General features: G+C 40.8%; 1 pseudogene across 1 annotated transcript; it reads left to right on the top strand.

The window, feature by feature from the left end:
* Positions 1–37,168: 37,168 nt before the first annotated feature.
* On the top strand, positions 37,169–119,024 carry LOC308278907 (tudor domain-containing protein 5-like; annotated as a pseudogene). The gene is made up of 21 exons: positions 37,169–37,397; positions 38,409–38,811; positions 47,675–47,784; positions 48,196–48,252; positions 51,980–52,063; positions 52,479–52,541; positions 60,232–60,385; positions 62,899–63,068; positions 63,729–63,925; positions 67,174–67,386; positions 67,892–67,958; positions 72,465–72,666; positions 73,427–73,479; positions 73,672–73,786; positions 76,632–76,747; positions 78,145–78,241; positions 80,154–80,219; positions 112,764–112,855; positions 117,168–117,289; positions 117,720–117,847; positions 118,695–119,024. The product of its transcript is annotated as a tudor domain-containing protein 5-like (transcript).
* The last annotated feature ends 25,155 nt before the right edge of the window (positions 119,025–144,179 follow it).

Raw genomic sequence — 144,179 nt, 5'->3', positions numbered from 1 at the left:
CATTCTACTTCTGTGCTACACTTCCAGCCAGCCCTATTGTTTTTTTTTTTTTTTTTTTTTTTTTTGGTACTGGGGATTGAACCCAGGAGCATTCTACCTCTGAGCTATACCCACCAGCCTGACTTTATTTTTATTTGCTTATTTTCATCCTAGGGAATTCTACCTCTGTGTACACTCCCAGACCTACTTTTTATTCTTTATTTAGAAACAGGGTTTCACTAAGTTGTAGAGGGCCTTACTGAGTAGCTGAGACTGGCCTAGAACCTCCACCTCTCCTGTCTCCGCCTCCCAAATTCTGGGATTACAGACATGCACCATAATGCCTGGTTTATTTTATTATTTTTCAGACAGGGTCTCACTAAATTGCGGAGGGACTCACAAGTTGCTGAGGCTGTCCTCTAACTTGCAATCCTCCTGTCTCAACCTCCCAAGTACTGGGATTACAGCATGTGCCACCACACCTGGCTGTCCCTTTCATTTCTAGAATCTAATCCAGGATACCATTGCATTTAGCATGGTGCTTTTTTCACTTAAAATATTCTTGCCGGGCGTGGTGGCACAAGTTTGTAATCCCAGAATTAGGGAGTCGGGGACAGGAGGATCGCGTTTCCTGTTTCGCAGAGGCCTCAGCTATTTAGTGAGGCCCTCTGCAACTCAGTGAGAACCTGTTTAAAAATAAAGAATAAGCCGGGCGTGGTGGCACACGCTTGTAATCCCCGGGCTTGGGAGTCTGAGACAGGAGGATCGCACAGGTTCGAAGCCAGCCTCAGCTACTTAGTGAGGCTCTCAGCAACTTAGTGAGACCCTGTTTCCAAATAAAATATAAAAAAAAAGGTCTGGGAGTATAGCCCAGAGGTAGAAAGCCTCAGGGTTCCATACCCAGTACCACCAAAAATAAAGAATAAAAAATTAGGTTGGGGGTGTCTCTCAGAGGTAGAATGCCCCTGGGTTTCTCACACACACACACACACACACACACACACACACACACACACACACACACTACATATTTATATCTTAAGCCAGGCATGGTGGTGCATGCTTGTAATCCCAGTACTTGAGAGGCTGAGACAGGAGGAAGATCTCAGGTTCGTGGCCAGCCTCAGCTACTTGTGAGGGCCTCTGCAACTTAGTGAGACCCTGCTTCAAAATAAAGAATAAAACTGGGCCGAGAATATAGATCAGAGATAGAATGCCCCTGGGTTCATTCCCCACTACCATGAAAAATTTGTATATGTGATTATGTATATAATATTAATATTTATATATAATTATAGATGTTATGTATTTTATATAATATTATAGATAGATTTCTTAAAGATTGTCCCCAGTGCCACAAATAAAACAGACACATTATTCACTAATAGACATAAGACAGACTTTAATATATATAACTTTTTGTGCTACTGGGGATTGAACCCAGGGACATTCTACCTCTGTGTTATACTCCTTGCCCGTTTTTAATTTTGATTTTGAAACAGGGTCTCCCTAGGTTGATGAGTACCTCAATACTTGCTGAGGTCGTCCTCAAACCTGCAGTCCTGTCTCAGCCTCTCATCTCCTGGGATTACAAGTGTGTACCCCCATGTCCAGGTGTGTGTCAATTTCTGAAAATTATAGGCTGAATTCCTCCTAGGAATGGATTCGCAGCTATGCTTATGTGCATTTAAAAAGCTGCCAAACCAAGCCGACCGCAGTGGTGCAGGTTTGTAATCACAGTACTTTTGGAATAATTTAAAACTGAGACAGGAGGATGGCAGATTAAAGGTCAAACTCAGCAAGTTAGTGAGACCTTCAGCAATTTAGCAGGACGCTGTGTCAGAATAAAAAATAAAAAGGGCTTGGGGTTGAGCCGGGCGTGGTGGCGCACGCTTGTAATCCCAGCATTCGGGAGGCTGAGACCGGAGGATCGCGGTTCGCAGACAGCCTCAGCTACTTAGTGAGGCCCTCTGCAACACAGTGAGACCCGGTTTCAAAATATAAAATAAAAAATAGGGCAGGGGCTGTAGCTCGGAGGTCGAATGCCCCTGGGTTCCATCCCCAGACCCGCAAAAAAAAAAAAAAAGGGGGGGGGGCTTGGGGTATCGCTCAGAGGTAGAATGCCCCTGAGTTCAATCCCCAGTACCAAAAAACCAAAACTACCAAACCTGTCTGAGTTGTGGTAGAGCCTCTGCTTAGCATGCACGAGGCCCTAGGTTCGAGCCCCAGAATCAAAAACATATTATTAAACCCTTTTCTCTCAAACAAATAGCAGACTTTTCTAAATGGTTCATCTATGATTTGAGTAATGCATGTTTCTTTAAAGTCCCCAAATTATAAGTGGAAGCCGAATGTGGTGGCACACACTTGTAATCCTAATACTTAGGAGGCTGAGACAGGAGGGTCGCAAGTTCAAGGCCAGCCTCAGCAACTCAGGCAGGCCTTCAGCAACTTAGTGAGACCCTGTTTCTAAGTAAGAAATAAAATCGGGATGGGGTATAACTTGGAGGTAGAATGCCTCTGGGTTCAACCCCCAATACCAAAAAGAAGTTATAATTGGGGACTGAATGAAAGATTTTGTACATCTCAAAAATTTGATTGATTGATTTTTTAGTAGTATTTTGGATTGAACCCAGGCATTCTACCTTCAAGCTATACCACCAGACAGGCCACCAGTCCTACTTTATTTTTGTTTGGAAACAGGATTTTGCTAGATCGATGAGAGTCTCTTGCTGAGGCTGTTCTAGAACCTGAGATCCTCCTAAGTCTCCCAAGTATTGGGATTACAGACATGTGCCACCGTATCCAGGGATCGATCGATCGATCGATCTATCTATGATCTATCTATCATCTACTTATCTATTCTTAGTACCGAGGATTTAACTTATGGGAATTCTACCTCCAAGTTATACTCTCAGCCATTTTTTTTGAAACAGAGTCTCACTGAGTTGCAGAGGAAAATCACTAAGTAGCTGAGGCTGTCCTCAAACCTGCAATCCTTCTGTTTTAGCCTCCCAAGTACTGAGATTACAGGTGTGCGCCACTACATCTGGCTAAAATAATTTATTGTAAATGTACTGGCAGTGACAGATTTACTTTATGGTAATCCATGGTACTGTGACCTATGAACAGTATATAGTTAACTCCACTCCTGACCACTAGGAGGCTCAACTGGAAGGTTTTAGAATTTATGTCCACCCTCTTGGCAAAAATGTTTTGAGATGGTGCTTTAAAATCCTCAGCTCTTAAAACTTGAAAGAGATCATCTAACCCAACTTCTTTATTTCACAGTTGAGAACACCAAAGCTGATCCGGGCGTGGTGGCACAAGTTTGTAATCCCAGCGCTAGGGAGGCCGAGACAGCAGGATGGAACAGGTTCAAGGCAAGCCTCAGCTACTTAGTGAGGCTCTCAGCAACTTAATGACACCCTGTTTCCAAAAAATATATAAAATATGTCTGGGTGTATAGCCCAGAAGTAGAAACCCTCTGGGTTTCTTCCCCAGTACCACCAAGAAGGAGGAGGAGGAGGAGGAGGAGGAGGAGGAGGAGGAGGAGGAGGAGGAGGAGAAGGAGAGCAAGCAAGCTGGCCAAGAAAGCTGGTGTGGGATCGCATTGGAATAAAAATCCTATCAAGCCCCATGTGGCAGTGCACACCTGTGATACTAGTACTTGGGAGGCTGAGGCAGGGGATCACAGGTTCAAGACCAGCCTCAACAACTTAGTGAGACACTGTGAAGACTGAAAAAGAAAATCAGGCTGGGGGAGGTATAGCTTAGAGGTTGAATTTTCCTGGGTTCAGTTCCCCCATACCTCTCACATACAAACTCCTATGAGTTCCTGGGGTAAAAGTTCATGACAGTCGTGTGTGTGTGTGTGTGTGTGTGTGTGTGTGTGTGTGTGTGTTGTATTCCTGAGGATTGAACCTGGGGGGCAGGGGAGTGGGGGGCTCTTTCACTCAGCTACATCGCGAGTCTCTTTTGAATTTTATTTATTTATTTATTTATTTATTTATGTATTTATTTATGTATTTATTTATTTATTTATTTATTTTTCCAGTGCTGGGGATAGAACCTGGGGCATTCTACCTCTAAGATATGACTCCAGCCCTATTTTTCATTCTTTATTTTGAAACAGAGTTGCAAAGGGCCTCACTAAGTAGCTGGGGCTGTCCATGAACTGCAATCTTCCTGTCTCAGCCCCCCAAATGCTGGGATTACAAGCGCGTGCCACAGTGCCCGGAGAATTTTATCTTAAGATAGGGTCTCATTAAGTTGCCAAGGCTCGCCTCACATTTGTGCTACATCTTCCTCAGCCTCTCCAGTTGCTGAGATTATAGGCCTGTGCCACAATGCCAGATAGTTATTTCGCTTTTTGCTGTGACTTTTAGTGACTTTGGCCAAGACCCTATATTTGTGACAGCAAGAGCACTAAATCCTCTCCTCTAGAAAGCTTTAAGACTGGAGAGCTGTAAGACCACAAATTTGGGGGAGTACGCGCGCGCGAGTGTGTGTGTGTGTGTGTGTGTGTGTGTGTGTGTGTGTTACTAGAGATTGAACCCAAGGGGCATTCTACCTATGAGCTATACGCTCCAGTATTTTTATTTTTTATTTTTTGTTTTACTGGGGATTGAACCCAGGGGTGTTCTACCCCTGAGCTATTCTTCCAATCTTTCTATTTTTTTAAATTTTGAAAGAGGGTTTTGTTAAGTTTCTGACAGCCTCAGTAAATTGCTGAGGCTGGCTACAAGCACTGTCCCTGGCCATGGCCACAATGGACCTTTCCCCAGCAAAAATATTCCCACTTCTAACATGGCTACCTTATATTACAACATGAAGTCTGGGGACATTCTGTATCCAAACCATGAAAATTGAATAGTAAAGATTTTAAAAATAAATTTTGTTTTTATTTGAAGAGGTTAAAAGCCCATTTTATTCTAAGGAAATCATGGCACATGAACTATTAGTGATAAAAAGGGATCATTACCTCGTGAAAAAATATGGTATTTTATGATACAGGCATCTTTTTCTCTCTATGCTCCATGTTGACTTTTACTGGTCATCAACTTATTTTTACAAACTAAGTATATGAGTGTTGTTCCTCTTATAACAATATTCCACTCAGATCTACCATTAAAATTTTTTCTTGGAGGTGGCGGGGTATGTAGCTCAGTGGCACAGCGCCTTGCCCACATTCATGAAGCTATAGGGTCAATACTATGCACTGCAAAAAATCTGCAAGTATTAATTATAATTTCAATTCATAGAAAACATTCTTTGAATATTGAATGTTATTATTTGTGTGTATAGTACTGAAAATTGAACCCAGAGGCATTCTACCTCTGAGCTACTCCCAGACTGATTTTAATTCTTATTTGGAAACAGGGTTTCACTAGAATGCTGAGAGCCTCCTACCCACTGAGGCTGTCCTTGAACCTGCGATCCTCCTGTCTCAGCTTCCCAAGTATTACGATTATAAGTGTGTACCACCACATCTTGCTATGTTGTTACTTTGGAAATTTTTTGTGGTACAGAAATTGAACCCAGGAGCACTCTACCTCCAAGCTACACCCCCAGCCCTACTGATTGATTGATTGTGCTGGGGATTGAACCCAGGAGGCATTCTACCTCTGAGTTACACCTCCAGCACATTTTAATTTTTTAAATCTGGGAACAGTGTCTAACTGAGTTGCTGAGAGCCTCATGAAGTTGCTAAGGCTGGCTTAGAACCCGTGATCCCCTGTCTCAGCCTCCCAAATACTGGGATTTCAGGCATGCGGCACCATATCCGGCTTACTTTTAAATTTTAATTTATACATTTTGAATGTGCCCCACTTTTCTGTTGTTTTAGATTATGGATGACCTGGAGGAGAAATATGAAAGTTCTGTTACTGATGAACAAAGTGAAATGAAAAAAGAAATTACTGAATTGCTGGAAATGTTTCTTATAGAAACAATAAGTAGTGTGTATTTAATATCAAAAACCAAGGCCGGGTACTGTGGCACACACTTGTAATCCCAGCATTCAGGAGGCTGAGACTGGAGGATCGCGGTTCGCGGACAGCCTCAGCTACTTAGTGAGGCCCTCTGCAACTTAGTGAGACCCTGTTTCAAAATAAGGAATAAAAAAATAGTGCAGGGGGTGTGGCTTGGAGGTTGAATGCCCCTGGGTTCCATCCTCAGACCTGCAAAAATAAAAATTAAAAAAAAATAAGGTGGCCCCGTAATGCTAGTACTTGGGAGGCTGAGATAGGAGAATGGCAGGTTCAAGGCCAGTATGCAGCAACTTAGTGAGACTCTGTCTCTGAATAAAAAATAAAAATGGACTGGGGTATAGCTCAGAGGTAGAATACACAAGGGTTCAATTGCCAGTAAAACACACACACACACACACACACACACACACACACACACACAAACAGAATTCACTGGACATACATTTATCTAAAAACTATGGATACTCACCCAGGTGTGGTGGTGGTGCACAACTCTAATCCCACTACTAGGGAGAATTAATCAGGAGGGATGCATATTTGAGTCCGGGCCTCAACAACTTAGACTATTTCAAAGTCAAAAATTTTTAAAGTGCTAGGGTATATATTGGACATAGAATGCCCCTAGCTTCAATCTCTGCTGCCAAGAAAATATGAACAAATTAGACATAGTCAGCCATTCTTTTGCTTAGTTATTGGAGTTGTTTTAATGAATCATTCAAAACAGAATACTCCTATTGGGAAGAGAGGAGTAACTTTCAGTTTTCCATGTGCTTTCTATTTTGGTTTGCCCTACTTTTTAAGCGTGTCCAAGTTATTTTTTCACGTATTCATTCATTTTTCTTTTTAAAAGCAACTTCATATAGACTTTCTTTTTCAACCTGCAGTGAATAAGTCACTGGGCGTGGCGGTGCATGCCTGTAATCCCAGTACTTGGGAGGCTGAGGCAGGAGGATCACAGGTATGAGATTAGCCTCAGCACTTTAGCCAGACTCCGCAACCTAGCAAGACTCTTTTTCAAAATGAAAGAATAGAATAGGTTTCTAGCTGGGTGTGGCGGCACACGCTTGTAATCCGAGTATTTGGGAGGCTGAGACAGGAGGATCTCTGGTTCACAGCCAGTCTCAGCTACTTAGTGAGCACCTCTGCAACTTAAGGAGACTCTATTTCAAAAGTAAAGAATAAAAAATAGGGCTGGGAATGTAGCTTGGAGGTAGAAAGCCCCTGTGTTCAATACTCAGTATCCACCCCCCAAAAGAGACGTTCCTCTAATGTCAAGTCATGGCGCCCTATATATATTTAAGTGCTACAAATTTCTAAGAAGATTCTTAGATGTTTTGTTCTTAGATGTGATGCTTTGTCATTAGTTATAGGGGCAAAGTAAGTATTCCAAAGGTGAGAGTTCTGGCATTCTTACTGAGCTGTCTAAGTAATTGTGAGAGTAGAGAGGAAAGAATTAGGCCGTAATGTACTTAGTGAAGGAATAGTTGATATTTTAGATCATCTTACTATTTCAAATGAGTAAATTCATTCTTAAAGTGGCTTTGCTTGATATACTAAAGGGAAGAAATTTTTGATGTTACAAAAATTACTAAGCCGGGCGTGGTGGCGCACGCTTGTAATCCCAGCATTCAGGAGGCTGACACCGGAGGATCGCGGTTCACAGACAGCCTCAGCTACTTAGTGAGGCCCTCTGCAGCTTAGTGAGACCCTGTTTCAAAATAAAGAATAAAAAATAGGGGAGGGCATGTAGCTTGGAGGTCAAATGCCCCTGAGTTCCATCCCCAGTACTGCAAAAAAAAAATTACTAGATAGTGTGTGTATTTGTACATAGATTACATTTTGCTGGGCGTGTTGGTGCACACTTGTAATTCCAATGCTTGGGAGGCTGAGACAGCAGGATCGCGCAGGTTCTAAGCCAGCCTCAGCTACTGAGTGAGGCTCTCAGAAACTTAGTGAGACCCTGTTTCCAAATAAATAATATAAAATAGGTCTCGGAGTGTAGTCTGGAGGTAGAAAGCCTCTGGGTTCCACCCCCAGTACCAGAAAAAAAATTTTGGGGGGTGTATGTGGGATTAATCTCAGGGATGTTCTACCTCTAAGCTGCACCTCCAGCCCTTTTTATTTTATGTTTTGGAACAGGGTCACTCTAGTTTGCTGAGAATCTCACTAAATGACTGAGGCTGAATATCGGACCTGCAATCCTCTCATCTCAGCCTACCAAGTACTAGGATGACAGGTGTGTACCACTGTGCTTGGCCAGGTTTTGTTATTCTAACAGTTTTAAGTTCACAGGAAATTTATGGGATGTACAGAAATTTCCCATATACTCCCTGTCCCATGTGTGCATGGGAATTCAGGAGTTTTGAAATAGTCTTGCTAACTTGTTGAGGCAGAGAATTCAAAATTAACTGTAATTTGTTATTAATTTGATTGAAAGAAAAATCTATACTACCCTTTATGTGGAAATACTGTTGAGGGGTTAACTTCCCCTCTAGGTTCTTGAGATCAATGGTGCCAAGATACTAGACAAAGTTTATTCATATGCTTGAGGAGCACACACACACACGCCAGCTAATTGACTAGGAGGAAGGCTGATATGCTTGACTCAACAGAAGAGTGAAAGGGAGCAATAAAGGCCTCTCTGTGGGCACAACAGGATTCCTGATCCTGTGAAGAGAGCATACGTGGAGAGAAGGGAGTTTGCGGAGATGTTTCTCCACAGGTGTTAGTGGTATACTTCCTGGCAGGAGAAATGCCCTGCAACGGGGATATATGGCAGCTTCACTCCTCCTTCCTAGAGTGAAGCTGCCCCAGAGAGGACACATGGCAGTGTGCTCTCAAATATTTCTGCCTCCAGTCCAATGCGGGAAGCTCTAAAAAGCATTTTTCTCTGCCCGTGCTATAAAACATCCTCATAACAAATCTGGGAGACCCAATGGGTCCTAACAATACTACATCTCAGGCTCCTCAAAGTCATTACCAGGCAGCCTAGCAAGCTTTATATGCATAATGTCCAAGATATCAGAGAGTAGTAAATTATAATTGCAGCTAAAGCTGCATACTAATACTAAAAGAGCTTACTCTGCCGGTGGGAGTTGATCTCCCTGGATGCACCCTCAACTCATATTGCAGTCTCACAGTTTCTGTGCAGCACAAGCAACTGGGTCTGCAGGAACTGAGGTGTATCCATAGGGGCTTCTGCACACAGCAGTGCCTGTGAGGAGAAGGTGCGCCTCTCACACTGGGATCCACTCAGCCACAGCCTGCCGAAAGTGTGGGGCCTGCTGGCCAGCTGGGGCTTAATGAGCTCCCAGGAAGGCCTCTTATCACCAGGGAAACCACACACACTTGCTGCCTCACAGTCACCCAGTGGCAGGCATGCGTTTTTTTTTTCAAGCAGCACAGAGAGAGCCGCCCTTAGATGCAGCCCCTCCTCCCTGCATGACTAGAGGAGACCCAGCTGTGGGCAATCCCAGGGTGGTGATGGGCTGGGAGCAGACTCTCTGGAAGGAGGTTACCTTCCTCTCCGGAGGGCATGCGTGTGCCCGCGGTGCAAATACTGCCATCTTGGGGGCCTTCGAGCCACCCATACACAGGAGGTTCCTCAATGCCAGCCTGTGGTTGGTAACCACAGTCGGCCGGCCCTCAGGAGATGCCGCGGCCGACAGCCCCACAGAGTACCGGGTGGTGGGGCTGGGGGTGTCTGTAGAGCAAGACCAGCCATCCCGTTCCTGTTGGTCATGCACGAGCCCACCGCCATGGGGGATGAATCGATTCGGCCCTGCGCAGCACCGCCTGAACAAAGGGTGTCGCCAGGTCCCTTGTGTGCAGGGAAGAAGGACAGGTCATGGCCTACTGCCTGGCCTCTCTGCTCCCCCAGCAGAATGAACACGAGCCTGCATTCAGGTGCCATCATTTCAAGTCCCCAGACTTTCTGAAAAATGGAGGTGGGCTGAAATCTCACCTCACACTGTGCCCTAACCTCCCTGTTCCCTCTTCTCCATTTTGGTCAAATTAAGTGTGGGCCTCCAATCCAGGGATTGGTGATAGATCACAGAAGAAACCTGGCTTGAGCCAGTTGCTAAAGGGTGATTTGGCCAGCCCTGAGCTCAGGTAGTCCCTGAGAACACACTGGGGCTGTTCTCCGCCCCCGCCCAACATCACCAATGGAGTTTGATGAAGTAGCTAGGAAAACTCGGCTAGTTACTCTTAAGGCGGACTTTTTTTTTTTTTATTACTGGGATGAAACCCAGGGGATTTCTACCTTTGGGATATACTCCCAGATCTATTTTATATTTTATTTGGAAACAGGGTTTCACTAAGTTGCTGAGAGCCTCAATAAGTAGCTGAGGCTGGCTTCAAACCTGTAGGATCCTCCTGTCTCAACCTCCCAAGCACCGGGATTAAAAGTGTGCACCACCACACCTAGGCAGTCAGACCTTTAAGAAACTTGCAAACATCAGAAGTGCTACCACACATTTCAACATCCATTTTGTTTTCAAAGCAGATTTATTTTTCTTTACCTGTATTTATTTGCAAGAATAAATGAGATCTATGTAATTGGTCAATTAAAAAATAGGAATTTACCATTGCAGGTTTTTTCTTATCAAAATGTTGTAGATTTTTCAAAAGCCATGAAAACTCTTTATTGGTTTAATGAGTGTTTGGGATTTTTTAAGGAACAAATTCATTTCAAAATGAAATTCACACACCATAAAACCGTCCAAGGAAAGGGAAAACAAGCAAACCAAAGCAAATCTTGCTGTCACTGGTTTCTTACTCTTGTCTCGCTTGTGTGTAAGTACAGTATTTAGGAGGCTGAGACAAAAGTATTGAAGGTTTGAGGCCAGCCTCAACAATATATCAATGGACTGTGTGTTTTGGTGAGACCCTATTTCTATATAAATATAAAATATGCTGGGGTATAGCTCATAGCAGAATGCCCCTGGTTTCAATCCTCTGTTCCCCCTGCAAATAAAAAAGAAAAGAATAGAAAAGAAAAAAGCTGAGTATGTAGCTTGGAAGTAGAATGTGCCTGGTTTTAATCCATAGTACCAATAGAAAAGAAGAGAGGGAGAGAAAAATTAAGGAAGGAAGGAAGGCTCAGACTGTACTTTTGAACCATGTAGAGTTTATTTTCCTTCTCTTAAGGGAGCATTCTTTATCTGAATCTCAGGAGGAAAACCTACCCTGGCCAACCCCTGCTTTTCTCCAGGCTCTGCTGCCTTCTTGTACATGCCAGAGCCTGCAAGAACCCAGATCTCTAATGGGCTGGGATCAGATAAAATCGATTTGTTATATGGGACTTTCATGCAGATTATAGCCTGGTCTCTTAGCCAACTGTATGTTTTGGACAAGTCATTTAGATTTCTGAGCTTCAGTTTCACCACTTCCACCTACATCCCAGGAATCTTGCAAGATTCTAATGGAATAATGCATGTCATCTGGTATAGCATTGTGCAGCAGTACAGGAAGGTAAGGGAGCATCATTAGTCAAGAGATATATCACAATAAAAGGGGGTTCAATAAGTCTTCAATCAAAGCTGGGCATGGGGGTGCGTTACCTGTAATCGCAATTTGGGAGGCTGAGGGGAGAGGATCAAAGGTTTGAGGCCAGCCTTAGCAACTTAACAAAACTCTCAACAATTTAGCAACACCCTGTTTCAAAATAAAAAATAAAAGGGCTGGCAGTGTAGCCCAGAAGTAGAACACCACTGGGTTAAATACACACACACACACACACACACACACACACACACACACACACACAGGCAAAAACTCTGCAACCATGGAACTCTGGCTCTGTGACTGCTTTTCAATGGACAGCCCATCTGTCCAGCCCTCCTTACTCATTGGGCAGTGCACACACCTGACATAAAGAACTGCCCTTTGTCTGTCCATGATGTCCAAGCACTGTGTCCAGGGCTCAGCCTTCACTGCTTTCTTGGTGTTCCTTAAAACTGCCTTCTCATTAATCAAGATCATCCTGGACAACCATTGGTGGGAGGGGGAAAGGGAAAACAGGGGCGAGGGGGAGAGGGCACCAGATATATTTTAAATGTATACTATTTATGTTCAATAAAAAATTGTTAAAAGAAAAAAAAATTAAAAAAAAATAGATTAAGCTCTCAATAAAAACCAAAAATATAAAAAACTGCCTTCTCATCTAAATATGACAGCATACAACCTCCAGCCCCATGTTGACATAGACAGCATTCTCCTTGAGGACATGTCTGCAGCAAGAAACTTTCTACAAGCCTAATAATAGCTTGGGTCAGCCATCAAATACACAACATGAAATAAATGATATTTATAGTTACTTAATCTCAACATCTTCAGTTGCTTTCCCAGGAGAGTAGAGATATCAGGTTCTTCTTTCTCCTCCTTTTACTCATTTTAGAACATTGTTATGTCTTGGATCTGACCATCCAACTAGGAGGAATGTCCTAGACCAAAGCTAATAACTAAACACAATATTTGCAAAGTGCTGCAATATTATCTTTTTTTTTGCAGTACTGAGGATGAAACCCAGGGGCATTATACCTCCAAGCTACACTCCCAGCCCTATTTTTTAGTCTTTTTCATTTTATGAAACAGGGTCTCACTGAGTTGCAAAGGGCCTCGCTAATTATCTGAGGCTGTCCATGAACAGTGATCCTCCTCCAGTGTTTGCCTCCTGAATGCTGGGATTACAAGCGTGCGCCACCATGCCCGGCCTGCAATATTATCTTACTTGATCCACACAACCAGCCTAAAAGGGAAGGCGAGTCATTTAAAAATAGAGTAGTAATATACTACTTCTATTTTGCAGAATGAGAACAGAGAGACTCAAAGGCAGTTAAGAGCTCTGCCAAGGGTCCCACAACTAATAAAAGCACAGAGTGGATTTGAACCTAGGATAATAGACTGCCAAAATCCACAAGTAGAGCAACCTGGCTCTAGTTGAAGATTCTTATTTTAGATGGCTGGTAATAGTGACAGAATGGTAAAACATAGTGGGTAATAGAAAAAATCACAGGATGTTTCAGAAGAAAAAAGGAACATGATTAAAGAATGATTTAGAGCTGTGCATGGTAGTACACATCTGTAATCCCAGTACTTGGGAGGCTCAATCTAACCTCAGCAATTTAGCAAGGCCCTTTTTCAAAATTAAGAAGTAAAAGGGCTGGAGGGTGTATCTCAGTGGTACAACTCCTCTGGATTCAATCCACAGAACCATAAAAAAGAATGTAGCCTAGTGTGTTGGGTGCTGGATCCTGAAGGAGATAACTGGCTTTGCTCTAGAAAGTCATAAAGAAGAAGTAGTATTTATTTGAGAGTGGTGAAGGTAGTGGGGACAAGAACACCAATTCATGGAGAAAAAGAAAAGAAAAATGAGTCAATTTTATGGAGCAGAAATACAGAATAGAATAAAATTAATCTTTTCTTCAAATAACAGGTATTTGAATATTTCATCATAGACTGTTTCTTTCCACAACCTTATTCCATCATCTTCTCTTAAGATGCCTCAACATGTCTAGTTTGTTCGTTTGGTGCTCACTCGGTTGGCTTGAGTGTTCCCAGGCCCAACCTGGTTGTTGTCCATTGTCTGTACATCCCACTGACGATAAGTATTTAGATGTCTACCTATGTTACATAACCAGATCTTTATCCACAATTAAAACTTTATTAAACAACATTAAAACCTTAAAGTAGAGCTAGGCGAAGTGGTGCATGCCTGTAATCCCAGTACTTGGAAAGCTGAGACAGGAGGATCACAGGTTAGAGCCTCAGCAAGTAGTGAGACTCTCATCAACCTAATGAGATCCTGTTTCAAAATAAAATGTGTATTAAAAAAACAGGGCTAGGGGTATAGCCCAGAGGAAGAATGCTCCTGGGTTCTATCCCCATAACCACTAAATAAATAAATAAAACCATGAAGTAAGCAGGACATAGTAGTACATACCTGTTATCCCAGTACTTGAGAGGCTGAGATTGGAGTATCACAGGTTCAAGGACAGCTTCAGCAATTTAGAGAGACTACAAACAACCTCGCAAGACCCAGATTAAAAAACTAAAATGGAGCTGGTAGTGTAGCTGGACTCCTGTTGCAGGTAACTTCATAGTGCACTTTGGTGAGGGTATTGGGAATTAAACCCAGGGGCATCCTACCTCTGAGCTACACCTGGAGCTCTATTTTCTATTTTTTCTACTTTTTATTTTGAAACAAGGTCTCACAAGTCAATAAGGGCCTCACTAACTTGCTAAGGCTGGCCTCAAACCTGCAATCCTTCTGTCTCAGCCTCCCAACCTGGGATTACAACAGCTCCGTGCCACCACCATACTTAAGCTGAGATTTCATAGGAGTGCACTCTGGATAATAGGGAAATGCCAAAGGGAGGGGTATGTCCATAATAGTACAATGGTGTACAGTAGGAAGAAGGTCTTACTTTAAGGGACTGGAAACCCCAAAAGGCTGAGTGATTGCTCACTGAATCATTAATCTAACCTGGGCCTCACAACTTGAAGGCATGACCTCCTTCCTTACATTCTCATCATGGAAAGATATAGCCACAGCATCACCCAGTAAGAATCCAGAAGGAAAGGTGCACATGATAGACCCTTGGTGAGGTGGTAAGAAGGAAGAGGGTTATCAGAATGACTAGAAATACTGAAAAGCAAGGAGGAATTAATCTAAAGAGGATCCATGGGACAGAAATAAATTTATAAAGCTTATTTCAAGACATTATGGAAAGTGTTAAAACTAGGAATCAGCTGTAATTCTCATAATCAACCTAGCCAAGTATTATATAGTCCATTCCTGTGGGTGGGGTAGTGGGCTACTGAGTATCGAACCCAGGGATATTCTACCTCTGAGCTATACCTTCAGCCCTTTTTATTTTATTTTCACTTTGAAAGAGGGTTTCACTAAGTTCTGGAGGGTTTTCCTATGTTGCTGAGGCTTGTCTCGAATCTGTGATTCTCCTGTCTCAGTCTCCCAACTACTGGGATTACAGTTTGTACACCATGCTTAGCTAGGCCCATTCCTTTACTCCGCCATTGACATTCAACTTTTTGCCTAATTGTTATCATATTTTACATGAATTTATGTCCAAGTTTGTCCTCCTAAGCATTTTTCATATTATGAAAAGTATAACATATAATAGAGGATACTCATAGTATGACTTTAAACAACATGCTGTTTAGGGCATGTATTATAAGTAAACATGTACTTTCCCTCTCGTTAGATATTTAGCTTGTTTCATTTTTCTCCATTATAACTACTATAATGAGACTTTTTTCTTTTTTAAGGGCTGGAAGAATTTTTTTTCTAACATTGTATTGTAGTTATGCATCTTATTAGAGTACAAGATGGTGGAGGCATACATGCATATCTCACTTAATTAGCCCTTACCCAATTCCTGCCCCATCCCCTCCTTCTCCCTCCTGCTCATATTTTGCTTAGTGATTGACTTTGATATGTTTGTTAATTAACATCATGAGCATTAGAGAATTTCCCTCTTCCCCCTCCCATACCCTCAGATCACCTTATTTCCTTCTATCTCCTTCTTTGTCTAGAGTTCTTCTTATGACCCATTTTCTCCCTAGCTTTCACATAGTAGGGAAAGCATTGGATTTCTTATTTTTTGTAGCTGACTAATCTCACTTAACATAATGTTCTCCAGTTCCACCCATTTCCCTGTAAATAATGTAATTGTTTTATTATTTATGGCTGAGTAAAATTCCATTGTGTACATATCCTATAGTTTTGTAATCCATTCATCTGTTAATGGACATCTTGGCTGGTTCCATTGTTTTGCAATGGTGAATTGTGCAGCTATGAACATAGATACACATACATTCGTTTGGTAGTTTGGTTTCCATTCTTTCTGGGTGGATACTCAGAGGTGCTATTGCTGGATCATATGGTAAGTTCATTCCCCTTCTTCTGAGGATGCTCCATACAATTTTCCAAAGTGGTTGCACTAATTTGCAGTCCCACCAACAATGTAGTAGAGTTCCTACTCTTCCACATCCTTGCCAGCATTTGTTTGTGTTTTGAATGATTGCCATTCTAATTGGATATAGGTGAAATCTCAGGGTAGTTTTGACTTGAATTGCTCTGATTGCTAATGATATTGAGGATTTTTCATGCATTTATTGGCCATTTGAATTTCTTCTTTCTTGAAGTGTCTATTTAGTTCCCTTGCCCAGTTTTTGATTGGATTACTTGTCTTCTTAGTACTGAGTTTCTTGAGTACTCTGTATAGTCTAGATATTAGTCCTCTATTGGAGGAGTAGGTGGCAAAAATCTCCCATTTTATTAGCTCTTGGTTGAGGCTCTTGATAGTTTCCTTTGCTGTACAAAAGCTCTTCAGTTTAATGTAATGTCATGTAATGATCTGCTATTTAGTTTCTTGTGCCTTTGGGGTCTTGTTGAGAAAGTTTTTTACCTGTGCCTATGTGTTGCAGTGTTGGTCCTATCTATGCTCTCTTCAAGGAACCTCAAGGTCTCTGCTATAATTTCCAAGTCTTTGATCCATCTTGAATTGATTCTTGTGCAGGGTGAGAAAAAAGTGGGGTTTATTTCCATCATTTTGCATATGGTTAACCAGTTTTGCCAACACCAGTTGTTGAACAGGCTATCGTTTATTCCAGTGTTTGTTTTTACCCCCTTTGTCGAAAATCAATTGGCTGTAAGTGTGCAGATTTGTTTCTGAGTCTTCTATTCTGCTCCATTGGTCTTATGTATCTGTTTTTGTGCTAGTATCATGCTGTTTTTATTACTACGGCTTTGTAGTATAGTTTAAAGTCAGGTATTGTGATTCCTCCTTCATGGTTTTTGTTGCTGAGAATTACTTTGGCTGTTCTGGGTTTTTTGTTGTTCCGAATGAAATTAAGGACTGATTTTCTATGTTATAAGGAATGACCTTGGTAATTTAATGGGTATTGTGTTGAATCTGTAGATCACTTTTGGAAGTATGGCCATTTTGATGATATTTATTCTGACTATCAATGAAAATGGAAGATCTTTCCATCTTCTAAGGTCTTCTTCGATTTCGTTTTTCAATATTTTATAATTTTCTTTGTAGAGGCCTTTTTACCTCTCTGTGTTCAATCCCCAGTACCACAAAGATAAAAAAGAGGCCACATCAAGCAACTGAACTATACAATCTAGGATTGTATAAGTGCACTCTATGATATTCTCCCAGTGATGAATTTGCCTAATAACACATTTCTTGAGTCACACATGACTACACAAATAATACTCCAAGGAATGCTCTTGCACATTTATCTTTGTACTTGTGCGTTTTTGCAGGATGGACTCCTTTGAAGTAGAATTCTGCTCAGCACAGTGGCCAAGGCCTGTAATCTCAGCTGCTTCCAGGTACTTGGAAGGCTGAGACAGAAGGATTGAAAGTTCAGGGCCAGCCTGGGCCTTAGGGAGACCCTGTATAAAAATGAAATTTAAAAGGGCTAGAGACATAGCTCAGTGGTAGAGCACTTACCTAGCATGTATGAAGCCCTGAGTTCAATTCTCAGTACTTCAAATAAGTAAAAACACATACTGCCTGGAGCATTTCCATTTTTGGAGTGGGGGAGTACTGGGGATGGAATCCAGAGGCAATCTACCTCTGAACTATATCCACAGCACTTTTAATTTTTTTTGTTTTAAAACAGGGTATGGCTAGGTTGCTGAGTGTCTCACTAAGTTGTCGAGGCTGACTACGAACCTGCGATCCTCCTGTCTCAGTCTCCCAAGTACTGGGATTACAAGCATGTGCCACCACACCCAGATACCTTTAAGTATTTTTTGTACTGAGAATTGGACTCAGGGGCATTCTACCTCTGAGCTACACACAGCCCTATTCTTTTTTAATTTTTATTTTGAAATAGGGTCTCACTAAGTTGATGAGAGTCCTCGAACCTTCAATCCTCTTATCTCAGCTTCCTAATTACTGGGATTAAAAGAACGCACCACCACACCTGGCTAGCACTTTCAAATTTTAATGTACACTATCACATTGTCCTGAAATCTGCTCTGCCAGTTTGTACTCCCACCATTAGAGGTAGTGCTGTGGCCACATCCACAGACCCAGCAGTCAGTGGTAGTCAGTGGTAGCTAGTCCCAGAGGGGTGAACCAAGAAGAACATCTTGAAGAAAAATTGGTCATTTTTGCTACCAAATCTCTGTCTTCTTTGTGTCACACACACACACACACACACACACACACACACACACACACACAACACACACACACACATTTGGCTTTGTTTTGCTTGTGGCAATGACTTCCTGCCTTGGCCAGTGGTGACTGATTTAATTTATTTTTGCTTTCCCTCACCTACAAGTTCTATGACAGGACACTTTCTCTTTGGTTATTATTAATTGATTATTGTTATTTTTACCACACTTGTCTTCTTAGCCATCCCCTTCCCTCTCTACTTCTCTGTCAACATTTTATTTGGTGGTCTTTGATCTTTCTGCAGTCACAGGACTTTGATATCTGATGAAACCTACAAATCCCCCCTCCAGAAAAGCATCTGATAGTAGACACAAACTGAAAATTTAGGAAGCTCATCAATTCTAGTTGGCCTGTTTCTTTTCAACTTTACACAAGTTGACATCTTTGTGTCTCTGAGAGTTACTGGTAATTCCTAGTGATTATTCTTCATTGGAAAAATCATCCTCCCTTATAATTAAATTCCATAAAGGAAAACAGTGTTGTCCTGCGGGCTTAGTATTTTCAAGGTGTCACAATCAAAGACATTCTAATATGCAAAACAAATTTTAAAAACAGTTGTTTATTGAACAATTTGGAAAACTCTCAAAGGGAGAAATTTCATTCATAATATACTTTTAAAAACCAAACACTTTTTTCTTGCTCGGCTGGAGAGTATGTGTTTGCATGCTAGGCACTCTATCACTGAGTTATACCCCCAGCCCTTTTTATCTTATCTTGAGTCAAGGTCTCACCAAGTCACCCACGGTGGCCTCAAACTTGCAATCCTCCTGCATCAGCCTCCTGAGTAGCTAGGATTACAGGCATGCACCACCATGTTCCCCAAAAGTTGTTTGTTTGTTTATTTATTTATTATTTATTTATTTATTTATTTTGATACTGGGGATTGAACTCAGTGGAATTCTACCTCTGAGCTACACCCCAGCCCTATTTCACTTTTTATTTTGAAAAAGGGTCTCACTAAGTTACGGCATTACTGGCTTTTCACCTGTGATCCTCCTGTCTCTGCTTCCCATCCACAGGGATTATAAATTAACACCACTATACCCAGCTTAGTGTTTACTGTATTTTTATTTTATTATTATTTAAAGAGGGAAGTACTGGGATTGAACTCAGGGATCATCTTCCTCTAAGATAACCTGTTAGCTGTTTTTAATTTTTATTTTGAAACAGGGTCTCACTCAGTTGCTGAGGCCTCACTAAGTTGCTGAGGCTGGCCTCAAACCTGTGATCCTCTCATCTCAGCTTCAAGTACTGAATTAACAGGTAGGTATGTGTCATCATGCTCAGTTTAGTGTTTACTCTGTGTGTGTGTGTGTGTGTGTGTGTGTGTGTGTGTGCGCGTGCGCGCGCACGTTGTTGCTGGGGATGAAACCCAAGGGCGTTCTACCTTTAAGCTACACCCCTATCCCTATTTTATTATTTTATTTTGAAACAGGGTCTCACTAAGTTGCAGAGGGCCTTACAAGCTGCTGTGAGGCTGGCCATGACCCGCAATCCTCCTGTGTCAGCCTCCCAAGTATTGGGAGCATGTACCACAATGGTTCTACTTTTTTTTTTTAACTTCGGTACTGGGGTTTGAACCCATGGATATTCTACCTCTAAGCTATAACTCCTGTTTTATTTTATTTTTTATTATTTTGATAAAAAATTTTTCTAAGTTGCTGAAAGTCTTGCTAAATTTCTGAGGCTGGCTATGAACCTCCTAGTCTCCTGTCTCAGCCTCTCAAGTACTGGGAGTACAAATATGTGCCACCACTCTAGGCTATTTTTTATTTTTAAAGAAAAGTTTATATAGTGTTGGGTTGGGTTTTTTTTACTTTGACATGGGTCAAATTTTTTGTGTGTGGTACTGGAAAATAAGAATTGCTTGGAAGTAAGCTGGATGTGGTGGTGCATGCCTGTAATCTCAGCATTTGGGAGGCTGAGACAGGAGGATAGCTACTTAGTAAGGTTCTTTGCAACTCAGTGAGTCCCTGTTTCAAAATAAAGAATAAAAAATAGGGCTGGGGGTGTAGCTCGGAGGTAGAATGCTCTTGGGTTCAATCTCCAGTAACACAAAAAAAATTGCATGGAGGTAGCTTGGAGATAGAATAAGAATGCTACCTCCAAGACACACCCCTAGCCCTTTTTAAGGGCCTTGTTTGTTTGTTTTAAAACTCAGTCTCAGCCAGGCGTGGTGGCACATGCTTGGAATCCCAGCGCTTGGGAGGCTGAGACAGGAGGATCACACAGGTTCGAAGCCAGCCTTAGCAACTTCATGAGGTTCTCAGCAACTTAGTGAAACCCTGTTTCCAAATAAAGTATAAAATAGGTCTGGGAGTATAGCCCAGAGGTAGAAAAGACCCTGGGTTCCACCTCCAGTACCACAAAACAAACCAAACAAAATAAAACTCAGTCTTGCCTGTGATCCTCCTGTCTCCATGTCCCAAGTTACTAGCATTACAAGCATGCACCACCACACCTGACTCTAGTGTTTTACATTATAACTCAATAATTAGACTTTTATTATGACCCAATAAAGTGCAATGTGGGATTCGTTTGAGGGGTTCACCGACTGATCAGGGAAGGAGAGTCCAGGCTCCATCAGTGAGCCCCACCTTCACATAGCCCATAATGCTCACTGAGAATGAGCTGATAGAGAATGTGATGTGACTTCCGATGTTATTCTAGTCAGCATTCTTACAGCCATAATCTAATGACATGACCATGTAACTTAGAAGAAAGTCACACCCCCAGGGATCCACCCCTTCCAGCCACTACCCAGATAAATCCATTATGGATTTATCCACTCCTGGGATTACAACCCTCAAGACTCAAGTATACCAACTCCAAACACCAATTTGTGAACTCTTCAAGGTACTATTCTATATTTAACCATAATACATGCATACACTGTTAATTTGTGTTATTACTTCATATACAATCTCCCACATAAAGCATATTCATTCATTTTCAGAGTTAATTAAGTCTTGTGTTTGTAATCTCATCAGTGGATAAATCCATTGTAATATATTTACTGGGTGGTAACCTAGGCTAGTGGTCTGTTGCTAGAGAAAGGTGGGTCCATGACTGTATGGTCTTAGAGACTGTATGATTTTTTTTTTGGTGGTACTGGGGGTGGAACCCAGAGGCTTTCTACCCCTGGGCTATACTCCCAGACCTTTTTATATTTTATTTGGAAACAGGGTCTCACTAAGTTGCTGAGAGCATCACTCAGTAGCTGAGGCTGGCTTCGAACCTGTGCAATCCTGCTGTCTCAGCATCCCAAACGTGGGGATTACAAGCGTGCATCACCACACCCGGCTGGGACTGTGCTTTGAATCCCTTACTTGTGGGCTCTCCTGCTTCTGACCTGTGTGAAATGAGAGAAGATTCCTCTCTCTCTCTCTCTCTCTCTCTCTCTCTCTCTCTCTCTCTCTCTCCCTCCCTCCCTCCCTCCCTCCCTCCTTCCCTTCAGCTGCCATGCCCTGAGTTCCTCAAACACCAGCTTCATGAGGATCAAGCCTGGAAATCTCCAAAATCTGTGAGCAAATAAACCTTCCTTCCTCTAAGTGTGTGGTCAGGATCTTTGGATTATGGCACTGAAAATATTGACCAAGATAATCTGTTCATTCCTTTGTCATTTTCTCGCCACTGCCCCTTGAGGAGACTTGCAGCATGGATGTACAAGCCACGAAAGAAAGAAAGTACATAAAAAGCTCCTCTCCCCATTTAGCACATGCTAAGTAAAGGAGGGAACAAATGATTTACTAAGGTGTGGGGTTGACAAATGATGAACAGAGCAACCAGGGGAATGAATGATCACTAGTGCTCACATATGAAGGGAAACTCAGCAGAGAATGAAAAGCCCACTGGACCTGTCTCAGAGGGCCTCCCCATACAAACACATCAGGATGTCTCTTCTTCCTGAGAGCCACTTCCTGTTCAGCTGGGGTACAGAAGGAGGGTCCAGTCTAAGGAAGGGAGAGAAGGGGGAACAAGAGAAAGGCAGATGGTGGGTTGGCTCCATAGAACCTTCATGTCTTCCTCTACATCACTCCATGAGGCCTCCCTCCACTTTGCTGTAAAGGTCCAAGCTTCACCATCAGACATAGGGGAGTTTAGGATTCACAAAAAGTCCAATATAGATGGCCTGTGACAAGAGCAGCATTTGGCAGCCCCAAATGCTGGGATGGAGGAATGCTCACAGATATAGAAAGCCAAGATCCTCTGTCCTGGGTGACCTCCTGGCAACCACGAAGGGGGAAGGATCAAGACTCAATATTGTATAACCAGCTGGGCATAATGATGCACGCTTGTAATCTCAGTACTTGGGAGGCTGAGACAGGAGGATCACAGGTTTGCAGCCAGCCTTAGCTACTTAGGCCCTCTGCAACTTAGTGAGACCCTGTTTCAAAATAATGAATTAAAATAGGGCTGGGGTATAGCTTGAAGGTAGACTGCCCTGGGTTCAATTTCTAGTAATGCAATATATAATATTAATTGTGCATATATTATATATATTATATATTATATATATTATATATATTATATATATATTATATATATATATTATATTTTATGACCTTGGACTCACTCCAAGTCAGCAGCATCCTGGGAGTGGTGTGGCTGCTGTTTGTTGTGCTGAAGGCTAGACTCAAAAGCTGAGAGAAGCTTGGTCGCTGTCCGTGGTGCTGAAAGCCAAATTCAGATCTAGAGAAGAAGAGTGCAAAGACAGCAGCAGGTCAGATCTGAGAGGGCTCCTGGAGCTCATTTCCCCCAGGACCTCATTTGTTTTATTTTGTTTTGGGTGTTGAGGATTAAACCCAGGGGCACTCTACCTTTGAGATACATCCCCCCAGCTTTTTTTTATTTTTCATTTTGAAACAGGGTCTCCCAAAATTGATAAAGCTGGCCTCAGTTTTTCATCCTCCTGTCTCTGCCTCCCAAGTACTGGTATTACAGGAATATACCATCATCCCTGGCTCCCAGGTACCTCCTTTTTCTGACAAGTAAGCAACAGCCCAGGAAAGGGAACTGAAGGCAAGGGATTCACTCACGGTCATTCTAATTGGTGACAATTTGAATGGGAATGGAAACAATCTTCTGATATTTTCTCAGACTCAACTCATGTCCTGGAAGGTTCCTTGGATGATGCCTACTATAAGGAGTTGCCACTTGTTCATACAGTATTTCCTCAGGGATGTTGGAGCCCATAAAACTGGAGTATGGCCACCAAGGCAGAATGGGCAGGCCCCCATTTCCTGTGGCCCCATTTCCAGCTCCTTGCCTCCCCTCTATCTTGCTCCCTAAACAGGTGGTGTTCCAATCTTATGAAGACAGGGATGTGCATACTACATCTGGAGTCTAATCAGGCCTACCACTGAATTGTAATACTAAACATTATGAAACATCCATTTCATATGTCATAAAAGTCGTGGGGTGCAGGAAGGGAAAATATGAGTCTCACTCTCTTGTTGTAGTCATAGATAAGATGGTAATCACTGATATTTATTTTACCCTCCTGTATGTCACATGTGTGCAGTATTTCACTAAACTTCTTAATAGTCCTGTGAAACAGGTGCTATTCTGGACATCTCATTTTGTGAACAGACACATTGAGGTGAGGCAAGGTCAAGTAAGGCATGTGAGGTCACTGGTGGTCCCAAGATTCAACTCCAGAGAGTTTGAACCCAGGTTTTGCACACTTAACTACAAGTTGCACTTCCAGGCTGAAACCTATCCATTCAAAGAGACTATTCATGACTAACCTACCCTGCTGTGTTGGGAGGCCTGTGCATTTTAATTACTGCAGCTTCTCGGCAGTTGAATTGCTAACTGGCATATTTGTGTGCACCTCTAGATCATTTCTGAGCAAATAGTTCAATGTGATTACTGAACCAAGGTCTTCTGATTTAGCTTTTGTGTATCTTACAAGTATTTATACCTTTCCCTTTACTTTCGGTCATTCATACCAGAGGCTCATACTCACAATGGTTGTAAGACAGTCGACAATTACTGCACTTGAACCAGGTAGTTGACACTAGGCTAATCAAGGGGCATTGGTGTAAAGACTCTTCTAGGTAGAGATAGCAGCATGAGAAAATGCCCAGTGACAAGATGAGCAGGACACATCCAAGAATATTTACATAGGGTTTCCAGGAAATCCTGTTTCTTCCAGACACTGCTGCAGCTCCTGGAAGGAATGGTCTTCATTTATTGAAAACCATCCTGTTCATAGACATATCATGGGATTCCTAGAGCAACTTTGAAGCTAAATATTGCTAATCAAGCTCTTAATATATGGAGGCTGAGATTCCATATCTGAGAGATTAAGACATTTGCCTAAGGGTATATAAGTGGGTTTTAGCCTAGTTCTGAGGAAAGAAACCAAATTAAATAATAGTAACAACAAAAACGGTAACAAAATGATAAAACAACAAATATGTACATAGCATCAGTCACGTTCTAACCTATACCAGGATGTTTGTGCCTTTGATTTAAGAGTTTTGATTCTTAGTGTGTTATTATATGGAGTGTGTTAGTTTTAATTCTTAGTGTGTTAATATATTATATGACAAAATGTTTACAATTTAATACATGTGTGACACACAATGTCTATGTCATGTGCTATGAATAATACCACAATTCAGCTTTATACAAAGCCAGGATTCCCTGAACACCCCTTCTATACACCCCCACACATTAAACTTAAATGGTATTTCCTATTCACTTACGTAATCCTGATTGTCAGTCAATCCCAAACTAGGTGGGGAACTAGCCTGAGTATTCTCAATCCTATTTCTAGCATTATGTCCACTTCTTCAACTATGTAAATGAGATAGTAAGTTATTAAGACTCCCTAAGTCAAAGCTTATTTTGAATTATAGAGGATAAAATTACACTTATGTGAATTGGTGGCCAATTAGTTGAACAGCCTTCTTTATTATTTGTCAACTAGCATCAATCCTATTATTTTCAATTGTCTTATTTATACCACTAATGTGTTTACTCAAAAATAAATATCTTAAATCAAGAACTATTTCAATATAACCTATTGATTTGGTCTTGTAAATAAAAATATGAAAAACTGATTTTTCTCAGGACAATCAAGGAAAAAGCTTTCAGGTTCACCTTATTTTGTATTGCAAAAACAAAAACAAATGATGTACGACATATATGTTATTAACTTTATTCCCAGTCCCATTAATAATGTACTAGTACTAATGCTTTATATTATATAATATACATATATTTAGTCCACATTGAACACATATAAGCATGCACATTAAACCCACAAAACACATGAACCATTTAATTCTATTTCATATGCTATATTTCACAACATGAATGTAGTTCAGTACACATACTTATATATCTTACATAGAGTATGTCATTATTAATTATACACAGGACATAGTATTATTGATCTTACATAGAATATAGTAATAAACCTTTCCTGACAAAATGTTCCTTATCTCCAATTCTGAACTCTTAATCTACCATTTTCCATGAAATTAGCAACCCACTTGGGAAGCATCCTTCCTCTCTCTCTCTGGGCCCATAAAACTTGAGGATTTCTAACCTGAAACTATAATTGGCATTTAGTTTCTGCCTCAGGGCCATAACCCTAAGATGGTCTACTCAATGAATAACACATCTCAATGAATTCATGACTAATCAGCCCATGATCACAAACTGTGATGTCATGTATTTGTTATTTTTTAGTTTTCAGGGTTCTTATCCAGCATAGCCATGAAGTTTTAGATGTAGTCAATTCACCTGTAGTTGGGCTTATCTTTGAATATTTTCTACCAGCATAATAAAAACAATAAAGCCCTAATTTACTTCTACTTGATGAACATAAAGAAACTGAACTTATACTTATACAGAAATACACATACATATATGCATCACATTTTATAACCCACAATACCCTTATATTAATATGGAGGCATATTATTGCCAGCCCCCAAATAAGAAACACTATATGCTATTATCTAAAATAAATGATTGAATTATAATTTCAACCATAATCAATTTTAAGCCTAATTCCCTATTAAAGTAATATCAAAAACCTAAAATTTTAGGAGATTTTTAGGCTTAGTGAACTAGAATTCCCCCTTCTTTTATATATGTTTATTTGCAATACTTGCATAGTACCTAAGCTAAAACTCTGTACTTGAGGAGTAGAACATTTTTACTTATTTAATAATTTTAATTATAATCAATTTTTAGCCTTACTCTCAAGTAAAATAACTTAAAACTTGATATTTTTTGGAAAATTTTAGGCTTAGTGAATTAGAACTTACCCTTTTTTCTTTTCCTTTTTTTGGGTACTAGAGATTAAACCCTGGGACATTTGACCTCAGAGCTACATCCCAGCCCTAATTTTTATTGTTTATTTTAAAACAAGGTCTCACAAAGTTGTGGAGGGCCTCACTAAGTAGCTAAGGCTGGCTTTGACCTCCTCCTGTCTCAATCTCCCAAGTACTGGGATTACAAGCATGCAACACCATGCCTGGGTGAACCAAATCTTTTATATATGCTTACCAATTTATTCACCAATACTTACATAGCACTTGAATCTCCTCATCAAGACAAAACCCTCGCTGACTAACTGCTCATGTAGCTTTATTCAAAAAGGAGTGAAAATGCTAAGAGGAGTTCTCAACTCCACAAATAAATTCCTTCCTTCCTTCGCTTTCCTTCCTTCCTTCCTCCCCTCCCCTCCCCTCCCCTCCCCTCCCCTCCCCTCCCCTCCCCTCCCCTCCCCTCCCCTCCCCTCCTCTTCCTTCCTTCCTTCCTTCCTTTCTTTCTTTCTTTCTTTCTTTCTTTCTTTCTTTCTTTCTTTCTTTCTTTCTTTCTTTCTTTGCCAAACTGGGGATTGAACCTAGGGACATTCTACCTCCAAGTTACACCCCCACCCCTATTTTTTATTCTTTCTTTGAAACAGGCTCTCTCTAAGTTGCAAGGATCTCCCTAAGTAGTTAAAGCTGTCCAGGAACTTATGATTCTCTCATCTCAGCCTTCCAAGTTCTGGGATTACAAGCGTGTGCCACCATGCCTGGCTTGCTGATGTCATTTCTAGTGCATTTTTCAGTTATTTTAGTGTAGTTTGTGTGTGTGACACTGGGGATTGACCCAGGAACATTTTACCTCTGAGCTCCATACCCATCCCTATTTTAATTTTTCCTCTCTCCCTCCATCTTTCAATGGGGATTTAACTCAGGGGCATTCTTCCTCTGAGCTAACACTCCTAGCCCTTTTTAATTTTTGTTTTTGAAACAGGGTCTTACTAGGTTGCTGAAAGCCTCACTCCCTTGCAAAGTCATTGTGGAACCTGTATTTCTCCTATCTCAGCCTCCCAAGTACTGAGATTATAGGCGTGTGACACCATGCCTAGCTTCTTTTTTATTTTGAAATAGAGTCTTGCTAAGTTACTAGGCACTGGTGGCAAACCTGGGATTATCCTGTCTCAACTTTCAAGTTCTAGGATTATAGGCATGCACCACTATATCCGTACACTTTTTATACTTTTTAGAAGGTCTTTGGGTTTGGTCAGACATGTTGGCCCATGCTTGTAATCCCAGTACTTGGGAGGCTGAGACAAGAGGATGGCAGGTTCATAGCCAGCCTCAGCTACTTAGGCCCTCTGGAACTTAATGAAACCCTGTTTCAAACTAAAAAGTAAAATAGGCTGGAAGTGTAGGTCAGAGATAAAAAGCCCCATGGATTCCATCCCCAGAAACACCAAAAAAGGAGGTTCTAATAAATGATACAATATGGAAGGAATCTCAAGGAGATTATGTTAAGTGAAAGAAGTGAATTACAGAAAGACAATTTCCATGTGACTCCACTTATATGAAGTATTCAGAATAGTCAAATTCATAGAGACAGAAAGTAGGTTGGGCATAATGGTACATGCTTGTAATCCCAGTACTAGGGAGACTGAGGCAGGGGGATCACAGGTTTGAGGAAAACTTCAGTAAGTAGTGAGAACTCTCATTAGCCTAGTGAGATTCTATTTACAAATAAAAATAAAATAAGGCTGGGGGTGTAGCTCAGAGGTAGAATGCCCCTGGATTCATTCTCCAGTACCAAAAAGAAAGAAAGACCATTGCCAGGGGCTAAGAGGAGGGAAATGTGGACAGTTGTCATTTAATGAGGGTATAGTTTCTGTTTGGCAAGATGAAAAAAGTTCTGGGATCTTTTGCATAACAATATGATTGTACTTAACACTATTGAAATGTATGTATGCTTAACAATGAAGATTATAAATTTAATGTTTGTATATTTTACCAAAATTAAATTTTTTAATTTTAATTTTTTGGTGTGGCACTGGCGTTTGAACCCAGAGAGGCTCTACCACTGAGCTATACCCCAGTCTTTTTAATTTTATTTTGAAACAGTGTCTTGCTAGGTTGCTGAGGTTAACCACAGACCTGAAATTCTCCTGATTTAGACTTCCAACTACTGGAATTACTGGTGGGCACTACCACAACCAGCATTCTTTTTTGTGGTGCTGAGGACTGAACCCAGGGCATTCTACCTCCGAGCTACCCCCAGCCCTATTTGATATTGTTTATTTTTTAAAACAGGGTCTTACTAAGTTGTAGAGGGCCTTACTAAGTAGCTGAATCTGGCTGTGACCCTGGATCCCCCGTCTCAGCCTCCCAGGTACTGGGATTACAAGTGTGTGCCACCACACTCGGCTAGAAAAAATTTTTAAAATACTTTCATCTTTAAAAAAAAAAAAAAAGGAGGCCGGGCGTGGTGGCGCACGCTTGTAATCCTCGGGCTTGGGAGACAGAGACAGGAGGATCTCTCAGGTTTGAAGCCAACCTTAGCTGGCTTAAGAGACCCTGTTTCCAAATAAAAAAATATAAAAAATAGGTGCCTGGGAGTGTAGCCTGGAGGTAGAAGGGTTTCCAGGAACCCCAGTCGCTTATTTGTGGTAACTGGGGATTGAACCCAGGGACATTCTACCTCGAGCTACACATCCAGCCCTATTTTTTTCTTTCTTTTTAAAATTTTTTTGGTGGTACTGGGGATGGAACCAGGGGATTTTCTACCTCTGGGCTATACTCCCAGACCTATATTTTATACTTTATTTGGAAACAGGGTCTCACTAAATTGCTGAGGGCCTCACTAAGTAGCTGAGGCTCCTGTCTCAGCCTCCCAAGGGCTGGGATTACAAGCGTGCACCATCATGCCCAGCTTGGCACATGCTTACAATCCCAGCATTTGGGAGGCCGAGACAGGAGGATCGCAGTTTGCAGACAGCTTCAGCTACTTTGTGAGGCCCTGTTTCAAAATAAAGAATAAAACAAATAAGGGCTGGGGGTGTAGCTCCGAGGTAGAATGCCCCTGGGTTCCATCCCCAGTACCAAAAAAGGAACTATACAGTTATAAAGATTAATAACAGATGAAAACTCTGTACCTATTTAATTTTCTTGATGGGCATTATGTTTTAATACAAGATTTACAACAAGCCAGGCATGGAGGCACACACCTCAAATCCCTGTTTTTGGTAGGCTGAGCCAGGGGGATCGCATTCAAGGTCAGCCTCAGCAGTTCAGTGAGGCCTTTCAGAACTTAGACCGTGTTTTAAAAATAAAGGAACAAACTAGCGTTGGGGTGTAACTCAGAAGTTGAATGCCCCAGAGGGTCATTCCCAATATCCGCCCCCTCATGCGCGTGAAAAAAAAAAAAAAAAAAAAAAAAAGAAATCAGCTGCCGGGTACCCGGTTGTGGTTATTTTGCCCCAGGACCCACTCACAGAAATACACACAGACACATACACGAGAAAAAATAATTGCTGGGCAAGAGAATAGCCATGTTCATGCACCCACATCTCTGTGCACGCGCCAGCGTCAAGTTCTATTCAATTCCAGGGATCTGCAGATAACAGACTTTTTGGTGTTTGGACGTTGGAGGTGGAGGTCGTGGTCTCAGTGTCTTGGACTTCTTACAGGGAGGTTCTCTGCGTCCTTGTCTTGCAGAGGGGGTGTCCATTGGGCGTTTTCCCCTGTTCAGGGTGAGTTGTTTGCTGTGCCGAGTTTCTGATGCCTGGACAGGTCTGAGGAGTCTGGAGGGAGGGAAGGGGATGGAGGTGAGAGGATGAGGAGGTGGTGGGGAAAAGGGTGGGGGAATGGGATGGGGAGTAGGGATGGATAGATGAGGTCTTAGGGATAGAGAGTAGGAGTGGAGGGATAAGTGACTGAAAGGTGGCAAGCACTGGGGGAAGGCCATCTTTGGTCTGGGAGTCGCAGCCTCTGGCGCCAAATGATGCCTGCCCTATTCTGCGGGCTCAGTACCACTTCTGGAGCCTGACTTGGTCTTTCTTCTTTTTTTCAAGGCTGCCGAGTTTTCCGACACAAGACCCCGCCCCTTGACCTCCCGGTCAGAACTCCGCCCCTTGACCTCCCCGCCGGGCCAATCCAGCCTTCTGTCTTTGCCCTCCTCAAGCCATTCTTCATAAGCTCCCACGCGGACTCCCTCCACCCCATCTTATTCTCCAGGACTCGGAGCTGGCCTCGGGCATCACTGGTCAAGGTCTTGGTTGAGGAAGCTCCGCCAGCAAAAGTAAGTCGCAATCCGGATCCGAGAGAGGTGCTACAGGCTTCCCGGTCTTCTTTGCTCTTCTCTGAGCAGGTCGGGATACCAGAGAACGTCGCATTACGATATCACGCAGGAGCCGTGTGATTATTGCTGTTTCCATTTCCTTGCTTGCTATTGGTCGGTGTAGGTTTTCTATATCCTCCTGGTTCTCTTAATTAATTAATTAATTCATTCATTCATTTTGCGGGTCTGGGGATAGAACCCAGGGTCATTCGAACTCTGAGCTACACCCCCTGCCCAATTTTTTATTCTTTATTTTGAAACAGGGTCTCACTGAGTTGCGGAGGGCCTCACTAAATAGCTGAGGCTGTCCGTGAACCACGATCCTCCATTCTCAGCCTCCCAAATGCTGGGATTACAAGCGTGCGCCACCACGCCCGGCCTCTTGGTTCAATTTAGATAGGTTTATGTGTCTAGAAATCTGTCAGTTTCTTTTGTGTTTTCTACTTTATTGGAGTACAGATTTTCAAAATAATTTCTGATGATCCCTGGATTTCCCTACTGTCCATGGTGATGTATCCTTTTTTATTTATTTTAGTAATTTTGGTCATTTCTCTTTTACTTTGGTTTATTAGATAAGGATTTATCAATCTTGATTATCTTTATAAGCCAGCTTTTGCTTTTGCTGGTTTTTCCTTTTTGGTTGATTTCTACTCTGATTTTAATTATTACCTGCTTTTTGGTTTACTCTGTTCCTGTTTACTCAGGGCTTTGAGGTATATTGTTGTGTTGTTTATTTGTTGGCTTTCTGATTTTTAAGTGGACCCTCAATGAATGCTATAATTTTTCTATTTAAAACCACTTTCAAACTGTCCCAGCTGGGCATGATGGTGTACCCTTGTAATCCAAGTACTTGTGAGGTTGGATAGGATCATAGATTCTTGGCCAGCCTGTTACTTAGTGAGACCCTGTTTCAAAACAAAGAATAATATTAGCAATCAGAGAGATGCAAATGAAAACTTTTTTTTTTTTTTTTTTTTTGCGGTACCGGTGATGGAACCCAGGGACATTCTACCTTCGAGCTTCACCCCCAGTCCTATATTTTAGTCTTCTTTTTATTTTTTGAAACAGGATTTCACTGCATTGCGCGAAGGGCCTGGCTAAATAGTTGAGGATGTCCGTGAACTGTGGTCCTCCGGTCTCTACCTCCCAGTCTCTACCTACTAAATGCTGGGATTATAAGCATGTGCCACCACGCCCAGCTTCTGTTCTTCCTTTTTTTTTTTTTTTTTTTTTGCGGTACCAGGGATGGAACCCAGGGGCATTCTACCTCTGAGCTACACCCCCAGTCCTATTTTTTAGTATTTTTACTTTTATCTTTATTTTTTTAGTGGTACTGGGGGTGGAATCCAGAGGCTTTCTACCTCCAGGCTATACTTCCAAACCAATTTTTATTTTTATTTTATTTGGAAACAAGGTCTCACTAAGCTGCTGAGAACCTCACTCAGTAGCTGAGGCTGGCTTTGAACCTGTGCGATCCTCCTGTCTCAGCCTCTCAAGTGCTGGGATTACAAGCATGCGCCACCATGCCCGGTGTATTTTTATTTTTTGAAACAGAGTCTCTCCAAGTTGCCAAGGGCCATGCTAAGTAGCTGAGGCTGTACGTGAACCATGATCTCCGGTCTCCACCTCCCAAATGCTGGGATCACAAGTGTGCGCCACCAGCCCGGCTTCTGTTACTTTGGTATGAAAATATGGGATGTATATTTTTAAAACTTCATTATTCGCCAGGCATGGTGGCGCACACTTGTAATCCCTGCGCTTGGAAGGTGGAGACAGGAGGATCGCACTGGTTGGAAGCCAGCCTTTCTGGCTTAAGAGACCCTGTTTCCAAATAAAAATGTAAAAATAGGTCTGGGAGTGTAGCCCGGAAGTAGAAGGGTTTCCAGGAACCCCAGTACCACCCCCCAAAAAAAATTTATTATTCATTTATCAGGAGTCATTCTCAGTCATTCTGTGAGATGATAAACTTTCTGAATCCTTGCACCTCTCAATATATTTTCTTCACCCCTCCACCTTAATGCCAAGTTCCCTGGGTAAAGGATTACAGGTTCAGTTTCAAAAGTATTGCTCCACTGAGAAACTCAATGGCAATATAGTTTACCTGCTTTATAGGTAAGCTATTTCTATATAAAACTTTATGATTCTCTTTCTTCTGGACTGATTCCAAAATGAGATTGAGAAAATTATTCTAAGGACTCAGTGGGCAATTGAAATCTGAAGACTTGTGTTTTTCATCAAATTTGGGACATTTTCTTCTTAAGTCCCAACCCTCACCACCATTCTGTCTGTCCTGTTTCTATAGCTTTTATCATTCAAGTATTTCAATAGCTAGACCCACCTTTCCTGTTTTATCATTGTCATTTTTGTTAATTTGCTACTTAGATCTGTCCATTTTGCTATAAACCAATTATAAATCTTATCCATTTTATTTTCCAAGAATTCCTCAATATCCCTGACTAATTTTTTATTGGTGCATTATAGTTATACATCTTAATAGAGTACACTTTTTTCTCATGTTTGGTTTAGTGATTGAATTTGATATGTTTCTTTTTTTTTTTTTTGCGGGTCATGGGGATGGAACCCAGGGGCATTCTACCTCCGAGCTACACCCTCTGCCCTATTTTTTATTCTTTATTTTGAAACCGGTTCTCACTGAGTTGCAGAGGGACTCATTAAATAGCTGAGGCTGTCTGCGAACCATGATCCTCCAGGTCTTAGCCTCCCGAATGCTGGGATTACAAGCGTGCGCCACCACACCCGGCTTTGATATGTTTCTGAATGTACAACATGTACATTCAAGAATTTCCCTCTTCCTCCTCCCATTTCCCTTAGGTTGCCTTATTTGCTTACCTATGGTTTCTCCTTCTGCATCTAGAGTTCTTCCTATGAACCTTTTCCTCCATAGTTTCTGCATATTAGGGAGAGCATTCTATTTTTTACATTTTGTGACTGACTATCCCTGGGTAATTAATGGAACATTTGGTTTCCCAGGGTTTTAAAAATATATGTCCTGGAATTTTAGGTAGAAAAAAGATGTGTGTGCTCAGCTTTTCCTCTGTCCCTCTCTCTCTCCCTTCTTTCGTTCCTTCATGTGTATGGTTCTGGAGATTAAACCCAGGGGAAATATACTTCCAAGAAACACCCCCAGCTCTTTTTAAAATTCTTTTTGTTTCAAAACAGGGTTGTTGTTACATTGCTGAGGCTGTACTCAAACTTGCTATTATCTTGTCTCAACTTCACAAGTACTGGGATTTCAGACATGTACCACTACATACATTCCTTGCATATTTTTTGTTTGTCCTGTTGATTTAACTGGATTGTACATTTTAAGATAAAAGTCTTCACACTGTGCCTCTCTATAAACTATTCTTTCCTGGTCTTTAAGGAGTTTGTGACTCTGGCTTATTCCAGCAATCCAACAAAACATCCAAATGCATTTCCTCCTCCCTTCCTTCCTTCCTTCTACTTGGGAGAGGGATGTTGGAGATTGAACCCAGTGGCACTCTACCTCTGAGTTATACCCCCAACCTTTTTGTTTTTATTTTGAGATAGGGTCTCACTAATTTGCTGAGGCTTTCCTAGAACCTGTGATCCTCTTGTCTCAGCTTTCTAAGTATAAGTGTGTATCACCAAATTTGGCTGTATTCTCTTCTTTACTCTCTTGAATTGGTTAGTGGCACCTAGAATGTTCTCCATTCATTCAAAAAGCTCTCCTAGCTCCACCCATTTCTCTTCCAGGAGCCAAAGTTGCATCGAGTTCAGAAGTGCTTCTCCACCAGCACTTGAAATTGACATATAATTTACCCCAAATAAACCTAGACTCGCTGAATGTGAATCTCTGCTCACAAGACCTGGGCATCTTTTTTCCCTATTAAATAGTTCCGTGTGTGTGTGTGTGTGTGTGTGTGTGTGTGTGTATGTGTATATGTGTGTATGTGTGTGTATGTGCGTGCACTACACCTCCAGCCCTACTGCTTTGTTTTTTATTTGGAAAACAGAGTCTCACTAACTTACAGAGGGTGTCATTAAACTGCTGAGGCTGGCCTTGAACATTTGATCCTCCTGTCTAAGCCTTCCAAGTACTGAGATTACAAGTGTGTGTGTGTGTGTGTGTGTGTGCATTTTAGAATAACTCCTTCCAATGAACTAACACTTCAGCCAACTAATATAATGAGCCTGCTCATCCAGCCTGCCTTCCTCTGAGGGACATTCTACCTACAAGCTACATCCTCAGACCTTTAAAGCTATTGTTATGTTTTGAAAAAGGGACTTGTTATGTTCCTGAGAGCCTCACTAAGTTGCTGAGGCAGTCTTCAAACCTGAGATCCTCCTGATTTACCTCCCAAGCACTGAGATTACAGTCCTGTGCCACTATGCCTGGATAGTAGCCATGATTTCTTAATACTCAGTAGGTTAATCAACAAAAAGTGTGCTGGGGTCCAGCCCTAGCAGGAGTTGGGGGTCCATGAGTGGTGGGGTGAGGAGTTGGCGGAGTACAGTGGAGAAACAGCACACAGACTCAATGGAGGGTGAAGCTGCTCTCTTTATTTTCAGTTTTGGCAAGCATTTTATACTTTTTTTTTGGTGGTACTAGGGGTGGAACCCAGAGGCTTTCTACCTCCGGGCTCTACTCCCAGATCTATTTTATATTTTTTATTTGGAAACAGGGTCTCACTAAGTAGCCGAGGCTGGCTTTGAACCTGTGCGATCCTCCTGTCTCAGCCTCCCAAGTGCAGGGATTACAAGCGTGTGCCACCACGCCCGGCTGCATTTTATACTTTTTTTGGCTACATTTTACTCTTAGGATTTTTTCAGAATTAATATATTGGTAAATATACAAAGAACTAATACATCAAGACCAGGTGGCAGACAGCCAGTTTCTTTTTTTAAGGGAACATTTCCTCTTACAAGCAACCAAGAAAAAGATCAGAAGTTTATTATTAACTACTAATGTAATAGCATAACAATATTCTATAATAAGCATTGAATTATCTGATTAATATATGCTTTTGTTTTTTAGTTAATAGGCACCACTGAGGAGAGGAACGTTTTATACTTTCCCACATCCCAAGGCTGCCTGGGTACCCTTATATTATTAACTCTAATCATGACTATTCTGCCGCTGTCCATATGCCCAGTGTACGACCAAGGGGGTAGGGTTACTGGGGAATCAGTAGGCTCTCTACCATAGCCTACCTTTGATTACATATGCTGGCCCCCCAGAACTCATGACGGTGGGAACAACTTGTCTTGGCTCTGTTTTAGTTTTTTTTTTGGGGGGGGTTAATATTTGCTTGGGAAAAGCCTGGGGAGGATCAGTTGGCTTTAAGGTTTGTTTTGATTGTAATTGTCTGGGTCTTTATAGACTTTTTTTTAGCTCAGTCATTTGGAATTTCAAGTGCAGCCATACATAAATGTTAAAGCTTCAGGGGATAAATCTTAAATTAATTTAGACAGTTTTGGGTCATTAATAACATAAGTCTCAAGTACCTTTTTGGTAACAAGGCCAATTTCAAGAAATCTCAACATACCCATGCCTAATACTGTCCCCCAAAAGGAGATGCTGTGAGCCTGTTCCTGGAAATGTCTGCCGTGCAGCATTCTGCTAAAATGAGCCTTGCTCAGTTTTAGACTGGGAAGAAGGCGCAGCAAAGGTGAGATTTAGAGTTTTATTTATGTGGTAGCACACAAGCCCCAGATCATTCACACTGTATTGCTTCTGCCTTGAAACCTTTGTAAAAAATTATGTCAGGCGTGGTGGCTCACGCTTGTAATCCCAGCATTTGGGAGTCTGAGACAGGAGGATCGTGATTCGCGGACAACCTCAGCTACTTAGTGAGGCCCTTTGGAACTCAGTGAGACCCAGTTTCAAAATAAAGAATAAAAAAATTGGGCAGGGGGTGTAGCTCAGAGGTCAAATGCCTCTGCGTTACAGCCCCAGACCCACAAAAAAAATTATTTACTGGTGTAGGGGATTGAACCTGGCACCAATACATTTTCTACCTCTGAGCTATACCTCCAGCACTATTTTTATTTTTGTGGTACTAAGGATTGTACCTGGGGACATTCTACCTCTAAGCTACACTTTGAGTCCTTTAAAATTTTTTTGAAACAAGGTCTCACTAAATTGTTCAATCTCACTATATTGTTGAAGCTGTCTTCAAACCTGCCATCCTCCTGTTTCTTCCTCTCAAGTACTGGGATTACATGGGTGCCCATGCCTGGCTCTGCTTTAGTACCTTTAAAACTCTTATCTTAATTGTTTATATTCTACTACTGTTCATTTAAAAAAATCCATCACCCATGGGTTTTTCCACTTTTTCCTCAAGAGCAATGTTTCTTTCTTAAATTCTGTAGGATACAATGTCAGAACAAGAACAAATACAGGAATGTCTGAGGAAGGAACTAAGGTCACTTCTGATTTCCACCAAACATGGTTTGATCCCACAGCAGTTGGAGGAGTATCTTCTGATGGTTGGCAGCTGTATACCACTCAGGGTCCTTGGGTATCATAACATTATGAAGCTGGTGTTGGATATGCCTGATATGATCAGTGTCTGTCATAGTAGGAATGATGGTGTCATACTGAAAGGTAGGTTTAAGGTTTTCATAGGTCTGTAAATTTTTTAATTAAGTATAATCTACCTCTGCAATTATCATGCATCCCAGAAACTGGATTTGAATTTTGGGAGGGAGTGGTAGGAGGAGGAATCATAGGTGTCTTTGAGTCTGTGTGCAAAGTGAGATCCTTGGCAGCATTAAGAAGCCATTCCCAAGAAACATACATATTCAAAAAGGAATATTTTGCATGATTTCAGGTTATTGCATCTTAAGTAGGAGAAGCAACACTGGTGTTTTATTTTTGTTATTTTATTTTTTGCAGTATTAGGGATTGAACTCAGGGATATGCTGCCTCTGAGCTACACTTCCAGCCCTATTTTATTTTTAATTCTGTTTTTGAAACAGGGTCTCACTTGTTGAGGGCCTCACTAGGTTGCTGAGACTGGCCTTGAACCTGCAATTCTCTTGTCTCAGCCTCCTAGGTGTACACTACCATCCTTGGCTGGGATGCTGGGCCACTTTTTTTTTTAGTTACAGGGATTGAACCCAGGGTCATTCTACCTTTGAGCTACACCTCCATCCTTTTTAAAATTTATTGAAACAGAGTGGCTCACTAAGTTGCTGAGGCTGGCCTTGAACCTGGGATCCTCCTGTCTCAGCCTCCCACGTACTGGATTACAGGCGTGAACCACCATTCTGGCTCCTCTGGGACTTTTAAATTACAAAATCTTGTTTTAAATTCCAGGAAGCGCAAGCACACACCCACAAATCATTGTAGGAAAATTTGTTCTTCATCTAAGATTTCAAAGTTCTTGGAGTCAGTAGTAATGATAATACACTGGGTTCTTTTCACCCTCTGGTGGAGTTGTTGGTGGGCTGTTGCCCAGAATGCAAAAGATGGAGGAGCTAAGAGCTTCATGTTTATTGTTGTCTAGCTAGGCAGCTCCGTGGAGAGTTAAAAATTTTATTTTAGTACAGATACAAAGGATAAAGGGAGCATGCTTTTCACCTAAACATGACTTTTTTTTTCATATCTCCTTAGGCATTCCAGATGAATCCACCAAAGGAATAGCAAGCTTAGTTGCAAAGCAAAGGAGCAGCCAAAAGGTTCAAAACTCTAATCAGAGGAGAAGGGCCAGTGTTTGCCCTGGGAGAAGCTATGGTCAAATACCCTGTCGAAGAAGGCTGACCCCTAATCTTCCAGCTGCTATAAAGAGTAAGTTGAAAGACCTCTTGGTTTTGTCTCCTGTTCTCCTTTCTGATTTTGTAAAAGCATTTGCCAAGCAATTTGAATGATCATTTCAATGCTTGCAGTATGGATTTCTGTTGATGTTCAAAGTGCTGAATGCAGCTTTGGTTGTCATTTCTTTAGAGCAGGCCAGAGCAGGTTCTTTAATAAGACTAAAAAAGAGTATATAAGGAAAAGCAGAGAGGATGGCTAGCAGGTAAGTACGTTAGCATTAATTGCTATTGTATTGTTAGCTTGGCATCGTAGGGCACACCTATAATCCCAGTACTTGAGAGGCTGACAAAGATAGGAAGATCACAAATTCAAGACCAGTCTCTGCAACTTATTGAGACCCTGTTTTAGTATAAAACAGTTTTTAAAAGGGCTAAAGCTTCGGCTCCGTAATACAGCACCCCTAGTTACAATCCCCAACACCACACATACATGAAAATTGTACTGTGGATGAATAACTATTGGAGTGATCATTAGATACATATAGACCATTATATCTATCTGTCTAGATAGATAGATAGATAGTCACTAAGCTCCATGAGTATGTTGAAATTGAAAACTGGCTCTAACACTTGCAAACAGTGATTGCAGGCAAGTTATTTAATCTAAGCCCTAGCTTCCTCATCTTTAAAATATAAATTATAATACTGGTTATTTGGAGTTGTGCTGAGGACACTACATGATATGAAGACTAGCAAGATCTTGGTACTTAATAAGCTCATAATAAATAGCATCTAAAGGTTCAGACTAATGTGATCATTTATATAATTTCCCTAGACCCTAGGCAGTACAAAGTTTATGCTGAATGGGGGAGGGGAACCAATTTTGGAGAATTCCATGCCTATTTCAGTGATTTTTTTCCTCCAAAATCTGCATTTAGATTAATGTAGGTGAACCATGAGGATGTGTAAAGAGTATACAAAGCAATATTAAAGTGTGGTGGTAGTGCAGTTTGAAGAGATGAAGAGGTACTGAGACCAGGGAAAGCTCTGGAAGTGAGTGTTTCAGATCAAGCCCTCAACCTTCTTAGTGTTCTTGAGGTACCCAGCCTTAGGAAGACTAAATCGTGTTATTAAACTTACATGAGGTTGAGTTGTATAAAGCAATTTGCCAACTGGATAGTAGGGGTGGGTATTCTTTCCCAGTGATTGGATTGCTTATGTTCTCTATTCATAGCCATTTTTTTCTCTCAGCCTATGTTGGAAATAATTGTTTGGTGAACCTGATTTTGGAGTAAAGAAAGAGCTAAGTCATGATTATTTTTTTAATTTTAATTTTTATTTATTTATTTATTTATTTTTATTTTATTTCTTTTTTGGTGGTACTGGGGTTCCTGGAAGCCCTTCTACCTCCGGGCTACACTCCCAGACCTCTTTTTACATTTTTTTTTTATATTTGGAAACAGGGTCTCCTAAGCCAGTGCGCGCGGCTGGCTTCGAACCTGCGCGATCCTCCTGTCTCTGCCTCCCAAGTGCGGGGATTACAAGCGTGCGCCACCACGCCCGGCCTAACTCATGATTATTTCCAGTGATATCTCTTGTTCAGCAACAGGATATACTTCCTCAGTGATATTCTTCCTTCCCACAAATATTGAAGAAGAGAACTTACATTCTAGGATAATATCCTTTGCTCTGTAGCTTTACCTCCTGCCTTGCCTCATATCACCACATGCTTCTCCAGTTTGAAAAGCATAGTTCTAAGCACACTCCTGAATTGGAGACTTTTTGGTCTCCTGAATGAGGCATGGTTGTTTAGGTTTTTAACCTATCAAATTCTGCCTCACCGTAATTATATTCAAGTGACCTTAAGTGGAGTTTTAGCCCTAAACGTTTTTAGTATTTATTATCTCTTGGTTTTCCTTCTTCTGTGGATTACTGATTGTTTATATCATATGTTAGTTTTATTGTCTTACTATAAAAATTTAAGCTTTCTTAATTTTTAGTTAGTTCATAGTAGTATGAACTTTGAGGGCAGTTAGTTCATAGTAGTATATCTGTAGCCACCAAACAAAAAGCTCAAAATTGCTAGTGATAATTTTTTTCTTCTGTTATGCACAAAAGGTAATTTTTTTTACCCAGTCACCTAGAACGAGAACACAAGTGTCATATTCTCCCGGCTGTGCAATTTCAAAGGCACACTTTTCACGACCCACTCCAAACATGGACCCACCAAAGCAAATACTGAACCTGGAAAAGACTTCCACACACAATGCAGTAGAGACTTCAAGGCTGAATCACACCAAAAAATCAAACCAGGTGAGATATCTGAGTTTGGAGATAGAAATATACTGAAAATATATTTATTTATTTATTTATTTATTTATTTATTTATTTTTGGCACTGGGGTTCCTGGAAGCCCTTCTACCTCTGGGCTACACTCCCAGACCTATTTTGTATTTTTTTATTTGGAAACAGGGTCTCTTAAGCCAGCGAGGCTGGCTCCGAACTAGCGCGATCATTCCTGTCTCCACCTCCCAAGCACGGGGATGACAAGCGTGCGCCACCACGCCCGGCTTCTGAAAATATATTTATGTGTATAAGGGGGTACTAGGATTGGAACCTAATGGCATTCTGGGATATACCCCCAATCCTATTTTTTTAAATTTGGAAACAGAGTCTCACTAAGTTATTTAGGCTACCCTCAATCCATCCTCCTGTCTCAGCCTCCCAAGTACTGGGATTACAAGCCTGTGTCACTATGCTCTGCTGAAATGTTTTTGAAGTGAAAATGTTTGAAGTGATAACATTTCACTTAGATTATCACTTAGGTTTGATGGAAAAGCTGATCTTTAAAAAATTGAAGTCGTTCATTTATTTCAGATTTGACTTAGCATTTCCTATGGTTTATTTATTTATTTATGTGTTAGTTAATGGGGATTGAGCCCAGAGGCATTCTATCTGCGAGCTACACCCCCAGTCCTGTTTTTAAATTTTTATTTTGAAACAGGGTCTCACTGGGTTGATGAGAGACTCACTTCTTGCTGAGGCTGCCCTTGAACCTGCAATCCTCCTATAATACTAGGATTACAAACATGTAAAGCCTCCCAAGTACTGGGATTACAAACATGTGCCACAATGCCCAGCTCCTATGGTCCTGTTGATAGGAAGAAGTGAGGTGTCAATAAGAGTAGTAATTTTATCAACTCCATGGTTTTGCTGTATGTATGTGTATATTATATTTCACTCCCAATCTGTATCTCTGGTTGCAGCTTGTCACTGAAGTGATAGAAGCATATTTGCAACTTACCTTTGTTATAGAGTGAGTACCAGAGAAGACCACTTAGTCTTAGTTTAAGCCAAATAAAAAGTCTTTATTAGCCAGCTGGCGACTATATTACAAGTATTTAGTCCTGAGTGCAACCCCAAGGCATTTCTCAGAGATACTTTTATACCTTAAAATCACAAGCTCAGGAGTAAAGAGTTTAGGATATCACAGATATGGACAATTCCCAACATTCAGTGGGTATGCAAGTCTTTCTTTCAGTGGGTATGCAAGTCAAGTGGAAAGTACAGAAACCAGGAATAGCATTGTGCATGATCTCAATGTCTGTCCCTTCTATTATCCACCTTGTGATTATTTTAAGGCTAGAAAGTTCCTAACAGCCTTTGTTTCTCTGCAGGTGCAATCTAAGCAGAAGCCAAACAGGAAGTTATGTGCTACTAGCAAGGTACCTGGTGACGAAAATTAGTTCTCAGACTTAGGGTAACATCATGGTGTTACTGGAGTTAAGCCCTAGGCTCATTTTATCACATTCCTCACTGGTTCTACAGGCAAGAGTCAAATTGTAGACTCATTGTTGGAGAGGGGATTGTATTGACCCCTAAGCACCAGAAGCTTGACAGAATTAATTCTTTGGTATACATAGTTCATGAAGCACTTAGTTAGGCAGGGTCCTACTGTTAGGGCTAGAAGCAGAAGAGTAAGTGTGCCTGCCAGAGCTGAGATTAAAGTAGTTGACCAGCTGAGCGTGGTAGCGCACAGTTTTAATCCCCGCACTTAGGAGGCTGAGACAGGAAGATCGCACAGTTTTGAAGCCATCCTCACCTACTTAGTGAGGCTCTCAGCAACTTAGTGAGACCCTGTTTCCAAATAAAGTATAATATAGGGCTGGGAATATAGCCCGGAGGTAGAAAGCCTCTGGGTTTCACCCCCAGTACAATAAAAAAAGTAGACCATGGGGACCAAGAGAATAGAGACAGATACCAACTGGCAGAAGCAAACCTGTTTTTCTTTCTTTTAGATTGTTTTTAACTAAGGCCAAACTCTCTGGAATTACTCCCAACTGGTTGGCATAGACACAAGTTTTTCCTAGGGCAATACATAACCCCCCATCCCCTGTTTTATGATTAGGAGATCTAGGTCTCTCCAGTTCTAGAGTACTACCTCTGCCGAGGAATCTAGTTGCATTTCTAGTTGAGAGGGTGTTTTCGAAGTGTCCTAGGTACCGGAGCCAGCTGGCAAAAGTACGGGTTCCGAATAGAGGAGTGAGGATGAAAAGAATTAAATTCTAAGAATTTGATTAAAAATATTTAATTCTATCATGGAAGGATCGCCAGCACACTCCCGGGTCGATATCTTTACTGACCAATCCCGGGTTTATCACTCTCATCCTATTTATACAGCTCCAGGTCAATCAACCCCCATTCCGTCACCACCTGTGCGTGTAATGGTCAAGTCAATCAATCCCTTGTGCCATCACCACCTGTGCGCATACCGGTCAAGCCAATCAATTCCACCTGAGCTTCTCTCAGACCTTGAACTTTCCATGACCCCAAACCTTACTGACTCTGGGCAAAGGACAGTCAGAAGTATTCTTTTAGGGGAAAACCTTAATGGCTCCCTACACCTTGGTTAGTGTCAATTTGAGCACTGAGTTCCTGGAAGTTTTTATATCCTATTATTAGGCTGAGATTCTAACAGCTGCAGACTCAGCTATTCCAGCACTAAGTAGTATTGGAACTAGAATGGCCCCAGCTCCTTTTTTTTACCCTGTCCTGGATCTAGTTTGAGATGGATCTGTCCTTTAACCCAATTATATACTTATACCTGGGGAGTGATATAGACTAGGAAGCAAAGGGTGACATCTGGCCCTTGTTCCATCATGGCAGAAGTTACACATTTGGTCAAGCCATTTGTACAAGCCAACCAGGTTGTTTTGGAGCCTGGAAGTAAAACTCTCTTAGTTACATACTAATGTTGCAGTTACTAGAAATTGATTTTTTATCTCTGATTTTTAAAATTTTCAATTCCAGGTTGAAGGGTCACAGGAGAATCCCTGTCCTCCCAGGAAGAAGAGCAGCCCAGAGAGGGTAAGGAGGAAAATGAGGGTATCCATTGCAGTCTTATCTTTAGTGGGTTTGGGGTATGGGAGACAGTACATTGTTTACCATCTCCCTTGGCTTCTTTGAATAGTGAGTGATGTATCCAGGAAGTGATGTATCCAGGAAGTGATGCCAGCTACTTTTACTGTTGCTGGGGTGGTTAGGATTATAATGTATGGGCCTTTCCAAGTAGGCTCCAATGTCCAGGAAGGAATCCTGTTAATCTGCACCAGGTCACCAGGCTGATAATGGTGGGCTGGTTCAGAGGAGCATAGGGAGGTGTCCACCTTAACCAACTGGTGGGTAGCCTGCTGAGTCTGTTGTAGAGCCTGTAGGGACTTGATGAGAATGTGATTAGTCCTGCAGAGTGTCCCTAAGCTTAGGAAGGAGCATTTAGAGGTATCCCAAACATTATATTATAAGAAGTAAACCCTTTTCGATATGGGATGCACCTTGCCCGGAGGAGGGCAAAGAGAAAGAGACTGACCCAATTCTCACCAGTTTTTTTGTGTGTTTGGTGTTGTGGCTTGAACCCAGGGGCATTCTACCTTCAATCTACACCCCCAGCCCGATTTTTATTCTTTATTTTTGAAACAGGGTCTCACTAAGTAGCAGAGGGCCTCACTAAGTAGCTGAGATTGGCTGTTAACCCAGATCCTCTTGTCTCAGCCTCCTAAATACTGGGATTACAAGCAAGTGCCATCACACCCAGCTTCATCAGTTTTGTTTTTTTTTTTTTTTTGGTGGTACTGGGGGTGGAACCCAGAGGCTTTCTACCTTCAGGCTATACTCCCAGACTTTTTTTTATATTTTATTTGGAAACAGAGTCTCACTAAGTAGCTGAGGCTGGCTTCGAACCTGTGTGATCCTCCTCTCTCAGCCTCCCAAGTGCGGGGATTACAAGCATGCGCCACCACGCCCGGCATGCTTCATCAGTTTTAATGTCTAATTTAGTCAAGGTTTTGTTTTAAACAGTCCTATTCATTTACTCTGCCTGTTAGGAACCTTGGGGCCTATAAGCACAATGTAATTTTTAATTAATAATGCCTTTGCCAAATTTAGAGAAATGATAGCTGTGAAGGTGGGGCCATTGTCGGAACCCAAAGTGAGGGGCAACTCAAACCTAGGAATTATCTTCTGAACTACTTTTATATTGATGGTGGTGGTGGTCTCACTCTGCATGGGAAATGTCTCTACCCACCCTGTAAAAGTATCTACAAGCACGTGGTTGGTTGGTCAGATCTCAGTAAAGTTCATCAGGCACATTTTCCTAGGCACAGACTCCATCAGGCACATTTCCCCAGGCCTAGGCACAGATTCCATCAGGCACATTTTCCTAGGCACAGACTCCATTAGGCACATTTTCCTAGTCACATTTCCATCAGGCACATGTCCCCCTCTTTGGTTAGCCTGTGCATAAGTGGGGCATCTGGAGATCAGGTCTTTTCCCATCAAGTCCAGTTTAGGGATGTACTACCTAGGTCTGAGAAGTTCACTGGTTTTTGTTGCCATTTGGTAAGATGTCTGGTGGAGGTGGGCTATTAGCTCTCTTCCCAAGGCAGCAGCAAGGATAAGTCTTCCGTCAGGGAGGATCCATCACCCTTCTCTGCTTCTGGTTGCCCTTTCCTGCTGTGCCCAGGCTTCATTTTCAGGGTCATACACAGGGCTTAAGGGTTGGCTTGGCTCTGGAATTGCTATCAGGACCTGGAGGGGTCACCTTAAGAGCCGTTTGGTCAGCTGTCCAGTTGCCTCTTGCTTCTGGGGTGACAGCTTTTACAAAGCACAGTGGCTACCTTCTAGGGGAGCCAAACTGCCACTAACAGAACCAGAATTTTACCTGTGTTTTGTTTTTGTTTTTTAAATTTTATTTATATGTGGAACATATTGAAAATGATGTACATTTAAACTATGTTTGGTGCACTCCCCCGCCCCCCAGTTCCCCTTCCCAACAGTGAGTGTCCAGATTAACCATGCTATATTCATACTTTTACACATATTTGGATGTAGCTCCTCCATTAATCAATCTTAGCCTTTTTCCTCTCCTATCCTTCCATTCTAGCTTTGCTGAGATTTCCCCTCCATTATCTGGAGTTCCTCTGGTATCCCCAATGCTCCCAAGTTTGGGCATATTAGAGAAAATATATGTCCTTTCTCCTTCTATGCTTGGCTGATCTCACTTAACATAATGTTCTCCAGATCTTTCCATCTTCTTGCGAATGGCATGATTTTCTTCTTCTTTATAGCTGAATAGAATTCCATTGTGTGTATTTCCCATAATTTTGCTATCTATTAATCTGCTACAAATTGTGCTACTATGAACATAGGTATGCATATGTTACTGTAGTTCTCTGATTTCAACCCCTTTGGAAAAATACCCAGGAGTGGTATGTGCTGGACCATATGGTGGATCTATTCCCAACTTTCTTAGGAATCTCCACACAGATCTCCATAGCAGCTGAACTAGTTTGCACTCTCACCAACAGTGTAAGAGTTCCTCTTTCCCCACATCCTCGCCAGCTTTCTTGTTATTTGATTTCTTTATACTTGCCACTTCAATTGGGTTTAGATGGAATCTCAGCATAGTTTTGATAGTCTGATGGCTAATGATGTAGAACATCTTTTCATGTATCTATTGGCCCTTTGTTTTTTTTTTTTTTTTTTTGGTGGTACTGGGGTTCCTGGAAGCCCTTCTACCTGCGGGCTACACTCCCAGACCTATTTTTACATTTTCATTTTTGGAAACAGGGTCTCCTAAGCCAGCGCGCGCGGCTGGCTTCAAACCTGCGCGATCCTCCTTTCTCCGCCTCCCAAGCGCGGGGATTACAAGCGTGCGCCACCACGCCCGGCATCTATTGGCCCTTTGTATCTCTTCTTTTGTGAAGTGTCTATTCAGTTCAGTTGCCCATTTCTTGATTGAGTTATTCGTTTTGCTAGTGTAGAGTCTTTTGAGCTTGTTGTATATTCTGGATATTAGCCCTCTATCAGTGGTGGCTGCTAAAGATCTCCCATTCTATAGGCTTCCTCTTTAGGTTCTTGGTGGTTTCCTTTGATGAGTAGAAACTTTTTAGTTTGATGCCACCCCACTTGTTAATTCTTGCTTTAATTTCCTGCACTTTGGAGGTCTTGTTGAGAAGGAGAGGACACAAGCCTTAAGCCATGAGGATGGGTGCTAGAGGAGAAATAACCAATAATCAGTGTGGGTGAACTGGTCTGGGTACCCAGGGTTTCCCATGACCAAATTCCTAATGGAGGTCCAGAGTTCCCTCGCCCTAGCCAGCCCCCATTGAATGAAGGCTGATCAATTTTACAGAATGTTTGAAGTTTCCCGGCTGAGAAGCGAATTCCTTCAACCTGGAAACCATCTTCCAAATGTCTTCTTATGCATTTTAGGGGGTCTTGGGACAACTGTTTCCTGACCCCATATTTTGGCCAATTAGAAATTCCTTATCCTAGACAGAAGAATTAATGTTAGTAACAAGACAGACAATGGACAAAGATGCTGGCCAGCACACAGACAGTTTATCACTCTCACATCCAGACCAGACCTCTTAATCAAGGTCACAGAGGGCCAGTGACATCTCGTATGGATCCCTGGATACCAGGTCAGTGGCTGCGTCCAGCCTCCTCTATAGTGTCAATCCCGACAGGCACCCATTTCCAGATTTGCTTGACCTCTGGAGGATTTCAGACACAGATGACTTTCTTTTAGATGTTAATTTTAGTTGGGTTCCCCTGTTGTCCCACCAGAGGCCAAGGAGATTCGAGACCAGGTCTCTGGAGGTCCTGGAACATTTCAGGTGGTACCTTCTCTAAGAGTCTGGTGTCTAACCCTCTTGGCCCTGCCCTCTGGGACCAGAGTACCCCAAAAGTCTGGAGTCAAAGTCTATGGAGATCTTGCTGGGGCCTCCAAATGTTATAGGGAAACCACCATAGAAGACCACTCAGTCTTAGTTTAAGCCAAATAAAAAAAAGTATTAGCCAGCCGGCAACTTCACTGCAGGTGTTTAGTCCTGTGTGCAGCCTTGAGACATTTCTCAGGGATCCTTTCATACCTCAAAATCACAAGCTCAGGATGAAAGAATTTAGGTTGTCACAGATATGGACAATTCCCAACAGTTTATTTCAGTGGGTGTGCAAGTCAAGTGGAAAGTATAGAAACCAGGAACAGCATTGTGCAGGAGCTCAACAACCCTTGTCTGTCCCTTCTATTGTCCACCTTTTGATTATTTAATGACAGAAAGCTCCTTAAAGCCTTTGTTTCTCTGTAGGTGCAAGCTAAACAGGAGTTACAGAATCCAAACAGGCAGTTATGTGCTACTAGCAAGGTACCTGGTGACGAACATTAGTTCTCAGGCTGACTAACATTAGTGCCTTGGGGTCACCTAGGGTAACAACATCATGGTGTTACTGAAGTTAAAGCCTCAGCTCACTTTATCACACCTCAGGAAAGTCTTCACCTAAATGGCTGACCCTGGCCACCACATTACAATTATTTTGTTTTCTGTGACTATGAAAACTACCAGCATACAATTAACAAAAGCCTGGTTAAGTCAGCATGGCAGCAACTTCAGTGGCGCTCAGAATAAGCATGCAAAAATTAAATTCAAGACATAAAAGTGTCTTATTTCTATATCTTAAAAATAAGCTTTAGTAATTTTTATATGTAGAAAATTTACCAATTTTAAATATATAGCTTGAGTTTTGGCAACTATATCTAGTTGTTTAAAAATTGCCGGGCGTGGTGGTGCACGCTTGTAATCCCCACGCTTGGGAGGTGGAGACAGGAGGATCGCACAGGTTCAAAGCCAGCCGCGCCGGCTTAAGAGACCCTGTTTCCAAATAAAAATATAAAATAGGTCTGGGAGTGTAGCCCGGAAGTAGAAGGGCTTCCAGGAACCCCAGTACTACCAAAAAATAAATAAATAAAAATGAACATTACTGGCTGGGCATGAGTGCCGAGTGGTCACACAGTGTTTAAGTAATGACAGGCCAAGTGAAAGACCACATGTATTTTTAATTTTTTTTCATTTCAGAAGCAAAAAATATTAATAGTGATTGTACCTTGCTGATAGTATTTCAGGTATTTTTATAACACTGTGGCATTTCTAATCCTTTTTTTTACATTTAGCTATCAACTTTAAAGACTTAAGTGAACATAACTCCATAAACTCTCCCTTCACTTTACTCTCCCACTGCTGTGTCTGTTCACTAGCCCTAGGCTGTATGGATAGACTCACGCCACTCTCTTATCATAGCCTCCTACACTTCCAGTTCACTTTTAAAATTTAGCATTGGTCACAGTTTTACTTTATTGGGCTTCTCTGTGCCATTGGCTTCTTTGTACTGAGACTCCTGCTGTCTTAGGTCAGGATCCTTCTATCATTACTTCTGACCTACTAAGTTTAGAATTATATTCATTGTTTCCTCAAACATTTTTGTATGTTTTTAGTCTTTCTCAAATATTTGACCTCCCTCCCCTTTTAATCTACTTTTAGAAGGGCCTTGATTCTGAACTCTCAGAATATGAAGGTATCAGATAGTAGCTCTCACTGCCTTCTGACCTTCTATTGACAGGGCCTTTGTGTGACTCTACAAGTTCTTTTTTCCATTACTTCTATTACAACATAAAAGCTTTTCCTTCCTGCCTTTTATGGCCAGTCATCCCACCTGTGCCCTGACTCTCATTCCTGCCCCTCAAGATCCTTCCACCATCCAAATCTATTTCCAGAATTAGGCAGTCACTAAGTATGTGCTTAATAAACATAAAATCTTGTTTTGTGTGTGTGGTACTGGGTATTGAACCCAGGAGCATTCTACTTATAAGCTATATTTCCAGCCCTATTTTATTTTTTTTATTTGACACAGGATCTCACTAAGTTGCTAAGGGTCTTGCTGTATTGCTGAGGCTATACTCAAACCTGTGGTCCTCCTGTCTCAGCCTCCCAAGTACTAGGATTATGGGTAAGGGAGGAGGAGCGGGGGTGATGTGTATAGGGATTGGGTAAAGTAGAGTATATGATTAAGTTGAGTAAGGATTTAAGTATAATGAGGTAGTATCTGGGTGAGAATGAGAGAATGTTAAATAGCAGGATTCTTATAGTTAGTAGAGTATTTAGGTATGGAGATATGAAATATCTTGAATGTAAAGCAAAGAGATACAGTAAGCTAAAAAACAGTTTTGTAAGAAGAGAGTAGATAGGCTAGAGTAAGGAAGCTTCTCAAAGGAATGAGAGGAAGGAGCAAACAAACATGCATAAAGTAACAAAACAAGTTACAAAAACTAACAGTTATAAATCAAAGAAAAAAACAACCAAAAAAGGTATAAGAAAATAAAAGAAGTAACAAAAATTAAAAAAAAGAACTAGCAACAGTGTGAGAGAAAAAAACAAAAAAATCCAAAAAAACCCCAGCAGCCCTGCTAATTTACATATATATGGCCTAGGCCCATATCATATCTGTACGTCTGTTCACTGTGGTAGATTCTGGAGTATATTCCAATGTCTCTCATTTGCTCTGTAACCTATTGCCATCTTTGGACCCACTTTATGAGTGTTTGCACTCCACGTTCTCTGGCCCTGGCTCTGTACTCTCCACCCTGGGCTTTATGGTCTCAGGCCTTGTGCTCTGCGGCTTCCCACCCTGGACCTGCACTGGTAGAGGACATCCTGTGTACTCTTGGAGCAACAGCCTGTAACCCTGTGCAGGCACCACGCCTCGAACATTATGCTTTTCCCGTGTCTCTGGAGGTTCTAACTGGACTGCCTCCAGGATTAGCCGCCAGGTCTTAGACCTTTTGAGTCCCAAGTTTGCTCTGGGCAGTTATCTGCCTCTACTGAGTAATGCAAAGCAGTTACCTTGCTGTCTTGCAGGGCAGGTTTCTGGAGGGCACAGTGTGCCACTGCAGCAGAGAGTGTCCATAGTAGTCTTGGAGCAACCCCATATGACCCTGTGCAGGCACCGCACCTTGAGCACTATGCCTTTCCTGTGTTTCTGGAGGTTCTAACTGGACTGCTTCTGGGATGGGCTTCCAGGTCTTAGCCCACCGAGGTCTCTCGGCTGCTCTGGGTGGCCTCCGCCAAGTACCAAATAACACAAGCAGTTACCTTACTGTCCTGTGGGCTGGATTTCTTGAGGGCACAGTGTGCCACTGCAGGTGCTGCCTCTGGTGAGCGTAGGGGCTTTGGGATCTTTTTCTGCGTCCCAGAAGTGTGGTGCTGGTTGCTTAAGATGTTGGAGCTCTGCCGCCAGTTTCTGCACTTTAAGTTCTTGGATTATTTGTTGGTATTTCTTGGGGCTGTAGCACCGGAGCCGGCAATCGTGCTTTCAGGCAGCCAGCCGCAACACCAGGTTAATGATTTGTTTGGGCTTTTTGCAGTGGATCGCGTGTTCAGAGTACTGGATCTCCTTCCACCGTGGTTCCTGTTTGTTTGGGTTTGTGAGTATCTTCTGCTGAATTGTTTATTTTGTTTGTCAAGACACTGCCTTCTTGGTAGTTGAACTTTATTTGTTCCAGCTACTGAGATGTGCTGTGTCCTACAGTCGCCATTTTGAATCCTCTCATGACATATTTTTATAAGTAGAAAGTTAGCAATGAAGCCAGACACTGTGGCACAATACTATCATCCCAGAACTTGGGAATCTGAGACAAGAGAATAGCAGGTTTGAAGTCAGCTTCAGCAATTTAATGAGGTACTATTTCAAAATTTAAAGAAACAAAATAAAATAAGTAGTTCAGAGGTAGAATGCCCCAGTACCACAAAAAAGTCCTTTCTGAATAAGAGTATGAGGTTGAGTAACTGAATATTCTGGAAATTGCTATAGAGAATTTTGGTCATCCTGGAAATTTCTGCTGTATCTAGTTTCATAAAGATTCTGTGTATTTCATATGGTATGAAATGTTATGGTGTCACTTCTTAAGACTGGTATTTTATCCATTTAGTTGAGATATATTTACTTTTAAAGATGTCTCTTTCACATGGTATTTAGATTTAACTTTGACTTTTGGGGTAGAGGACTTTATGTCTCTTGCAGGACTGTGATTTTTTCTTACAGTTGGAGAACACATTAAAATCAATTATTGCACAAATTGGATCTAGAGGAACTTTTGATCCAGAACTAAAACATAAGATAAAATTTGTAAGTATTTTCTGTTTCTGGGTAACAAAAATAGTTGGTTGTAAATTTGAATATCATTTGCAGTCGAGCTTAATTTGCCTGCAAGTATTTCTTAGATTTATATTTATACTTAATCTTTTGTAATATGCAGTAGTTATCTTTTAAATTCAGAAAAAAGCAACAAACATTCCTAAAAATTTTAATGTAAAATTACTTAGGAAATATAATCTCTTCAGTAAATGTGCTCTCTAACTTCCTCACTCTCACTGCAATAATTCACCATTAACAAACATCTCAATATTTTTCCAATTCCAGTTTTATATAGATGTACATTTATTATTATTTCAGATTGTATATGATATCCCATTATGTTTATATATCATGTTTCATTTATGAGATCCATGATTAATTAAATTTGGGTTATTTTTACCCTTAGCTATTTAAAAATATGCAGTTAATATCTTTGAATATTTATCCTAGCAGTGTTTGCCAGTCAGAGGTATGGAATATTTTATGTTTTGATGATAAATATACATTGCCCCCTAAAAGGTTTGAACAAATGTATACCTCCATTGACAGTGAAGTGTTACTGTCCAGTCCTGTTGTTTTAGTTTATAACTCTTCATTTATTACATTGTCTTTTTATTGGTTTAATATAATCATTTATATTTTTATGTGACTTGCTTTTTTATCTTTGCTCTAATTTGTGTGGCTTACATGTTTATGTCTTTAGTCTAATTTGTTGTTTTGCCTTATTAATATATGTATAAACATCTGGGCCTGTAATCCCAGTACTTCGGAGACTGAGACAGGAGGATCACAAGTTTTGAGGCCAGCCTCAGCAAAATAGCAATGGCTGTCTCAGGCACTTAGTGAGGTCCATAGCAACTCAATGAGACCCTGTTTCAAAATAAAAAGGGCTGAGGGTATAACTCAGAGGTATAATGACCCTGGGTCCAATTCCTAGTACCACAAAAAAAAAGAAAATGTGAAAATTCTTTGTTACTTATTGGGCCAAAGGTATGTACATTTAAAAATTTTGAGCCAAGTGTGGTAGCACACAATTGTAATCCCAGTACTTGGGAGGCTGAGACGGGAGAATCCGGGTTCGCAGACAGCCTCAGCTACTTAGTGAGGCCCTTTGCAACTCAGTGAGACCCTGTTTCAAAATAAAGAATAAAAATTAGGAGTGGGGGTGTAGCTTGGAGGTAGAATGCCCCTGGTTCCCAATCCCAGTACTGCAAAAATAACTAAATTAATTAAATTTTTGTGGGAACTATTAATCCTAATTTTAGTAATCAGGGTACAATTACAAGTCTTGTTCCCTTATATTATCTCATTTTAGCTGTCATGACTTTTCTTGGAGAAATGGAAAAACTAGCACATTCAGTTGTTGTTTGTTAACTTGAATGTCTGACAATTATTTGCTCAAGGATGTTCAATATTTGCATCTCCCTGATTGCTAATGGTATTTAACATTTTTTTCATGTATCTATTGGTCATTTATATCTTTTTTGAAGGGCCTATTCAATTCAATTACCCATTTCTTGATTGGGTTATTTGATCTTTTAATGTAAAGTCTTTTTAAGTTCTTTGTATATTCTAAATATTAGTCCTCTATTAGAGGGACAGCTGGCAAAAATCTTCTCTCATTCCATAGGCTTCCTCTTTTTTTGTGTGTGTGTGGGTGGGTCTGGGTATGGAACCAAGAGGCATTTGACCTCTGAGCTACAACCTCTGCCCAATTTTTTATTCTTTATTTTGAAACTGGGTCTCACTGAGTTCCGGAGGGCCTCACTAAGTAGCTGAGGCTGTCCCTGAACCACGATCCTCTGGTCTCAGCTTCCCGAATGCAGGGATTACAAGCGTGCACCACGCCCAGCGTTATAGGCTTCCTCTTTAGATGCTTGATGGTTTCCTTTGATGTGCGGAAACTTGAGTTTAATGCCATCCCACTTATTAATTCTAATACTAATTTCCTGAGCTTTGAGGGTCTTGTTGAGGAAGTTTCTACCTGTTAAGTGAGATTAGCCAGTCACAGAAAGTGAAGGGTCATGTTTTCTCTAATATGTGCAAGCTAGGGAGTAATTGAGATACCCGAGGGACTCCAAATAATGGAGGAGAAACCTTAGTGGAGCCAGCTAATTGTTTGAAGGGAAAGGGAGGAGGAAGACTGAGGTTCATTAATGAAAATACTCCCATCAACTATGTGTACATATGTGAATATACCAATGGCAGTCTCAGTACTATATATTGGGAAGGGGGGAAATGAGGCAGGGGTGGGAACCAAGTGCTGTATGCATGTATGTCACTGTCAGCATGACTTATATTATGATGTGAGACTATAACCAATTAAAGGATATTTTTAAAAGTATGTTCAATATGACTTTTTATGGCCAAAAATTAGAGAAATATTAAGTGTTCATCAATAAAGTATTGGTTTAAATTATCCTTCCAGACTAGAGAATATCATGTGGCAGGCCCATAAGAAAGCTTATATATATCTCTTTTAGTTTATATGGAAGTATCTCCTTGACATATTATTGGACTTTAAAAGCAGGTTTTAAGCCGGGCGTGGTGGTGCACACTTGTAATCCCAGCATTCGGGAGGCTGAGACCGGAGGATCACGGTTCGCGGACAGCCTCAGCTACTTAGTGAAGCCCTCTGCAACTCAGTGAGACCTGGTTTCAAAATAAAGAATAAAAAGTAGGGCAGGGGGTGTAGCTTGGAGGTCAAATGCCCCTGGGTTCCATCCCCAGACCTGCAAAAAAATAAAATAAATAAAAGCATGTTTTATAGAATACCATGTATAGTATTATCCTTTCATATAAAATCATGAGTAATGCAGGTAATGCAAGTATATACATGTGTAAAATGGTTTCTGAAAGGACCACTTCTGAAATGTAGGAATAGCTTTCTCTGGACCACAGCATTTTGAAATATTTTTATTTTATATTTTTTGTAAATTTCAAATTATAATTTGGTATAAAATATATCTAGAAAAATACAAACCTTGTGGTGTGTGTGTGTGTGTGTGTGTGTGTGTGTGTGTGTTAGAACCCAGGGAGTTTCTACCACTGAATTTATCCCCAGACTTATTTTTTATTTTGAAACAAGATCTCACTAAGTTTTTTCACATCAGCCTCAAACATATGATCTTCCTGTCTCAGCCTTCCAAGTACTAGGATTACAGGTGTGTGCCACTGCATCTGTCATACACAAAGCTTTTTATAGTTAATTGGATGTTTGTAGGTTACTTTGAAATGCAAAAAATGTAAATGAATTGGTAGATGGATGACATATTAATGATATATTAATGATAAAGTAAAAATAGATACTAATAATCTTACATCTGGGTGGTAGAGTTTACTATGTCACTATTTTCTATGTTTGAAATTTTTCATGATAAAATATTAGAAATAAAGGACAAGGACAGATGAAAAACATTCAAGAAAGTAACAAGTATTTGAAAACAGGCAAAGAAAAGTAAACATATTAAAAATAAAATATGAATAAATAATAAATCCAAAGAAAGGAACAGAATACTGAGAACTATAATTCAAGTAAACTTTACTGAAATGAAAAATTCGAAACTATATATAGAAAGAACACTCTGCATGTCTGAAATTATCAATTCAGAATGACCAAGACCAAATTACTGGACTTTAAATAAAAAAGAACTCCTTTGGGCATTAAAAAAGGAGCAAGTAACTTAGAAAGAAACAAAATTAGATTATTAGGTATTTTACAGCAGCGTTTTATGCTAGAAGAAAAGAGTAACATACACATATATTTAAGGAAAGAAAATGTGAGCCAAGGATTTTATACCTAGCAAAACTAACTCAACTGTAGAGCCAGACAAGCTATTCATCATCATGCAAGAATCCAAGAATTACTGTTTCTATGAAACCTTTATAAGAAATCTAAGGGATGAACCTCAAATAATTAAAATGACTAGAGAGACATTAACAAAAGGACTGACCACCTATCGAACTGAAACCAAATGATAAGTTAGAAAGAGAATATAGTGTAAAATGGATTCATAGTCTGTTAGGTATGCTAATGCAGAATGATAAAAAAAGGTGAGTAGAATGCAAATATTTTGTTTTTATTATATCGATGGTAATACTATTGTTGCTATTCTGAGACCATTGTTACATAATATGATATAAATCAAATTAATGATTATGGGATAGTTGTAATAATATATATAAGTATATTCTTTTTTTTTGCGGTACTGGGGATGGAACCCAGGGGCATTCTACCTCCGAGCTACACCTCCAGCCCTATTTTCTATTCTTTATTTTGAAACAGGGTCTCACTGAGTTGCAAAGATCCTCACTAAGTAGCTGAAGCTGTCCGTGAACCCGGATCCTCCCTTCTCCGCCACCCAAATGCTAGGATTACAAGCGTGCGCCACCACCCAACAGTGTGTGTGTGTGTGTGTGTGTGTGTGTGTGTGTGTGTGTGTGTGTGCGCGCTAATTGCATAAATTGAGCCTGAAACTTTTTTTTTCTGGTACTGGGGCATTGTACCTCTCAGCTACACCCCAGCTCTATGTATTTTTTTGTGGTACTGGGTATTGAACCCAGGGGCATTCTACCTTTGAGCTACTATTTCTTTATTCTTTATTTTCAAAACAGGGTCTCTCTAAGTTGCAGAGAGCCTCATTAAGTAGCTGAGGCTGTCCAAAAACCATGATCCTCCTGTCTCAGCCTCCTAAATGCTGGGATTGCAAGTGTGCGCCACCATGCTCAGCTACCCCAGCCTTGTTTTATCTTTTTGTTTTAAAACAGGGTCTTGGCCTGGCATGGTGGCGCACACTTGTAACACCCACCCACCCACCCCGGCTTGGGATATGGAGACAGGAGGAGCACGCATATTCAAAGCCAGCCTCACTGACTTAAGAGACCCTGTTTCCAAATAAAATATAAAAAAATAGGTCTGGGAGTGTAGCCCGGAGGTGGAAGGGTTCCATCTCCAGTACCACACACAAAAAACCCAGGGTCTTGCTATGTTATTGAGGCTGGCCTCAAACCTGTGATCTATTTCCTCCTCTTGAGTACTGTTATTGCACGCATGTGCCAACATGCCCATGTGATCTTGAAACATCTTGTCATACCAACCAGCAAGGAAGAGGTTAGTGACTAGCTTCACATCAATAGGCTTAGGAATCCACTTAAAAATTTATTTCAGGCTTTAGTAAGGATAATCATTGCAGTGGCTTAAAGCCCACCAAATATATTTAATTACATGAGTTAAAATGATATTGAAAAAACTAACTGTTCAACATGGAGGGTGAGAAAGAATCAATCATTTTCTTGAAAAGTGGTAAGTTAGAATCATAAATCCTGGTTTTTCTAAACAAACTGGTATGACTGGGTGACCTATGACTAGGTGACCAAAAGCAAATGAGGGGAAGGCAAAATCCAAATTAAAGCATTGTCCAGTGGCATGTATATCACTATAAAAATATCCCATCTAAATAATTAAAAAGCATTGATATAATAACACTCTATTAAGGCCCTTGATAAAATAAGGGATATGGGTATTGACCAGTAATGGTTTCTGATAGAAAACATTATGTGCCTATTTTAGAACACACAGTATCACTTATAGTCTTGTCAAAGGAATCAAGCATGAGTCTGTTCCAGCTTCTGGTTTTCAAAAAGTTGTGTTTGTACTATGAGTTTATCATCTGCAAAATACAGACTGTGAGAAAACAAAATCATAATAGGATATATACATATATCTGAAGGCATAAATATAATCTCTAAGATAAAATAGGATAACTAATATTGGACTGGAGATGGAAGAGAAATGTGAGCAAGAGTAAAAAGAGCAATTTCTTCATTGCTTATCATTTGGAGTCAACAAAACAGAAAGTTTTCTATTAAAATGTTCAAGTTTTGACAGTTTCTGGAAAGTTGCACAAAAAACTGGTAATGACAGTTATTTCCAGGAAGGTAATTGCTAGATGACTGAAGAATTGGAGGTGAGCTGGAAACTTTGTTGAGACTTTCAATATGTTACCTTTTGAAAAAATCAGTTTACATTAAAAATCCTCCCCAATGTAGTCTTATGTTCAATTGAATTGCATTTCCATAGTATTAGTTGCTTATAAAGAGGGTAAAGAAATCATTAGAGACTATGAACATAAAGAGAAGAAGCCTTAGTATATAATGTACAAAGAAGTGAGTAGAGATACTGATTCTAATTTGCTACCACTATTGCTCTGACCTCTACCTGTTTTTCCCTTGGGATGTTCCTGGGTGGCTATGAATATGATATCAATGACCTTTCTGAGCCATGATGTAACTAATTCTAGGCTCCTACTTTTATAATTGTTCTATGGAAGTAGTCTTAAGAGTTGAGTTGGGTCTTAGACGACACGAGCAATGTCTGCAGCCTAGCTGTACCACTTTCTGACTGGTTTTACACCTGTTTATGGATATTTTATAGATATACATGACTATATTTACAAAAAATTAGGTTATTTTTCAGATGGGACATACTAATAAGGCTTCCCTGAACATTGCTTTGTTTTTATTGTGCACTGTAATTGTATATGATAGTCATAGTGATAAACATATATATATATATATATATGTACACTTATATAGAAAAATGATTAGTCCTATTATAGTGTTTGCTTCTGTTCCTTTAGATTATGTCCAAAGCAATCATGTCAGAAGCTAGGCTTTATTTCCTACAAAAAACAGTATGTTTCCTATGAAAATTATTGATGTCGGAGAAGGACATTAATAATTATGATCGGTTTAGTTGTTCTATTTTGGTTTGGGAGACAAAAGTTAGATTAATAGTTTGAGCATTTTAGTGATAGGTCTGATTTACAAGGACAACATATCAATTTATTGTATAGTTTAAACCCAAACTTACTTGGCATCTATCATATATAATCTCTCCTGTCTTTATTTAGTATGACTTTCCTTTGTCAAGACAAAGAATTAAAACCATATACTTCTAAGGTGAAAAATTAAATTTAAAGAAATATTTTAAAACAGCAATACCATTCTGCATATTGAAAATGATAGTGAATATTCTTTCTCTGAAAAAGCAAGTTATTATTGAATAGAAATAACAATGGCCTTATGGTTTTTATATTTTGTACACCATATTTTATTGAAGACTTGCTTTATTTATTCAGTTATTTAGTTATTTTGGTACTGGGAATTGAACCCAGAGGTGCTCTACTTCTTTTTTTTTTTTTTTTTTTTGTGGTACTTGGGATGGAACCCAGGGGCCTTTTACCTCCGGGCTACATTCCCAGATATATTTTATATTTTTATTTGGAAACAGGGTCTCTTAAACCAGCTGAGGCTGGCTTTCAACCTGCGTGATCCTCCTGTCTCAGCCTCCCAAGCGCGGGGATTACAAGCATGCACCACCACGTCTGGCAGAGGTGCTCTACTTCTGAGTGACACCCCTAGCCCTTTTAATATTTTTATTTTATTTTATTTTATTTTATTTTATTTTATTATTATTTTTTGTGGTACTGGGGTTCCTGGAAGCCCTTCTACCTCCGTGCAACACTACCAGACACATTTTTACATTTTTATTCGGAAACAGGGTCTCCTAAGCCAGTGCGCGCGGCTGGCTTTGAACTTGCGCGATCCTCCTGTCTCTGCCTCCCAAGTGCGGGGATTACAAGCATGCACCACCACGCCCGGCTTAATATTTTTTTTTGAAACAGGGTCTCCTCTAAGTTGCTGAGGCTGTCCTTGAACCCGTGATCCTCCTGTCTCAGCTTTTCAAGTACTGGGATTATAGGCATTGGCCACCACGCCTAGCTGAGGACTTTCTTTATAATCTGATATTGTTAGAAATGAGAGGAATATAGGTTCCCTAACTTTCACGTCAGTTTACCATATGCTCTCAAAGGAGCTTGACATCAGCCTAGAAGTTTTATGGTGAGGGATTATTGGTTTCTTGATTTGTATTATGCTTGTAAAGGAAATAAGCCTTTACATTTGAGTTCACTGTCTCTTAAAATTCTAGTTTGGCAAAACCCAAACTAAAGCATTGTCCAGTGACAACTATATATTTTATATTTCTTTTTAAATTTTTTTATTGGTGCATTGTAGCCATATATCTTAATGGGGCACAAGATGGTATTTTATATTTCTGTTATCTAATGTGTTTGCATAATTTTTATTTCTTGTGACAGGTAGTTTTTAAAGAGCAATGTTCACAAGAAAAATTGAGCTCCTTAAATGTGACAGAACTTGTTGACGCTCTTGATGACATTCTCCGTGTGGAGTTCAAGGAAGGAGAACAAGACTTTCTGGTTTTCATTGCTGATATGAGGCCTGTACTACCTGGTGAGTTAAGCTACAATCTATTGCAGACCTCATTTTTAATTGTCTTTGTAAGGAGAAGGAAACTGAATGCATTGGTTTGGTGTGAATCATCATTATAACCATATTAACCAAACACATCATTAAATGCTTTGTATATAATAACCTTTCTGATGGTGTTTATGGTAATGAGTTTAATCTGTATTGTTAAATTATTGATAAAAACCAGCTGAATTTTTTTTCATATGTGGTACTGGAGATTGAACCCAGAAGTATTCTGTCTCTGAGCTACATTCCTATCCCATTTTTTAAAATTTCTTTTTATTTTGAGACAGTTGCTAAGTTGCACAGGCAAGCCTTAAACTTGTGATCCTCCCATCACAGCCTCTGAGTTTTAAAAATTTATTTATTGTCCAGGGTTTTTTTTTCTGGATAATTTTTAAAAACGACTTGACTTTTATTTTTCTTTTTGGCTTAGTTTTTTTTTTAATAAGATAACTAGATTTTCATGAGATTGTAAGAAATGTAAATGCCTTAATTGGTGTTTATGACTATTAAAATAACTCATGTTTATTTAAGAAATATTCATACAGGCTGAGCATGGTGGCCCATGCCCGTAATCCTAGTACTTGGGAGGCTAAGACAGGAGAATCGCAGGTTCACAGCCAGCCTCAGTTCCTTTGTTCAATCCCTAGCAAACAAAAAAATAAAATTAAAAATGGCCTGGGGGTGTAGCTCAGAGGCAGAATCTCCTGGGTTCAATCTCCAGTATCACATATGCAAAAATGTGCTGGGGATGTAGCTCAGCAGTAGTATGCCCTTGAGCTAAATACTAGTATTTTTAAAATTTCAAATAGCATAGAAGAATAGAAAGTAAATATGTCTCCCTCAGTTAATCTACCATACCAAACAAAATAGAATTTTTATATAGCCTTCTAGATTTTTTTCAATGTATACTTACACATAGATTTTTAATCACAAAAGTTTAACATTCCAACAATATAGAGGCAACTAATGTTAATAGTTTCAGTGTGAATATTTCTGGACCTCTTCTATATAATATACTTAAATTACCATATGTATAATTTTTGCACAAAGCAGGATGTTCAATGTAAATAATCTGTAAGTCCTTGGCTGTTTTGTGTGTATGTATGGTATTGTGGATTGAACTCGGGAGTACTCTACCACTGCGCAGCATCCCCAGCCCTTATTTTTACTTTTTATCTTGAGGCAGGGAAGAATTGCTGAGAGCCTCGAAGAATTGCTGAGGCTGGCAGGAGGAACCAGATAGGAGGAACCTGACAGGAGAAACTTGAGATCCCCCTGTCTCAGCCTCCCAAGTACTAAGACTAGAGGCATGCACCACCACCAAGTCCAGTTTATATATAATTCTTTTATGTAAATTTGTTATAATTAATTTAACCAGTTTCCTATTGATGGACATTTAGATTGTTTTCATTTTTACCATTATGAAAATATAGTGTTTTTTTTGTGTGTATGTGTGTCTGTGGTGCTGGGGATCAAAATCAGGGTCTTATAAATGCTAGCAACTATTCTACCACTGAGCTATATCCACAGCCTTGTGATAAATATTTTTGTACCTATTTCTTTTTTTTGGGGGGACAATACTGGATATTGAACCTAGGGACATTCTATATATGAGCTACACATCCACCCCAGCCCTATTTTATTTTGAAACAGGGTCTTGCTAAGTTGCTGAGACTGGCCTCAAACCTGAGATCCTCCTGTCTCAGCTTCCTTAGTACTAGGTTAGAGGCATGTGCATCCATGCTCAGCTGTACCTACATCTTTTTGTGCTTATAAGTTCATTTCTTTAAGAGCCACTGTGGTTGTAGATCTGTTAGTCTGGAGTGTGTGTGTGTGTGTGTGTGTGTGTGTGTGTGTGTGTGTGTTTCTGGGGATTTAACCCATGGATATTCCAACTTTGAGCTACACCTCAACCATATTTTATTTTTATTTTGAAACAGGGTCTCACTAGGTTGATGAGAAACTTACTACTTGGTGAGGCTGTCCTCGAACCTGTGATCCTTCTGTCTTAGCCTCACAAATACTGGGATTACAGGCATGGACCACCACGCTTGGCCAGAGTCTGTTTTATTGTGCCATCTACTTGCCATTACACATATAAATTTAAACAAAACATGAGATTGACTTGGTAATTCCCGAAGAATTAAGGAATCGTAGAATATTAAATAGCTATGTACACTGTTAGTTAAGCAACGAATGCTCAGTGCTTAGAACAAAAAGTAAAAAAAAAAAAAAAATAGGATGTTGTAAAATAAAGCCATTCACCAAAGTTTAAGAAGCCTTACCAGGACATGATGGTGCATGCCTGAAAAGTAACTGACTGAATGTTTCTTTAAGCCAAAGTTCTTTTTAGAAAAATCTTATTCCTAGATACATCGGTTTTTTTTTTTTTTTGATAGAGACCAGTTCTTTGGTCTAAAGTCACCTTATATAACATTTCTTCTAGTTTTCTGTTATTTATTTAACTAGCCTCATTTTCAAGTTTTCAGTTGATTTTGAGATTTCACAGTTCTCTTATGATGATCGTTGGGTCTCTATCCCTGTTTCAAAGAGTAGGCTGGAAAACCCTTTAGGGGCCTCAGGGGAGAACAAAGGAGCTCTGTTTTGGGCTCTGTGCCTCAATGACTGCTACAAATCTTGCATTTGCACCAAGCCTCAGGTATTTGGTCATTTTATTTTTTTCTCCATTATTATACCTTTTTCTCTTTTTGTTTCCCTTTTTGATTGGTGTCATCATTACATTTTCACAGGTCATTCTCCCTTTTGGCGTTCTCATCTCCCATTACTTATTTTGTTGGTACTTGTTATTAAGGGTGAACAATAAAAAAGGCCTAGAAGAAAAGAATATATTTTAGAGTGAGAATGTTTGTGCAACTCTAGTTTTAAATCGAAGACTAGTCTGAAATTTAATCTATTCCTTAGGTACCTTTCATTGTTGGTAGGATTGATTAAGATGTGAATTGACCTTAGTTCAGCCTGAATGTTTGAAGTATCATGTTGTCAATTTTGCATAAAGCAATTGTATAATACTTCTTATTAACTTTCTGTCTAGTACTATAAGGCAGTATTTTCATATTTTAACGTAAAGAAACGTCTGGAGGATTTTTAACTGCATAATTGTGAGCTCCATTCTCAAGTATTCCTGAATCAGTAAATGTGGCTTAAGGGCAAAAATATGCATTTTTATAATTTCCCAGGTGGTTCTGATAAAGGCAATTCATGAATTATAATTTTAGAAATAAACCATAGAGTTCAAAATGTTGCCAAAGATTTATTATGGTTTCTTTAATTTCTTTCTTATAATACATACAAATCACAGTTCAGCATGGCAAAGACAGGTCATGATATCCCACCAGATGCTGTATGGGAGAAGAAATTATGCAGACTTCCATCATTAGATACCAGTACCATGGTGGGCATCTTTGTGGAGTACAACATCTCTCCTAGTCAATTCTACGTCTGAACCTATAGCAGGGACTCATCAGAGTTACTGGAAGACATGATGATTGAAATGCGGTAGGAGAGCAACTTAGTGAGACCTTGTTTCAAAATAAAAAATAAAATAGGGCTGGGCGGGTAGCTCGGAAGTAGGATGCCCCCAGGTTCAATCTCCAGTAAACACACACACACACACACACACACACACACACACACACACACACACACACATTGATCTACCTTTGTACTTTGATTTGATCTAGGACTAGCTACGTAATTATAGATGGGCTATAAATTTAGGTGGGCTATAAATTAAGATGCAGGTTACAGCTGGGCATGGTGGGGCATGCCTATAATCTCAGTACTTGCAAGGAAGCTGAGATAAGAAAAATACAGCTTTGAAGTGCGTCTCATCAACCTAGTGAGCCCCTGCTTCCAAATAAAATAATAAAATAAGGTTGGGGGTGTAGTGCAGAGGTAGCATGCCCCTGGGTTCAATCCTCAGCATCACAAAACAATGCAGCACTCCTTATTTTTAAGTTATTAAGAATTTCAAGACAGAAATAGAGCATATAAGCAACCACAGGGCGCCTCTAAACATGAACTTGAATGAAACAAACCCTGAATAAATTTTAACCCATGTACAATTTTATAACATGTATTGATCACTTGTAAAATGCTAGGTCATTATATAGATCTTCCAAATGTTGACACATTCATGACACAATATTTAAAAATCACATTTATTGCCGGGCGTGGTGGTAATTCCCGCGCTTGGAAGGCGGAGACAGGAGCGCGCAAGTTCGAAGCCAGCCTCGCTGGCTTAAGAGACCCTGTTTCAAAAATATAAAATAGGATGGGAGTGTAGCCCGGAGGTAGAAGGGCTTCCAGGAACCCCAGTACCACCAAAAAAAATCACATTTATTAGTATTACTACTGATTTAATCAGAAAAAAACTGTTGACTATTGAGAAACTATGAAGCTTGTGATGGCAGATGCAACATTTTCAGTATCCTAGCTTTCACTTGAAGGTTTGAATTTTATCAATGACAACATACTATTGTTTTACTTGAAGTGAGAGGCTCGCTTAATTTGGGGGAAGATGTGTGCCAAATACCCAAGTACACGTTATAGTTTGTTAGTGGTTGTGTCAAGCAAAAATGATGTTCCATTTAAAAAGTGGCTAGTGTATTTTTGAAATAAAATTCACACCTCCATCTCCCCCACAAGAGGCTAGTTTACATCACAGCTCAAACAGTGTTTTTCCTTGAGATTACTTGAGAAGTGCTTTATCTTACTTATGTCCGTTATATCACGGAGAATCTTGAAAAGATGGTCACTTAGTGATTGAGATTTAATGAACAATCTTTACTGCTTTATCAAGGGCATTCTTGACACTGTTTTTTCCTTTTAAGGTGAATGAGTGCAGTGATAAGTGACTAAAATTTGACTGTTTAGATTCAGCTAAGGCACCTGACTCATTTGCCTGTGGTTGATTTTACACCATCAGTGTGAATGTCATCATAGTGAAAATGAAAATGGCAAATAAGATTCTAGTAATATTATGAAAATAGTTTTGATCTTGTGGGATTCCTAGAAAGGGCATCAGGGACCTAGGGGTCTGTGGACTATACTTAGAGAACTACTGCTCTAAATTATCTCTTTTCTCTACTTTTAAAAAGCTACATTTGAAGCTGGGCATGGTGTATATACACCTGTAATCCCAGTATCTGGGAGGCTGAGACAAGAGGATCACAGGTTCGAGGACAGCCTCAGCAAGTAGTGAGACTCTAATGAACTTAGTGAGACCCTGTTTCAAAACAAAAAATAAAAAAGGCCTGAGGGTATAGCTCAGAAGTAGAATGGATCTGGGCTCAATTCCCAATAAAAAATCCAAGATATTATATATATATATATATATATATATATATATGCACGCATAACTACATATATACTATATATAAGAATATATAAGCACTTATATGTGCTATAAGTGCATATATGCTATATATATGTGCATAACTACATATATACTATATATAAGAATATATAAGTGCTTATATATGCTATAAGTACATATATGCTATATATATATACACACACACTATAAGTACACACACACACACACACACACACACACACACTAAGTGCTTACTATATCTGGTCACTAGCCTAAGTTTCCACATATTTTAACTAAGGTTTTCTTATTATTGTCCTCATCCACAACAAGGGAAATGAAAACAGAAATTCTTCTTATAGTTCATAAATTATGGAAACTGGTTTTTGAGCTTTTATGTTATACTTCCTAAAGAACCCACATTTTTAAGGCAGGGTAGAGCCTATTAAGGAGTAGTTTTTGGCAAGGAATAAGTAGGAGAGAATTGTGTCTTGGAAACTAAGAAAGAGTTTGAAAACAGGTAATGCTCTAAGGAGAAGCTGTGGAGAGAAAGGCTGCCGGATTTGGATTTTATTTTATTTTAGTTTTAGTTTTTGGTGGTACTGGGGTTCCTGGAAACCCTTCTACCTCTGGGCTACACTCCCAGACCTATTTTTATACTTTTTTTTAAAATTTGGGTACAGGGTCTCTTAAGCCTTCGAACCTGTGCAATCCTCCTGTTTCCACCTCCCAAGCGCGGCGATTACAAGCGTGCACCACCACGCCTGGCTGGATTTGGATTTTAACAGGTCATTGGCCTTTTTGAAAAAAAAAAAGTCCATTTTAGGAAGCATTGGAGAATGAAGTTGAATTATATTCTCTTCAAAAAATGCAAGATAGGAAGATGAATTTCATACTTTCTCCTTGAAGTTTGTTGATGAAGAGAAAGGGTTTAGATAAGAAAAAAGAAAACAATATACTTTGTCACAAATAAACATTAAAAAAATGAAAAAATGTCTCCTGTGTGGAAGCTAGGGCGTAATCAAGATACCACAGAGACTTCAGATAATGGAGGAGAAACTCCAGTGGAGCCAGGGAAGTAGTCTAGGAAAGGGAAGGGGAAAGGAGGATCAACAAAGGAATTACTTCCATAGACATTATGTACACATGTGAAAATACCAATGCTAATCTCAATATCCTATGTGGGGAAGTGGGAGGAGTGGGGAGGGAACCAGGGAAAGCCCACCAAGTACATGTATGTCACTATCACTAGGAACTACATTATGTTGTGAGACTACCATGAACTAATAAAAGTATTAAAATTTTAAAAAAGAAAATGTTGGGAATTTTCATTTTCTTTTTGTCAAGACTTTACTGTTCTTGATACATCAATAGACATTATCTTTAATTTTCTCCCCTGTGGGCTTTTCTGTATTAGGAAATTATGCAGGCATTGTTATTCTTACCAGCTGGTTTCTGATTGCTACATCATGCCAGAATATTTTATCCAACCAGGACATCTCTGTTGTGTAAGAATTTCTAATGAGAAGTGGTAGTATCGGGTTATTATACATCAAGTCCTTGGGGAAAAGGAAGTTGAAGTGTTCTACCCAGGCTTTGGAAATATCAGAACTGTTCAGAAGTCCTCTTTGAGGTTCCTCAAGTGAGTTGAATTTAATAAGAACAAAGGACAAATTACATTTTGAATCACAATGCTGAAACTCAGTGAGGCCGGGATCTCTCTTTTCTCTTGCTTTCCTCTCTCTATCCTTTACTCCTTTTCATCCCTTTTTCTTAGAGCCGACTTGACACCTGGTCATTTAATTTTACAGATCAACTATAATCTCTTGTGTCTTCTTTTACTTGACTATAAATTTGAATAGACCCTCAGACTAAATTTCAATCTCTTATCAAAAAAATGACTGTCTGGGTTATACTAAGAGGAGCACTGATATATTATATATTCAGGAAGTTTGAACTATTTCTACCTTGTGATTCTCTCAAGGGCTTATATTTTATCATTTTGTTTCTTAGATTGTTTTAAAGTGCCAGGCATTAATTTAAAAATTCACAAATCACATACTATGGATAACAAATTAAGAAACAGATTCCATAAAACTCAGTTTAAACATATGATTAAATATTCATACCTTGATTCTCTCCTGCAGGTGCTGCTACACTAGACTTCCAGCTCAGGCTATCCCTTGTTCTTTGGCTTGAGTGAGACCAGTAGAGGTGTGTATCCTTTTTTCCATTCATCAGCAAACATTTGAGTGCCTACTATGTGCCAAGAACAGATCTGATTTCTCAAGATACAAAAATAAAACAGAAGTAGCCCTCAAAAAAATCATTAAATACTGTATGGAACATAGCTATATGGACAAAAATTGTTGTACTTTGTCATATTTACTCTAAAAAATGTGTGGTAAGGAATGAAAGAAAGCATGCTAATCTCCCTGGTAATCAGGGAAGGCCTTGTAACAGAGGTGCAATTTGAGTTCCTAATGGAGCACAATTGGACAAAAAAGAAAAGAAAGAAACTCTAGGCAAAGGGAGACTACAGTGAACATTTCAAAGTTGAGGAATTGTAATCAGTCCAGTTTGGCACAGAATATAGAATTAGCTGGAGTGGGAGTTTGGCAAATGACGTCAGAGAAAATGGCACAAGCTGGGCAAGGTGGCACATGCTTGTAATCCCAGTACTTGGGAGGCTGAGACAGGAGAATTGCAGATTCTAGGCCAGCCTCAGATACTTAGTGAGGCCCCCCACAAGTTAGTGAGACCTGGTTTCAAAATAAAGAACAAAAAATAGGGCTGGGAGCATAGTTCAGAGATAAAATGCCCCTGAGTTCAATCCCCAGTTCTCCAAAAGGAAAAAGAAAAAAAGAAAGAAAGAAAATGGCACAAACTTCATATAACGAGCCACATTCAGAATTTGGAACGCTGCTGTCTTTTAGATGCTAGGGACCTGCCACAGTCAGGTGTCTGATTAGAGTGGGATGGGCAACAGGAGTTGTTTACATCCACCCTGGTATGTTTGTTTATGAAACTACAATTATCTTAGGCTCCTTTTACCCTCCCAACTCATACTTATACTTAGGACTTATTGCACCAGTATTTATCTGTTTAGCCTAAATAATTTAACAGTTATTTACATATAACTGGACTATTTATATATAAGTGGACTATTTTTAAAAGATTTTTATTTGAAAAATATTGTAAAGAGGATAAAAAATTACCTATAATTCAACCACTCAGACAATCTAGTTTGGGAATTTGGTGTGTGTTTCTTTGAGGTTATTTTATGGGATGATGGAAGTGAGAGGTTTTTTAAGTTTTCAGTTGTACCTAAAATAGTAATCATAATATATTTTATATTGTCCTTTTAACTGAGCATTATAGCATAAATATTTATATGTTAGGTTCTCTATTATAATAGATTCTATCTTAATAGATTCATTGTAATCTATTAGCTAAATATGCTTTGTACCTTCTTTAACCAATTCTTTATTGTTGGACATTCAATTGCTATAAATAATGTATGCAACAATTTTTGTTTTAGTGGTACTGGGCATAGAACTCAGAGTACTCTACCCCTAAGCTACATCTCCAGCCCTTTGGGGGTTTTTTCCTCCCTAATTTTGAGACAGGGTCTCACTAAGCTGTCCAGGCTGGAATTGAACTTGTAATTCTCCTGTCTCAGCCTGTCAAGTACCAGGATTACAGATGTCTGCCACAATGTGCTGTTCCAGGGCTTTATGTTTGACCTATTTGTAACCAGTGCTCATTACTTTTATATCAGCCAAATGACTTTCTTTGGGGGGATCTCTTTGTTTTGTTTCCTTCTTATTTGCTTCCTAAACTACTACTGCTTAGGGATTTTGTCCATTCTGATCACTGGAATAGTTTAGTAAAGCAGTAATTTCATGGTTTTCCTTACTGTTATTTCTTCAAAAGGAACTTTCTTCACCAGCCAATGTATTTATTAAGTTTTTTACTTCACATATTTTTAGATTTTTCTTTTCAGGGCCAAGGATCAAACCCAGGGCCTTCCACGTGCCAGACCAGTACCCTACAACTGTACTAAATCCCCAACCCCTAAATATTTTTTTTAATTTTATTTGGAAACAGGGTCTCACTAAGTTGCTGAGAGCCTCACTAAGTAGCTGAGGCTGGCTTCGAACCTGTGTGATCCTCCTGTCTCAGCCTCCCAAGTGCTGGGATTACAAGCGTGAGCCACTGCACCCGGCCAACCCCTAAATTTTTAAATTCGTACATTATAATTATATATAATAGTGAGATTCCTGGTGATAAATTCACATATATACATAACATAATTTGGTTTATTTCCTTTACCCTACTTCCCTTCCTGTCTCCCCATTTCCTTCTACTACTTATCTCTCTCCTATTTCTGTGAGGTCCTTTTCCATTTGTTTTTTCTCTATAGTTTCTACATATGAGAGAAGATATATGACCCTTGGCTTTGTGAGTCTGATTGATCTCACTTAGCATGATGCTTGCTGGTCCCATCCATTTTTCTGAAAATGATAGGATGATTTCATTCTCTCTGACTTATGAACCAATTTATTGTCAGCTTGTTTTGTCTCCTTAACACTTACATCGTCTGCTGTTGCCTTTTTTTTATTTAAACAAAACAGTGTAAGTTCTTAAAGTCAGGAACATTTTCTTATTCCCCACTGAATCCCTGATGCCTAGATCAATGTTTGGTGAATGGTAAAGCTCAGTAAGTATGTTTTCAACCAAAATAATCTATCTCACATTTCCTTTTATTTTATTTTTGCATTTTGTACTGGGCATTGATCCCAGGGTAATTTTACCATTGAGCTACACCCCAGCGCTTTTTATTATTTTAATTTTGAGATAAGGTTTTGCTAAGTTGCCCATGCTAGTTGGGAACTTGTGATCCTCCAGTTTTGGCCTCCCAAGTATCTGGGATTGTTATACGATGGTTTCTGGTTTTTCCCATAACTTTTAGTTCTCTTTTGTATTTTACATACATTTATTTATCTTTCTGTGCTGGGGTTCTTTTTTTTTTTTTTTACAAATTATCGTTTACTTTACTAGTTAATTCTTTCTTTAATTCTTTCTAATCTGCTACTGAATCAACCTGTGAGGTTTGTGGTTTTGGCTATTGTATTATTGTATTTTTACTTTCTAAAATTTCTTAGTTTGGACATATCAGTTTTTAAAGGTTGCTGATCTTTGCAGAAACTTTCCAGTTAAGCTGTGTTTTGTTATTGTTTTTGTTGGGATTTTGTTAAGCATAGTAAGTTTAGTTCTATAATTTGTTGAGAACTTGAAATGCCCAAGATTTTGAAGGTTTGTTCCAGTCATGTGGTTTCTGCTTGTCCTTACCAAATTCACTTTTTCTATGTGTGCCCTTTTATTTTTGCTTGTGGATTGCTCATTGTCTTTGAAAAAGTTATTTGTAAGAATGGGTAAATGCTTTCCCTAATATGTGAAAGCTAAGGTTAAATGGGTAATAGGAGGAACTCCAGGTTAAAAAGGAGATCCTATAGAGGAGAAAATAAGGCAATCTAACTGTGGGGATGGGAGGGAGGAAGAAGGAAACTCTTTAAAGCTTATAATGTGCTTATTCATATTGCAGTCAACCACTACGCCAAGCATGGGAGGGAGGGATGGGGAGGGAGTCGGGTGGGGACTGGCTGGGGGCTGGCTGGGTGATGTGTGCATTTATGTCTACACAAGTTTTTACCCCATTATGATTGATATATAAATACAATGCACCAATAAAAAATTTTTAAAAAGAATGGGTGAATAATGTAGGCTCAGGTTGCCTACTCCCAGTAGGGTTTAGATTTGTTTCTGCCAAGGTACAGAGGAGTTCCACCAGTCTGAAACCATGTTAATGAACAACTTGAGGATTTGTGGACCACTCTGTTGATGTGAAAATTGAGCCACAAATCCACATGAAGTCTAGTTCCTCTTCCCTCACCTTGAGAGCATTTCCTTAAGAACTCAGCTTAATGAAGGGAATTTCTCCTCAAGACTCCTTACTGTGGTGAACCCTGAGTTTGATATCTGTCCCCTTTGGCCTGTTAGATCATCAAAGTTTAAATTTGCCTGTGTTAGCAGGTTCTGTTAAAGGAACAAGTAGTTTACACTTTCTCTTCATGTTTGGCATGACGTTACTAGCATGTAATTTCTTCCATGTTTTGGAAATACTAAAAAATAATGTTTTACCTAGAATTTTTAGTTTTTTTTCCTCTCCGGGAGGGTTTGTCTAATAGTCTAACTCAATATTTCTGAAAATAGGAGTTTCTTATCAAATTATTATTTAAGCCGGGCGTGGTGGTGCATGTGTGTAATCCCAGCATTTGGGAGACTGAGACTAGAGGATCGTGGTTCGTGGACAGCCTCACCTACTTAGTGAGGCCCTTTGCAACTTAGTGAGAACTGTTTCAAAATAAAGAATTAAAAATAGGGTAGGGGTGGAGCTCTAAGGTAGAATGCCCCTGGGTTCCATCTCCAGACCCACAAAAAAATTATTTAAATTTTCTCACAATTACATTTTCACCATTTTTCTTTATCCTGATGTTACTCATCCCCAAATCATAAGTATATTATGTGAAATTTTAGTTTTTGATGGTTTTATTTTTCCATTTACAGCTCTAGTTCATCAAGAGTTTATTTTTGTATAAGGTTACTGTAATTCGTGTTTTAATCTATCACCTAAATCTACTGTCGATTATATTTCAGGAACACTGGACATCCCGAGCGATTTTGCAGTTCCAGAAGTTGTGTGGTTTGAAGCCATTAAGTTAGGATAGTGGATGAATATATAGATGGAGTCCTTAACATTTTTCTTTGTGATACATCATCAAATGAAGATGTCTATTTCCATCATGTCATGAGAACAGAGGGCCATGCTATTGTATGCCAAGAAAATCTTCTTTCTCAGGTAGAATAACCTGGAATTATTTTATAACATTTTGTTTGATCTCAACACTTAAAGAGATAAGAGAACTTAATACAGAAGGTTATTTGATTTTTTTCTTTAATCTTAGAGCTATTTATTTGATTCTTGGCTTCTTGATGCAGAGCACTCTCTTACTTTTCAGATAACTAATTGTCCTTTAAAATTTGAATACTTTTAAGGCCGGGCGTGGTAGCGCACGCTTGTAATCCCCGCGCTTGGGAGGCTGAGACAGGAGGATCACACGGGTTCGAAGCCAGCCTCAGCTACTTAGTGAGGCTCTCAGCAACTTAGTGAGACCCTGTTTCCAAAAAATAAAAAAGGTCTGGGAGTATAGCCCAGAGGTAGAAAGCCTCTGGGTTCCACCCCCAGTACCACCAAAATTTGAATACTTTTATTTTAAATAAATGATTGAATGTTCTCTTACCCCAAAGTATTTAGTTACTTTAGGTCATTCTAGAGAAAAATAGTGCTTATTTTTATTTTTTATTTGGAAACAGGGTCTAAGTTGCTGAGAACTTTGCTTTGTTCTTGAGGCTGTCCTTGAACCTGTGATATGCTTATCTTATTCTCCAAGTACTGAGATACAATTATGTGCCAGCACACCCAGATTGTGGAGAAACTTTTTAACTTTTGAGTTTTAAAAGATAACATACTTCCACCGCATTTGAAAATGATGAAATGAGAATTTTATCATCTTCCCTCTCTCAATTGAATAATTAATCTCTCATTTTTTTAATCCTAGGGTTTCAGAGACCTAAACCCTTTACCATTATACACTAAATCTAGTGCAGGAATGTACTTAAACATATCGAAGTCAATCACTAAGCCAAGCAAGGGAGGGAGGGACGGGGAGGGAATGGGGTGGGATTTGGGTAGGGGTTAAATCAGCGATGAGTACATGTTTGTACACACAAGTTTTTTACCCCAATAAGTTGTATGAATATAATGCACCAATAAAAAAAATTAAAAAAAAATAAATAAATCTAGTGGAGGGCCAGATGATGTTGTCTTGACAGAACTGGGTTATCTTTCTCGGCAGCACTATTTTAATGAAGACCGAAATATTAGTCCACAATCCAAAGATGGTGATTTATGTACTCTGGTAAGATGTTTTTGCAAATACCATTATAATTTTTATTAATCATAATTATTCTTGGGTTTTTTATTTTGTTTTTTTGTTTTGTTTTGTTTTTTGGTGGTACTGGGGTTCCTGGAAGCCCTTCTACCTCCGGGCTACACTCCCAGACCTATTTTTATATTTTTATTTGGAAACAGGGTCTCTCAAGCCAGCGTGGCTGGCTTCGAACCTGCGCGATCCTCCTGTCTCCGCCTTCCAAGCGCGGGGATTACAAGTGTGTGCCACCACACCTGGCTTATTCTTGTTTTATAGATGAGGGAGCTGAGGCTTTCCAAATGTAGGGAAGTTTGAAAACTTTGCACAATGATAGTAATAATTACCCTGTCTCTCATTATTTGCCCGCTGAAACCTTCCCTTCCTTCCAAATGATTCCCCTTGTGTACTTAATTCCATTACTTCCCTCCTGTCGTCGTGACTTCCCTTATGCTACTCCAGGTGCTGTTCTCCCTGCACACCTTAGATTCTTCAAGTGTTTTTATTTCTTACTTTTTATACAAACATTTTGCAAATACACTCTCCCCACACAATAGTAACATTATTATTATAATACCCTTTTAGTATATATTATTCTATCCTAAGTAATAATTACAATCCTTATTTAACTTGTACTATATCACAGGTACCATTCTAAGCACTTACATGTATTATAATGCTAAGTTGTTTCCTATTTTATTTATTTTGTGGTACTGGGAATTGAACCCAGGAACATTTTATACATATCTACATCCCTATTTTATATTTAATTTTTGAAACAGGCTTGATAGATTGCCAAGAGTTTCACTACATTGCTTAGGTTGTCCTTAAACCTGCAGTCCTCCTGTCTTAGTCTCCTAAGTATTGGGATTACAGTCGTGTGCCACCATGCCAGCTAGAACTTAATGTTCTTTGAACAAATAAATATATCCTGAGTTTGAGATTCCTTATGACAACAGGCTCTGGATTAAGAATATAGGATATATTTAATTTGAGGGTCCCAAATGTCTTTTTTCTTGGTTGTCGTTGATGCAAAGCTTTTATTTTCTTTGAGTAAAATAGAATATAAAATATTCTTTTGTTTAATATGTAAAACTGAATTTAAAATAAAGTCATAAGGCGGGCATAGTGGCACATGCTTGTAATCCCAGCATTTGAAAAGCTGAGACAGGAGGATCATGGTTTGGGGACAGCCTCAGCTACTTAGTGAGGCCCGCTGCAATTCAGTGAGACCCTGTTTCAAGATAAAGAATAAAAGGTCTTGATTAACGAGGGTCTACACCTGAACATGTGTAAAAGTATGAATAAGTCATGGTTAACCTGGACAGCCATTGGTGGGAGGGAGGAAAGGAAAATGGGGGCGGGGGGGAGGGCATCAAATATAGTGTAAATGTATACTATTTACGTTCAATTAAAAAAAAATAAGAAAAAAAATAGGGCTAGGGGTGTTGCTTGAAGGTAGAATGCCCCTGGGTTCCATCCCCAGACCCGCACAATAAATAATAAATAAATAAAGTCATAGAGATGATGCCTTTTTAGTACATATTTACTAATTATTAGAAAAGATAAAAAGGCAAGCCATTTTGACTACCGGGAGATTAACCGGTTATGAAAAAATATTAATGTTCCTGCTGAACAATAACCTAATGATGTGCGTGGGGGGGTACTGGAGATGGACCCCAAAGGCATTCTACCTCCAAGGTACATACCCAGCCCTATTTTTTATTCTTTAATTTGAAACAGGGCCTCTCTAAGAGTTGCAAATAGCCTCACTAAGTAGCTGAGGCTATCCGTGAACCACAATCCTTCTGCCTCACAGCCTCCTAAATGCTGGAATTATAAGCGTGCGTCACCATGCCCAGCTTCTAAAGACTTTTTTAGGAGTACCAGGGATTGAGCCAAGGAACATTCTACCTTTGAGCTACGCCCTCAGTCCATTTTTTTTTTAATTTTCAAAAATGGGTCTCACTAAGTTGCCTAGGATGTTGCAAAGTTGCTGAGGCTGGTCTCGAGCTTAAGAATCTTTGTTTCAGCCTCCCAAGTAATAGGGACTACAGGCATGTGCCATTGCACCCAGACCAATCTAAGGATTTTAGATTTCTATTTAATCTTAAAATCAGTTAGACCTGGTTTAATGAGTGAGTCTGAGATTTTCTTAGCCATTGATACTGGGTTTGAAGGATTATATTTCCTCATTCTTAAATAGTGAATTGAATTCAACCTTTAATATTTTCAGAATATCATATCATCATTTGTTGATGTCTTGAAACAATCATAGTTCAGTCCTAGAAATGAAAAAAGCCTATTTTTTAACAAAAGGATAAAACTCTTATCTAACCTCTGTTGTTGTTTAAATGTAGCAAGATTTCCATGTGCTACATAAACATTATATACTCACCTACAGTTGCTAATTCCTCCTCATCTGTTGAGCATCCTAACCTTTTGTTTTATCTCCTTTATTGGATCTTCTCAAACATCCTCCCTTTATAATTTTTTAGCATATCTCTCTGGTGGCTCTACTTGGAAGACTGTACTGTAATTACCTCATTGCATGTTTTCCTGCTATATTTTGAGTTCCTGGAGATAACTCTGTTGGCTTTCTTCATTTTATCCAGAGAGCTATACTATGGACATTTGATAATATGTGAACAAAAAAGTTTGTTGCCTAAAATAGTTTTACAGAACAGGAAGATCTCACATCATGGATGAAGTTAGAAAATAAATCACCATTCAAATGAGTCAAAGAGAAGAATTCTCAACAAAATTTGTAGGCATGTAGATTTTGGTAACGGCATTAATGTAGAAGACAAAATAATTTCTCTTTTATATCTATTAGCAAGATATTAATGAAAGAAAGTCTTTAAGTCACCTTTAATCTGTGTCAACGGAGCCATTAAAGAATTCTGACTTCAGTTCTTTGAAACCCTACAAGAGCTGTGAAGAAAATCTAAAGTGGTCCATCCCGCTGGGCGTGGTGGCGCACGCTTGTAATCCCCACGCTTGGGAGGCGGAGACAGGAGGATCGCACAGGTTCAAAGCCAGTCACTCTGGCTTAAGAGACCCTGTTTCTAAATTTAAAAAAAAAGTATAAAAAAATGGGCCTGGGAGTGTAGCCCGGAAGTAGAAGGGTTTCTAGGAACCCCAGTACCACAAAATAATAATAATAATAATAATAATAATAATAATAATAATAAAGTGGTCCATCCCAGAGCCAAAGGATCTGAAGGAAGAAAATGAGGTAGGATAAGGATAGGTAAGTTGTTTTGAGAAATATAATTAATTCACAAATGAAGAAGACAAAGTAGCTCTTTAAGGCCCACTGCTTTTAGTGTCATAAATTATTTCTCATGGTAAACAGCAATTTCTCTCTTCAGTAGTCACCAAGACCAAAATTGGAACAACATAACCTTGATAACAGAAAAGGAAATTCCCACATAGCTATGGGTCATCTTCAAGAATTATGCAGTATGTGGTGGCACACATATGTAATCCCTGTACTAGGGAGGCTGAGATAGGAGTATTACAGGTTTAAGACTCAGCAATTTAGTGAAACTCTCATAACCTAACGAGACTCTGTTACAAAACAAAAAATAAAAATGGGCTGGGGGTATAGCTTGGAGGTAGAATGCCCCCAGTCTCTAGTACCTCCCCACCTCACACAAATGCAGTGCAGCTGGGTATGGTGACTCACACTTGTAATCCTAATACTTGGGAGGCTAAGACAGAAGGATTGAAGGTTCATAACCAGCCTCAGCAATTTATTGAGGCCCTCTGCACTTAGTGACCCTGTTTCAAAATAAAACCCTCTTTTATTTTTTTATATTTATTTTTATTTTTTTGGTGCTGTGGATTGAACTTAGAGACATTCTATCTCCGAACTACATCTCCAGTCCTATTTTATTCTTTATTTTGAAACAGGGTCTCACTAAGTTTCCGAGGGCCTCACAAGTTGCTGAGGCTGGCTGCGTACACCAATCTTCCTGTCTCAGCCTCCCAAGTACTGGGATTACAGGCTTGCACCACCGCACCTGGCTCTAAAACTGTTTTAAAAATAAACCCTGTTTCAAAATAAAAATTAAACAGTCCCAGGGCTGTGTTAGATACTGTTGTTGAGAAACAATATTAGGGGAAAGTGTTTACAACTGTTATTGGAGGACATGTTTTTATTTTAATTGAATGTTTATGTACACTTAGCCTAGAGTTCCATGTAGCTTTCTCCTCATTTCCTAGAACAATCATTTTCATCTCTTTTAGCTACTTCTTTGGGAATTTACCTCTATTTATTTCATTAAATAACATACTATTTCCTGATTCTTTTTCTGTTTTAAGTATCTGTGTACTCCCCACAGTAAAAGACGAGGGTTTAGTTCTCATACATCCCTCTACCCTACCACCTACAAACATACCCCTTGTGTCTGCTCCCTTACCATCCATCTTATTAATGCAGTATCTCAAATGTTCCATTAGATCATCACTCAATATTTACATTATTATGACTATGTAAGTGCTATTTATGGCTCAACCAAGTAGTATGCTATGACACCTTTTCATTTTCTGCATAACTTTTAATTTTTGTTAAAAATTTATTCTTTTTAAAACTAATATACAGTAAAGTTGGCTTTATTTTGGTGTACTTTCTGTCACTTTTAAGGAAGTGTAAATTTCTATAATCATCATCACAGTCAGTGCAAAATAATTCCCTTGTGCTACCTTTGTATACTCACTCTTGTTTTATTCTTTTTAGGACTATCTTTTAAGTGGAATTGTATAACAGATAACCTTTAAAACTAGCATCTTTCATTCAGTGCAGTACCTTTGAGGTTCTTCCAAGTTGTTGCATGTAGCAATAGTTTAGATCAAAGCTTTCAGCTGCTGAGTGGTATTTTATTACATGGTCATACCACATTTGGACATGTCTTTGCCCACTGATAAAACAGTAGGGTTGTTTTTAGTTTTGGATGACTATGGACAGAGCTGCTTCAAGTATTTGTGTAACAGTTTTTGTTTTTGTGTAAACATAAGCTTGCTTTACTTACTTACTTACTTACTTACTTACTTACTTACTTACTTACTCACTTACTTACTTACTTATTGTGGTACTGAGGGTGAAACCCAGGGGCTTTTCTACCCCTGGGCTATACTCCCAGACCTATTTTCTATTTTATTTGGAAACAAGGTCTCAATACATTGCTGAGAGCCTCACTCAGTAGCTGAGGCTGGCTTGGAACCTGTGCAATATTCCTGTCTCAGCCTCCCAAACCCAGGGATTACAAGTGTGCACCACCACACCCAGCTTGTCGTTATTAATTAATTAATTTATTTAGTGGTGCTGGGTAAAAAGCACCACTAAAAAAATAAAAAATAAATAAATAAAATAAATTTAAAAAAAGCCCAGAGGCTTTTTACCTTCAGGCTACACTCCCAGACCTATTTTCAATTTTATTTGGAAACAGGGTCTCACTGAGTTGCTGAGAGCCTCACTAAGTAGCTGAGGCTGGTTTCAAACCCCTTGTGGTCCTCCTGTCTCAGCCTCCCAAGCGCGGGGATTACAAGCGTGTGCCACCACGCCCGGCTATGATTCATATTTAATAAGACAAAAATATTCTCACAATCCTTTGAGAGAGATCTATTTAGTAATTAATAGATGACATTTTATAAGAGAGTGAAGAATAAAACTTTGAAATGCCTGTATATTTTTACTCTTTGTTTTGACCAGGATAGCCAATCTGTTAGTCTTTTTACCTACCTTGTCCCCAGATTGTGGGTTTTGTTTGTGTTTGAATATCCCAAAGCATCAAATTGAATAGATTATTTGAAAAAGAGAAAATATGTTTCTATATGTGGGGAGGAAAAGAAGAAAGAAATCCACAAAAAATATGTGGCTGCTCTGTGGTTTACAAGTAAATTACACTTTAATGTCAAAAGATGGCTTGACCTACACTTTGAACATTACTGGTATGAAGGAGCTATCAGCACTAATGGAGGTCTCCATGAAATGTTGACTGAGAAGTGAGAGCCTAACATGTGTGATAAGGAATGGTATGAGAAAGTAGAAGGCAATCCTAGTTTAGGGATGGAAGAAGGGACTGGCTTTAATAACCACTCAGATGTCAACTGCATCTTCCATCCCCAAGATTCCCAGTGGTATTTAAAAAATGGGCTACTATAGCAGCAGCCTTTTCCCTCTGAACCTCACACATCTGAGATGTTAGTTGACCATGTCAAAGTCTTTATCTAGTCTAGGATCTTAGAATTATAGAATTTCAATCTAGGAAGGTCCTTAGATGAAGAAAAATGAAACCTAGAAAGACATGCCTGGAGTCACACAGTGTGAATTTCCATGTCTGCTGACCTCTAGCTTAGCACCCTTCCTATAGAAAAATATCACAGCTCCCACTCATGTGCTTTAAATGATACAGATTTGGTAAGTCCAAACCAATGGTGGTTTCTTGTTGTTGTTATATATTTTTTGTAATACTAGGAATTGAACACCGAGGCATTCTGCTTCTAAGCTACATCCCCAGCCCTGTTTAAGATTATTTTGAAACAAGTTCTTAGTAAGTTGCATAGAGTCTCACTAAGTTGCTTAGGCTGGTCTTTAACCTTTTAGTCTCCTGTCTCAGGCTCCCAAGTACTAGGATTACAGGTGTGTGTCACCATGCCTGGATACACTGGTGGTTTTGATAGCTAGACAGATCTCTTGGTGGAAAAAGGGACTGATTTGCAAAAATCGTGTGGGGTTTTTTTGTACTGGGGATTAAACCCCATGGCATTCTACCTATGAGATACACCCCCAGCCCTTTTTATTTTGTTTTGAAACAGGGTCTCGATAAGTTGATAAGAGCCCTGGTAGGTTGTTGAGGCTTTCCTGAAACCTGAAATCCTATCTCATCCTCCCAACTAATAAGATTATAGGTACATCCCTATAATCTTATTACATGCCTGGGTAGATCTTGTGTTCTTGAATATGGTTAATTTAAATAAGGTCGAGTCAGTGCTACAACTAAAGAATCTGAAAAGGGGTATTATAAGGAACAAGAAACCGGTATCTTTTTTGGTGGGAGTAGGGTACTGGGGATTAAATTCAAGGACATTCTACCTCTGAGCTACACCTAAAGCCCTTTTTATTTTTTGTTTTAAAACAGGCTCTTGCTAAGTTACTGAAGCTGCTCTCAAACCTGCCACCCTCCTGTCTCAGCCTCCCAAGTACTAGGATTACAGATGTGCACCATTGGGCCCAGCTCGAAATCAACTTCTTATACAGAAATCTTCCTGAAGCTTCCTATTAATATTTATACTATATAACAAGGTTTTCCTAACCTGTTTTTATATCTTCTCAGAATGAATCTCATATACAGTGTCATGGATGGTATTCACTCTATGCCTTATTCATAATTTGTAGGAGCTAGCACTAAGATGTTAAAAATACTTTATTTCCAATTGGGTAAGGACTAAATGAGTGATATGTGCATGTATGCCTCTACCATGTTGTACCCCATTAAAATATATGACTACAATGCACCAATAAAAATTTTAAAAATACTTTTATTTCCTTTATATCATTTGAGCTTGACCATTTCCAAGATATCAACCAAAGTATATAGCTACATCGCCCACCTTTGTCTTGTGTACTTTGAATTTAACCTAACAAAATGTCATTTGTCTTATTTAGTCAGTCACCAGTCAGCCTAGCACATTTTATATATCATTGGCCCACTGGAACCAGAATCTTTTAAACACTGATGTTTTAACCATGTGCTCAGAAAATGTTAACTGCTTAATCAAGGGTTTCTATAATATTTAGTATCATAATTGACTTATATGCCACTTTTGATGTACAATTGAGCATTTGGCCATAGATCAAAACTAAGCAGAAAATTTATTCACATTTAATTTTTTGTAATAACAATAATTTTTATGAATTACTTTTTCACAGTACTGGGGATTGAACTCAGGGGCATTCTACTTACAAGCAACACCCCAACCCTATTTTTTATTCTTTATTTTGAAACAGAGTTTCACTAAACTTCTAAAGGCCTCACAAAGTAGCTGAGGCTGGCCATAAACCAGCAATCCTCCTGTCTTAGCCTCACAGGTACTGGGATTGTGAGCATGTGCCACTATGCCCGGCTAAGAATTACTTTTAAAAAGATTTTTCTTGGGTGTAAACTTTGTTTTATGTTTGTTAAAATATTTTTAAATTATGAAAAAATTGGTATAAGAAACATGTTTACTTGATTAGTGCAATTTAGGTAAGTGATAAGGAAACCAAATTTGTGACTATCTCTTTTCTCAGCTTTTAGTACAGAACTGATTGGAAGCTTTTGTATCAAGAAATGATGTTTAGTATAACCTTTTTTTTGGTACGCTATAGTTATACATCTTAATGGGGTGCAGGATGGTAGAGGCAAACATGCATACATCTCTCATTTAGCCCTTCCCCGATTCCCACCCCATTCCCTCCCTCCTCCCTCATTCTCATGTTTGGCTTACTGATTGACTTTGATATGTTTGTGACTGTATATCATGTATGTTAGGGTATTTCCTGCTTTCCCCCTCCCATCACCCCCAGTTAGGTCACCTTATTTGCTCACGTATGGTTTCTCTTTCTTCATTTAGAATTCCTCCTATGACCCATTTCCTCCCTAGCTTCCACCTATTAGGGAGAGCATCTGATTTTTACTTTTTGCAACTAACTATTCTCACTTAGAATAATGTTTTCAGTTACATCCATTTCCCTGCAAATGACATAATTTTGTTCTTCTTTATGGTTGAGTAAAAATTTCATTCTTTAGATATCCCAAAGTTTTGTAATTCATTCATCTGTTGGTAGACATCTTGGCTGGTCCCATAGTTTTATTTATTTATTTATTTATTTATTTATTTATTTATTTATTTTCAATCACTTTTTTTATCTTATTTTTTTAATTGGTGCACTGTATTCATACATCATAGTAGGATACATACTTTTGTAGACATACATGCACACTTTTCCCAGTCAGCCTCCACCCAATCCCCACCCTATTCTCTCCCTATCCCTCCCTCCCATGCTTGGCTTAGTAGTTGACATCTAGTATTATGGCAATTTATCTAAAATTAAAAATGATAATCTCACATAACAGTTTCATTTGTCTGATACCAAGCTTTTGATGACTTAAAGATAACATTTCAATATTTCTTTTTGCTTTCTTTCTTACCAGAGAATATTTTTTTCTATTTTTTAGGTGAAACTATCATATATTTATATATTTATTTTCAGAAAAAAATCTATCCTAATATGGAATATGGACTCTAGGTACCCAAAACGATCTTGAAAAAGAACAAAGCTAGAAGATATATATTTTCTGATTTCAAACCATATAAAGCTACAATAATTGAAACAGTGTAGTACTATTCTAAAGGCAGATATAACCATTGGAGTTAAATAAAAGCCTAGAGCTAAATTCTTCCCTATATTGTCAAGTTACTTTTGACAAGCTTTCCACGAACATTTGGTGGTAGAAATATTAATCTTTTAACTAAATATTGTTAAAAAATAATAATTACATGGAAAAGAATAAAATTGGACACTTACCTAATCCCATATACAAATATACAAATATTAACTCAAAATAGATAATAGACCTAAATATAAATCTTAAGACTATAAACTTTTAGGAGAAAATCTGGGTCATTAAACCTCACAACATTGAAATTGGCAGTGATTTCTTGGTTATGATTTCAATGGCACAGGCAACAGAGGAGTATACAAACTCCCTAAAAAATAAAAAAAATATTGTATATCCAAAGACAATGTAAGCAGAGTTAACAGTTACTAATAGAATGGGATAAAATATTTCCAAATGCTCTATCTGAAGGTATATTAATATTCCAACTAGAAATCCTAAAAATTAACAACAATAAAGGCAAACAATACCATTTAGCGATAGGTAAAAGACTAACATAAGTAATGAATCTCCACAGATAACCAATCTTAGTTGACTGTTGGATGGAAACTTTTGTTTCTCTGGTTCTGGTGTGTGTTACTTATTTCTTCTTTGTAGTTAATTTCTTTGAGTATTTTCTCTAGTGCTGGTTTTGAAGACATAAATTCCTTCAGTTTCTGTTTGTCATGGAAGCTTCTTATTTCTCCATCTAATTTGATAGAAAGTTTTGCTGGGTAGGAAATTTTTGGCTGGAAGTTAAGTTTTCTTTCAGAGTTTGGAATATGTTACTCCAAGCCATTCTGGCTCTCATGACTTGGTTTGGGAAGTCTGAAGTGATTCTAATTGGTTTGCCTCTGAATGTCACTTGGCCCTTTGCTTTTGTTGCCTTTAAGATTCTCTGCTTGGCTTCCACATTGGTCATTTTGACAATTATGTGGCGTGGGGATCCTCTTCTCTGATCCTGTCTAAAGGGAGTTCTATAAGTTTCCAGGACCTGTGTATCAACCTCTTGCTCTATGTTTGGAAAATTTTCTGCTATTACTTCCTTGAAGAGATTGTTGATCTCTTTGGTTTCACTTTCTTTTCCCTCCTCTATTCCAATTATTCTTAGGTTAGCTCTCTTAAAATGGGCCCATATTTCTTCAATATCAGATTCCTGCTGTCGGATATTTTTTCCTAGATTAGAAACTATGCGTTCATTTTTGGAATGATCATCTTCTAGGAGCGAGATTCTGTTCTCCATGTGGTCTAATCGGTTGTTTGTGCTTTGAATTGAGGCCTTTACTTCATTAATTGCATCCTTTATCTCTTTTTGGCTCTCTCTGAGTTCTTTTCGAAAGTCCTCTATTATTTCTACAGTTATTTTCCTAATTTGATCTTCTAGAAATCTCTGATTTTCTGTTTTATCGGGTTCTGATGTTGTGGGGTTGTGGGCATTCATTGCTCCAGTATTATTCCTCTTTCCCATGATTTCGGAAGTTTGTGCCTTCTCTGGGTTCTTCCCTTGGGTCACTATGACTTCACTTAAGGTGTTCTGGATCTCGAGTCAGTAGTATCTCAGACCCCTCTACTCCTTTACTGGGTTTTATCACAGTGTCTCCGACCCAGAGAGTCGATATAGACTGCTTTAGACTGTGGGGGGTGCCAGGTTGCACGTTCTCCTATGGTGTGATATCTCTGCCACCGCCCCTCCCGACTGGGTCAAGTCCCAGGGAGTACAGTACTGGGATTTCTCCTCTGTGGCCCGCAATTTGACTCACTGTTCTTGAGTACGCAGATGTAGCTGTACTGGATTCGATGAATTCTCTGCTGCTGCCGCTGGTGGCAATATGGCGCCGCTGCTACGCCCTTGGCCGTGAGGCTGGCGTATTTCTTCTTGGTTTTGATTTTCACTCTGAATCCCTGCGGCGTGTGCTGAGCTCAGAACCGGGAGCTTTAGATTTTACCTGCGGCGAGAAATCCCGCCTGGCTGTTCCACAGCGGCTCACCTCGGCTTGCTGTAGCCGTCTGGTGAATTTGCCGCTGCCGCCAGCAGTATGGCGCTGCTGCTGTGGCCTCGGGCGTGAGGCTGGTGTATCTCCTCTGTGGCTCTGAGCTCTGTTCTCAGTCCGCTTTCTCTCTGGAGCCTGGTGATTTTTTTGTTTCTCTGGTGATGGTGTTTTCTGGCTATGAAAGGCGCTGATTTTGTGGTAATGGAGATTGGTTGTTAGCGGGGCTCTTAAGCCCCGCTTTTCTCGGTCGCCATCTTCCCGGAAGTCCCGGTAATAGCTAAATCAGATTTTTTCATACATTTATTGGACATTTGAATTTCTTCTTTTGTGAAGTGTCTATTTAGTTCACTTGCTCATTTTTGATTGGGTTATTTGTTTTCTTAGCAGTGAGTTTCTTGAGTTCTCTGTATATTCTAGATATCATTCCTCTATCAGGAGTAGTCAGCAAAATTTTTCCCCATTCTGTTGGCTCTCTGTTGAAGTTCTTGAAATTTTCCTTTGTTTAATGCAACTTCATGTATTGATCCTCCTTTTATTTTTTTGTGCCTTTGTGGTCTTGTTGAGAAAGTTTTTACCTGTGCCTATGTGTTGAAGTGTTGAACCTATGCCCTTTTCAAGGAGCTGCAAGGTCTCTGGTCTGATTTCCAAGTCTTTTTTTTTTTTCTGTGGTTCTGGGGATGGAACATAGGGGCCTTCTCCCTTTGGGCTATACCCCCAGACCCATTTTTTTTTTTTGCGGGTTTGGGATAGAACCCAGGGGCATTCGACCTCCAAGCTACACCCCCTGCCCTATTTTTTATTCTTTATTTTGAAAACGAGTCTCACTGAGTTGCAAAGGGCCTCACTAAGTAGCTGAGGCTGTCCTCCAACCGCGATCCTCTGGTCTCAGCCTCCCAAATGCTGGGATTACAAGCGTGTGCCACCATGCCCGGCTCTCAGACCTAATTTTATATTTTATTTGAAAACAAGGTCTCACTTAGTTGCTGAGAGCCTCACTAAGCTGCTGAGGCTGGCTTTGAACTTGCGAACCTCCTGTCTCAGCCTCCCAAGAACTGGGATTACAAGCATATACCACTATACCTGGTTTGATTTACAAGTCTTTGATCCATCTTGAATTGACCCCTGTCCAGGTTGAGAAAGTAGGGTTTATATCCATTTTCTGCATACTATTAACCAGTTTTGCTTTTGGTTAACCACCAATTGTTGAAGAGGTTATCTTTTTTCCAGCATATGTTTTTGGCCCACTTTGTCAAAAATCAGTTGGCTCTAAGTGTGCAGATTTGTTTCTGAGCTATTCTGCTCCATTGGTCTATATGTCTCTATTACTATGCTTTTAAACCATGCTGTTTTTATTACTATGACTTTGTAGTGTAGTTTGAAGTCAGGTCTTGTGATGCCTCTTCCATGGTTCTTGTTGCTGAGAACTACCTTGGCTGTGCTCGTTTTTTTTTTTTTTTTTTTTTTTGTTCCAAATGAATTGAAGGACTGATTTTTCTATGTTTGTGAGCAATGACCCTGGTACTTTAATGGGTATTGCTTTGAATCTATAGATTACTTTAGAAAGAATGGCCATTTTGATATTTATTTTGCCTATCCAATCTCATAAGTTCTTCGATTTCTCTTTTCAGTGGTGTATCATTTTCCTTATAGAGGTTTTTTTTTTTATCTCCTTGATTTGATTTATTTCTGAGTATTTTATTTTTTGTGTGATATCCTGAGTGCAAATGTTTTCTGGATTTCTTTTTCAGTGGATTTATGGTTGGCATACAGGAAAGCTTCTGATTTTCTAAGATTGATTTTGTATCCAGACATTTTGCTGAATTTGTTGATCAGTTCTATAGCTTTTTGGTTGAGTTTGTTCGGTCTTTTAAGTATAGTGCCATGTTATCTGCAAATAGGGATAGTTTTAGTTCTTTTCCTATTTGTACTCCTTCTCTTCCCTTATTATTCTGGCTAGAGTCTCAAGTACTATATTGAAAAGAAGTGGTGATAATGGACATCCTTGTCTTATTCCTGTTTTTACTGGTAGCTTAATCTTTAAAAGTTTTAAGCATCTTGTTTAATTGATGTAATATTCATGAAGTCAGAATTTGTTTTGTCCAAAATGTCTAGGTGTTTCATTGTCATTAGTTTTTATGTTGATTCTATAGTGATGAAAATTTTACTTGAATATGTGATTCAAATAACTTAGTTGAGTAACATATAAAATTTGTGTAGTTGGAGAATAGACTTGACATTTGTCTTAATCATTTGTCTTAATTTTTCTAATGACTTCTTCATTTTCAGAGAAAGCCTTTGCAAACCTTTCTATGCTATAGATAAATAATTTTATTCCATGAACTTGAAAACACATTTATGTTTGGAGCCACTTCAAAACTTCCTGACAACTGTGTTACAAAGATTTGTTTTAGCAATATGTCAGGCCCTTCTTTCTCAGCCATCATCTGAGTTTTAAAATTTCCTTGTCATTATACTACACACCAAATACCAAACCCAAGTCCACGGTAGAGCTATAATTTAGCACTCTTTATTTTATTTTATTCCACATTCAGAGCCTTTGCTATAGTCCAACTTTTCCAAGTGTTTCTTACATTCCAAAACTTTTCCTTAAGCCATCATCTCACTGGACTATAAGTAGAAGTCAAAGACTGAGCTCTGTTCATTTATTACTAAAAAAAAATTACTTCTTGACAAGCATTTCTTACTCTGCAGCAATCATTAGTATGTTACACTAAAGGCCAAATCAGTTGTAGCAAACATTAAATAATTATATTAGTAAATATGTATTGTCTGGGGATAAATTCTTAATGGCCTTCATCTCCAGGCCTGCCCACATATGGAGTTTCTGGCATAGCTCCAATGCCAGGGGAAGACACATAGCCCCCAACTGTCAGATTTCTACCTAGCATCATCTGTGGGTAGTCACAGCCAAAAGTCCCCCTCCAAAGTAGGCATCCTCTAGCAGTGTGGACCTTGGTCATACCCCTATGTTGTGCCGAACTTGGCAGGCTGTGGACTCAGATTATGACACAGTTTGGTCATATCAGTAGCCACAGATGTCACATAAGGAGCCTGGGGTTGGTCTATCAATAATGACTCTCCCCAAAGATAGGCAGATTCCTGTCATTTCTGAACCACAGGTCAGTAATTGTGAATGTGGCATCTAGGTCTAACTCTGGCCTCAGGGAGAGGACTGTGGGGACAGACGAGTCTTTCTAGGTACTCTACTGTTATTTTTTGAAACATGCCAGTGGCATATTGGAAACAAACCTGATCTTGGATTGCCTTTTAGTACTGAAATAATGACAACAAACAAAAATCAGACTCCTGGCAAAGCTAAACCTGGGCACCATTCATTGCCAAAATAGTGGAAGTTACTATGGGTTCAGAGAAAATAAATCAGCTTTCCTAGAATTTCTGGAAAGATGGGCACAAACAAAGCCAAAGACTGTGATAAATACATAATGCTCCAATATCTAGATGATGTTGCATACCATCAAGCACCAAGAGCTTTCAGGAAACCTTGACATCACCTAATATTCAGAATAAGGTGTTAAAAATCAAGAAGTAGGAGGACTCTTAAGGAATTTTAAACAGCTATTTAAAAGAAACTCAGTTGCCGGGTGTGTGGCACAAGCTTGTAATCCCTGCACTTGGGAGGCGGAGACAGGAGGATCGCGCTGGTTCAAAACCAGCCTCTCTGGCCTAAGAGACCCTGTTTCCAAATTTAAAAAAAAAATAGGCCTGGGAGTGTAACCCGGAAATAGAAGGGTTTCCAGGAACCCCAGTACCACCAGAAAAAAAAAACTGAAAAAAAGAAACTCAGTGGTCTTGAAAAAACACAGAAAAATGTTTCAGTACTCTAACAGAGGAAAAAAATAAAGATATGGAAGCAATTTTAAAAAGTCAAACTCTTGAGCTGAAAAATATACTCATTGAAATTAAAAACATAAAAAATGAAGAAAGCTTATAAAAACTTTGGGACAGTATTTTAAAAGAGTAAATATACAAATTATTAGAATTTAAGAAGAACTTGCAAATTCCAAAATTACTCAAAGAAATAATAAAATGTCCCAAACCTAGAGAAGGATACAAATATTCAGACACAGTAAAGGTCAAAGGTCACCATACAAATTTAACAATCAAGTCTACCCCAAAATATATTCAAGGTCTTGAAGGTGAAAGATAAAAATTCTCAAGGCTGCAAGAGAAAATAAACAACATATAGGCCTACGCCAATTCACATGACAAAAGACTTCTCAGCAAATTTTTTTAACATGCTGGGGATTTAATTCAGAGTATCACAAATGATAGGCAAGTGCTCTACCACTGAGCTATACCTCCAGGCATCAACAGAAATCTTACAGGCATCAGACTTTGACAGTATTGAAGTGTGTGTGTGTGGGAGGGTAAATCAACTAAGAACACTGTACCAAGCAAAGCAATCATTTAGAAATGAAAAAGAAAGAGCCGGGCGTGGTGGCGCATGCTTGTAATCCCTGCGCTTGGGAGACTGAGACAGGAGGATCACACAGGTTCGAAGACAGCCTCAGCTGGTTTAAAAGACCCTGTTTCCAAATAAAATATAAAATATGTCTGAGAGTATAGCCCGGAGGTAGAAGGCCCCTTGGTTCCATCCCCAGTACCACCAAAAAAAAAAAAAAAAAAAAGAAGAAAGCTAGGCGTGGCCACGGCTCACTCTTGTAATCCCAGCATTTGGGAGGCTGAGACAGGAGGATCTGGGTTTGCGAACAGCTTCAGTACTTAGTGAGGCCCTTTGCAACTCAGTGAGACCCTGTTTCAAAATATAGAGTAAAAAATAGGGCTGGGGGTGTAGCTCGGAGGTAGACTGTTCTGGGTTTCATCCCTACTACCACAGTAAAATAAAATAAAAATAATAGTAACATTAAATGTTAATAAATAGGCTACATAGAATGGAACATCAATAATTCAAAATTTTGGGAAGAATAGAAGACAAGTGGAGAAATTTTTCTTAGCGTATTTTCTTTTATTTTGCAGTACTGGGGATGGAACCCAGGGACATTCTTCCTCTGAGCTACACCCCCAGCCGTATTTTTTATTCTTTATTTTTAAACAGGGTCTCAATGAATTGCAAAGGGTCTTACTAAGTAGTAGCTGAGGCTGTCCGTGAACTGTGATCCTCCTGTCTCAGCCTACCAAATGCTGGGACTACAAGCATGCACCACTATACCCAGCTCTTAGCATATTTTCTCTTGCTCTTTTTCTTTTTTTATGACCATGTTAAGTTGCCATCATTTCAAAATAGCTTGTTATAATCAAAAGATCTTTTTATGCCTCTTGGTAACCACAAAACAGAAATCTAGAATTGATATACCTAAAGTAATCAGCAAGCACACAAAACAATGCTAGAGTAAGTCACATAATTATACTACTGGAATAAATCACTTTTCAAAGATTGAATAAGAGGGAGAAAGAAACTATAGGAAAATTAGAAAACAAGTTTTATAATGGCTGTAGTAAGACCTTATTTATCAATTATCTAGATGTAAATGGACTAAATTTTCCAATTAAAAGATAAAGAGTAGCCAGGTGTGGTGGTACACACTTGTAATCCCAGTACTTGGGAGGCTGAGGTAGGAGGATCCCAGGTTTGCAGCCAGCTGCAGCAACTTAGTGAGACCCTATTTCAAAATAAAAATATAAATAGGGCTAGGGGTGTAGCTCAGAGGTAGAAAGCACCTGGTTTCAATCTCTAGTAACCCACACACACAAAAAGAAAAGAACAGAGTGATTCAATGGATTAAAAAATAAAACTCCACTGTATGTTACTTACAATAAACTCACTTCACCTCTGAGGACACATATAGACAAAAAGTAAAGAGATAGAATAAGCTATTCCATACAGATGGACTCCAAAAGAAAGCAGGAATACCCATAGTTATACCAGATAATTTAAATCAAAACTCTATAAAAACACAAGAAAAGTCATTCTATAACAATAAGGGGGTTGAATCAGCAAGGAAAAAAAAGAAATTCTAAATATGTGTATTGCTACTATCTGAGCATTCAAATATTTTGCAAAGCAAATATTAGTAGACCTAACAAGAGAGAGATAGACTCCAATACAATAATAGTTGGGGACTTACCCTACTTTAAGCAATGGACAAATCATCAAGACAGAAAATCAATAAATAGTGAAGTTAAATGTACCTGAGACCAAAAGGACCTAATAGACATCTACAGAACATTTTATCTAACAGCTGCTGAATATATATTTTTTTCTTATCTACGTATGGAACATTCCCCAAGATAGATCATATGACAGGTCACACAATAAGTCTCAACAAATATTTATTTATTTACTTATTTACCTACTTATGGTACTGAGGATTGAACCCAAGGGCATTCTACCTTCAGCTATACCCCAGCCCTATTTTATTCTTTATTTTGAAACAGGGTCTCACTAAGTTGCAGAGGGCCTCACAAGTTGCTGAGGCTAGCCGCAAACCCACAATTCTCCTGCCTTAGCTTCCCAAGTACTGATATTACAAGCGTGCACCAATACTCCTGGTTTCTCAACAAGTTTTTAAAAATTGAAATCATACTGAAAATCTTTTCTGACCATATAATATAGCAAGAATCAATAACAAGGAAACCTTGGGAAAACATACAAGTACGTGGAAATTAAACAACTTACTTTTGTCTTTTTTGTTTTTGTTTGTGCAGTACTGGGAATTGAACGCAGTAAGAGTCTACCTCTGAGCTACAAACTCAGCTCTATTTTTATTCTTTATTTTGAAACTGGGTCTCACTAAGCTGCAGGGGCCCTCACTAAGTAGCTGAGGTTGACTATGAACTGTGATCCTCTTATCTCAACTTCCCAAGTACTAGGATTACAAGCCCAGCTTCACAATTTACTTTTGAATAACCAATGTGTCAAGAAAGAAAACAGGAAGAAAATTTAAAAATTTATTAAAACAAAGAAAAAGGGAGACTCACCTTCCCAAAACCTATGGGAAACAGCAAAAATAGCACTAAAAGGGAAGTTTACAGCAACCATTGCCAATATAAAAAGATAGAATTCAAACAACCTATTACTGTATCTCATGGAATTAAAACAAAGTAGCCGGGCGTGGTGGCGCATGCTTGTAATCCCTGTAATCCCCGTGCTTGGGAGGCGGAGACAGGAGGATCACGCACATTTGAAGCCCAGCTGGCTTAGGAGACCCTGTTTCCAAACAAAAAAGTATAAAAATAGGTATTGGGAGTGTATTCCGAAGGTAGGAGGGTTTCCAGGAACCCCAGTACCACCAAAAAATAAAATAAAACAACAAAGTTAACCCAAAATTAGTAGGAGGAAATAAATAATAAAGATCAGAACAGAAATAGAGACTGAACAATATGAAAGATCAATAAAAACAAATTTTTGGTTCTTTGAAAAGAAACAAAATATATAAACCCTTAGCAGGACTTAAAAAAGGAGTGAGAAGGATCTAAGCAAAGTCATAGATAAAAGATTCATCACAACTGACACCACAGAAATACAAAATACCATGAGAGGTTAGAACAAGTATATGCAAACAAATTTGATCACCTCTAAGAAATTGGCAGATTCCTAGACACATACTTAATATTTAATTTATTCCTAAACAGAATGATAAAAACTAACATGATTGAATTTAAAAAGCCAAGGACCAGGTGGTTTCACTGCAAAATTCTACTGACCATTTAAAGAACTGACATTGATTTTCCTTAAGTTATTCCAAAAATTGTAGAGGAAATAATTATTCCAAACACATGCTGTGAGGTCAGAATTATTCTAATATCAAAATTATATAAGGAAACACAGGAAAGAAAAGGAAGGTATATTGAAGAGGGCATAGGGCCAATGCTTTAGCATATAGGCACAGATTAAAACTTCCTCTATAAGACCCCAAAGGACCAATAAATTAAAAGAAATATTAATACATAATATTCCATTAAACCAAAGATCTCTGTACAACAAAGGAAACTATCAAGAATGGGAGATTTTTATTTAACTGGAGATTGAACCCAGGGGCATTCTATCTCTGAGCTACACCCCAGTGCTATTTTTTATTCTTTATTTTGAAACAGGGTCTCTCTGAGTTGCAGAGGACCTCACTAAGTAGCTGAGGTTGGTTGCAAATCCCTGATCCTCCTTGTCTCAGTCTCCCAAGTACAAGTGCGCACCACTACACCCAACAGTAAGAGGACTAATATCTAGAATATACAGAGAACTCAAGAATCTCACTGCTAAGAAAACAACCCAATCAAAAATGGTCAACTTAACTAAATAGACTCTTCACAAAAGAAGAAATTAAAATGGCCAATAAATGTATGAAAAATGTTTAACATCACTAGCAATCAGAAATACAAATCAAAACTACCTTGAGATTTTACCTAACCCCAATGAGAATGGCAATCACTCAAAACACAAACAACAACAAATGCTGGCAAGGATGTGGAGAAGTGGGAACTCTAAGACATTGTTGGTGGGATTGCAAATTAGTGCAACCACTTTGGAAAACAGTATCCTCAGAAGAATAGGAAGGAACCTACCATATGATCCAGCAATACCACTTCTGGGTATCTACCCAAAAGAATGGAAACCAAACTAATATATGTGTATCTATGTTTATAGCTGCACAATTCAAAATTGCCAAATTTTGGAACCAATCAAGATGTCCATCAACAAATAAATGGATTGATAAAACTATGGGATATGTACACAATGGGATTTTGTGTATCATAAAGAAAACCATAAAGAAACAAAATTATGTCATTTGCAGGGAAATGGATGTAACTGGAGAATATAATGCTAAATGAGATAAGCCAATCACAAAAAGTGAAAAGTCAGGTATTGTTCCTATTATGCGGAAGCTAGGGATAATATGGGACATAGGAGGGACTCTAGACGAAGAAGAAGAAACCATAAATGAGCAAATAAGGCAATCTAACTGAGCGGGGAGGGGAAACATATCAAAGTCTATCACTAAGCCAAACTCAAGAAGGAGAGAAGGGGGAGAGAATGAAAGAAAGGAAGGAATAAAAGTACTACAGGCCAATATCTTTGATGAACACAGACACGAAAATCCTCAACAGAATACTAGGAAATAGAATTCAACAGTAGATTAAAAAAATTATTTGCCATGTTCAAGTGGACTTCATCTCAGGGATGCAAGAATGGTTTGAACGCCGGATGTGGTGGCACACACTTGTAATCCCAGTATTCGGGAGGCTGAGACCAGAGGATCATGGTTGCGGACAGCCTCAGCTACTTAGGCCCTTTGCAACTTAGTGAGACCCTGTTTCACAAATAAAGAATAAGAAATAGGGCTGGGGGTGTAGCTCGGAGGTCAAATGCCTCTGGGTTCCATCCCCAGTACTGCAAAAAAAAAAAAAAAAAGGAATGGTTTGATATATGCAAATCAGTAAACATATACCACCTCAACAAAATATAGAACCAAAACCATATTATCTCAATTATGACAGAGAAGACATTCAATAAAATTCAATTTCATTTCATGATAATTCTAAACAAATTAGGTATAGAAGGAATGTACCTCAACATAAAAAGGCCATTTATAATAAGCCAACATCTAACATTATACTGAAAAGGGGAAAGCTGAAAGCCTTCTTAAGATCTAAGGAAAAAGATAATGATGCCCACTTTTGCCACTTTTATTCAACATAGTTTTGGAAGTCCTAGTCAAGCAATTAAGACAAGAAAAAATCAGAAAAGAAGAAATCTAATTGTCATTGTTCACAAACAGCATGATATTATACTTGGAAAAATCAATTGCAAAAAATGCCCAAATAATTCAAAAAATGCCAGTAGATCTAAACATTCCTCAATTTCCATCTAGAAACTGTTAGAACTAATACATTCAGCAAATATTTACAAAATTAACCTGTAAAAATCAGTAGCACTACTATATACCTATAGTGAACGATCTGAAAAGGAAATCAAGAAAACAATTCTATTTACAATAATTGCAAAGTAAATATCTAGGAATAAAGATAACCAAAAAGGTGGAAGATCTCTATGATTAAAAAGTATACACAACAGCCAGGCATGGTGGCACAGGCTTGTAATCTCAGCATTTTGGAGGCTGAGACAGGAGGATGGCAGTTCGAGGACAGCTTCAGCTACTTAGTGAGGTCCTCCACAACTTAGTGAGACCCTATTTCAAAATAAAGAATAAAAAATAGGGCAGGGAGTATAGTTTGGAGGTAGAATGCCCCTGGGTTCTATCCCCAGTACCGCAAAAAAATGCTATTCATTACATAATTAGGAAAAAATAATGATCAATTTTATATTGAACTACAAATAGCCAAAGACATCTTGAACAAAAAGAACAAAGCAGGAGGTATCATACTTCCTGACTTCAAAACATACTACAAAGCAGTGGTAATCAAAACAGCATGGCATTGACATAAACACACACGTATCAATAAAACAGAATAGAGTTCCAAGAAATAAACCTACACATCTAAAGCCACCTGACTTTCAACAAAGGTGATAAGAACAGGCATTGGAGAAAGGAATTTTTTAAATAATCAGAGTTGAGAAAATTACATATTCATATGCAGTAGAATGATACCACACTCCTGGCTCTCATCATTTTCAAAAAATAAACTCAAAATGGATTAAATAAATGTAAGACCTGACACCATGAAACTACTAGAAAAAAACATAAGGAAATGCTTTGGGACATTGGAATGGGCAAAGGTTCTATGGGCAAGACCCTAAAAGCACAGAAAACAAGAGCAAAAATACACAAACAGGATACATCAAACTATAAAGTTTCTGCATGGCAAAAGAAAAAAAGTGCAGAGACACAACCTACAAAATGGGAGAACAAATTTGCAAACTATACATCTGACAAAGAGTTGTTACCCAGAATTTATTAACTTGGAAAAATCAATTGCAAAAAATGCCCAAATAACTCAAAAAATGACAGTAGATTTAAACATTTCTCAAGAGAAGACATACAAGTGCCCAAAGGTATGTGGAAAATGTTTAGCATCATTAGTTATCAGGGAAATGCAAATTAAAGTCACATTGAGATATCACCCCAGTAAAGAAGACTAATATCAAAAGACGAAAGATAACAACTGCTGGAGAAGATATGGAGAAAAGGAAACCCTTGCACACCATTGGTGTAAATGTAAATTAGTACAACCATTATGAAAATTAGTATGAATGGTCCTCAAAAAAATAAAGAACGAGAAGGAAGGCAGGCAGGCAGGCAGGCAAGCTGGGCATGGTCGTGCATGCTTGTAATTCCAGTACTCTGGAGGATGAAACAGGAGGGTTGCAGATTCATGGTCAGCCTCAGTTACTTAGTGATGCCTTCTGCAACTTAATGAGACCATGTTTCAAAATAAAGAATAAAAAATAGGATTGGAGTCTAGTTCGGTGTGTGTGTGTGTGTGTGTGTGTGTGTGTGTGTTTCACTGAGGATTGAACTCAGGCACATTCTGCCTCTGAGCTACATCCCCAGCCCTATTTTTATATTATAATTCTTTATTTTGAAACAGGGTCTCACTAAGTTTTAGAGGGCCTCACTAAGTAGCTGAGGCTGGCTGTGAATCTGAAATTCTCCTGTCTCAGCCTCCCAATTACTGGGAATATACATATATATATATATAGGTGGTGGTACTGGGGTTCTTGGAAGCCCTTCTACCTCCGGGCTACACTCCCAGACCTATTTTATACTTTTTATTTGGAAACAGGATCTCTTAAGCCAGCGCGGCTGGCTTCGAACCTGCGCGATCCTCCTGTCTCTGCCTACCAAGCGCAGGGATTACAAGTGTGCGCCACCACGCCCGGCTGTATTGTTTTAAATTTGTTTTCGAGCCAGGTATGGTGGCACACAGGAAGATCACAAGTTTGAAGCCTGATGCGGCAACTTAGCAAGACTCTGATTTAAAATAAAAAATTAAACAGTGCTGTAAATGTAGCTCAATCCCCAGTACCTGTACACACACACACACACACACACACACACACACACACACACACACACCACCACCACCAATTTTTTGTTTTTATTCTAAAAAAATGAAGTTTGCTGTAGAGATTAGGTTTTGCTTTTTATATGTCACTAGGTGGCGATCTAGGACAAGCTGGATGCTAAAATTCTTGCTTTGAAAAAACTTGCACAGCACTGTAGACTTTAAGCTAGAAATGGGGCTTGGTCCTCACTCCCACCAACCCTTCTTTTTATTGGGGGGAGGGGGAGATAAATGACAAGTTAAATGATACTGGACTATCTGGGAATGGGAGTACTTCTTAAATAATTCGCGCCGGGTGTGGTGGCGCATGCTTGTAATCCCAGCATTTGGGAGGCTGAGACCGAAGGATCATGGTTCGTGGACAACCTCAGCTACTTAGTGAGGCCCTCTGCAACTCCGTGAGACCCGGTTTCAAAATAAAGAATAAAAATAGGGCAGGGGCTGTAGCTCGGAGGGCGAATGCCCCTGGGTTCCATCCCCAGACCCGTAATTAAAAAAATAATAATAATAATAATAAATAATTCTCATAGAGTGACCTCCCACAGTTTAAAATTTATGATTTTGCCCCATAGGAAACTGCCAGACATCTATCTCCCTTTTAAAGAGCATAGCCCTTAAAACTGTACCTATTTCTTAAAGGTGGTGAGGAAACACCAACAACTCCTAATCACATTCAGAAGCTACATGTACCAATTTTGTCTTGCTCCCTGGGAAAAGTACTAAGAAAAAATATTCACCTTGCCGTCTTTATTTAGGATTTCCCAGGCTTCCACGTTTTCACCTCTTTCATAAATTCTATTACAGAAAAAACCCACAAACAGATGGTGTATGCCTGTAATCCCAGTACTTGGGAGGCTGAGACAGGAGGATTACAGGTTCAAAGCCAGCCTCAGCAGCTTAACGAGACTCTGTTTCAACATAAAGAGAGGGGCACAAGGATATAGCATGGAGGTAGAATGCTCCTGGGTTCAATCCTCAGTAAGAAAAAATAAACACAAAATTTGTAAAAATTTTTTACTCTTTTTCTTAGGCAGGGCATTAGTTCAGTGAGAGCACATGCTTTGCATTTGCATAGTCAGAGATTCAGTCCCTAGCACTGCAATAAAAAAGAATGAAGAATTATTTTATTTCAGTGACATTACATTTTGTATCTTTATACACACCATTAAGGGATTCCTTAGATTCTCAAAAAACAACTAAGAACACCTGTAGGGACTCTGGATCCTGCGATAGAAGCCTGCCCTCAAGAACCTCCTGATGGGAGACAGTGCTAGCCCTGTGACGTCACTCCCAAGTGAAGACAAGCACATTTCTCTGTGTGTGTGTGTGTGTGTGTGTGTGTGTGTGTGTGTGTGCGCGCACGTGCACTGGGGTTTGAACTTAGGGCCATTCTACCTCCAAGCCACACTCCTAAAACCCCACTCCCTTTTATTTTTATTTTTTATGTTTTATTGGTGCATTGTAGTCATAAATCTTAATGGGGTACAAGATGGTAGAGGAATGTATGCACAGATCACTCATTTAGCCCTTCCCCCAATTCCCACCCCTTTCCCTCCTCTTCCCTCCTTCTCATGTTTGGCTTATTAATTGACTGTGATATGTTTGTGAATGTACATCATGTACATTAGAGAATTTTCCTCTTTCCCCCTCCTATCACCCCCTTATTTGCACATCTATGGTTTCTCCTTCTAGAGTACCTCCTATGACCGTTTTCTCCCTAGCTTCTGCATAATAGGGAGAGAATCCCACTTTTTACTTTTTGTGACTGATTAATCTCACTTAGCATAATGGTCTCAAGTTTCATTCATTTCCCTACAAATGACATAATTTTATTCTATTCTTCTTTATGGCTGAGTAAAATTATGTACATATCCTATAGTTTAGTAATCCAGTCATCTGTTGATGGACATCTTGGCTGGTTCCATACTTTGGCAATTGGGGATTGTGCAGCTATGAACACAGATACACATTATTTAGTTTGGTAAGTGATGTTGAACATTTTTCATACATTTATTGGCCATTTGAGTTCTTCTTTTGTGAGGTGTCTAGTTCACTTGCCCATTTTTTATTGGGTTATTAGTTATTGGATATTTTTATTAGGTTATTTGTTTCCTTAGAAGTGAGTTTCTTGAGTTCTCTGTATATTCTAGATATTTTGGGCAAAATTTTTCTCCCATTCTTTCAGAACTTCAACAGAGAAGTTGAAGTTCTTGATAATTTCTTTTGCTGGACAGAAGCACTTCAGTTCAATGCAATCCCTCCTTTTAATTTCTTGTGCCTTTGGGGACTTGTTAAGAAAGTTTTTACCTGTGACTATATGTTGATGTGTTGGACCTATGCCCTCTTCAAGGAGATGCAAAATCTCTGGTCTGATTTCCAAATCTTTAATGTATCTTGAATTGATTCTTGTGCAGTGTGAAAAAGTAGGGTTTATTTTCATTTTTCTGTATATGGTTAACCAGTTTTGCTTTTGGTTAACCACTATTTGTTGAACAGGCTATCTTTTCTCCAGTGTATGTTTCTGGCCCCTTTGTAAAAAATCAATTGGCTGTAATGTGTGGATTTGTTTCTGAGTCTTCTGGCTGCTCCATTGGTCTATGTGTTTGTTTTGTCCCAATACCATGCTGTTTTTATTACTATGGCTTTGTAGTATTGTGATGCCTCCTGCATGGTTCTTGTTGCTGAGAAGTACTTTGGCTATACTCAGTTTTTCTGTTGTTCCAAATGAATTGAAGGACTGATTTTTCTATGTCTGTGAGCAATGACCTTGGTAATTTAATGTGTATTGCATTAAATCTGTAGATCACTTTGGAAATAATAGCCATTTTTATGATATTTATTCTGCCTATTCAAGAGCATGGAAGATCTTTCCATCTCCTAAGGTCTTCAATTTCTTTTTCCAATGTTTTCTAAGTTTCCTTGTAGAGGTCTTTTACCTCCTTGGTTAGGTTTATTCCTATGTATTTTCTTCTTTGTGGGATATCATGAGTGAAAGTGTTTTCTGGATTTTTTTTAGTAGATTTATACTTAGCATTCAGGAAAGCTTCTGATTTTAAAAAAATTTTTATTGGTGCATTGTAGTCATACATCTTAGTTTCTGATTTTTTAAGATTGAGTTTGTATCCCGACACTTTGCTAAATTTGTTGGTCAGTTCTATAAGCTTTTTGGGTGAGTTTGTTGGATTTTATAGGTATTATATCATGTCATCTCTCTTTTTTTGTTAGGTTGGCTAGTGGTTTATCCATCTTATTTATTTATTTGAGAAACCAATTTTGGTTTTGTTAATTTTTTGTATTTTTTGTTCTCTACTTCATTGATTTTTGCTCTGATTTTAATAATTTCCTGTCTTCTACTGGTTTTGGGGATAGACTTCCTGTTTTTCAAGGGCTTTGAGGTGTGTTGTTGCTATTTATTTGGTGATTTTCTGGTCTTCTTATGTGGGCACTCAGTGCTATGAATTTTCTTCTTAATACTGCCTTCTCGGTGTCCCAGAGGTTTTGATATGTTGTGTCTCTATTTTCATTTGTTTCTAGAAATTTCTTAATTTCACCCCTTATTCTTATATGACATATTCCTCCATTTTATGTGGTTATTCTGGGTCCTCTTACAGTTGATTTCTAGATTCATTCTAAAAAGACACAGGAGAGGATGTCACATTTTTCGAATTTGTTAGTGCTCACTTTGCAGTCCAGGATGTGGACTATTTTGAAGAAGGTTTCATGAGCAGCAAAGGAAAATGTGAACTCTGCTGTAGTTGATTGAAATATTCTGTATGTATCTAATAGGTCCATTTGGTTTATGATGTTCTTTAGGTCTGAGGCATCCTTTTTTATTCAAAACTGGGGACTGAATCCAGGGGAATTCTACCTCTGCGATACACACCCAGCCCTATATTTTATTCTTTATTTTGAACAGGGCCTCACTAAATTGCAGAGGGCCTCACTAAGTAGTTCTGAAGCTGGCTGCAAACTTGCAATCCTCCTGTCTCAGCCTCCCAAGTACTGGGATTACAAGCATGTGTCACCACACCCAACTGGTCTGAGGAATCTTTACTGACCTTTTGTCTAGGAGATTGGTCTAGTGGTGTGAGATGGGTGTTGAAGTCTCCCAGTATTATTGTATTGGGATATATCTGTGACTTAATGTCACAAAGAATTTGATTTATGAAAGTGGCTGCATCTATATTTGGGGCATAAATGTTGACTATCACCATTTCCTCTTATTGGATTGTTCCTTTTATCAATAAAAATGACCTGCTTTATCTCTTCTCTTCTGATAAGCTTCAGCTTGAGGTCCAATTTTTCTGATATCACAAAAGCTATTCCTGTTTGTCTTCAAGTTCCATCAGCGTGGATTGCCTTGATTTGTTCCTTCACCTTTAGTTTGTGAGTATCTTTACTTGTAAGGTGTATTTCCTACAGGCAAGATATAGATGGATTCTAGTTTTGTTTTGTTTTGTTTTGTTTTGGGGGGTCTGGGGATAGGACCCAGGGGCATTCGACCTCCAATCTACAACCCCTGCCCTATTTTTTATTCTTTATTTTGAAACCATGTTTCACTGAGTTGCGGAGGGAGGGACTCACTAAGTAGCTGAGGTTGTCTGCAAACCATGATCTTCCGGTCTCAGCCTCCCAAATACTGGGATTACAAGCATGCACCACCACACCTGACTGGATTCTAGTTTTTAATCCATTTTGCCATCTTATGTCTTTTTTATTGAGGAGTTGAGGCCATTTATATTCACCATGATTACTGAGAGATGATTTTGAATTCCTAACATTTTGAGTTTTAACTTCTGTTTGAGATAGTGTTTTTTCTTCTTTGCTTAGTTGTTTATTTAATGGGAATTATTCTTTCTCTGGTTCTTGCATTTATTACTTATTTCTTCTTTGTAATTAGTCTCTTTGAGTATTTTCTCTAGTACTGATTTGGAAGACATAAATTCTTTCAGCTTCTGTTTGTCATGTTTATTTCCCCCATCAAATTTAGAGATATTTTTGCTGGGTAGGACATTTTTGGCTGCAGTTGTTATATTTCAGAGTTTGAAATACATTGCTCCAGGCCCTCCTGGCTTTCGTAACATGGTTTTGAAAATCTGTAGTGATTCTAATTGATTTGCCTCTGAATGTCACTTTGTCTTTTGCTTTTGTTGCCTTTAATATTCTCTCCTTGGACTCTACATTATTCAGTTTGACTATTATGTGGTGTGGCGAACCTTTTCTCTGATCTTGTCTAAAGGGGGTTCTATAGATTTCCTGTACTTGTGTATTAACCACTTTTTCTATGTTTGTAATAAATTTTCTGAAATTACTTCTTTAAAAAGACTGTTGATCCCTTTGGTTTCACTTTCTATTCCCTCTTCTGTGCCTATTATTCTTAGGTTAGCTCTTTTAAAATTGTCCTAAAACCAGGCATGGTGGTGCATGCTTGTAACCCCAGCATTTGGGAAGCTGAGACAGGAGGATGATGGTTTGCGGAAAGCCTCAGTTACTACTTAGTGAGGCCTTTGCAACTCAGTGAGACACTGTTTTAAAATAAAGAATAAAAAATAGGGCTGGGGGCATAGCTCGGAGTAGACTGCCCCTGGGTTTCATCCCCAGTACTACCACACACACACACATACACACACACACACACAAAAAAAAAAATGGCCAAAAGCCAGGCATGGTGGTACATGCTTGTAATCCCGGCATTTGGGAAGCTGAGACAGGAGGATGACGATTTGCAAACAGCCTCAGTTACTACTTAGTGAGGCCTTTGCAACTCAGTAAGACCCTGTTTTATTTTTTATTTTTAATTTTTTTTAATTTTTTTAATTTTTTTGGTGGTACTAGGGGTGGAATGCAAAGGCTTTCTACCTCTGGGCTATACTCCCAGAAATATTTTTATACTTTATTTGGAAACAGGGTCTCACTAAGTTGCTGAGAGCCTCACTAAGTAGCTGAGGCTCCTGTGCGATCCTCCTGTCTCTGCCTCCCAAGCGCTGGGATTACAAGTGTGCGCCACCATGCCCGGCCGAGACCCTGTTTTAAAATAAAAAATAAAAAATAGGTCTGGGGGTGTAGCTCCGAGGTAGAACGCCCCTGCGTTCAATTCCTAATACTGCAAAAAAAAAAATTGGCCTAGATCTCTTCAGTGCCCAATTCATGCTGTTGAATTGTTCTAAGTTATATACTATATGTTCATTTTGGAGTGGTCATCTTCTAAGAGTGATATTCTATTTTCCATGTGACCTAGTGTAGTATTTATAGTTTGTATTGATACCTTCACTTCAATGATTGTATTCTTCACTTTCTTCAGAGCTTCTTCCTGATTCCTTTTCAGGGTGTCAGATTCTTTGTTTATTTGTTCCTTGATTTCTTTCAAGTTCTCTCTAAATTCTTTACAGAAATCCTGTATCATTTCTATTATTAAAGTTTTGATTTGTCCTTCAGGTGATCTTTACAATTCTTAGATGGTGGGTTCTGTTATTGTGAGGTTGTGGGAGTTCATTGATTCTTTGCTCTTCCTCCTTCTCATGATTTCAACTTTCTTAAGTTCATATATTTGATGCTTTTCATGGCTTTCTCTCACTCTGTGTCAGTTAGTATATACAATGGCAAGTTGTGTTGTATTCAGTGGTGAAGGCTGAGTGAGGAGAAAGGTGCTGAAATAAAAATTTCAAGAATAGGATAAAGTAGCAGATAGAATTGAGTAGAATGATAAATTGATTGTAGTAAGGTAATATATAGTAGATATTAGAGATAGTGAATATATATGATTGGTGTTGTTGAATGGCCACTCTGAATCTCAAAGATGCGGTGAGTTCGACCACCACTGCTGCAGGTTGTCCCCTACTCCCTTTTAAAATTTAAAACAGCCTCACTTAGTTGCTAAGGCTGGCCTGGAACCTGTGGTCTTCCTGTCTTGGCCTCCCAAGTACTGTGATTACAGGCATGCACCACAAAACCCAGCTTAAGACAAGCAACTTATGTGGTCGGGAGAGTGGCTTTGGCTCTCTCAAGAGTCAGGTCTAATAGCCTCTACTTGAATAAGTCTTCAAAAATCACAGCAGTAAAGGCCTCTGCCATCAAAAATTAAGATCACATCAATACGGGGCACTATCCTGAGACAAGGGAATTATATGTTTTGCAACCCTGTTCACTTCACGCAGCACTGCATTTACAAAAGAGAAAGACCAGTTCCAGAGAGAATTGCTAGGGTAAGAGGTCTATTGTGGCCATAATGGGCCATAATTTGTACATTTCTAAGTGGGTATTGTACACACCTGAAAGAAGGATCAAGGCCATCCTCTGCACCTTACACCCTCAGTAACTTAGTGTGAGAACCTGTTTCAAAAATAAAAAAGGGCTAGGAGTGCAGCTTGGAGATAGAATGCCCTTGTATTCAATCTCTAATACCAAAACAAAACAAAAACCTAAGTGCTTTATGTAGACTATCTCATTTAATCCTTAAAACAATACTGTGAGTAGGTATTGTTATTACTCCCATTTTATAGTATAAGCAAAGTGAGGCACAGAAAAGTATCTTGCCTACATTTTTCAAACATTAATATTGCATCTTTTAGATGGCTGGACAGACCAAAAGGAACTCCATTTTGTGAAGGCTTCTCACTTACTGGAAAAGTTCCCCTATCTTTTATTGGAAAAGTCCCTGTATCTCACTGACTGAAACCCCTCCATATATTGCTCACCACAGACTGCAAGGGTTCTTTAGATATATAACTCCTTTCCTGCCTCAAGGACTCCCCTTCACCAGGAGCTACCCACTAGGATTTTAATTTCTCTCCCGATTAACCTACATAACTTCTCAGCCTGTAAGCGGAGATGGGCTCCTTCCTTTCCTGGAGACCTCCCTCCGCAGGTTTTATCACAATAAAGCCTGTTCTGCCATAGAGCTGTAGAGCCATAGAGGCATCTCCCTCACTCTCTCTTCCTTCCCCTAGAACCCCCTTTATTATCATAATAATGTTAGCATCCATTTACTTACTGAATGCCACACTTTTTACATATTTAATCCTCATAGAACCCTTATTACTATTCCATATTTATTTTATTTTTATTTATTTTTATGGTATTGGAGATTGAACCTAGCAGCATTCTACCTGTGAGCTACATCCCCAGCCCTATTTTGATTTTTTTAAAATTTGAAACAGCATTTTACTAAGTTGCTGAGGCTGGCCTCAAACCTGGGATCCTGTCTTGGCCTCCCAAGTACTGGCATTACAGGCCTGCACCACCATGCTCAGCTACTATTCCATTTTTGTAAGAGGAGAAGCTTGAGGACTGGAGAATTTGTTTATCCAGAGTCACAGCTATTAAGTGGCAATACAGAAATATGTGAGATTTCTCCAAAGAATTGTCTACATTGTCTTCTCACCTTGCTCCTGTTCTTCCCAGCCTCCTTGTCTTAATGCCAACTGTATGCTCACTCCATACTGTGCCATCCACAGTGTGGTCTGCAACCCCATGTACTGCAGCTCCCCTTTCATAGGCCAGACCCATCAATTACCAGACTCTTTCCTGGCTGCACCTAGAGTCTGACCTACCACTGACCTGGTCAAAATTGGGCTCAGCCTGGGCAACTTCAACAGCCTCATCCACTTCCTGCTTCCCACCTGACTACTTCATTCATCCTCCATCAAGCAGTCAAACAGGATGTGTGTGTGTGCATGTGTGTGTGTGTGTGTGTGTGGGTGTTTTGCTGGAAATGGAACCCAAGAATGGTCTATCTCTGAGTCACACCCCCAGCCCTTCTTATTTTTTGTTTTGAAACAGTCTGTCTTACTAAGTTGCAGAAGCTGGCCTTCAACCTGTGATCCTCCTGTCTTAGCCTTCCAAATGCCAAAATTACAAGTGTGCATCCCCCACCCCGTTGGAGAGGTCCTTTCTTTTTTTTTTCTTTTTTGCGGGTGTGGGGATGGAACCCAGGGGCATTTGACCTCCGAGCTACAGCCCCTGCCCTATTTTTTATTCTTTATTTTGAAACTAGGACTCGCTAAGTTGCAGAGGGCCTCACTAAGTACCTGAGGCTGTCCGCGAACCATGATCCTCTGGTCTCAGCCAGCCTTCCAAATGCTGTGATTACAAGTATGAGCCACTATGCCTGGCTTGGAGAGGTCCTTTCTTACCTCAAGTAACAAGGAGTTCCTCTGCTACCTGGGACCCTGCTGCAGGGGCTTCTGATGTTACTGAGGCCTTCCAGTGACCCACAAGGGCTGTTGCCAGTTAAAATGCAGGAATTCTCAGTTAAATTTGGATTTCAGGTAAATAGCAAAGAATTTTTTAGTATATCTCATGCAATATCCAAAGGCATACTGAAAAAATTACTCATTGCTTTTCTGAAATTCAAATTTAACTGAGATTCCATGTTTTTTATTTGCTACATTTGCCAACCTTACCCACAAGGCCCTATGTGATGTGCCACTTCCTCCATTGCTTTCTGCCCTCGTCTCTCACAACTTCCCCCTTGTTCATCTGCTTCACCCACACTGGCCTCCATGCTTTCCCCCAGCACAGAGCTCCCACCTCTGGCCTTCACCTTAGCTGTTCTTCCTCCATTGAAGGGATCATCATTATTATTGTTATTATTGTTGTTGTTAACAATATTAATGGGCTATTGTGTTTTACAGTGCTGGATATTGAACCCAGAGCCTCAGCCCAGGGCAGGCAAGCAGTCTGCCACTGAGCTACACCCCTAGTCTTACACTTGTACATTTGCAAAGTGGTAATTATTATTATTATTTGGTATTGAGAACTGAGCCCAGGGGCATTCTATCTCTGAGCATAGCTTCAGTTTTATTTATTTATTTATTTATTTATTTATTTATTTATTTATTTTGAAACAGAGTCTTGCTTGATTGCTAAGAGTCTTGCTAAGTTGCTGAGGCTGGTATTAAACCTAGGATCCTCCTATCACAGCATCCCAAATACTAGAATTACAGACATGCGCCACCACACCCAGCTCAGAGATCATTTTAAAAATGACTTCTCAGCCCAGCACTGCCTATGGCTCTTACCTGCTTCTAATTTTAACTTCTAACATGTGACTGAACTCATTATTTTCTTGGTGTATTGACTGTTTCCACCAACTAGGATATAAACTCTACAGGGCAGGAAGCTTAGACTGTTTTGTGCACTACTGTAACCTGAGAGGCTAGAACAAATAGTACATGAGTATACAATGCATATGAATAAATGAATATTTTCAAGAGCCTATGCTCTCTGAGCATGATGGCTCCCAGTACTTGGGAGGCTGAGATAGGAAGATCACAAGTTTGAGGCTCCTTCAGCAGCTTAGCAAGACCCTCAGTAACTTATCAAGAGAGACCTGTTTCAAAATAAAAAGGGCTGGGGTGTACCTGGGAGGTAGAACACCCTGTACTTAGCCCCAGTACCCACCAAAACTCCTATGCTCTTTAGGCTGAGGCTGTAGTTCCTTGCCTGGTGTGCGAGAGTCCCTGGGTTCCATTTCCAGTACTGAAAAAGAAAAAACTCTGTGTACCTTTCCACTGTACTATATTTTGCCCATTTCAGCATGTCCTTGGCAAATGTTTGAAGAAACTAAGAGCATCCAACCTGTGACTGTTGGCAGAGGTGGGGAGGGAGTATGTCTCAGCTGGAAGAAACCTTTTGTCCTGGTGCCTTCTAGGTCAAGGCCCAGATCTTTGTGTTTTTTTTTTTTTTAGAGTGTATGGAACTCAGGGGCCTACTACCTCTAAGCTACACCCCCAGTTCTATTTTTTATTTAGAAACAGGGGTCTTGCTAGGTTATTGAGAGCCTCACTGAATTGTTGAGACTGGCTTTGAACCTGTGATCCTCCTGTCTCAGCCCCCCAAGTACTAGGATTATAAATGTGTGCCACCATGCCTGGATCCTTTTATTTTTTTGGTAGCTAACACATAGATATTGTACAAAACTTAAGTATGCATAAAAAGACTCTCCATCCATCCATTCCCCAAATTCCTCCAGTTTCTTATCCCAGGAGCAATGATAGCAGATCCTGTTCTAGATCCTGGGGGTATCCTGGGTGAACTTACATGAGAAAAACAAACAGCCTGAGTAGGAGCAGCTGTGGGGGGGGGTGAGGAGAAGGCCAAGTGAGGGCAGAAAAGACAGGAACACAGGGACAACCTCACTTCATAATGACCAGCTCTCCGAGAACAAACCATTCCCTCAAGAACTGTCCCAATCCTGCAAGAACCATTAGTCCATTCACTGGCATGGATGCCCATGTCCCCATCAAGTTAGCATATTACAGGTTCCTCCGTGTGTGTGTGTGTGTGTGTGTGTGTGTGTGTGTGTGTGTCTGTCTATTTCTCTCTCTCTCTCTCTCCCTCTCTCTCCTTCTCTCTCTCCCTCTCTCTCTCCCTCTCCCTCTCCCTCTCCCTCTCTTTTGGGATAGGGGTACTGGGAATTGACTCAAGGGAATTTTGGTTCTGAGATAAGCCCCCAGTTCTTTTTTATTTTTACTTTGAAACAGGGTCTCACTAAGTTGTTCAGACTGGCCTCAAACCTGTGATCCTCCTGTGGCAGCCTGCCAAGTATTGGGACTATGGGCACATGCCACCACACCTGGCCACATAGTTCTTATTTCATGTCCCTAGTGCTCTCTATCTCTATTCAAAGTCAGTTTTTTACTTAATGATGTTTTCAAATCTGATCATCTTATTTGAGTCCTGGGAATGTATAGGATTTCTCAGAGAGCCAGCCTCAGTTATGAATGATTGTCTCTTTGGCCAGTGCAGACAAAAGTTTCTTTTCCAGGAATTGTAAGTGGAAGAGTTTTGTGATTTAGGTGGCCTTCAGAGTGCATTTGGTGCTGGCAGGGTGAGGCTGGCTGACAGCTGAGCTCAGCCTGGAGAGTGCTTCGAGGGTACCACCCAGTTCTGGACAGCAGGCAGCTACAGCCTTGCTCCTTTCTGCTGCTACTGTCTGACCACTTTTGTTTTACGACCTGGGCATAGCTGGGCATGGTGGTGCACAGATGTAATCTCAGTACTTAGGAGGCTGAGACAGGAGGATCACATGTTCAGTGCCAGCCTTAGCAACTTAGTGAGACCTTGTTTCCAAATTAAACATGAAATAGGTCTGGGGGTGTAGTTCAGAGGTAGAATGCCCCTGGGCTCAGTCCTCTGTACAAAAAAATCAGTTAACCCAGCTTCTCAGTACATGCATCTGTTTGTACCTGTGGATCAGCTGTTCTGGAAAGAGAACATTGCTTCTCATCTTTAAGGTGACAAGATCAGAGGAACCTTCTGTTTCTCTTCCTACCAGCTGAAAGGCAGAATCCCAAAGCTTCTCTTCCTGGGGTTGTTGCATCTCAAAGTCCTCCTTTGTCAACTCTCCAGACTAATATCCCTTTCCAAAGCAATCTGGTGTATATTCACTATCTATTCCCATGTATTGGTAATGTCAGTCAATCATCACCTTGCATTGCCATACAGTTCTTTGATGTGCAATCACAATTGTAATCGTGAGCCTTATAATTCTTTGAATTTCTTTCAGCTAGGTGTATAGTATAGCCATTCTATACTTACTTTCTGTGGTACTTGAAATTGAACCCAAGAGTATTCTACCTCTTAGCTATACCCCAGCCCATTTTTTAATTTTGAAATTCTAATTTTCTCTTTTTCGCAGTACTGGGGACAGAACCCGGAGCTACACCCTCAGCCCTATTTTTTGTCTGTTTTTGTTGTTGAAAACAGGGTCTCACTGAGTTCAAGGGGCCTTCCTAAGTAGCTGAGGCTGTCCACAAACTACAATCCTCCGGTCTTGGCCTCCTGAATGCTGGGATTACAAGTGTGTACCACCACACCTAGCTGAAATTATGATTTTTCAATGGGCATAAATATCTAGTTCATAGATGAATAAGTTCTTGGTAACTGTTGTATACAACACAGCACTTGTAATTAATCATGCATGGTACAATTAACAACTTGGTAAGAAGGTACATCTCAAGTTACTTATTGTTAACCTCCCCCAACCTAAAGGAGGATTACAGCAAAGCTTTCTCTAGGTGAATGCTCTGCTTATTACCTTGTTTGGGTGGTGGTTTCATGAGTGTATGCAGGTGATCAAACTAATACAATTGTATATATTAATACATACTTTGTGCCAGGTGTGGTGGCGCACGCTTGTAATCCCTGCGCTTGGGAGGCTGAAACAGGAGGATCGCACGGGTTCGAAGCCAGCCTCAGCTACTTAGTCAGGCTCTCAGCAACTTAGTGAGATCCTGTTTCCAAATAAAATATGAAAAATAGGTCTGAGAGTATAGCCCAGAGGTAGAAAGCCCCTGTGTTCTACCCCCAGCACCACAAAAAAATACATACTTTGTCCTTTATATCAATTACACCTCAGTGTACCTGTTAAAAAGATTTATGGAGGCAAGAGCCTGAGATTAAAAATATTCAACTCCTAAAATCTTATCTTTATTGTTCTCAACAATTGCTTTTGTTACTGTGCAGAGCACTTGTTTCCAAACAGCTTCACTATGGTGTGACTGACCTACAGTGAACTTCACAAAGTATATCATTCTATAATCAAATATCACTCTAAGCCAACCAAATTAATGAATGTATTTATCACCTCCTTAGGGGTTCTGCCATGGTCCTGTATTTTTCTTCTCTCTCGTACTTCATCACCCTACTATGCAAGCAACCACAGTTTTTTTCTTAAACAAGAGATCATAATTATAGTTCTTAGCAAATCTTGTTGGTTCTGTCTCATACATCACTGGCTGTGCTACCCTGAATCGAGTGTGGTCTTCCTCATAGGCCTGATGTACTGCAGGCTACAGCTACCAAAGTGAGACAAGGACCAGAACAGGGTACAAATTGGCAGATAAATTCTCAAGCCTTGGTTCATAATCTTTACCTGCTGAGAGATCCTATTCCCCACACGTATTAGGCATAGAGTGGGCCCTTCTTTGCCTTCCAACTCTTAAATTTACAATCAACACCAGATAAAGGATGCAACTGACCAACTGACCAAGACAATCAAAAAAAATCCAAGAGATTTTGAGAAAATGCTCTAAATAATCTACCTCTCCATAAGAAGCCTGCGAAAGCTAGAGTCCACATTATGGTATTCCTTTAGAATACTGTGGATGCTTCCCCATTGCCTGCTCATTGACTTAAAGAGTCCTCTGTTATCCCCACTGATTCAAACTGCTGCTCCCCTTGTAATGCCCTGGATTTCCAAGAGCTCTGAAGTATGTCTACTGTAGAATTTCCCTCGTGATCCACTGGTCTGTTGGTCTGTGTCCCAGCCAGTAAAGCACTGGTTGAACTGAGGAGACTTTGCAATCTACTCTGCTATCTTGTAGGCCAGTTCTGCCTTCGAGCCCTAGGTTTTCAGTGAGCCTGTATCTGTTCTTGCATTTCCCCACAGGCACTATACAGTCATCTTGACATCTTCAGGGAGAAAGGGAGGTTTGCTGATATTTGTTCTGGGATTGTATGGCATTTGCAAAGGAACAGAACATCTTGATAATGTGGGGAAGCCCTATAAAGAACAAAGAATTCCTTCACACTAGTCCAAGTCTACTTTGTGACTTTTAGAAACATTTTATGGCGTTTTCAATATGTCTCAATTTTATTCCTGAATATCATTTTTGCTGCTCTCATGAAGGAAGTTGGCTTTGATTTTTATTGTGTCTTTGTGGAAGTGGACTGCATGTGTGCATGAGTGTGTGTGTGGGGGGGGGGCTCGTGGTCTTTGTGTGCTCCTTTTCTATCCTGGAATCTTGCAGGGCCCTTTTGCTGTTTCAAGTGCTTCTACTCCTGTCTCTCTCTCTAGGATACTCCGGGAACATTATACTGTCATCTTGTGGCTAGAGATCATTTTAATTTCTTTTCCAATTCTTTCATATCATCCTGCAGATTGCATAAGCAAAACCCTCCAGGACAGTGTTGCAGAGTGTTGGCCGTTTTTGCCTTCCTCTTTATGGTTTTAGGACTGCCTAGGGTTTACTCTAGGTTTTAGGATTCCTTTTGTTTTTCTTCTTTTCTTTTTGGTGTGTGGTGCTGGGACTTGAACCTATCGGATGGGGCTCTCCCTGAGCAAAACCGCAGCTCTTTTTCTTTTGAGCAGGATATCTTAGTCAGGCTTTTCCTTGCTGTGATCAGAGCACCTGAGTACCCCTAGGTAGAGGAGGAATAAAGGTTGGTTTGGAGCTTTCATTCCGTGGTGGCCAGCACCTGAGGGACGCAACACTCACAGCCTAGTGACTGCGAGCAGGCAGATCCGGGGGAAGGGTCCAGGGACTTACATAGTCCTCCGGGCACTCCCCAAGGACACACCTGCAGCCACGGCCTGCCTTAGATCCTGTCTGTATAGCTTAACACGGGAGCTTTGGGGAACATTTTAAATCTAGACTATAACATGGGGTCTCCTTAAGTTACTATGAGCGTGCCTCAAACCTGTGATCCTCCTGTCTCAGCCTCCCAAGTGCTGGCATATTTTTTTCTTTTTTTCCTCTCATTTCTCTTCTGCTTCTCCTGTGTGACCTATCTCTGCTTCTTCAGTGTGATCCATCTATGTTCCTCTCAGTTGTGGAAATCATTTCTCTGCCGGGGTCCAGCCTCGGCCAGTCCCGGGTTCTTGAAGGAGATGTGGGGTAGGCAAAATTGAAGAATGAGAGACCCTGCACTCGCTTAGTAGCAGGGAGAAGGCATCTCTGCCTATGCCTTAGAATATATATTATTAATACATGAGTCTGACAAATTACAGCAAGCCACATCAAACATATTTTGTTTTTCAGTTTTTCAAAACCACATCATATGTCCTTTGTTCTTCATTTACATAACTTCCACATAGCAGGCACACCTCGATTGAAGCCGCCTGTTGTTCTGTTTTTCTTTTTTTTTAATAATTTGTTATGAGGTGACCTACAAAACTTACTACTACTCTACTCACACATGATGAACTTTAACTAAACTTATCCCATCCTCTATCTTAACTACTAAGTGCTAGACTTACTGTCTCCACTTTAAAATTAACTGCTATTTTTATCTGCTCTTTTGACCCCTGGGTATTCAATTAAATTATTCTGACCCAACCACCAAACCCACACTGAACTTATTCCATTTCTCTAGCATGAAATGCCTACACCTAATTTTCTATAATACCTATTAAGTTGTTTATTAAGAAAATTCTTTTGTGTTTTTGTGAGCAGGCTCCAAGGAGGTCCCTGCCTACCCAACCTCTGCAAGAATGGCAAAGTCATGACATCAAGCCATTTCCGATAATATTGACTCTGTGCTTTCCATTCATCATACACTCCTGTATAGGAGAGTGGAGGACTGATTGGAGGTGGAAAAGTGCCAAGACATCCTGCTGCCTCGGCATCTATGTGTTGAAGACCCCACTCCACATAGTAAAAATCGGCAAAAAGCCCCGAGAAAGAGGTATCGTCTCTGGCAAAAAATATCCCCCACTTTAGATATCCTTCATAACTATTATTCTCTTGGTATTCTTTTAACTCTCTACACGAATTGCTCTGATGATGTGAGATCAGAAATTGAGTCCGTGGAAATAAACGTCCTTGGCTTTGCTCAATAGTAAGGAAAAAACTGGCCAGAATTCAGATGCTGTGATAAGCATTCCAGCTGCAGCAATCACAAAGGGTCTCCGGCCCTCACTCCTACCCTGTTTACCCTTGAGACCCTGCCTAGAAACTTTGGGTGTGACTTCAAAGCAATTTGACTGAAGGACAGCTTAATTGCCAAAATACAATAGAGCCAAGGAGAAAGATTGTTGACCTTTACGCCCAGTAGGAGTGTCCCCGAGACAGTGAGAATGCCGCATGGCTAGAAATGAAAGTGACAAAATAAAGGACAGACGTTTTAAATATATATGTATGAAGGAAAGGAAATACCGTAAGAATAAGAAAGCACTTTTTCATGAAGAAGAGCTTATCATAAGAACGTCCCGACTGGGAAAGAAAGGAATTAGAAAGTTAGAAGCAGGTTGCAGAGGGTTTGTGATAGGGGCAGTTAAGGAAATACATCTGACAACTAAATCCAAGAACTTCATGGTGTTGTTTGTGGTGTCTTATTTGCCAAGCTGTGTTGTGAGTTTTTGTAAGCTTTCAGACTTCAGAAGGCAAAGCGGATGAGATCTGAGAGGCTCCCATCGCATCTCCCTGGACCGCCACATCTCCCCATGCTTGTCATATGGATATAGATGGAAACTTCAAAAAAGAAAGCAAAAGAAGATTCCATGAGAAGGGTATTCTCCAAGCCCTGGGCCTTGGGCGTGCCTGTATTGCCTTTGGAATTTGCCCTTGAACCTGCCCTGCTGCAATATCGGAAGAAAGATCCGGGAGTTAATCTCTTAAATGCTGGACTAAACATTTACTTTGTTTATATGTAATTCACTATTGTTTTGCTGTGATTGCCCCCCTTCCCTTTCTTTTTTCTCCTATTATTAATCTCACTGGTGAAGGGTATAAATTTTTCGGGGTTTTTGTAATAAAGTGTCATTGGCTCAAGAAGCCTTTGTCCACCTCAGATTTCTTTCCCAAGCGTCGTACCCAAAAACTTAGGGAATTCATAGAGGGAAAGGAATCGCTGCAGATAGGTTTCTGCAGAACTCCACCTGCCTTTTGCCCCATCTTTCTGAGGATTTGACCGGGAGCTGACAATAAGGACCCAACTGAGATTAGTCGGCGACAGAAAAGTATTCCGATTAGCGCTAGCCCCCCCCCCCATGAGATACCCTATACCACAGTCGACCCCCTATCTTATAAGCAACATATGGAGGGCCCTGCACAATAGGAATAATTTGCCTAAAGTTATCTTTTCCGCTGGGTGTGGTGGCGCATGCTTGTAATCCCAGGGCTTGGGAGGCTGAGACGGGAGGATCGCACAGGTTCAAAGCCAGCCTCCACTACTTAGTGAGGCTCTCAGCAACTTAGTGAGACCTTGTTTCCAAATAGAGTATAAAATAGGTTTGGGAGTGTAGTCCGGAGGTAGAAAAGCCCCTGGGTTCCACCCCCAGTGCCAAAAAAAAAAAGTCAACTTTTCCTTTCATGGCTAAAACCTTAAGTGAGTTAGGTTTTAGAAGCATTGGAGCAAAGAGCTCTTTTCTCTCTCTCTTTTTTTTCTTTTCTTTTTTTTTTTTTTTGGTACTGGGGTTCCTGGAAGCCCTTCTACCTCCGGGCTACACTCCCAGACCTATTTTATATTTTTATTTGGAAACAGGGTCTCTTAAACCAGTGTGGCTGGCTTCAAACCTGCGCGATCCTCCTGTATCCACCTCCAAGAGAGGGGATTCCAGGCCTGGGCCCCCACGCCCGGCCAAAGAGCTCTTTTCTATATAGCTTCTTGAAAGTTTCCCCATAGTCATATTCTTCTTAATGCTATTCCCAGCAGAAATCTTAGGCCATTTCCCAGTTATATTCCCATCAACTTTCTGAATCATATAAACCAGCAATCCCCATTTAAAGCAATTTCAAAATTTCCCAAAGAATGATCTATGTTATCATTATTATAATTAAAATCAATAGGGATAATGGCTCCCATTTGGGCAAAGTCTTCGAGCCCTGCAGAATTCTCTTCCAGCTGCAACCTGTCATACAGCAGGAATGGCGCCGCCTCCGCCATTTCTCTATGTGACCTTGTTTAACTTGGCTGGCATTCTCTGTCTTTCATGGATCTGAAGAAACAATCTTGATTTAATGACTGAATCAAGCAGTCTTGTCTCCCACTCATTGATGCACCTCTATCTATATATCTATCTATCATCTATCTATCTATCTATCTACCTCAGTTCTGGGGATACAGTCTACCTCTGAGCTCCACCCTAGGCCTATTTTTATTCTTTATTTTGAAACAGGGTCTCACTGACTTGCAAAGGTCCTCACTGAGTAGCCGAGGCTGTCCGTGAACCGTGATCCTCGAGTGTCAAAGCCTCCCAAATGCTGAGATTACAAGCATGCACCACCACGCCCGGCAGCCCACCTCTCCTAACAGAACTTTTATCTTTGTGCTGTCTGCTGTCTTAATTTTCTTAATGTTTTTATCGACCTCTTTAAGTACACGTTTCATGTGTTGGTTTCATATGTCAGTGTTCATTCATGTTTCTCTGATACCTGCTTTCAACATACCTCATCGTTCCTGATAGGTTGGCTCTCTGTCATGGTTTATAAGGCATTTTATCATTTCTGCTCTTGTCTCCACTTGCTCTCAATCTTGCGTTAGCAGAAGATTTTCTGAGTGACTGGGTTGGGGCCACCATTTGCCTTCCTATGCCTCCTCGATCTATGGCACGATGCAAAGAGAGTGTATGTAGTTTGTGATCAAGCATTTGTGATTTCCAGCTTTAAGCCTGTGCTGAAAATGGCCTCCACATATCCAATTTGCATCGGTCCACTCATTCTCCCAAGCACATCTTCAGCCTTCTCCACTCGACTCACCTCTCGTCACTGACATCTCCTCTCACAAGTCCCTGTCACGCTGGGCTTCTGACCCCTCCCAACTGATCCGACAAAGCAATGCCACCTGAATCCCAGTAAAGCGTCCTCCATCAACTCTCCGAGCCATCTGCATCTCTGTCCCCCGTGTCTCCCTCCCTCTTGGGGGAGAAGAGATGTCCCTGCCCCTGTGTACTAGGTGGTTCCATTGCTCTCTGTTCTCTCTCTCTCTGTGTCTCTCTTCTCTCTCTCTCTCTCTCTCTCTCTCTCTCTCTTTCTCTCTCTCTCTCTGTCTCTCTCTCTCTCTGTCTCTCTCACCATCCATCTCTGCGACTTCCATTTCCACATCCTCAAATCTCCTTTGTCCTGACTCACCCCCACCCTGACCCTATGCCCACCCAATATCCTTCCCACCTTCCTCCTCTCCTGAGCATCCAGTTTCCACAAAGAATCATCTATTCTCCTAGGATTCCTTTCCTCACCTCTCCTGTGCTCTGCTCCCTGCTGTAAACAGGTTTGGCCCCCACATCTCTTCCAAGTGGGCGCCCCCTGCCGTCACCAGAGAACAATTCCACTGTAGTAGACATCCTCAGACCTTCATCTCACATGATCCTTTCTCTGCAGCAGTCAACACGGGTGGCCATCCCTTTCGGTCCTCTCCCCTCCCATCCTCCTGTTTCTCTTCAAAGTAGCCACTTCTCAGAAACTTGGCAACTTCTGTGTGATGCCCCACAGCAAGGAGTTTCCTGGGACTTGGTTTCACTCAGAACTCTTCTAGATTTACATTCTCTCTCTCTCTCTCTCTCTCTCTCTCTCTCTCTCTCTCTCTCTCCATACCTCCCTCCCTCCCTCCATGTTCATATACGTCTCTGGCTATAATTACCATTTCCATCAGAGTTTCTCAATGAGCAGTTAGTGGGATGACTTCTATCAGGATCACTGGGAAGAACAGTGTTAAACTCAGATTCCTGGGTCCTGTGCAGGGCCTACCCAATTAATTAAGCCTATGGGAGAGGATGTAGTGATTGTTTCTGAAATGACTTCTCCAGGTTGTTTTCACACCCAGGTGGAGCTCCAGCCCAGTCGCTCACCAGTGGTCCTGGCCTGGTAGCCTGCCTTGAAAAGCGGCAGCTCTCCCTCTCCCTCTGGGGGCTTGCTAAGCTGTTGCTCCTTTTGACAGTGCGGTCCCTGCATGTCAGAAACCAAAACAAATGCGCCAAGTGAGACAGGAGTGAAAAACCAGGGACAGCGAGGTTTGCTTTGGTTTGCTTGTTTTTTCCTTTCCTTGGCCAGCTTCATGGTGTGTGAATTTCCTTTTGATATGCGAACACTGATTAAACCAATAAAGATTTTTTTTGGTGGTATTGGGGTTCCTGGAAACCCTTCTACCTCCGGGCTACACTCCCAGACCTATTTTTTATATTTTTATTTGAAAACTGGGTCTCTTAAGCCAGAGAGGCTGACTTTGAACCAGCCCGATCCTCCTGTCTCTGCCTCCCAAGTGCGGGGATTAAAAGCCTGCGCCACCACGCACAGCAAACCAATAAGTATTTTGATGGCTCTTGAAAAATCTGCAATTTTGACAGGAAAAACCCTGAAATGGTGAAATTCTATTTTTAAAATTGAGCAATTAAATAGATTTCATTTATTTTTGCAAATAACTACGGGTTAAGAAAATGAATCTGCATTTGGAAACAAAGTGGATGTTGAGATGCGTGGCAGCATTTCTGATTCTTGCGAGTTTCATGAAGGTCTATCTGAAGAGTAACTAGCCGAGTTTTCCTAGCTACTTCATCGCTCAAACTGCCTTGGTGGTGTTGGGTGGGGGCGGAGAACAGCCCCAGTGTGTTCTCAGGGACTACCTGAGCTCAGGGCTGGCCAAATCACCCTTTAGCAACTGGCTCAAGCCAGGTTTCTTCTGTGATCTATCACCAATCCCTGGATTGGAGGCCCACACTTAATTTGACCAAAATGGAGAAGAGGGAACAGGGAGGTTAGGGCACAGTGTGAGGTGAGATTTCAGCCCACCTCCATTTTTCAGAAAGTCTGGGGACTTGAAATGATGGCACCTGAATGCAGGCTCGTGTTCATTCTGCTGGGGGAGCAGAGAGGCCAGGCAGTAGGCCATGACCTGTCCTTCTTCCCTGCACACAAGGGACCTGGCGACACCCTTTGTTCAGGCGGTGCTGTGCAGGGCCGAATCGATTCATCCCCCATGGCGGTGGGCTCGTGCATGACCAACAGGAACGGGATGGCTGGTCTTGCTCTACAGACACCCCCAGCCCCACCACCCGGTGCTCTGTGGGGCTGTCGGCCGCGGCATCTCCTGAGGGCCGGCCGACTGTGGTTACCAACCACAGGCTGGCATTGAGGAACCTCCTGTGTATGGGTGGCTCGAAAGGCCCCCAAGATGGCAGTATTTGCACCCCGGGAACACGCATGCCCTCCGGAGAGGAAGGTAACCTCCTTCCAGAGAGTCTGCTCCCAGCCCATCACCACCCTGGGATTGCCCACAGCTGGGTCTCCTCTAGTCATGAACGGAGGAGGGGCTGCATCTAAGGGCGGCTCTCTCTGTGCTGCTTGGAAAAAAAAAAAAAACGCATGCCTGCCACTGGGTGACTGTGAGGCAGCAAATGTGTGTGGTTTCCCTGGTGATAAGAGGCCTTCCTGGGAGCTCATTAAGCCCCAGCTGGCCAGCAGGCCCCACGCTTTCAGCAGGCTGTGGCTGAGTGGATCCCAGTGTGAGAGGCGCACCTTCTCCTCACAGGCACTGCTGTGTGCAGAAGCCCCTATGGATACACCTCAGTTCCTGCAGACCCAGGGGCCTTCCGTCCTGCCGCCTACCACCTCTGTTTCGACTCTACCTTCCTCTGGCCCCCAGGTGCTTTGACCTTGCGCTTTTTCTCCTCTGAGGGTCATTTTACACTGACCTAAGGTCCTTGACCCCACCTGCACAAATGCACCGGCCTCCTGTGGATGCCGCTGCCCCTGTCTCAAGGGAGAACAAAGCCCTTGTCCTTTGACCCTCTCTCCTCCCAACCCATGTTGTGCAAACTCCTTTCCCGCATGTGCCTGCTCCATGGAGAATGTGCAGCAGTGGCCCCAATATTTCATTCACTCGTTCATTCATTCACTCATTCATTCGCTCATCCATCAGATGCGGTGTGTGTAGCCGACGGGTGGAGATCAGCACTGTCTCTGAGGGCGCACTGGTACTTCCTGGTTTGCACGGAATGCTAACGTCAAGGAGTATTTTGATGACATTCTGGTTTCTATGACAACCGGGGCAAGCCATTCTTTGCTGGCAGCAGACACATTCACAAGGATACTTACAGACTGGAGAGTTGGAGCAACTCTATAGAGACGTCAGGACTAGTAGGTGTCAGCTATCGGCGTGGATGAGCGTGAGTGTGTGTCTGGGAATGTGTGTGTGTGTGTGTGTGTGTGTGTGTGTGCGCGGGCAGTGTGTGCGCTCTTTCATCGGACATGAAGGACTCTTATCCTTGGTGTTTGTCAGGGAGGTGGGTGGCTCCTGATGAAAGGTGGCCTGGGGAGACTAGTAAGCGACACCACCCATCCGCGCCCCATTGTCCTAAGGTGACACCTGTTGTGTGAGGGTTTGTCATATGAGTTGTTCCAAGTGGAGATCCCCAAGTTTTTTCGAATGTACGCGTCTGTGTAACATGGGTTATCGAAGGTGCCCCTAACGATGTAACTTTGTAGAGAGCCGTGACTTGCGCGCCACGTGGGACAAACTTGGGGGGCAGTGAAACAAGATATAAGTGAGGCGTGGGGAGCGTCAGAAGGAAGCTCCGGGGACACTGTGTAGCTTCAGGGCTGATACTGCGCTCATTCTGGGTACTTGACTCCTGTACTCGGAACACCTTCTCTGTAAGTCTGATGGCCTATTTCACAGCGTGGGCTGCAGTTAGGGAAATTAAGCCACAATCAGTATGACAGAAGCACCTTCACAGAGAGTCTGTGTTTCATCGATGTGTGTGTGTGTGTGTGTGTGTGTGTGTGTGTGTGTGTGTGTGTGTAAGTATGTGTTGGGGTATTCGTCTGATCTAAAGTCTTGGCTTTGCAGCGTGTGCTGCTGGGGTCTTTCTGAGGATGTGTGCTTTAGGAAGGAGCCGGTTCTTGGTAAAGGAATTGGAAGTCTCTCTCCCTGTTTACTCCTAGGCACTGCACGTTGACTGACACCTGGATTCTGCCAGCCTTGCTTGTGTCTCAATCCAACCCTCAGTGCGCCGTTCCCCCCCCTCCATATATGTCTGCCCCCAGCATATCCAGCCTTCCTCTACCTTCCTGTCACTTGAGCCATCCATCCGTACCTGTGATACGTGGGTTTACTGCCTGACTGTTGGGCACTCCAGAGGGAGAGAAGGCAGTTGTTTTCCCATTGGTGTGAAATGTGAACAGAGATCCACATGGAATAGAAGGTGGCAAGTCGAGCATTAAATAATGCGCCGAACCCACCGCCCTTCTTGTCTCTCTGAAGGAGCCATTGCTGCAGTAATCAGAAGACTGTAGTAGATGCTTTGTGGTGAAATTCCCCTATTAAAGTTCATCACACTTGAAGAAAAGCTGTAGCCAAATAGGAAGATTTTATCATAGTGAATTGGGCTGGAAATCACGGAAAGCCTTGTAAATACCTGGTAGCTATCTCCTTGTGTCTGAAAGGGAATACAGTTGTGGAGCCCATGGTCCCAGTGGTTTAGAGAGAGCATTGCATGGTAATTGGATGACAGATGCTTTTGTGCGTTGTTTATTTTGTCATTCTAAACAACACGCTGGTTTTTCGCACATATGTTTTGAAAACGAGGAACTAGGTGGAACAGAAAGCAACAGGTATGCAGGAAGCAGGGACAGTGACGGGGATGTGTAGAGGCAGGGAGCGTGCTGCAGTTTACACATCCAAACCAGGCGTCTCGTGCCCCTGGCATCAGTGCAATGTACTTGTGTGCCTGCCTGTGAGTCGTGTCTGCGCATGTGTGCATGTCTGTGTGTCTCTGTGCGGTGCGTGGTGATCAACTGCCCCTGTGTTTGCGGTGTGGCGAAGCTTGAGAGTGCTGGATCACAGCTGTTTTGTGGGCTGTGCCGGCAGGTCCTGGCTGAGGCAATCAGTCACCTGTTTTTCCTTGTCCCTCTTGTTGTGTGTCCTCAGGTGACACCGGCTGCCGACAGCTCAGTGCTGTGCGTTGGCTGGATCAGACTGCAGCACTCCTGTGTAATCATACATCCTCATCCAGAAAGGGTTTTCTGCAGGTCGGTCACCACAAAAGCCCTTCTATTTCTTCAGTAGACATTCCAACTTATTAGCAGCATTATTATTCCAACTTCTAGCAGCATGTGCAGGGCAAAGGTGTGCATGCACGCGTTGATTTTGGAAATGAATTTTTGCGTTATGAAACACAGTTCATGACATGAAATATGTAAATGGGGTGCGGTGTCCTCCTGTGCCGTGAATAGAGAAAACTAGAACATACCTACCCAGTATGGGGGGGCAGGAAGGCCACAAGAGAAGGCTCAGGGGGAATGATTCCTTCGACTGCCCCCACACCTTCCTCTACCTTTGGAAATCGCAGTGGATGGAGTCTTGAAACGTGGGAATGTTTGGCCCCAAGACATTTACAGAAATGACGCATGAAAATGGCATTCCAGGGAAGATGCGTCCCAGTGTGCTAAGATGTTAGGAGCCGTGTTTCATGTCCCTTCTGCCCACGTAAGCGTGCACCTGGATGCACAAGCAAGGGCCCCTGGGGAATGCACACATCCTTGCATTAACAGGGGGAAGGGGTCACGTGCTATCACACCCTTCAACATCTTCCTGGCATTGTGTATTCTCTGCAAGCCCACGGCCGTTATTTGAGAGTCGGACAAACCCAGTTTTTTTTTTCTTGTTTTTCTTTTTTCCGCTTTTTTTTTTTTTAACGTACACAGACTGCTAATACAGAATTCTGAGTGCAGATAGCAGGTTCAATCTCGAAAGGAGCTGTCCCCAGGGCCTTGAAATAAAAGATGCTCGCATACAAATGCTAAATAGCCAAAGAGGGGGAAATTTTGTCATGCCTAAGAAAACAAACAGGAATGTATGCCCGGCCTGCGGTCATGGCTTTGCTTCTGCACCCAGAGCCATGTATTCTAGACTCGGGGAAAGGACTTGGGCTCACCAGCTGTCACTGACTCGCCTTAATTTTGTACTGGCTTTGGACTTTTTCAGATTCACATCACCAGAGGGGAGCAGGTCACGCTCCTGTTGTCCCCAGAAGAACGGTGCACTTCAGAGGCACAGAGTAGAATGAAGGCTCTCCGGGCAAGCGGATGCAAGTCCAGAGACTGAGCCTTCGGCGAGGACATCCTGAAGCCTGGTAAGACTTTCACATTCACCCACATCCGTTTGCCACGGACGTGGGCTGGCATTTAGGGGTAGAGTTTTCCTCTTTGTTCCTCACTGGGTGGACACCTGTTTCCATGGTCAGACTCACAGAGGTGGTGTGAGAGACAGAAGCTTTCAGCCAGGATGTGGAGGTGCGTGGGTGCGGGTGTCAGCCAGTGGCTGGCGCCTGCACCCATTCTTCCCAACTGTGACCGCCAGGGAAGCCCCCGCAGGGCTTTCAGGAGCATCGGTGGGATTCCATCCCAACTCGTGAAGAATGGGACATTGCCCTGACGCCCACTCTCTGTGTGGGGGAGATCACCTCAGGTCTCCGGAGGAGGGTGGGCAGGGCAGAGCTGGCCCCCGAGCAAGGAGGCAACTTCCCCTTGGACATGACTGGCCTCCGGTCATGGTCATCTTCCTCCCTGTGGTGGCCATGGATTTTGTCTTTCCTTGTCCAGTCCCTCATCACCCTCACAGGGCAGGGTTTCTCCCCTCCCACAAAAGGCCTCTTCTTTTCTGACACATGTCTGCTTTGCCTTTTGCAGTCGCAGGGCATCACTGCACCACTCAAGACAGGAGTCCAGGAGTCACCCACCAGGAGATTCAGGTGTGAGGGAGCTCATGGCAGCCCTTGCAGGCCCCCGACGCAAAGGAGCCAGAAAAGTTGTGTGGAAAACTTGCAGTACCTGTGGGTACAGCAGCATGAAGGCCAGGCCTCCCTTAAATGCCTCCAGACTCCACAGGGCTCCAGCCGCCAAGCCTGCCGCCACCGAGTTTGTCCTCTGCCAGTGGGAGGGCCGCTGGTGGCCGGCAAAGGTTTTGTCCAGATCCGGGACTTCAGCAATGTCCAAGAGGAAGATGGCACTTTCTCTACAAGTCCAGATCCTCGCCGTCGATAAGAAAGTGAAAGTGAAAAGCACAGACACCAAGGCCCTGACTGAGCCCGAGATTGAAGCCTTGGCCTCCTGCTCGGGGGCGGCAGGGGCGGCAGGGGCGGCCGCGGAGGTCGAGGCTCCAGCAGCACAGCAGGCGGGCTACAGGAGGGCCCTGGGACTGGCCCTGGAGGTGCTGAGGGAGAAAACACTCCTGGGTCCAGGAACAGCACCCGGGGAGCCCGGAACCTCTGCAGTGCCTCCCAAGGCACCAGCGGCCAACCCGGCCAACCCACGCCCTCGCAAAAAGTACCGGAGGAGGCGCAAAGGCTATCCTTGGAAGAGTCCCGAGAAGAGGCGGCGCCCCAGGTGCCAGAAGGTGCTTCCGGAGGGCAAAGATGACCTGCTCAAGGCCCAAGTGCTCGCGGCCACTGTCCCTTCTCCCTCTGACGCAGGGCCAGCAAAGGTGGCCCAGGGTGCCAGCCAGCTCCCACCTTTCCTTTTACCCCTGGGAGGCAAAGGTGGTGGCGAGAACGAGGGCAAGACAGAGGCGGTGGGCGCCTCCACGCTTGTCTCGCCGAGGCCCACAGCCAGAGGGGAGGGCGCGGGTGCCGAAGGTGACCAGCAGGCCCCATCTGCGCCACCGGCCTCTGTCCCCAGGGCTCTGGAGTCTCTGCAGGGAGGGGCACATGACACCTGCCCCGAGACTGGGGCTGCTTTTCATGAGGGCTCTAACTTCCCAGGCGATGTGGGGGACCCTGGCGAGGGCACCTCGAGGCCGGGTGGGCACAGTGTGGCGGGGTCCTCCTCGGGCCCCAACCCCAGCTGGCGTCGTTCCCTGAGGATTGCATATAGGAAAAGGAAGCTCCAGGGTCCAGATGTGAAGAAAGTGCCAGACCTGCCACCTCCAGGGCGCTCCAAGGCCACCAAAGCCCCGGCTGCCTCCAAAAGGGCCGGCAGTATGCGGCGAAAGGGACAGGCCACCACGAAGGTGGCTGTCGCACGGAAGCCCGGCGTCATCCGAGCAGGAATGATGGTCTGGTTCAAATTCCAGGACCATCCCTACTGGCCGGCCTTGGTGAAGAGTGTGAGTAAAACGGAGCAGAGGGCCAGGGTGCTGCTGATGGAGCCGAGCATGCGCCAGGAGTGCTGCGGCATCCGTGTCCCCCTGCACAGGCTGAAGCCCTTGGATTGCGAAGAGAAAGAGAAGCTGCTGCGGAGAGCCAGCAAAAATTACCAGCAGAGCGTCAACTGGTGCTTCGCGCTCATCGCCCACTACCGGGAGGGGATCCGCCGGGGGACCTACGTGGGCTCTTTCCTCGACTATTATGCCGCCGATGCCAGCTACCCGATCCGCAAAGTCCTCCTAGAGAGCGACCTGGAGGTCCCGTTCCCAAAGGTGAATTACGCCGACCTAGAAGACTCTGAGGAGGAGGCTGCCGCAGGGCCCGGGAAGAGGCCCCGCAGAAAACTGCTCCCTGACCGCATGAAGGCCGCTCACGACCGAGACAACCAGAAGCTGGTGGACTTCATCGTGAAGAGGAAGGGGGCCGACTGCCACCTCCTGGACATCGTGCAGGGCAGGAAATCCTCCACATGGCTCACTTCCTTTCTGAATACCAGCAAGTACATGCTATGCATCGAAACTTACCTGGAGGATGACGATCAGTTGGACGACGTGGTCAAACATTTACAGGAAGTCTATAAACAAGCGGACCACGCCCTGCTCGCCCGCATAAGGGAGGACAAAGTCAGATTTCTCATGGAGGTGATGCTGCCCGAAGCCATGATCTGCTCCATCGCTGCCCTAGAGGGGCTCGATTACAAGAGAGCAGAAGAGAAGTATCTGCGGGGGCCACCCGTTCGATACCGTGAGAAAGATCTATTTGACAGGAATATCCTGAAGGAGAGGAGGAAGAGGCACCAAATCTCCAGTAGGTTTGGGAGGCCGGGGGCCTTCTCCTTGTCATAGTGGCACAGGACACCCAGCTCTAAGGAAGGAAATCCCATCATTTCCCGTTTTTCCCTAAAAAAAAGATCTAATTCCTTTGAAGTCATGCTATGAGTTCATGTGACTAGGATTACCATATTTTGCAAATAAAATAATTGCGCCCAGTTAAATCTGAATTTCTCATGGATGATTGTTATTTTATTATAATAGGTCTCATCTATATTGAATTTTACTTGAATGTTTTATATTTCATCTGGTAATCCGTCCATGACCACTACCCCTCCTCACCCAGATCAGATTTTTTGACCCAGAGCATCAGTGGCTCTTGCCTCTCTCCTTATAGTGTATTCACCTAGCTCAATCTCAACTTTGAAGATACAATGAATTATTCAAAAAGTACATGAGAATTTAAAATGAGACCCACATTTTGTTTCACCCTCTGTTTTATCTATCTAGAGTGTCTACAAATTGCTATTCAATCATTCTTTCATTTACTTTTTTTTTTTTTTGGTGCTGCGGAATTGAACCTAGGGACATTCTACCTTCAAGCTATAACCCTTGCCCTTTTTTATTTTGAAACAAGGTCTCACTAAATTGCTGAGGCTGGCCTCAAACCTGTGATCTTATTTCAGCTTCTCAAGTTCTGAAATTACCAGTATACACCATCATGTCTGGCTTATTATTTCATTTTAAAACCATATAAATCATCGAGACTTCCCTTCTACCTGTTTTTGTGCCATCTAGAGAAGGAAGTAATACTTTCTCTTTTTTTTTTTTTGTGGTACTGGGGTTCCTGGAAGCCCTTCTACCTCTGGGCTACACTCCCAGACCTATCTTTACATTTTTATTTGGAAACAGGGTCTCCGAAGCCAGCGTGTGTTGCTGGCTTCGAACCTGCGCCATCCTCCTGTCTCTGCCTCCCAAGCGTGGGGATTACAAGCGTGCACCACCACGCCCGGCTGGAAGTAATACTTTCAATTGGTGGCCCACTTCTTCCACTAGAAGACTAAAGCTAAGGCCATTGTGTTTCATTGTGTTTCACACTGGCCTCAAACCTCTAGGCTGCTCATCATCCAGAAGCTCATCTGCATATCCTGCTGCTTATGTGGCTTTAACTGCGACTGCCTGTATGTATGCATGTTTTGGCAACATAGACCCCTATCTTCACATTCTGCTGTGCCTTTTACCTGCTTCTCTGCCCCAATAGCACATTTTCCCCTGCAGCTTCCTCAGGCAGAAATTGATTCTTCTCCTGTACCTCTTATCGCATTCACACAGAATTGGTGCCTTTCCTGTACCCAAGACCCACCTTCTTTGATCACCTGTCTTGGTACCAGAGGGTACATGATTCTTCCCCACTGCAGTCTTCTGATCACCTCCTTGTCACCTCCCAGACCTTGTCTTCTCCACCAGCACATCTGCCTTGGCCCCCTTGGACTCTGGAATCCTCACAATGCCTTATCCAATGCCCTTCTCTCTCTATCCCTTGCCTTTCTCAATTCCTGTGTGTCCTCAGTAACCTACTACCATGGTCACCATCTTGCCTCGAACTACCAACAACTTATACTAAGAATCCAACTCTGACTTCACCTTCTTTCTCTCCTACACACTCACTTGATTCTTCAATAATTGCTCAGCCCAACTTATAGAGTCCTCTACCTTCTAATTGTCTCTACTTCTGGCATCATTATAACCACTCTTTGCTCTGCTCCACTCACATAACATTCACCTGGATAGACCCTGACATGAGTATACCAAGTGGTTTCCCTATAAACATATTACTGCTCTTCTCAAATTGTTCCTTTGAATTGCCTGGCCATCTTACTCCATTTTCCGGGCCTGTTCATTATTCCATGATCTCCTTTCTTCAAATTTACCATCCCCTGTCTCTTGTCAGCAGATCATTCCTGTATATGCTAATATTTCCGATCTCCAAAAAACAGGAGACACTCCTGACCCCACACCTCTCTCAGATTCACACCTAACATTTCTCTCCCCTTGAAGAGAACAGGTCCTTTGAAGGCCTTTGCCTCTCCCTGTCTCTACCTTCTCCTCTCCTGATCTTTCTTTCAGCCACTGTATTAAAGCTTCCACCCATACCTCCTCCCACTACATTGGCTCTTGCTAAAAAATCACCAATGACTTTTCTTTCTTTTCTTTCTTTTTTTTTTTGGTGGTAATGGGGTTCCTGGAAGCCCTTCTACCTTCGGGCCACACTCCCAGACCTTTTTTATTTTTTTATTTTTGGAAACAGGATCTCTTAAGCCAGCGCGGCTGGCTTCGAACCTGCGCGGTCCTCCTGTCTCCGCCTCCCAAGCACCGGGATTACAAGCGTGCGCCACCACGCCCAGCACCAATGACTTTTCTTAAGTCCAACATCATTTATCAGTTCTCAGCTCCTGAAACCTTCAGCAACAGTCGATATATTTGATTGTTCCTGTTTTAATCAAACTGTCTTCACCCACCTTCAGGGACATTCTCCTGTTTTTCCTTCTGCTTCATCTACTCCATCTTATGCTCTGAAACCTCAAATCTAGGATTTGTCTTCAACTGCCTTCTGTTCCCAGCTATGCTCACAGCTGAGGGCAGTGGGTCTCCAAGTGGGGAACCTGGAGCATCAGCAATCCCTGAGAGCTTGGTGGGAAAGCAAATCCTCGGGACCCACTCCAGACTTGATAAATCAGAACCCCTGGGTGGGGTTCAAAAGCCTGAGTTTTAACAAGCCCTTCCAGTGGTTTTGATGCACCATAACATTTAAGAACCACTCCCTTAAGCTGTTAGAGTAAATCCTGTGGCTTTAAATACCATCTGTTGTATTTGTAATTGCAGGGCAAACCCAAGGAGAAAGCTTCTTTGACTACTGTTACAGTTTGGATTTTACATGTCCCCCAAAGTTTGTTTAAACAGTCAGGTTTGGAGGCAGAGCATGGCTGGAGGTGGCTCCCTGGGTGTGTGGCCTTAAAGACTGTTCTCTCTCTCTCTCTCTCTCTCTCTCTCTCTCTCTCTCTCTCTCTCATCTATCTATCTCTATCTCTGTCTCATTTCACTGTCATTCCTTAAAGCTGTGCCACTGTAGTTCCTGCCTGGGAACCGAGTGTACACGGACTGATTAAGAAATAACCTCTGAACTCTCTTATCAGGTATTTCGGTCACTGAGAGGAAAAAAATACTAATACAACTGCCCTGCCTAAAGTAACCCCCAACCCCTTTGACACCTCTCACACCCACCCGTTCTGTTCTTGGCAGTAAAATTTATCACCACCAAAGTTAGAGTAAATACAAATTCCTTTATTTGTTTATTTCTGATCTGTTCTGTATCAGAGCAAAGGCCTTTATACCTAGATCTCTGTGAGGGACACAGAGAAGGTTCTCAGTCCCTAAGTGCCAACTAAATGGGATGCATAATTAATTCTGTGCAAATAATTTGTATCTCCATTGTCTAGGAAGTCCCAGCTCTCCCCTAGCTGAAAGTGAGTCAATCAGAAGCTGGGCTTTTCCATTGCTGTGGCAGGTTTGAGCCTGTTTCACATTCCTCTTATTCACGAGGACTCTACATAGTGGGCACATTCCTGTAAGCCAATCATCTGCATTCAACTTGTCTCCTGCACAAGGTGGTGGCACCTTGTCCTCTGTTAAATGCCCCTGCCCTTTCTCCAAGCCACCCCTGTTGTTTCTCTATGCTACAGTACTGGAGGGCTAGAGGGAGCCCTTGGAGGCCCTGCTTATCAGGAAGTATGATACAGCCACTCCTGGCCCAGCTCTATCTCAGCCCTGCCATCTGAAAAGATACTCTTAAAAATAACATATGCTTTTCTCTTCTTTATATGGAAATTACACTCTCCCCATCTTACAGATTGCTTATAAGGACTAATGGAGAAAATGCATGTAAAACTCATTGCTCAGAAACTGGTCTACATCATCCAAGAAAAAGGCATCCAATGGATTAGACATGTAAGATATTAGAGTGAACATATGAGAGGCACCCTGAAGAGACTGGTGGAGCCATGAGACTGCAATGCAGATAGGACCATGAGTGAAGGAAGGAGATAAAGAATGGAGGAAAGTTATGCGGAAGCATCTTAGACCTTGACATGATTCTAGGCAAGTTCAGCAAAGCTGCCAGGGAGTCTTCAAGCTGGAGTCAGCCATCTGAGGAGTCCCCTGCCTGCCAGATATCAGCTGGTCTTGGTATCCTGGCATCACTCAGCCATTAATGCCATGCAAACGTGATGGTTTACTTCAGAACACAGCAGCCAGGCCCCTCGGTTAGGGGTGCTTCTTGTAGTTGGAAATGTTAGGGATGCATTTTCATGGCTGCCACCTGGGCTACATAGCACTCTCTTGGCAAATTAGGCCTACTATTATTCTTCCCAAATGCTAAAGGATACCCCACAAGAAAGGGGGATTATATCTAGTGAAGATGCTGCCAACTAGCTATTGGGCTCTTTGAACCTCCATTTTCTTTATTTCTATGATTTGGGGAGCAGTACATCTATATTTCACAGGTTCCAAACAAATGCAAAAAACCAAAAGACAGTAAACAAGATGTTGCATGTAAATAACCCACATGAGTACAGAAAACAAAACCAGTGCTGCTCATACCAGTAAGAGAACAACTCTTGAGATTAGTGAATGAGCAGATGGCTCCTATCCTTCTCCAGTTGGGCAGAAGATGGAAGTGTGCCAAGGAACCTGGAGCACTCAGTAAGGCTTGTAAGTTAAAAAGAGTGAATCTCAACTTACTCAGGAAGTTAGGCTCAGGTCAGTGCATATTTGAAGCAAGTTGGTGAAGTTCAAGCTGAAAAAGGCTAGCATGTGGCCTGAGTGGGACAGCTTTTTATACTCCAGCTAATTAGAGAGAAGAGTGATACTCTAGACTTAATTAAGGAAATAGTGTGAAAGGGAGGCTACAAAGTACAAGAGAGTTCTTCTAATAGACAGGCAGTTTCCAATAAGCTGGAAAGGACAAAAGAGCTAAGTCCATGCCCCAGAGAGATGCAGGACATGACATGTAAGAGGAAGACACCAAATATGCAGAGTGCAGAGTTTGTTCCAGGAAACTGACACCAGGATTGATTGAGAAGCAAACACAGAGTCATAAGGATTGTCCTTAGTAACCATTAATCTGCTTTCTAATTATATTAGAAAAATCGAATCCCTAAGTACTAATCCTTAGGGGAAGACTGGAGGAGGCAGAGGAAGAGCCCACACCTGGGCAGGGGCAAGAACTCCTGGGGATCTGCAGATAGAAGGTGGCCCTGGAAACATCAGAGTCCTGGTCCCTGGATGTCCAGAAAGTCCCTGCCACTGCAGGTCACTTGGCAGCTCTCAACCCCGGGAGAGAGGAATGCTTAGGGGGCTGGGGGAGCAGCAAAGACAGAAGATCTAGGAAGGAATGAAGAGAGGGAGGGACGGGGAATGAGAGGCCAGTGTCACGCTGCCCGTACCAGAGGTAGACCCCAGGTGCCTCAGGGTCCCAGCAGGTCAAGGGAGGAAAAGCCTTTCAACCTGATGCATAAACCCACTCACAGGAGGACTCTTGCCAACAGCCTGGGGCAAGGGCTGCTGCTTTCACTCCTTACCATGGAGGGGTCCCAGGTTCAAATGCCCTTTCTTCCAGGAGATGACCAACTTATAGGCCATCCCAGGGTGGCCCTGAGGTGGGGCCAACCCCTGTGGCAGCAGCTTGGTATCCAGAGAGGAAGTGCCCAGTGCCCCACACTCCAGGAGCCTGTAGTCTCTAGAGGAGAGAACAGGGAGGGCTTGCCACCAATCTGAAGGTCTAAAGGGCTTAAATGGACATGGTTCAATGAATTCTCAAAACTTTCTTTCAGGACAAGAATGTATACTAAGAGGAAACTCCAAAAATCAAATACACACAAAATAAGATAGGAATGATAGGAGCAAAGAAAAGAGGGGATCCGGATAAAAATGAGGGAGAAGACATCTGTTCACAGTTCTCAAAATTAACAGAAGAGGGTGCTCTGTATTTGTGAAACTAGAAAATCTATGCAATACTGTGCCTCTACAAGATCAGAAAACTAATTCCAAGGGGAAATGAGTGAACAGAAGAGGATCAGTGGTAATTCTCAGCTGTGTGTGGTGGCGCACAGCCATTATCTTAGTACTTGGAAGGCTGAGACAGGAGGATTATAGGTTCAAGACCAGCCTCAGCAACTTAGCAAGACTTTAAGTAACCTGGAAATACTCCATTTCAAAAAATAAAAAAATAAAATAAAAAAGGCTTAGGATATATGTCAGTGGTAAAATTCCCCCAGGTTCAATCCCTAGTACCACAAAAAATCAAATCTTATACAAAGTTACTAAAAGGAAAAAGAGAATAAGGGCAGAATAGCATCATTCTAGACAATGTCAGCATTCAGAAACATATAAAACAGATAAATCTCTATGCCTTCATTCTAAAGCTAAGAAAATGATTCAAGACATGAAAGAACAATAAGTCAGAACTATAAAATCACAGAAATGAGGCAATAGAGTCAGAAAATATAGTTATAAAACATAAAGATTTGGTTTTGGTCATTCTTCAGATTTTGAGCTCTGAATGACTTATGATGAAGTAATTGACTCCTTTTTAAAATGCACCATCACTTGACCAGAATCCTTGGAGCCTAGCAGAAATTTTTAGGTGCTGAGACTATGTTCAGGGGTGTTCAGCATATTGTAAAGGCACACTTGCTTATAGTCAACCACTAAGAAATCTAGTACCTTTAAAGTTATATTTCTAGTCCCTCAAATTAGCATTTGATAATTCTTCTGCTGAAGTACATTGATAAATTTTGCTGAGAAGTAAAATTGACCTGAGTGTCCTATAAGTAGTTTAAAGAACTAGTTTTAAAAACTTGAAATTGTAGTTTTTCAGTTTATGAACATTTGCCCCAAATTATAGTCTTTGGAGTCATGTGCATTGCACATTGGATGATCCAGGGAAATTATTACATTAATAAATGAGTATTTTATGTATTAATAAATGAGTATTTTATGTAGTGATTGCTTTGTACTGAGAGAAAACTCAAACTTTGAGGTGTGATTAATTAATAAATATTAATTTTATGTGGGAGAAATAGGAAAAGGTATACTAATCTCTAGCAGAAACTGAGCATAGTTTTTCAGCATTTACCTCTAAGGTATAAATTACAATTTCAAAATGTTTAAAAATACTGTATCTTGTGTTCAGTGTGTTTTTCCCTTCTGATATTATGGTTTATTCTTTAATGCCTTTTACATGTGGACACTTAGCTTAGGCTTTTTAGGTTTTGGTTGCTATATTCCCAAACTAAGTGTTAATATATTTCAAGCTTGAATTCCTTCTTTCGCACCTCATGTCTTATTTAAAGAGAAATGAAAGCTTCAAAAACAATTACAGATAAGAGTTAAAGATTTAAAACATTTTATAAAATTTTCATAAAAGATTAAATTACCAAGTGCAGTGGTACCCTATAATCCCACTACCTGGGAGGCTGAGATAAAAGGATCATAGGTTCAAGACCAGCCTCAGCAGCTTAGAAGGATCCTGTTACAAAATTAAAAAATAAAAAGGCTGGGGATAAAAAGCTCAGTGGTTGAGCACCCCTGAGTTCAAACACCAGTACTACATACATGGAAAGGAAAGGAAGTAAAGGAGAGAAGAGGAGAGGAGAGGGGAGGAGAGGAGAGAGGAGGGAAGGGAAGGGAAAGGAAAGAAAAGAAAAGAAAGAAAGGCTAAATTCAGAGAACCCAAAGAGCAAATAAGTACAACATATAATACCCCCCAAATGAAGAAATTAAGGGCATATATTAAAATACAAATGAAAAATAAAATAAATATTTGAGAGAAAACACCAAATATGGAAGGTGGGCAATAAATTAATCTGTATGTAATAGGAGTTCCCAACAGTAAAATCAACTCAAAAGTAAAGATATGAAAATGTATAATTCAAGAAAACCTACTTGGAGTGTGGGAGGGAATCAAATAAAGAAATTGGAAGAGTATACCACATAGCTGAGAAAACCAGCCCAAAACAAGCAAAACCAAAACTAAAATTATTGAACTTTAAAAAATATAAGAGCCAGGCATGGTGGTGCACGCTTGTAATCCTCGTGCTTGGGAGGCTGAGACAGGAGGATCACATAGGTTCAAAGCCAGCCTCAGCTACTTAGTGAGGCCCTCTGCAACTCAGTGAGACCCTGTTTCAAAATAAAGAATAAAAAATAGGACAGGGGGTGTAGCTCAGAGGTAGAATGCCCCTGGGTTCCATCCCCAGACTCACAAAATATTATATATATAAATTATATCCTTGGCTATCTTGCCAAACAGATGAAGTATATAATGGAAAGAAAGTTAAGTTCTCAAAAATGTTCAACAACATTGCTTGCTTTCTTTTCTTTCTTTTTTTTTCAGTACTGGGTATTGAACCTTGGAGCATTTCTACCTTCCAGCTACATCCCCAGTCCTATATTTTTATTCTTTATTTTGAAACAGGGTCTCACTAAGTTGCAGAGGGCCTCACTAAGTAGCTGAGGCTGGCAGCAAACACACATCCTCCTGTCTCAGCCTCCCAAGTCTTGGGATTATTAGCATGTACCACCATACCCAGCTAAAAACATTGCTTTCTGACCGTAAAAATTTTAAGAAAATGTAAGCAAAGGGCTTTAAATCTGAACAAGCTCTCTTTCAAACTGTATATACAGCAAACTCTCACCAACATGCAAAAACATGCAGAATGGTGTTTCCATGACTCCTTACTTAGGAATCTACTCAAAATGAGCTTCAGGCAGCTTGAGGCAACCAAAATGACTCCAGAAGGAATACTGAGGTTTCCATGAAGGATAAAGAACAAATGGGACCCTGTGGACAGAGGGGAGTCTCTAGTACCTATCTTAGCTCCGTAAAGTTCATTATAGAATGAATGGGGAGACTGGAAAGAGCTGATGCACTAACAATTTTTTCACTCTTTGTGTAATTATGTTGGTAGAAGGCTTATGTTATTCTGCATATGTTTTATATATATAGTATGGAATAAAAGAAGTAACTTAGCATGTTCTATTTTAATCTATATACATGTAATATAGATAAGCTTACCCTCTATTCTTGAATATAAATTGTAATTTTCTCTATAAGCTTTGAGATATTTTTGCTTTAGCTTGTGTGCATGTGATTCTTACCACTAAACACTAAAGAGGTCTAAAAACAATGATCAGCACAGCAATGAGCCTCCACAGTACCACAATTATTCTTGAATAATTTCACTCCCCACTTAAATTTAAGAAAAAATAACCAACAAGGATCTTGGTAAAATGGCTAGTCCCACGTTTGGAGCAAGAAACAGAACAGATAAGCATAGAACAAGAATCCCAGTCCAGGCATGGTGACGCACGCGTGTAATCCCCATGCTTGTCAGGAGGATCATGCTGGTTTGAAGCCAGCCTCGCTGGCTTTAGAGACCCTGTTTCCAAATAAAATATTTTAAAAAAATGTCTGGAAGTGTATCCCAGAAGTAGAAGGGTTTCCAGGAACCCCAGTACCACACACACACAAAAAGAATCCCAAAGACTTCTATAGAGAAGTCTTCTTTTGTGAATTGATAAAAGGAAAACCTCAAACATGTAGCTATATGCTTTGGTCACTTTGAATTGCCATACCAAACACCGTGACCTGGGTGGACTGTAAAAATCAGAAATATATTTCTCACAGTCTAGAGGTTAGAGAGTCCAAGTCCAAGGCATTAATAGATTCCATGTCTGGTGAGGGCCTGCTTTCTCATAGATGGCACCTTCTAGCTGTGTCTTTGCGTGATGAAAAGGACTAACTAGTTCTCTGGAGTCACTTTCATAAGGTTACTGATCCCATTCATTAGGGGTCCATGCACATGACTTACTCGCCTCTCTAAGGCTTCACCTACTAATATGCTACCACTTTTGTGATTAGGTTTCCACATATAAATTTGGGATGGGTGGGCACAATCATTGGTGCCACAGCACCAATCTTTCCTATACAAATTGTATATGATGTGAAGTCTGTATAGAAGTGTTTCTACCAATAAATGAAGATCCTTGTATTATTACCATTTACAAGATCTAGTAAAATAAGGATATAAGTATTAAGAATAAATGGCTGATTTATGATGTTCCTTCATGCCTTAAAACACCTTGTTTAGGAAAAAAATTTAAGCAAAAAAAGTCACCTAGAGTTGGAAGGGAGCACACTTCTACTATAAAAGTATAAAGAAAGCTAGGGAAGTAGTAGCATAAAATTGGGATTGTGGTTATTTTGAGTGTGTGGGGTATGATGAAGAGGGAGTTGTGTTTGGAACAGGGACAGGAGGGCTTGGGGCAGCCAGCATGATTCATGGAGCTAGGATGTTTCTAGGGGCATTTGACTTGAAATAATTTAAAATTGCACCTTGATTTCATGCTGTTTTCAGTGTTTGCATGTTTTTTGTGGTACTGGGGATTAGATCCAGGAGTGTTACACCTCTGAGCTATACCCTCAGCTCTTTTTTTTTATTTCAAAATACAGTCTCCCTAAGTTACCTGGGAATGGCCTCAAACCTGCAATCTTATATACAATAATATTATATATATATATATATATATATATATATATATGATCATATTATCTTATAATCTTATATATCTTGTGAGATACATATATCTCATAAACACAAGCCTGGCATGTTGGTACATGCCTGTCATCCCAGTACTTAGGCAGCTGAGACAGGAAAAAAAAATCATATATATAATCTCCCAGGGGCATTCTACCTCCAAGCTGCACCCCACCTTATTTTTATTCTTTACTTTTTATTTTTATTTATTTATTTGTTTTGCAGTACTGGGGATGGAATCCAGAAGCATTTTACCTCCGAGCTACAACCCCAGCCCTATTTTTAGTCTTTATTTTGAAACAGGGTCTCACTGAGTTGCAGAGGGCCTTACTAAGTAGCTGAGGCGGTCCTCGAATCTCCTGTCTCAGGCTCCAAAATGCTGGGATTACAAGCATGTGCCACCACGCCTGTCTTTTATTCTTTATTTTGAAACAGGGTCTTGCTAAGTTGCAAAGGGCCTAAATAGCTGAGACTGTCTGCAAACCGCAGGTCTCAGCCTCCCAAATGCTGGGATTATAAGCGTGTGCCACCATACCCAGCTCTTGTGTTTGTGTTATTTTTAACAATACTTTTTTATAGAAAAATGGAAGGGTTAGAGAATATACTGAGGAGTACTGCAGTGATTAGAGAAGAATTAAGAGGCTGCATATATGGCAGGTGTAGGCAGATGAGCAGAATGGGTGTGAGGCAGTGGGAGATAGCAAGGGTGCTGAAGGGTCTGCACAAGCACGTGATGATAAGGACTAAGGAGAGAGAGCATGAGGGGATGATGCAAAAGACAGTGAGGTCAGCATGTTGAGGATTCTGGGGTGTGATCACAGGCTTGCTGGAACGTGCAAAGAGCTTCAGCTGCGATAATGCCTTGGACTAGCTCATGGCCATCTGAGCAACTGGCTGAGCAGTGAGGGAGGAACAAGGTCATTGGAGGTCAAAGATCTCACAGGTTGAACAACATTGGAAGGACCCACTGTACCTATAACAAAATTCCCAAGAATTAAAACCGGAGTGGCGTAGAGAAAGCAAGAGTGAGCAGGACCTGAAATTGTCAAGAAATGACAGCAAGTAACTCAGCCTTCATCAGAGGACATTAACAATCACTGGAAGTGGTTGATATTGTGTGAAATGTTTCAAAACGGGGCTTTGTGTTTTGTTCGTAGGAAGGAGGAAGGGGAATGATCTGGAACCTGCAATGAGGAGCATGGATGGGACCTACACCACCTCTAGGGCTTGTCGAGAATAGGGTACATGAAAATATTTTACTTGTTTCTACCCACAAAGTGATCACAAGCTCGAGACTATTTTCCTTAGCTTAGCAAAGCACCACATTCATCTCTTTCCAGTGTGGCAGTTACCCAACCAATCATGCCAGCACTGTTTCTTGGCACACCCATGTCTGGTCTTCAGCCTTAGATCAGGACTGGACATTTTCTCAGTGTCTCAATGTGGGGCTCATTCCTGCTCAGCCTCCAATAACTGCTTTGCCACCTAATCCAGATGTTAGACAGTCTTTTAATCGCTTTGACCAGTTGTTCTTGTTCACCTAACAAGAACAACTTAAAGGAGGAAAGGTTTATTTTGGCTCGTGGTTTCAGAGGTCCCATCCATCATCAGCTGGCTCCAAGGCAGAAACATCATGGTGGCAAGGTGTGGCAGAGGAAAGATGCTTAGCTCTTGGCAGATGGGAAAAGAGACAGAAGTGGGTAAGGAATAAACAGTCCTCAAGGTCACACTGCCAGTGACCTACCTCCACCAGCCATGCCCCACCTCTGAACCTTGCTTCACTAGGGACCAGGCTTCAACACAGGAGCTTTTGGGAGAACATTCTAGATCCAAACCATAAAACCTCACCCTTGTGCAAAATTAGGACTGAAGAATAATTTTTATTTATTAAAGGAATTATATTTTTATTTCAACATTTAAAAGAGCCCTGTGTTTTTGTTTTTGTTGCTGTTAGCAAAACACTATGGTAGCTCCTCAAAAATTAAACATAGAATTACTATAAGATCCAGCAATTTCACTTCTGGGTATATGCCCCCAAAGAATTAAAAGCTGGATCTTAGAAATTTTTGTATGGTTGAGTCCATAGCAACAGTTTTTGCAGTAGCCAAAGGATGAAAGCAACCCAAGTATCCATCAATGGATGAATGAACAAAATGTGGTCTATTCATATAGTGGAATATTATTTAACCTTTAAAAGGAAGGGAATTCTAGCACATGCTACATAACACAAATGAACCATGAAGACATAATGCTCAGTGAAACAAGCCAGTCACAAAAGATAAACACCATCTGACTCCATTTATATGAGATCTGTCAAGTAATCAACCTCATAAAAGCAAAAAATAGAGTAGTGGCTTCCAGGAGTTGGGGGAGGGGCAATTAGGAGATGATTTCTCTTTAGAAAGATGAGCAAGTTCTGGAGATGGATGGTGGTGATGGCTGCACAAATATGTGAATGTTCTTAGTGCCTCTGAACTATGTACTTAAAAATGGTGAAGATGCTACATTTTATGGTATGTGTATTTTACAACAGTTTACATTTTAAAAGGAAAAGCTAGCTAAGTGTTTTAGTTTCAGCACACGTGCACTCCACAAGACAAGTGGTATTTTGAGAAACTGAAAATGCTGAAGACCAGTTAGAATCACCTGGCACCGGTGTTTCTGATCAGCATCTCGGATGGGAGGTGATACTCTTAGTCTCCAGTACTAGGTTAGCCAGGTTGGCTGGGACCCTCTTGCCATACTACCAGCCTCCCGGAACCATGCCAAGAAAGTCCAAAAGGGGGAAGAGCTTCAAGACATGGCTTCATCAACTGCTGGTAGGGTGTGTGTGTGTGTGTGTGTGTGTGTGTGTGTGTGTGTGTGACTGGGGATTGAATCCAGTGCTCCACTTCTGAGCAACACCTCCAGCACTATTTTATTTTATTTGCGGGTTTGGGGATGGAACTCAGGGGCATTTGACCTCCAAGATACACCCCCTTCCCTATTTTTTTATTATTTATTTTGAAACCAGGTCTCACTGAGTTGCAGAGAGCCTCCCTAAGTAGCTGAGGCTGTCCACGAACCGCGGCCCTCCAGGTCTCAGCCTCCGAATGCTGGGATTACAAGCGTGCACCACCACGCCCGACTTATTTTATTTTTAAATGGGCTTGCTAAGTTGCCAGAGTTGTCCTTGAATCTGTGATCCTCTTGTCCCAGCCTCACAAAAGCTGGGATTACAAGCATGCACCACCATGCCTGGTAAATAAAATCTTTCCATCAGTGACCTGCTAGCAATTGCTTAAGCAAATAGATTCCATGGGAATTACCAAAAGGAAGGTATTTTCTTCTAGCATTCCCAGAATGCTTAGCTGAGCAAGCTGATCAGATCTAGACCAGAGCAATAAAAAACCCAAGCCCCTAACACTGTGCTCTGTGCTGAGTAGAAATATCTACACACATTTGGAGAGCAAAAACTTATTTGTCCTTTGGATTGACTCATTCTAGACTAAAAAAAAAAAAATGGAGTTAAAATAAGTAGGAGCATTGCTATTTTTTTCCTAGTCTATGGTGAGGCAGGAATGTAAATTGAGTTATTCCAGTCGACTGTGAAGTTGAATTCTGGTGTTTATCTAACTGAAAGCCTATTTAATTTGAACACAGAGACGCATTCATTCATTCATTCAACAAGCACTTTCAGAGCACCTATGCTATGCCAAAGACTGGATAGGAGCTGGGATTATGAAACACTCTCAGCCAAAGCATCCCACAAACCATGGCATGGGAGAAGCCAGGGAACTACACGAGGCAGTACCTCCTCTTCCTTGGTGGGTATGGAAGGCTTCCAGTGGGAGCTAAGTGAGAAAGGCAAGAGCAGGAGTTACCCTGGCTAAGGAAGAGCAATGTGCAGGGCAAGTGCCTGCAGGCTAAATGGAGCATAGAGAATGGAAGGTGGGGGACAGGGGTAGCTTTTCCTGAAAGGGGACAGAAGATGACTGTTTTCAGCTTTGCAGCCCCGACTCTGCCATTGTGGTTCAGAAGCAGCCACATACAACATGTATTTGGATGGACATGGCTGTGTGCCAACAAAACTTTATATATGGACACTGGCATTTGAATTTCAGATCATCTTCATGTGTCATGAGATCCTATTCCTGCTCTGTTTTCTTTCAGACATTTAAAAATGTGAAAACAATTCTCAGCTCACAGATTGTAAAGCAAAAGACAGCGGGTTGGATTTGGCTGACCTCTGGTCTAAGATGCTGAAGGTCATTCAGGAAGGCTAGCGTAGCATGGTGGGGGAAGTATGAGCATGAGGCTAGAGTAAAAGTGACTCGGTTTTTGTTCTTCATTAGATTTGTTGTTGTTGTATGTGGCACTGGAGATTGATCTTAGGGGCATTCTACCTCTGAGCTATACCCCTGGCCCTTTTTATTTTGATTCTGAAACAAGGTCTCGCTGAGTTGCTGAGGCTGGCCTTGAATCTACAATCCTCCTGTCTCAGCCTCCCAAGTACTGGCATTACAGGTGTGCACCACCATGCCCCGCTTCAATAGATTTTGTTTAAAAATTATTGTATTCCCTTTAACTTTTACACAGTTATATTTTTTGCCTGATTCAAATAACAAAAAACATAAAACTCTATGTATTGAAATGTTTTCTCTTATAGGAGCAAAGAGAAACGCCTTTCTGCCCTCTGGAGGTTTAGTAATTGAATCTGCTGACACAAAATGACAATAGATCAACAGGAGAAAAAGCATGTAAGTCAAGGAAAATATCAATAACTCAATGAGATTTAGAAGCCTACATATCCTTCATAGAGCACAGGGAGGTAGGGGCCATAGAAAATTTCAGTAAATGATTCTTAAGGGAGGCAAATAAGCCTAAAAAAAAAAACAGAGAATGGCCTGGGACAAAGTTGGCCTGGGCTCTGGGTATGGTGTTTGACTTCCAATTTCTCCTCTAAATAAATCCTCCTTATTAAAAGAGATTATAGGTCAGGCATGGTGGTGCATGCTTGTAATTCCAGCATTCATTCAGGAGGCAGAGACCAGAGGATCATAGTTCGGGGTTCGGGAACAGTCTCAGCTACTTAGCAAGGTCCTTCGCAACTCAGTGAGATCCTGTTTCAAAACTAAAAAGTCTAAAAAATAGGGCTGGGGGTATAGCTCAGAGGTACATTGTGCCTGGGTTCCATCTCCAGTACTGCAGAGAGAGAGAGAGAGAGAGAGAGAGAGAGAGAGAGAGAGAGAGAGAGAGAGATATTATAGGGAGAGGTTTTCAGACATTTGCATTCCTTCTTGAGGAAGCCCCTTTGTCACATATAAGAACATCAGAGAACACTCTTCTCTGAGCTTCAGGAAAGATAAAGCAAAAGGGATAGTGGGGGGTCAGAGAAACCTTAAGACTCAGTTCTCAGTGCTTTAAAGTATTCAGCACACCATGTGCCATACTTTGGGGTATTGTTTTCTGAACTTCAACAATCCCATCCCCCATCTGCCCAATTAACAGCCCCTCTCCCAATGGTAACTACTGCTGTTAACTTACCATGTAGCCTTCTAGATTTTATGTAAATACATTCTTTTGTTCATTTTCTAAAAAGGCAAATGGCAGCACACAATGAACTAGGTTCTGCCCCTGTTTCTTTCCTGTATCAATGCAATTTGGAGCTCTCCCCAAATTAGTGTAGATATCCGCAATCTTTTTTTTTTTTAACATGGCATGGTAATCCATTATACATATATATCATAATTATTTAACTAATAACCCATTAATGAACATTTATACTTTTTCTGATCTTATGCTAGTAAACTGCTTCAGTAAAAATTTATGGATAATTTTTTCATCCATGAGAGGATTTATCTGTAAAATAAACATTCCTGCTAATGCAATTATTTGGTCAAAAGTTCTGTGCTTGTGAATTTAATGACTATTGCCAAACTGCTCTCAAATAAGAGTTATGTCAGTCTCTACTTCAACAAAAATAGGTGTGTGTGTGTGTGTTACTTCAGGCTCACCAAAACTGTAATCTGGTGTTTATAATTTTGCCCATTGAATCAATACAAAAAGACATCTCATCATAGTCTTGATTTGCTTTTCTGGAGATGTACATATTTTCATATGTTCAAGAGCCTCTTTTCTTCTTTTTTTTTTATTGGTGCACTGTAGTCATACATCATAATGGGATAAAAAAAACTTGTATAGACATATGTGCACACATCGCCCAGTTAGCCCCTACCCCACACCATTCCCTCTCCATCCCTCCTTTCCATGCTTGGTTTAGTGGTTGACATCTAATATTATAGCAACTGATCCAAAATTAACAATGATAATCTCACATAACAGATTCATTTGTCTGATATCAAACTTTTGATCACTTAGATATAACATTTCTGTACCAGTATTGGGAATGGCCTAGGAAAATTTGAGAAAGCTATGATTATTAATATATTTCAAAAACATTGGGTGAGGGGCAAATATGTGCAAGGACTTGGTTTCTGCCTAAAAGCAGGCAACTATTCCAATGTAAATTAACCCAGCTCAAACAATTAACCAGTCTATAGGAGAGGAGAACTAGGCCTGTCTCTATCTAGAGACAGATCTTAGTTGAGCAGAACTAGGCCTTTATCTAAAGACAGATCTACATGATGATCTAGGAAGGGGTCAACCTTCATTAAAGGAGACACCTCACCACACCTTGCTAGGGGAGGTACCTTACAGGGACGTTCACTATGTCAGGATTACATAAACAAGATGGAGGTCATGGGTATAAAAGGCCAAGTCCACGTGTGATCCCTTCGGTGTATTCATTTTGAGTCACCCCTCCATGCCAGTCTGGTATGGAGCTGTATTTCTATTTTCTGTATTTCTATTTTTCTAATAAACTTCTTTAAATCTTCAGCAACTGTCCAAGCTATGCATATTCATTCTTAGCTTAGGACAAGAACCCGCGGTTTATTTCTGGTTTTGGTCATTTTTGTACCAGTATTGGAACGGCCTAGGAAGATTTGGGAAAGCTCTGATTATTAATATATTTCAAAAGAAAATAATTGATATATTTCAAAATAGTTGTGTCAAAATGGCAGCAGACATGGGTGAATTAAGGACTTGGTTTCTGCCTAAAAGCAGGCAATTATTCCAATGTAAATTAACCTAGCTAAAGGTTATTAACAAGTCCCTAGGAGATGAGAACTAGGCCTTTATCTAAAGACAGATCTAAATGATAATCTAGGGAGGATGGAGCAGGCTTTGACCTTGCCCTTCATGAAAGACACCTCACCACACCTTGCTAGGGGAAGTACCTTACAGGGTTAAGGGGAGGTACCTTTCAGGGTTAAAGGGAGGTACCTGACAGGGACGTTCACTACGTCAGAATTACGTGAACAAGATGGAGGACATGGGTATAAAAATTTCGGTCCACATGTAAGCCCTTGGGTGTATTCATTTCGAGTCACCCCCCCATGCCATTTTGGCATGGCATGAGGCTGTATTTCTATTTTTTGTATTTCTATTGTTGTTCCTCTTTCTCATGATTTCAGAAGTTTGTGCCTTCCCTGGTTCACTAAGACTTCATTTAGGGTGCTCTGTATCTCAAGTCTGTGGTAATCTCAGCTGCCACTACTCCTTTACTGGGTTGTATCGCAAAGTCTCAGACCCAGAAAGTTAATCAAGGCTGCGCGAGACCATTGGGGGTGCCGGGCTGGGCATTTTCCCACGGGAAGCTGTGACTAAGGTGTGGTAT

Source organism: Muscardinus avellanarius (genome assembly GCF_963383645.1).
Source record: "Muscardinus avellanarius genome assembly, chromosome: X".
NCBI classification, from domain to species: Eukaryota; Metazoa; Chordata; class Mammalia; order Rodentia; family Gliridae; genus Muscardinus; species Muscardinus avellanarius.
The sequence above is the reverse complement of the archived record's forward strand: the minus strand, read 5'-3'. Positions and strand labels throughout refer to the sequence as shown.